Below are 134,720 nucleotides of genomic sequence, written 5' to 3' on the forward strand. Positions count from 1 at the left end.
GGGTTCTAAATTTTTTTACTACCAGTTCTGTGGGCGTGGCTTATTTTGTGGGTGTGACTTGGAGGTCATGTGACTAGGTGGGCGTGGCTAACTGGTCAGAGACATTTCTGGAAGGTCCTTGCACTTACGACCAGTCCTCGCACTTACGACCCGACTCATTTGTTTGCTTTTAACACTGATCAGCTGTAGGACGGCCCTTTGAAGCCTGTAGGCGGCAAGAGTTTAAACAGTTTTTTTCCCTCTAGTCATCAGCTGGGACTCAGGAGGCAGCAATAGATTGGGGGTGGGACCAAATAAAAGGTAAGAATAACGTGGGGGGGTGGGGGTGGGAGGGCAGGGGGGGGAGAACTGGTTCAGTGACGTCATATCGTCACCGCTACCGGCTCGGCCGAACCGGACCGAACCGGGAAGAACCCACCACTGATTAGGATGCTGGAGGCTAAAGCATATAAAGAACATTTGCTGGAATTGGGGTATGTCTAGTTTGATGAAAAGAAGGACCAGGGGAGACATGATAGCAGTCTTCCAATATCTCAGGGGCTGCCCCAAAGAAGAGGGAGTCAAGCTATTCTCCAAACCACCCAACAGCCACACCAAGGAATAATGGATGGAAACTGAACAAGGAGAAATTCAACCTGGAAATAGGGAGAAATTTTCTGACAGGGAGAACAATCAACCCATGGAACAGAAGTTGCCTTCAGAAGTTGTGGGAGCTTCATCGCCGGAGGCTTTCAAGAAGAGGCTGGACTGCCATTTGTGAAACATGGTATAGGACCATGATGGCGAATCTATGGCACGCGTGCCACAGGTGGCACACGGAGCCATATCTGTGGGCATGCGAGCGTTGCCCTAGCTAAGCTCCAGCGCGCATGAGCGCACCAGCCAGCTGATTTTCGGGCCTTCCAGGCCCACCGGAAGTTGGGAAATGGGCTGTTTCCTGTCTCCAGAGGGCGTCCCGAGTCGGGAAGGCTGTTTTTGCCCTCCCCAGGCTCCTAGAAAGCCTCTGGAGCTTGGGGAGAGCGAAAAACGGGCCTACCGGGCCCACCAGGCCATCACGTGTCAAAAGCGGAGGGAGCGCAGGGGATCACGCTCACATGCGTGGGGGGAGCAAGGCGCATTGAATTATGGCTGTGGGCACGCGCACGATCCCCTTGCACTCCCCCGCTTTTGGCACGCGAACGGCAAAAAGGGTTGGACTAGATGACCTACAAGATCCCTTCCCACTCTGTTAATGTGGATAAAAGAAAGGAATCATACAGAGTCAGATACATGAGCTCTAAAGGACCCTCTCTATTCACATTATTATAAGAGAGAAAAGTGCTTGCTTGGAGATTATATTAAAAGCAGCTAAACCCCATTAAGTGGTAATATATCTTCTGATGAGACCTAGATGTCATGGAAGGACAGCCATATGGAAAACATCTGAGTGACCTCACTGTGAATGACTCAAAGACATATATGTTACAAAGAGTTACTTAATCCAATAAATTTACCTAAGAACAGCAGTAACTCTCCCATTAGTAACTACAAGCACTTAAGAAAGGTTGTCTAGCTAAAGATAATCTTATAAACTAAAATTAATGGTTTACTAATGGTTTAATAATTAGGAAATGGGTCAATTATCATATGACAGGTGTGTGTTAGCCATATATGGAGAATGTATGATCTCATGTTAACCATCTATGGAAAATGCATGATCTCACCGAATCCTTTGTCTTAGAAATGTATAAAAACCGTTGTATCAGAGTTTTTTCCTTGTTCAAAGCTTCAGGTACAAAACTGGCTCTGAACCTTGCGCAATAAAACTGTCTCTGGCTGACTCAGGAATGTTGTTTGGTCCCTTCATTCTACAACACTGTTAATCTGTCATCTGTATGCACAACCCTCCATGAACCGAACCCCTTTTCAAATTTGTGCAGCATGTGAAGTGCCTCTGGAAAAACAAATCGGGGTTAAAAACTAACCAGGTTACTTTCAGAGACGTGCAAACAACCGAAGGCAATGTTTGACATGGTGTTGGGAAGGGATGGAAGCGAAGGTCATTTCCAGGGGCAGAAAAACTTGGACGTCAACAAGATTTTGCTCCGTTCCTTTTCTTTATTCACGGCTTTAACTGCTTCGGCTTAGAATTTCTGATTTTTTTTTTTTTTCTTATGTTTATAAGGAAGTGGCATCAGGTAACTCGTGATGAGGTACCCGGCAGAGATGACTCTTAATGGCAGAAATTACACAATCGACATAATTATCTTATGACCACGGGTGATGAGATCACAGCGGCTGGACACAGGGCTCTCTCCGGACTCTGGACCCAGAGGCTTATTCTGAAAGGGAACAGCAAGATGGGTATCGGTTTATGTGTGTGAAAAAATACACATACACACAGAAAATATTTGATTTGACTTGCAGCCATCTCCCTCATGCTTTAAGGCCAGGGATTCCCAGCTTAGCAATTTTAAGACTTGTGGACTTCAACTCCCAGAATTCCCCAGAGAAATCTGGGAATTGAAGTTCACAAGTCTCAAAATTTTAAGACTTGTGGACTTCAACTCCCAGAAGTCCCCAGCCTGCGAAGAATTCTGGGAATTGAAGTCCACAAGTCTTAAAATTGCCACATTGGGAAACTCGCTGCTTTAAGACTTTCCCTGCCAAAGTAGATTTTGCACAGAGAATGTCAAAAAAAAAAGGACAAAGCTTGATTTGCATTTGTGGTGGCCATCTTGACTTTTCTGACCTCCGTGCCCATGGGAAAGCAGTCCAGTATTTCACAAACCCAGCCCTGTTGATCAAAGGATCCTGTTCATCAAACAACTACAGAAATAGATAATGGTTTGAGTCAGCGTTTGGGTTGAGCTATGCTTTAGCCATCGTGTATCAAATAAACCCCAATTGGTTGGGTTTGCATTAAACCATGATTCACCCAACATATGCCAAAGTCCGATAAAATCCTGCGTTGGCTTGCTGCGTCTCATTAATCAGATCCTCTTTCTAAGAAAGCCAGTTACTAAGAGAGCCTCACTCATCTGGATGCAAGAGATACTCCAGATGTTTACCCTTGGGCTACAATTCCCATAATCCACAGCCAAGGGAGCTGTAGTCCAAAAGAGATACATTAAGTTTGGAAAGGCTGATCTACGGAACCGTGCTCCATATTGGCCAGTGAGATTATCCACTAAGGCAGGAATTTTATAAACGTGGCTATTTTAAGATGTGTGGCCTTCAATTCCCAAAATTCCCCAGCCAGCGTAAATTGGCTGAAGAATTCTGGGAGTGGAAGTCCACGCAGCTTAGAGCCGCCAAGCTTAAAAAAACACTGGGCTGAAGACTCAGTAGGGCCTCTAGTGGTCAGGAGTGGAATTACCCACGAGAGCTGAATTTAATCCATATCCAATGCACACATCCTTGTTGAACCTTTGAATAACGGAATCGGAAGGGACCTTAGAGGTCTTCTAGACTGACACCCTGCTCAAGCAAAAAACCCTCTACCACTTCAGACAAATGTTGTCCAATCTCTTCTTAAAAACCTCCAGTGTTGGAGTACCCACAACTTCCAGAGACAAGTTGTTCCAATGATTAATTGTTCTCACGGTCAGGAAATTTCTCCTTAGTTCTAGGTTGCTTCTCTCCTTGATTAGTTTCCATCCATTGCTTCTTGTCCTGCCTTGGCATAGGTTCTCCTGCTTGAACAGGGGGTTGGACTAGAAGATGGATTGATTGAATTTCCCCAGCCAGCAGATGTTTTACAGGTGGCATCTATCCCCGTCAAGAATAGCCAGAATGTTCCAGAATAAATCAGAGAAATGTTGGAAATGTCATCAGACCCCAGGATCCTATTACCACGTGGTGGACATGCGCAGAAGCAAGGAGATATTGGACTAAGATACACATGTGGTGTGGCTCCGTTACCTGAGCCTGTGTCATTGGCAGGAGAGGACTCCAAGAGTGGAGGAGAGGAGTTGGCAAGGCCTCCCTCTCCAGGACCCTCCTCTCTGGCAATGCCTTTGGTGCCCACCGAAGGGCAAGAGATAGGCCCGGGGCCAAGCATGTCTACGCAGCCACAGGTGGACAGTAATGAGGGAGATGAGTCTTGGCTGGATCCTCGGCAGCGTCGCAGCGATAAGCGCGCTCAACAGAAGAAGAGGCATGCCAGAGATTAAGCTGAGTCACTGGACCACACCCCACAGGGTATAAAAGGGGGTGAGGTGGCCATTCAGACTCTGTGATGGACAAAACTAACTACTATCGAGTCACATTGCATCTTTGGAAACAACATTATCTGCCTTGGATTTATTTTTACGAACTGGACAATTCTTGAACTGTGTGTATTTTGTTTATGAGTAAAGTTCTTGGCAAGCAGCTACTGGGTTGCTGCCAAGCCTCTTATCGGAAGAATTGGTTGTCTTCCAGTTTATTTAACCCCCGGCTGTCTGTTTGTGTGCGTGTGTGAGACGGGGACAGAACACGTGGTTGGAAAAAATGATAAAGAGACATATTGACTTTAAGCCAGAGATATTTTTATTAGGGATTATACCGGAGACATATAATAAAGAACTGCAATATTTAATTGTGAATCTCTTGACAGCAGCTAGAATTGTATTTGCTAAAAACTGGGAAGGAGAAAAGTTACCCAACGATGAAAAAATTAAGAAAATGATGGAATGTGTTGAAATGAGTAAATTGACATTTGAAATGAGAGAACAGGACGATAGACAATATTATTATTATTATTTTTATTTATTTTTTTAAATTTGATTTATATGCCGCCCTTCTCCGGAGACTCAGGGTGGCTTACAATGTGCTCAGCAATAGCCTTCATCCTTTTGTATATTTTTATACAAAGTCAGCTTATTGTCCCCACAACTGGGTCCTCAATTTACCTACCTTAGAAAGGATGGAAGGCTGAGTCAACCTTGAGCCTTGGCGAGATTCGAACCTGCAGTAATTGCAGGCAGCTGGTCTTAATAACCAGCTTAATAACAGGGTGCCTTAGACCACTGTACTACCAAGGCTCTTATACTCCCATATTTGATATGGGATTTATTTTACCAATGGATAGAGAATAAGAATTGGAAATAATTATGATATAAATGGATGTTGAAATTTTTGGAAATAAGCTAGCATGTCTAGTGATAAATTGAAGAGGAGGAGGAGCACAAAAATGCCACCGACTGATGCCACTCTCTATAATTGTATCGGATAATAACGTTTTTATGTTTTGTTTTGGTTGTGTTTTTGAAAATTAAAAAAATTATATATATATATATATATACATAAAAGAATTTCCCCAGCCAGGATGCTTTTAAAGTTTTAAAGTTGGAAAAACACTGCCCGACCTCCTAACCCAGGATCAGGAAAATGCAACGCGAAGCTGAAATCCTTTTCTATTAAAAAAAAAAAAACCCTCCAAAAAGACTTTGCTGATTATCAGTTTACGGATTTCCATCACCGTCCAAAGATCTAAGTCTAGGAAGATAAAAGAGACGGTTAAAACTAAAACTTTTTGGCTTCTGGTTTCTTAGGGACATTTTTGCAAAGGGCAAAACGATGGATCTTTACGTCGGCCGGTTCCCCTAGCTCCGTGATGGCGAACCTCTGCGGGTACGCAAGCCATCGCCCCAGCTCAGCTGCACCGGGCGTGCATGCATGCCTCCTGCCGGCCAGCTGATTTTCGGGTCTCTGACGCGCATGCAAAGTGCATGCGAGAGAAGCGGGTGGGCAGGGCGCGCATGGGGGTCGCACGTGCATTGCATTATGGGTTATCAGTGCAGGGAGCCCCCCCCCCCCCGCAGCCCGTTTTTGCTCCCAGGAGGCTGCAGGGAGGCCTACTAGGCCCAAAATGGGGCATGAGAAGTAGGGGGCGACACAGCCCCTCCATGGCATGTTTTTGCTCCCAGGAGATTCCAGGGAGGCATACTACGCCCAAAACGGGGCATTGGGGAGTGGCGCAGCCCCCCACGAGGTCCGATCTTGCTCCCAGGAGGCTGCAGTGAGGCCTACTAGGCCCAAAATGGGGCACCGGGGGGGCACAGTCCCCCCATTGCCTGTTTTTGCTCCCAGGAGGCTGCAGGGAGGCCTACTAGGCCCAAAACAGGGCACGGTGGGACATTGCAGCCCCCATGCACCCCATTTTTGCTCCCAGAAGTCTGCAGCGAGGCCTACTAGGCCCAAAACAGGGCATGGTGGGGCATTGCAGCCCCCACGTGGCCTGTTTTTGCTCCCAGGAGGCTGCATGGAGGCCGACTAGGCCCAAAACGGGGCACGGGGGTGTGGCGCAACCCCCATGTGCCCTGTTTTTGCTCCTAGAAGGCTGCAGGGAGGCCTACTAGGCCCAAAACTGGGCACGGTGGCGCATTGCAGCCCCCACGTGACCTGTTTTTGCTCCCAGGAGGCTGCATGGAGGCCGACTAGGCCCAAAACAGGGCACAGGGGTGTGGCACAGCCCCCATGAGCCCCATTTTTCCTCCCAGGAGACATATTAGGCCCAAAACGGGGCATCGGGGGGCGCCCCCCCGCAGCCCGTTTTTGCTCCCAGGTGGCTGCAGGGAGGCCTACTAGGCCCAAAACGGGGCATGGGGGAGCACGGGGGGGCGCACACGCAGGGGGGCGCATACGCAGATTACACGCGCCTTCGGGACACACCCAACAAATTTTAGGCTCTATTGCAAAGTTTGGTGGCCTTTCTAGGCCATTTAAAAACATGGCGCGTCTCTATCGCTTGCCCACGAAAAGGGGCTAATAGGAGGTGGTGCCCCCCACAACTTGATTTTTAAATGCTGATTTTGGTGGGCCAAGGAAATCCCAGTTGAACCTAAAAATGCGCTACAGGTCGTCGACTTACAAACAGTTCATTCAGTGACTGAAGTTACAACGGGGCTGAAAAACGTGACTTCTATTTTTTCACACTTATGACCAATGCAAGCATTCCCATGGTTATGTGATTGAAATTCAGATACTTGGCAACCGATTCATATTTATGACCGTGGTAGTATCCGGGGTGTGTGTGTGTCACGTGATCCCCTTTTGCGACCTTCGGACAAGTCAACGAGGGGAAAGGCGGATTCACTGAACAACCGTGTGACTCGCTTAACGTCTGCAGTGAGCCACTTAATAACTGCGGCAAGCAAAGTCACAAAATGAGGCAGAATTCCATTGTCTCGCTTAACAACATAATTTTCAGGTTAATTGCGGTCATAAGTCAAGGATTATCTGTATTAAACATTCTAAGAGGGTTCTAGAACAGCAATGAATGGTTTGCTCTATGAACAGAGAATGGGATTTTTTATTTAATTTCACGGAATGCTGAAACCAGAAGAGTCTCAGTAATAAAGATTAATTTTTTCTGTGCTGATAAATCTCACTTAGTGATTTATACTTGGCTGATCGAGATCTGGGTATTCATGCTTATTTTAAGAACTTAACAGCAATTTCCAGGCTCTAAAATAATATATCCGATTCGTAATTGACTAATGATACACTGGAAAAATATAATTTCCATGGCATTTTAAATCCCTTGCTAATTTGTTCTTTACTGTGTGCTTTCACATTTTTTGTGTGTGCTGATGCATCTTCTTTATAAAATCATAAGAAAAAAGGAAGAGGAAGGGAGGGGTAGAGGGGATGAAGGAGGGAAGGAAGAAAAAAGGGAAGGAAGGCAAGAGGGAAGGAAGAAGGAAACAGGAAGGGATATAGGAAGAAAAGAGAGGGGAAGGTAAGGAAAGGAGGAAACAAGGAAGGAGTAAGGAGGGAAGTAAGGAAGAAAGCAGGGAAAGAGGAAAAGGAAAGAAACGGAGGAAATAAGGAAGGAAACAGGGAGGGGTAAAGGAAGGAAAGAAGAAGGAACGGAGCTAAGAAAGGATGGATGGGAGAAAAGGAAGAAGGAAGGAAGGAGTGAGGGAAGGAAGGAAAGAAATGGAAGAAGGAAGGAAGGAAAGAAGAAGGAATGGAGCTAAGAAAGGATGGACAGGAGAAAAGGAAGAAGGAAGGAGTGAGGGAAGGAAGGAAGGAAAGAAATGGAAGGAAGAAGGAAGGAAAGAAAGGGGCAGAGGGAGGTAGAGAAGGAAGGAAGGAAAGAACAAGGATGGATGAAGGAAGGAAAGAGGGGCAGAGGGAGGAAAGAAAGGAGGGGGGAAATAAACAGATGAAGGTAGAGAGATAGGGAAGGAAGCAAGGAGGAGAGAAATAAATAGATGATGGTAGAGAGAGAGAGGGAAGCAAGGAAAGAAACAGGGATGGAAGAAGGAAGGAGAGGGGGAAGAGAGGAAAAGAAGGAACAGATGAAGAGATTGGGAGGCAGGGAAGGAAGGAAGGAAACAGGAAGAACAGAGGGAAGAAAGGAAACAGGAAGGAAAGGAAGAAACGGAGGGAAGAAGGGAGAAAGGAATTAGAGCGGAAGGAAGGAAGGAAGGAAAATATCATTCCCACAACACTGTCAAACAATTTACTAAGATTGTATTACTATTCTTCTCATCCTTCCTATTACCTCTCTTCCCCCTAATGACTACAACCTTGTTGCTTGTATCTGTACGATATTATACTGTTTTATTTAGTTTCCTAGTACGATTTATGTTGATTGCCTATTTAGCATCCTATAAATAAATAAATAAATAAATAATTTTATTTCTATACCGCCCTTCTCCCGAAGGACTCAGGGCGGTGTACAGCCAATTTAAAAACACAAGACACAACAATGATTAAAAATTAAAATAATTAAATAAATTGACTATGACTATCACAAAGCGTTGCATCTTATGATTCTTGATGAATGTCTTTTTCTTTTATGTACACTGAGAGCTTATGCACCGAAGACTAAATTCCTTGTGTGTCCGATCACACTTGGCCCATCAAGAACTCGATTCTATAGATCAAGAATTCTATTCGCTAAACAATATTTTTTTCATGCGGATGTTGACAAAAATAGGATTGCCAACATGATCGCCAACGTCCAATGACGGATATGCCACAAGAAGGAGAAGAAACAACAATATTTTATTTTCATATTATGCAGGGTAGAACACGGGAAAGCCCTTTGGCCAAGTTTTCACAGCAGCCGTCTGAAGACGTCCAGAGAAATCGGTACAAAATAAAAAATAAAAATGAGACGGAACGGAGAGAGCCATGGGCCGCCTCAGGCTTGTCCGGCGGTGGCAGCCACTTCTCGGTAAAACCGTCCGGCCAAATCTGGCATCTCCTCTTCCATCTGCCGGACAAACTCGTTACGCTCGGCTTCCGACCAGCTGCGGAACCACTGGTCCCAGAGGCGCATCTGGCACTCGTAGATGGATGGGGGCTTCCCAGAGTCTACCCGGAGCGCGGACAGGCTCTCCAGCAGGGGACACAGCTTCCAAGGGACGGCCTTGTCCACCAGGTCTCGGAGGAAGCGTTCCCGTTGGGCCAGAGTCCAGCCGGACAGCCAGTGCAGGAGGCAGCGCATCTCTTGGGCCGTCACGTAGGACAAGGGTAGCGGCTCCGACATCCTGCAGGGGACGGCAGAGAAACAAGAGTGGGCGGGAGGGAATTTCAGCCAGTCCTCGACTTATGACATTTCCCTCCCTTCCTTCCAACTCTCCTTCCTTTCTTCCTCCCTCCCTCCTCCCTTTTCCTTCCTTCTCCCCCACTCTTCTCTCTCCTTCCCTCCCTCCCTTTTCCTTCTCTCCTCCCCTTCCTTCCGTTTCCTTCCTTCTCCCCTTCCCTCTCCTTCTCTCCTTTCCTCCCTCCCTCCGCTTCCTTCTTTCCTTCCGTCCGTCCCTCCGCTTCCTTCTCTCCTTCCCTTTCTTTCTCTCCCCTTCTTCCCTCCTTCCTTCCCTTTTCCTGCAGGGGTGAAATCTAAAAATTTTTGCTACCGGTTCTGTGGGCGTGGCTTAATTAGTGGGCGGGGCTTGGTGGTAAGGTGACTGGGAGGGTGCGGCTTGTTGGTCAGGTGGGCATGGCCAAGTCAATGTCACTTCTTTGCCCTTTTTTAACCTACAAAACACAACACAACACAACTGGCTCACCCACAATGTAAAAGCAGCTGTGCTAGACCCAAAATGGCCCCTGCAACAAGCAGGAACCTCACACAGCCACAAAAAGCCCAAAAAAACCAACTTTCACACTTTACACACACAAAATTCCACATACAGCTTTGTGAGATTTTGTGTGTTTGTGTAGTTAGAGTGAAACACTACAGAAACACACTAAATCTCAGAAAGCTGCACAAATATTATTTTATTTATTTATTTATTTAATTAATTAATTAATTTGTATACCGCCCTTCTCTTTTATTTTATTTTATTTTTATTTTTATATAAAAGCAGCTAAATTTAAAACTTCCTAAACTTTAAATGGCTAGGTCTAAAAAAAGAACAACTAAAAAAAACCCCAATTAACTATTTTTTTAAAGCTCCCAAAGGGGGAAAAAACTTACCCAATAGAACAGGGGTCTCCAACCTTGGCAACTTTTAAGACTTGTAGACTTCAACTCCCAGAATTCCTCAGCCAGCTTTGCTGGCTGAGGAATTCTGGGAGTTGAAGTCCACAACTCCCTGCCTGCTTGATTGCAGGCAGGGAGATTCAGTTGCTTGCTGATGCAATGGATTGCAGGGATTACAGCAAGGAGTTGCGACCAGCAGCTAAGGTAAGCAAGCTGAGGGGGGGAGGGGGAGGGATTTTTGATACCGGTTGTCCGAACTGCCCACCTCCATCGCTACCTACTCGCCCGAGCCGGTCCAAACCGGGAGCATTTCATCCCTGCTTTCCCTCCTTCTCTCCTTCCCTCCCCTTCTTTCCCTCCTTCCGTCCCTCCCTCCGCTTCCTTCTCTCCTTCCGTCCCTCCCTCCGCTTCCTTCTCTCCTTCCCTCTCCTTCATTTCTTCCCTCTTTCCTTCCTTCTCTCCTTCCCTTTCCTTTTTTCCTCTCTCCCTTTCCTTCTCTCCTTCCCTTTCCTTCCTTCTCTCCCCTTCTTCTCTCCCTCCCTCCCCTTCCTTTCTTCCTCCCCTTTCCTTCCTTCTCTCCTTCCCTCCCTTTTTCCCCTCTCCTTCCCTTCAGGCTTTCTTTTCGTCCCTTCTTCATTCATCCTTCCAAGTGGGCAGCACCCAAATCATATATATATTAAAGAACTTTGGAAAACAAATCTGGAGAGCCAAGAGAATGAGGAAACACTGAAGGGGACAGATACCAGAAAAGCTACAGATTAGGGAGCAAAAAATTAGGCAAAATCCTATCCTCTGGATAGGACCAGAGTCATAACTAAAAATATCTACAGTCAACATCTGTACTGAAAATAAATCTGTTTATCGGCACACCGCATTCCCCAAAGATTGTTTTCATCCAGGAAACGCACCATCCAGAGCTGGGGAGACCAAACCAGCTCTGCATTTACAATGAAAAGCACTAAAAGAGCATCCTAAGGATACAATTAGCATAGCTAAATAACTAAAACAGGTTTAAAAATAACATGCAAATTGTATTAAAGGGCCACCGACACCATTTCCTGCAGTCTCAACTCTTTATTTTCCACAGCCAAATTGCTGAACTCTAACAATTTCTTCCTTCTTGCTCTACAAAAACCTGCATGGTATAATAATAAATATTGCATAATCTCAATTTACAGATCCAAAGGGATAGAAAATATATCTAGGGGGAAGGAAGGAAGGAAACTTGTTAAGTGGTAGTGCAGGGCAGCCACGAAAGTAAAATTCTCTTCCGTGGGGAGGGGGGAGGAGGAAAAACTTGCATAAAGAGCTTTTTAAACTTTGCAAAATAAGCAGATTTCAGCTGAAGGGAAGGGAAGGAAGGAGGTAGGGAAGAAGAAGAAAGGGAATGATGGAGGGAGGGGAGGAAGAGAAGACAAGAAAGGGAGGGAGGGAAGAAAGGGAGGAAAGAGAGAAGGGGAAGGGGAAGAAAGGAAAGGAGAAAGGAAAAGAAAGCAGGAAAGGGAGGGGAGGAGAGAAGGATGAAGGCAAGAAAGGGAAGAGGAAGGGAAGGAAAAAAGATAGGAAAGAAAGGAAGGATGAAGAAAAAAAGGGTTAGAGGAAGGGAGGGAGGAATGGAGGAAAGCAGCAAGGAAGGAGAAACTCCTTCCTCCCTCTCTTTCTCTGTCTCCTCCTCCCTTCCCTCCCGTCCTCCCTCTCCTTCCTTCATTCCCTCCTTCCTCCCTCCCTCTCCTTCTGTACTTCCTTCCTTCCTTCCCTCCCTCCCTTCCTGTTCTTCCTTCCTCCCTCCCTCTTCTTTCATACTTTCTTCCTCCCTCTCCTTCCTTCCTCCCTCTGTTCTTCCTTCCTTCCTCCCTCCCTCTCCTTCTGTACTTCCTTCCTTCCTCCCTCCCTCCCCTTCCGTACTTCCTTCCTCCCTTTCCTCCCTCCCTCTCCTTCTTCTGTACTTCCTTCCTTCCTCCCTCTCCTTCCTCCCTCCCTCCCCTTCCGTACTTCCTTCCTCCCTTTCCTCCCTCCCTCTCCTTCTTCTGTACTTCCTTCCTTCCTTTCCTCCCTCCCTCCCCTCCCTTTCCGTTCTTCCTTCCTCTCCTTCTGTACTTCCTTACTTCCTCCCTCTCCTTCCTTCCTTTCCTCCCTCCCTCCCCTCCCTTTCCGTTCTTCCTTCCTTCCTCTCCTTCTGTACTTCCTTACTTCCTTCCTCTCCTTCCTTCCTTTCCTCCCTCCCTCCCCTTCCGTACTTCCTTCCTTCCTCCCTTTCCTCCCTCCCTCTCCTTCTGTACTTCCTTCCTTCCTCCCTCCCTTTCCTCCCTCCCTCCCTCCCTTTCCGTTCTTCCTTCCTTCCTTCCATACTTCCTTCCTCCCTCTCCTTCCTTTCTTCCTCCTTCTCCGTTCTTCCTTCCTTTCTTTCTCCCTTTCCTCCCTCCCTCCCCTTCCATACTTCCTTCCTCCCTCTCCTCCCTCCCTCCCTTTCCGTTCTTCCTTCCTTCCTTCCATACTTCCTTCCTCCCTCTCCTTCCTTTCTTCCTCCTTCTCCGTTCTTCCTTCCTTTCTTTCTCCCTTTCCTCCCTCCCTCCCCTTCCATACTTCCTTCCTCCCTCTCCTCCCTCCCTCCCTTTCTGTTCTTCCTTCCTTTCTTCCTCCCTCTCCGTTCTTCCTTCCTTTCTTTCTCCCTTTCCTCCCTCCCTCCCCTTCCATACTTCCTTCCTCCCTCTCCTCCCTCCCTCCCTCCCTTTCTGTTCTTCCTTCCTTTCTTCCTCCCTCTCCGTTCTTCCTTCCTTTCTTCCTCCCTTTCCTCCCTCCCTCTCCTACCATACTTACCCCCTCCCTCTCCTTCTTTAATAACTTTCTCCCTCTCCTTCCTTCCTCCCTCCCTTCTTCCTTGGCTTTAATGCTGAGACTTGAACCCATCTTAAAAGTTGCCAAGGTTGGAAAGCCGTGTGAAAAGCAACCGGTGTGGGGGGGGGGTGAGGCTTCCTTTCAAGGGAGCAGATACGCCCCCCCTCACAACAAGCCAGCTTTGAACAGAACTCCGGTTCGTGCAAAAGCCACAAATGTTGGCCAGCCCTGCAACAAACCCCGGTTTGCACCTGGCTGCGTGCAAAGCAGAACCCCGGGGAAGGTTAAGACGGCCACTCCCCGGTCCTGGATCTCGCCCACTGTCGGAATGCAGCCCTCCACCCCCACCAAGACACGTGCAAAGGGGGTTTAATTCAGCACGATGGGATTTGTAGTCCACCGTGCCAACGATCGCACCAAACCTAGCAAGGCAAGACGCGGCTTTTTGCAATCCCTTGCGGGGCCGGTTCCTTGGCAGACAAGCCAGCATCGCCTTCTTCCTCACCTGCTTTGGCTCAGATCAGGGTTTGTTCCATTGCTGCGAAGGAAACTCTTAGCGTTTTCGTTCCGCTCCGCCTTCGGCAGGCGGAGCCGAACTCATCCGGAAGTCGCCGAACTCATCCGGAAATACCCGAAGGCGAACTCGGGCCGCCAGGCTTTTTTTTTTCCGAACGAAGACGCTTTCTACTTTGGCGCTGGGCGGAAGTTGCCGAAAGTTTTCCGTGACCGCCCCCCCCAGCACCTTCCGATGTCGAAGACCTCCGGAAGTTCCCGAGTCCTTCTCAGAACTCACTTCCAGGTTGGGAAGCCATCCTCGAAAGACCCGGAAATGCCCGACGTAACCCGGAAAGAGTCGCCCGAGCCAGAGCGGCCCCTCCGCCTCTCCCTCCTCCTCGCCGAACGCCGAACGGAAGTCTCCGAAAACGGACGGCGCTTGACGAAGAGCGGCCGGACGTCCACGAGACGGGGTCGGAGGTCGCCTCCGAACGCCGAGGCCTTCTCCGGAAGTTCCCGAACGCCCCCGAAGCTCCCGGGGAGGGCAGGCAGCAGCGCCACACAAGATGGCGGACGGGGAGGAGGTTACTCTGGACGGGAGGCCGCTTCAGGCGTTGAGGGTCGCCGACCTGAAGGCGGCTTTGGAGCAGCGGGGCCTGCCTAAGAGCGGGCAGAAGAGCGCCTTGATTAAGCGGCTCCGTGGGGTGAGGAAAAAAAAAAAAAGGGCCCGGCGGGGGGAAAGGGGGCCCGGGGGCCCGGGTGGCTTCGCGCATGCGTAAACCAAGACGGGCAGGTTTTTTTCTTTTTGCGGGCTTCTCAGCAACGCGGGCCCCTGGCCCTGGGGTGCCGCCGCCGCTTGCTACGCATGCGCGGGGCAATAGCCCACTACTGCCACCAAGCGGAGGGGGGAAGAATAGGTCTCAGTCGACTATTGGGAGAAATGATTGTTGGGGGGGGCGGGCGGGCGGGAGAGAGTCCTATTGGCGGGAGAAGCCTTGTGACGTCACTTTGGGGTTGCCCCATAGAAAGAAGGGAGGGGGGATCCCCTTTTAAGTGAGTTGGGGGAAACCCTTGCAGAAGTTTAGCAGCCTGTTGCTGATGGGGGGGGGGAAATGGGCACTTCCTGGCCCCACCATTGGTGGAAGGCTATGGGGCTGCCCCATGGAGGCCTGATCCTCTTCCCCCCCCCCCCCCCACTTGCCAGTTTGACAACTTGCCTTTCAGGCTCACTTTTTGGGGGGTGGGCGGGGAGGGGTCTCCATTCATCCCCCTAAAATCCCCCCCCCAAATCTCCAGCCCCATAAGCTTCCTAACAGATGTTGTCCCTGCAATGGAGATGGAGCCAGCTTGGTTATCTTGGTTTAATTCAGATTTAGGTAAAGAGTAAGCGGAGTTGGAAGGGACCTTAAGAGGTCATCTAGCCCAACCCCCTGCGGGTCACGCGGGAGACCTGCACTAGGGGGTTCGAACCGCCCAACTGCCGAACCTTTTGGATTGACTAAGCTCAAGGCCATCAGATTAAAAAAAAAGTTTTCACCTGGGACAGGTAGGCTCCTCAGGTTTACGACAGTTCGCTTAGCGACCGAAGTTACGACGGCGCTGGAAAAAAAAGGGGGACCGTTTTTCACGCTTAATGACCGTTGCAGCATCCCCCTCCCCCACGGTCGAAGGGCTCTGCTCTTAAGCCTGCTTTAATTCAGATTGAAAAGTTTTCACTTGGGACAAGTAGGCCCCTCGCGCTTACGACAGTTCGCTTAGCGACCGAAGTTATGACAGCGCTGGAAAAAAAGGGGACCGTTTTTCACGCTTAATGACCGTTGCATCCCCTTCCCCCACGGTCGCAGGGCTCTGCTCTTAACCCTTCTTTAATTCAGATTGAAAAGTTTTCACTTGGGACAGGTAGGCTCCTCGCGCTTATGACAGTTCGCTTAGTGACCGAAGTTGCGACGGCGCTGAAAACAAGGGACTGTTTTTCACGCTTAATGACCATTGCAGCATCCCCCTCCCCCACGGTCGCAGGGCTCTGCTCTTAATCCTGCTTTAATTCAGATTTCATTCAGATTGAAAAATTTTCACCTGGGACACGTAAGCTCCTCGCGCTTACAAGAGTTTGTTTAGTGACCGAAGTTACGACGGCGCTGAAAAAAAGGGGGACCGTTTTTCACGCTTAATGACGGTTGCAGCATTCTGGAGGGGGGAGAGCACGGTCGCGGGATTTACATTCGGAGGCTCGACTCGCAGTTATGACTGTTGCACTGTTTGCGTGAATCCCCTTTTGCGACTTTCGGTAAAGCAAAGTCAATGGGGAACCGTTGACGTTTAAGAACCGTATTGCCGATTTAAGGACTGGAGCGATTCACTTAACGGACGTGGCCAGGAAAGTCGTAAAACGGAGCAAAACGCACCGAGCAAATTTCTCACTTAGCAACGTAAATTTTGGGCTCCGTTGTGGTCGTGCGTTGAGGATGACCTGTATAGGGTTTTTTTTTAGGATGAGAGCGGGGGAGATGCAGCTTTAGGATAAAGATCCTCCCTTGAAGGATTTTGGGTTTTGAAATCGTTGTGGGCTGTGGAACTGCTTGCCACTAGAAGTTGTGAGTCCTCCATCATTGGAGATTTTTAAGAAGACACAGGACAGTCGCTTGTCTGAAATGGCATAGGGTCTCCTGCTTGAGCAAGGGGCTGGACTAGAAGACCTCCAAGGTCCCTGCCAGCTCTGATGGATTGATATCCCAATCATGAATTAAGGAATTAACTTCCTGACAGAACAATTCACCAGTGGAACAACCTACCACCAGAAGTTTTTTTGATTGAGCTGGCATGGCTGTGCAGGAGAAGGTGCATTGTAGTCCAGGATCATGCAACGAACTGCATGGCAGGAAGGGCCAGAAAGTGGGGTAAAGATAGTCCTCGGTTTACAACCTTCTGACCAACAAAATCAATGGGGAAAGCCAGATTCGTTTAACAACCACATGACTAACTTAATGGCAATGAGTCGCTTAAATACGGTGCCAAGAAAGGTGATAAAATGGGGCAAAATTCAGGGAGCAAGCGTCTTGCTCAGCGATGGAAATTTGGGGAATCAGTTGAGGTCATAAGTTGAGGACTACCCGTATAGCGCGATCTGCACTGTGCTGGCCCAAAATCACCCAATTGGCTTTCATGCATGCCTAAGGCGGGATTAGAACTCCCCGTCTCCTGCTGATTGGTCCAATGGTCCAAAATCACCCAATTGTCTTTCATGCCTAAGGCGGGACTAGAACTCCCCGTCTCCTGTTGATTGGCCCAAAGTCATCCAATTGTCTTTCATGCCTAAGGCGGGACTAGAATTCCCCGTCTCCTGCTGATTGGCCCAAAGTCACCCGTTTGTCTCATGCTTAAGGCCGGACTAGAATTCACTGTCTTCTGTGATTGGGCCAAAGTTCATGGCTAAGGGAGTAGAATTCCGCGTCTCCTGTTGATTGGCCCAAAGTCATCCAATTGTCTTTCATGCTTTAAGGCGGGACTAGAATTCACTATCTTCTGTGATTGGCCCAAAGTCACCCAGTTGTCTCTCATGCTTAAGGTGGGACTAGAATTTACCGTCTTCTGTGATTGGGCCAAAGTTACCCAGCTAGCTCTCATGCTTAAGGTGGGACTAGAATTCAGTGTCTTCTGTGATTGGGCCAAAGTTCATGGCTAAGGGACTAGAATTCCACGTCTCCTGGTGATTGGCCCAAAGTCACCCAATTCTCTTTCATGCCTAAGGTGGGACTAGAACTCCCTGTCTCCTGGTGATTGGCCCAAAGTCACCTGTTTGTCTCATGCGTAAGGCCGGACTAGAATTCACTGTCTTCTGTGATTGGGCCAAAGTTCATGGCTAAGGGACTAGAATTCCGCGTCTCCTGGTGATTGGCCCAAAGTCACCCAATTGTCTTTCATGCTTAAGGCGGGACTAGAATTGACTGTCTTCTGTGATTGGCCCAAAGTCACCCAATTCTCTTTCATGCCTAAGGCGGGACTAAAACTCCCCGTCTCCTGCTGATTGGCCCAAAGTCACCCAGCCAGCTCTCATGGCTAAGGCGGGACTTGAACTCACCATCTCCTGCTTTCTAGCCTTGGTGCCTTAACCGCTAGTCCCAAATTTGCTCAAACATGAAGTTGTTACCTTCCTGTTTTATAACCAGGTTTTTTTTTTTGGCATTGAACTCCCATCCTTGCCTGAGGCTGTCATCTCCTCCTTTGGCAACGTATGGCTTAGCTTGGGATAATCAATATTAAATATAATAATCAAAATTCGTGACGGAATTGAACCAGTCAATGTAGCATCCTAATCAGTGGTGGTTTCGCACAGATGGTGGCGAAACTGAACTTTGTGCCTAGACAGTTTCTCTCCAAAGGACACGTCGTCGCACAGGAAGTCCTCGAGTTACGGCCGCAATGGAGCCCCAAAATTTCTGTTGCTAAGCGAGACATTTGCGAAGTGAGTTTGGCCCCATTTTACAACCTTTCTTGCCACAGCGGTTAGTAACATGGTTGTTAAGTGAATCAGAAGGTCGCAAAACGTGATCCCCTGACCCCGGGACACTGCGACCGTCATAAATATGAGTCAGTGGCCAAGTGTCACATTTTGATCACCTGATCATGACGTAAGCCTCCAGGGGTGAAAAACGGTCATAAGTCCCTTTTTAAAGTGCCGTTGTAATATTGGTCACTAAACGAACTGTTCTAAATCGAGGACTACCTACATTTGGGTGGGATTTGAACGCAGAACTTAAAATATTTGATACCTTGTTTGTGCATCATTAGCTGCTTAATTAATTCTTAAATAATTCTGAAATTATTACGGTTGCGTTGTAGGGGGGCATTGCATTCTGTTTTAATTCATTTTTACTCGTTTGGAAGTAAACTGATTTGGGCGCTTAAGGCAGCATAGCACAGTGGCTAGAGTCTGCACTGAGGCAGGTGACTATGATTTGGTTCATAGCTCACCCAGGGCCCAAATAACTTTCTTTTCCTTAGCATTTCCTGCCCCACAAAATTGTTGGAAAATAAAATGATCCAGGAAGGGCTGCATGCTTTATCGTGTTTCTCCGAAAATAAGCCCTCCCTGAAAATATTTAACCGGACGTGCATCCAATCCCCGCCATTTCCTCTGCTTAGGGTTAGGGAGACAGAGCTGGAAATCAGGTAAGACGGCAAGAGGAGCCCCGTCTTGCTCCAGGCGCCCCAAAATAATAAGACCTCCCCGAAAATAAGGCCGAGCGCTTATTTCAGGTTCAAAAATATATAAGACAGGGTCTTATTTTGGGGGGAATATGGTAGACTAATACTCTCTGGAGAAATAAATAGAAATGTTAAGAAATAAGTATAAGCAGCCCTTCACGTAAGATCACCATTGAGCCCAAAAAATTCTGTCGTTAAGCGAGACATTTGCTAAATGAGTTTTGCCCCATTTTACGACCTTGCCACTATGGTTAAGTGAATCACGACAGTTGTTAAATTAGTAACACGGTGGTTAAGTGAATCTAGCTTTCCCATTGATTTTTTGCTCATCAGAAAGTCTCAAAAAGCGATCACGTGACCCTGGGATTTTCCAACCGTCATAAATACGAGTCAGTTTGCCAAGCATCGGAATGTTGATCACAGGACCATGGGGATGTTGCAAATGTCATAAGTTTGAAAACCAGTCACAAGTCCTTTTCTTTTTCCGGTCACTAAACGAACTGTTGTAAGTCGAGGACTGCCTAACTATGTTGGCTTGGAGGAATCCCTGTGGATCAGGGAAAGTGGAACTTAAAAGACTCATAGTTTTTAGCAGAGCTGCTCTTTTGCCTTCGATTGGAGAAAAGCCGGCTTGATTTGAATCATGGTTTATCAAGTACCGTGTTTCCCCGAAAATAAAACCGGGTCTTCTATTAATTTTTTGCTCCAAAAGATGCATTAGGACTTATTTTCTGGTTAGGGGGGGAAATATGGTACTAAATGCATCCATCTGGCTGACAACTGGGGCTTATTTTGGGGATAGGGCTTATATTACGAGCATCCTGAAAAATCATGCTAGGATTTATTTTCCAGTTGGGTCTTATTTTCGGGGAAACAGGTTATTAGGCTTTGAGGTGTTTGGGTCATGAACAAAACGTGTGATGTGATAGAGACAACAATCGGCCTCACATCTCTCAACGAGAGGGATTAGATGTTGTATACAGGTAGTCCTCAAATTACAGCCATTCGTTTAGTGACCGTTCGTAGTTACGATGGCGCTGGAAAAAAATTGATTTAGGAGGATTTTTCACACTTCGGACCTTGGCAGCACCTGAGGATCATGTGATCAAAATTCAAACACTTAGCAACTGGCATGTATTTATGACGGTTGCAGACGGTGTCCAAGGGTCATGAGATTTTTTTTTTTTTACAACCTCCTGGCAAGCCAAGGCAATGAGGAAAGCCAGATTTCTCACTTTTAACAATCGTGTTACTAACTTTAAAAAACCCGCAACGATTCCCTGAACAATTGTGGCATCAACAATTGATTGTAAAACGGGACAAAGCTCACTCAACGACTGCTTTGCTCATTAACAGAAATTTGCGGGTGGGTGGGTGGGGGGCAACTTGGTCATAAATCGAGGATTCCCTGTATGTTACACTGAGAAATAATAATTTTGGACCAGGGTGGTAGTAGGTTAGTTACCTTTGCAGCCGTTACTGCAGATCTAATTTCAGGTGTGCAGGTGGGAAACTTGTAGAAGTGTCTGAATTTTTCAATCTCATCGTAACTGTGAAAAACGGTCATATATCCCACCGTTCAGCGCCGTTGTAACTTTGAACGGTCACTAAATGGAACCGTCCTAAGTTGACTCCCTGCATTCTCTGCGGTTCCGCGGCGTTTTTTCCCTATTCTAGCGCTGCTGATTTTCAGCCAAGAAACGGTATTAAATATTTTGAATTAACAATGTACAGAAATTCGTAGCCGTTCAAAAATGTCCCGAAACAGATTTTACTGCATTTTTCTACGGCTTTGCTCCACAATGTTTTATCCTCACAAAAATGCTCTTAAGTTAGGGTATATTAAGGATATAAAAGTATGTATGCTTTAGGATCATTTAAGGAGCTTGCAGACTGGAAAAAAAAATATGAGTCTTTTGTAGTTCTCTTTTAACCCTTCGCCCTCTTAGCCTGATGAAGCCACACGATATAGGGTAACCTGGTTTGTTTGATATTGGCCTGTGTCTTTCGCTGTTCTGGTATCGATAACCAATGGCATAAGCAAGCATGCGAACCCATTAAATCTGTCCCTGCTTTGAAAGATTCACTAAAAAGTTAATAAGAGTTGAAATTCTAAAACGGGCAAGAGATGATGGATAGATACAGAATATTTTTTTAATATGGTGGTTATTTTACTAAGTATTAGAAAAAAGTAGAAAGTAGAAATTGGGAAAATGATATCAGTGTGGATTTCAAAAATTTTTACTACCGGTTCTGTGGGCGTGGCTTGGTGGGTGTGGCTTGGTGGGCGTGGCAGGGGAAAGATACTATAAAATCTCCATTCCCACCCCACTCCAGGGGAAAATTACTGCAAAATCCCCATTTCCTCCTCCCGATCAGCTGGGACTCGGAAGGCAGAGAATAGATGAAGGCAGGGCCAGTCAGAATTTTTACTACCGGTTCTCCGAACTACTCAAAATTTCCGCTACCGGTTCTCCAGAACTGATCAGAACCTGCTGAAACCCACCTCTGAGCATTACATATACTGAAATATAATAGAACATTATAGTTGCTATGTATGGGCAGATGTTAGAAGAACTTCTAACATTTGTGTACCGTGTTTCCCCGAAAATAAGACCGGGTCTTATATTAATTTTTTGCTCCAAAAGACGCATTAGGGTTTATTTTCTGGTTAGGTCTTATTTTGGGGAAAATACGGTACTAAACGCATCCATCTGGCTGACAATCTTAACTCGGGCTTATTTTTGGGGGTAGGGCTTATATTACGAACATCCTGAAAAATCATGCTAGGACTTATTTTCCGGTTGGGTCTTATTTTCGGGGAAACGAGATATATAAGGATTTTAATGTTCTATTATGAATAATTGAAAGATTATGATTATGTATATTTAAATGCTACTATCACTATTAGAATTGTGTGTAAAGTACATTGACCCAGACAATACACTGTTCACCAAGCACTTTGAAAAAATTATATCAATAAAAATTAAATTAGTAAATACGTCCCTGCCTGTATGTGGAGAAGCACTGCTGTACAGGTAGTCCTCGATTTACGACCACAGTTCTGCCCCAAATCTCTGTTGCTAAGCAAGACACTTCAATGAGCTTTTGCCTCGTTTTACGACTTTTCTTGCCACGTTTGTTGAAGTCGGTCCCTGCAGTCATTAAGTTAGTAACCCGGTTGTTAAGTGAATCTGGCTTTCTCCATACTTTCAGTCTCCCTCCTTGAAAAGGTTGCTGTTGCGATTTACCTCACAAGTTACCTCACGCAGTTAGGCAGGATACGGTTATCCTCGATTTACGACCACCATCGAGCCCTAGATTTCCGTTGCTAAGGGAAGACATTAGCAGAGTGAGTTTGGCTCCCATTTTACGACCTTTCTCACCCCAGTTGTTAAGTGAATCAGGCTTCCCCATTGATTTTGCTTGTCCAGAAGGTCGCAAAATTGGGATCGCATTAATCCCTCCCTCCCCCCCCCGGGGACACTGACCGTCACAACGATGAGGCAGTGGTCGAGCGCCTGAATTTTGATCACATGACCATGGGGGATGCGCAACGGTCATAAGTATGAAAAAAAAGGGCCATAAGTCTCTTTTTTCAGTGCCTTTGTCGCTTCGTACGGTCACTAAAGGAACGGTTGTAAGTCGAGGACCACCTGTCTAGGTAACTGATCCCCATACTTCGTTTCTGTGATTGTTTCCTGGAAATACAAGCGGCCTTTTGATTTGATGGCAGATTATTTTTTTTAAACAGATAGTCCTCAATTTACAACATAATTAGGATTGGAATTTCAGTCGCTAAGCAATGCGGTCATTAAGAGAGTCTTCACTGGGCCAGACCTGATTTTGCAACCGTTCTTCCCATAGCTGTCAAGTGAATCACCGCAACCATTAAACTAATCACATGGTCATTAAATGAATCACACGGTCATTAAGTGAGTCTGGCCTGTCCGATTGGCCTTGTACGTTGGAAGCTGGTTAGGGAGGCCACCAAATCATGATCCCCCAACCGGCAGACACTGAAACTGTCATAAATGTGAGCCAGTTGCCAAACGTACGAATTGTAGTCCGTCCGTGTGTGTGCGCGATGGTCACAACTTTGAGGATGGGACCTATGTCTGATTTTTCTGATGCCGTCAGAACTTCGACCTGCTGTTAAAACGAATGGGCGTAACTCGAGGAGTGCCGGAATGAGTTGCCGTGTCTTGGTTTCCGTCTCCCTCCTTGAAATGTTTGCTGTTGTGATTTACCTCACAAGGTTGTCGCGCAGCTAAGCAGGCCACGCTTGTCCGACGCAAGTCGTCCTCGACTTACGACCACAATCGAGCCCCAGATTTCCGTTGCTAAGGGAAGACATTTGCGGAGTGAGTTTGCCCCCCCTCTTTTACGACCTTTCCTGCCGCAGGTGTTAATAAGTGAACCCCTGCGGTTGTTCAGTGAGTCACCCGGTTGTTAAGTGAATCAGGCTTCCCCCTTGACTTTGCTTGTCAGAAGATCGCCAAAGAGGATCGATTACATGATCCCTGGACACTGCGGCCGTCATAAGCATGAATCGGTTGCCAAAGATCTGAATTTTGAACGGTCACTAAATGAACTGTTGTAAATCGAGGACTGCCGGTATGGCTTCCTAACAGCTCCTGCAAAAACAAAAACAAAATACTGCATTCTTGCATGGCAAAAGATACCTTGGGCAGCCAACATGTTTCCTTAGTGCCGTATTCACACACTTCAGTGTGGAGTCTACGACAACTCGCAACAGGACAACTCGCCGTAGGAGAAGAGTAATCTCAAAGAAATAGTAGAATAGAATCATTGAAGAAAGGATGCAAAAGGAGGGGACAGAATGAAATGTGAATGGCAATTTTTTTTTTAAAAACTTGTTTATTTTAAATAATGAAATAATAATAATAATAATATTAATATTAATAATAATATTAATAATAATAATAATAATAATAATAATAATAATAATAATAATAATAATAATAATAATAATAGAAATTCTAAATTTGCCGGACTTGAACATTTTGACTCTACAAAAAACCACCTTACTCGGAACAGCTTACATCCTCCGACGATACCTTAACAGTTCCTAGGTCCTTGGTTAGGACTCGAGCTGCTGAGCTATTAACCAGCCTCAAAGGCTGGGAATCTCACTAAAGATTAAATAATAATAATAATAATAATAATAATAATAATAATAATAATAATAAACTGTAAGCCACAAACTGCATGAAGGCAAAAATTCAACATGTTACCACCAACAGCAAATGCCGCCTCTGCAATGAGAAAGAGGAGACAGTCGACCACCTGATCAGTGGGTGCAGCAAAATTTCACAAACTGACTACCTACAACGCCATGACCGTGTTGCTAAAATCATTCACTGGAAATTGTGCCAGAAGTTTGGATTTGAGTACAGCAAAAACCACTGGGAACATCAGGTTGAGAAAGTTTTAGAGAATGAGAAACTCAAGATCTTGTGGGACTTCAGGATTCAGACTGACAGGCACTTGGTCCACAACACACCTGACATAACAATAGTTGAAAAGAAAAAAGTATGGTTCATTGACATTGCAATACCTGGTGATGCACGGATTGAAGATAAGCAGCAAGAAAAAATCACAAAGTACCGGGACTTGCAAGTTGAAGTTGAGCGACTGTGGAAAAAGAAATCGTGTGTTGTCCCGATTGTAATTGGAGCCCTTGGAGCAATACCTAAAGGGCTACCCCGCTATTTAGAAATTCTAAATTTGCCGGACTTGAACATTTTGACTCTACAAAAAACCACCTTACTCGGAACAGCTTACATCCTCCGACGATACCTTAACAGTTCCTAGGTCCTTGGTTAGGACTCGAGCTGCTGAGCTATTAACCAGCCTCAAAGGCTGTGAATCTCACTAAAGATTAACCAATAAATAATAATAATAATAATAATAATAATTTTATTTCTATACCGCCCCTCTCCCGAAGGACTCGGGGTGGTGTACAGCCATTTTAAAACAAAAAATATACAAATATCAAAATTTAAAATTATTAAAAATATTACACAATTTCGGCCCGGATTAAAACCCCCCATTTAAAACTCCCAATTTAAAATAATTACATAGTTAGCCCTGCCTGGCGAAACAGTAGGGTCTTAAGGGCACAGCGAAACACACGGAGGTCGGAGATCTTGCGTATTTCTGGGGGCAGTTCGTTCCAAAGGGCAGGAGCTTCCACAGAGAAGGCTCTCCCCCTGGGTGTCGCCAGCCGACATTGCTTGGCCGACGGCACCCTGAGGAGTCCCTCTCTGTGTGAGCGGACTGGCCGGTGGGACGCTATTGGTGGCAGAAGTCGGTCTCGCAAGTAGATAGTAAATAGAAGTAAATAGAAGTAAATAGAATTGTTAAATTGTCCTGCAGCGAATTGGCTGTGGGGAGTTGGTTGTGGGGAGTTGGCCCTGGCGAGTTGGTTGTTGTGAGTTGTCCTGCAGTGAGTTGGCCGTGAGTTGGTCATGGGGATCTGATTGTGACGAGTTGTCTTGAGGTGAGTTGGCCATGGTGAGTTGGTTGTGGTGAGTTGTCCTGCAGTGAGTTGGCCGTGGCGAATTGTTTGTGGCGAGTTGGTCATGGCGAGTTCTGCAAAGAGTTGAGCGTGGCGAGTTTGGCGTGTTGAATTGGTTGTGATGATTTGCCTGGAAGGAAGTTGGCCGTGGTGAGTTGTCCTGCAGCGAGTTGGCCGAGGCGAGTTGGTCATGGCGAGTTGTCCTGCAGAGAGTTGGCCGTGGTGAGTTGGCGGTGTTGAATTGGTTGTCATAAGTTGCCCGGAAGCAAGTTGGCTGTGGCGAGTTGTCCTGCAATGAATTGACTGTGAGATGGTCATGGCAAATTAATTGTGGCGAGTTGTCTTGAGGTGAGTTGTCCTGCAGTGAGTTGGCCATGGTGAATTGGTCGTGGTGAGTTGTCCTGCAATGAGTTGGCTGTGACAAATTGATTATGGCGAGTTTTCCTACAGAGAGTTGGCTGTGTTGAGTTGGCGGTGTTGAGTTGGTTGTGATGAGTTGCCCGGAAGCAAGTTGGCCGTGACGACTTGTCTTGAGGCGAGTTGTCCTGCAGAAAGTTGGCCGTGGTGAGTTGTCCAGAGAGTTGGCTGTGCCAAGTTGGGTGTGTTGAATTGGTTGTGATGAGTTGCCCGGAAGCGAGTTGGCCATGGTGAGTTGTCCTGCAGCGAGTTGTCCGTGTTGAAATGGTCATGATGAGTTGCCCAGAAGCGAGTTGGCAGTGGCAAGTTGTCTTAAGGCCACTTGTCCTGCAGCAAATTGGCTGTGGTGAGTTGGTTGTGATGAGTTGCCCGGAAGCGAGTTGGCCGTGGTGAGTTGTCCTGTGGCAAGTTGGTTGTGTTGAATTGGTTGTGATGAGTTGCCCGGAAGGGAGATGGCCATGGCGAATTGTTCTGCAGAGAGTTGGCCATGCTGAGTTGGCTGTGTTGAATTGGTTGTAATGAGTTGCCCAGAAACGAGTTGTCCTGTGGTGAGTTGTCCTCCATGCAGTAAGTTGGTTGTGTTGAATTGGTTGTGATGAGTTGCCCGGAAGGGAGTTGGCCGTGGTGACTTGTCCTGTGGCGAGTTGTCCTGCAGCGAATTGGTTGTGTTGAATTGGTTATGATGAGTTGCCCGGAAGTGCATTGGCCTTGGTGAGTTGGTCGTGGCGAATTTTCCTGCGGTGAGTTGGCCATGCTGAGTTGGCCATGTTGAATTGGTTGTGATGAGTTGCCCGGAAGCGAGTTGGCCATGGCGAGTTGTCCTATTTCATCAGTGCGTTGTGTGTGGCTTTGCCGCTGAGCTTTAACTCTTAAGACCGCAACTGAAAAGTTTAGATAAAGGTTGGTTGTGTGAAAGATGGAGGGATGTGCCGTAGCCGATTTCTCCCAAACAGGATCGGTTCTGATCAAATTTACGCTTCAAATTTGGTTTGATAGTCCTCAACTTCCAACAGTCACTTCATGACCATTCGAAGTTGCAACTTCGAAATTACAACAGCATTGAAAAAAAAGGGACTCATTGTTTTTCACACTTACGACCGTTGCAACATCCCCATGGTCACGCGCTCAAAATTCAGACGCTTGGCAACTGTCTCATATTTACAACAGTTGCAGTGTCCCGGTGTCATGCGATCCCCTTTGCGACTTTCTGACAAGCAGAATCAATGGGGGAAAGCCAGATTCACTTAACAACCGTGTTAATCACTTAACAACTGCCGTGACTTCACTTATCGACTGCCTCAAGAAAGGTCGTAAAATGAAAAAAATTCGACTTGACAAATGTCTCGCTTAGCAACAGAAATTTCGGATTCCTTTCTGGTTGTAAGGCGAGGATTACCTGTATAGTACGAGGTGATGAAATAGAGATAGAGGTAGAGATAGAGATAGAGATAGATAGATAGAGATAGAGATAGAGATAGAGACCTTGAGTCACCATGTGGCGGCAATATAAATTCCCTAAATTAACTTTTGATTCCCTAAATTAACTTTTGACCCAGATCTACCACGTTCCTCTGCCAATCAGGAATGGGCACTCCAAAGTTTCTGATTTACCTATCTACCTACCTATCTACTTACCGTGTTTCCCCCAAAATAGGACTGGGTCATATTATTTTTGCTCCAAAAGACACATTATGGCTTATTTTCTGGTTAGGTCTTATTTTGGGGGGAAATATAGAAATATAACGCCTCTATCTAGTTGACAATCTTAACTGGGCCTTATTTTTGGGGTAGGCATCCTGAAAAAAATCATACTAGGGCTTATTTTCCAGTTGAGTCTTATTTTCGGGGCATCTATCTAAATCAGAAACTTTGGGGTGCCCATTCCTGGTTGGCAGAGAAATGTGGTAGATCTGGGTCAAGGCCATATCAAAAAAAAACCAACAACAACCTGTTGTGGCCCCGCCCTCTGAGCCTATCTCATCGGAAGAAGAAAGCTCCGAACATGAGGAAGAGGAGTCAGCCAGGCCTCCCTCTCCAGGCCCCTCCCCTCTGGCACTGTCTCAGGTGCCGGCCGAGGGAGAGGAGATTAGCCAGGAGCCAGGTGTCTCGGATGAGAGCGAAGGAGAGCCGTCATTCCTGGATGCACGCCAACGAAGGCGTGATAAACGGTTGCAGCGGTTAAGGAGACGTGCTAGGGATTAGAACTGAGTCACTGGACCACACCCCAGAGACTATATAAGAGAGGGTGGTGGCTGGTAAAACTCCGTGACGAACAAAAACGAACTTTGGCTAGTCACTTGAACAACGTCTGAAGCTGCCGAAAGGGATTTTGTTTTTGCTGGACTATTTGCAATGCATATGTAATTTTATGTTATCTGTTGCAGTAAAAGCTCTTGGCAGACGGTGATTATATTGCTGCCAAGTTTGAGATAACGACCTGTGTGCGTGCCAAGTACTTTCTTAACTCTCGGCTGGCTGTGTTTGTGTGTGTGTGTGGACGGGGACAGATCACAACCAAAACCCAAGAGTAATTCTCAGACAGATCAGTCAACCTTGAGTAAAGTGATTGGTGTTTTACTAAAGAGGCTGATTGAGCGAGGTCCTCGCTGCGAATTGAATGGCCATTATAAGGAGATGTTTGTTTGATGATGGTTCTGCCTTAAGGACCGAGAATTGCTACAGCTTGTTGTGGCCCACCAGCAGCCTACGGAGCTGGCAGTGGAGTCAGACAGTGAGGAGGCTGGGGAGGAACATGGGCCAGTCCTGGAATCTGGGGAAGGCTCGGACGAGGGCTCGGTGTCAGAGGCAAAGATGGGGCCAGAGCCATCTGGGAGTTATGTGTTTTTTTTTTTGCTTTTGCTTTAATTTATATGCCGCCCTTCTCCGGAGACTCAGGGTGGCTTACAATGCGTTAAGCAATAGCCTTCATACTTTTGTATATTTATACAAAGTCAGTTTATTGTCCCCACAATCTGGGTCCTCATTTCACCTACCTTTGAAAGGATGGAAGGCTGAGTCAACCTTGAGCCTGGTGAGATTTGAACTTGCAGTAATTGCAGGCAGCAGTTGTTAATAACAGTGCTTTTAGTCCACTGTACTACAGGCTCTGTGGAGTTATGTGTGGACTCCGGAGCCTCCAGAGTCAGACATCAGAGAGGCAGAGGAACAGGGGGAGCCTGTTAGTGCGTGCATGTGCAGAGTTGCCAGAAGGCAAGAACAGTTAAAACAAAAGGGACGACTCGGGAGTAAGGCTTGGAGATGGTTAGCCCCTCCCATAAGACATAAAGGAAGAGCAAAGGCACGTGGCCCTTTGCAGGAAGCAACGTTGTGGATGGTCCGTTTTTGACAATTATCTTTTGATAATTGCCAATTAGGTCTTTGGCAGCGTGTCAAGGGAGATAAAGGTGGGTGTTTACCAGTCTTATCCGAAGGACTGTGGCAGACTTCTGTTGAACTATTTATAAACTCTTGGTGATTCAGCACGGGCTGTGAATGAAAAGAATTCACAGCCGTTAAAATTTTTTTAAAAAGTGGGGGGTTGGGGACTAATTGTGTGTTTTTTACTATATCAGGAAGCCTAGGTCAGAACACAGCTAAAGTCCCTCTACGTTGTCCTAATAAGTCAAGAGATGAGAGGTCTTCCTTGATAACCTTCAGGGTAGGTTCCCCCAACGGAAGTGCAGAGTAGAGCAACTAAGATGATTAAGGACCTGGAGACTTCAACGTGTGAAGAACGGTGGCAGAAATTGGGTTTGGCCAGTCTTGAGATAAGGAGGACTTAGGGGTGACATGATACTTGAGGGGCTGCCCCAAAGAAGACGGGGTCTACTTGTTTTCCAAAGCACCACAAGGCAAGGCAAGAAATGACGGATGGAAATTAATCAAGGAGAGAAGCAACCTGGAATTAAGGAGAAATTGCCTAACAGTGAGAACAAATTAACCAGTGGAACGGCTTGCCACCAGAAGTGGTGGGTGCTCCCAACACGGGAGGTTTTTAAGAGGAGCTTGGACAGCCGGGTGTCTGGAATATGGTGTAGGGTCTCCTGCTTGAGTAGGGGGTTGGACTAAAAGACCTCCGACTTTATTGTGTAAGCCATCCTGTAAGTGGAAGATGAGTTCAGAACTTGGATTTGGTGAGGGCATTCTAGAGACCTTCTCTAATCTCTACTCTCCTCTCTTTCATTTGTAGGCCCTGATGCTCGAAAACCTACAGAAGCATTCAACCCCCCACACCACCTTCCAACCCAATTCCCAGGTAAGGCGTGCCAGCCCCATCCTTTATCTATGCTTGAGCCAGTCTGTTGTGGCCCGCCAGCGGCCAGTGGATTCAAACAGTGAGCAGGTTGGGAAGGAACATGGGCCGGTCCTGGAGTCTGGGGAAGACTCTGCATCTGAGGCAGAGAGGGGGCCAGGGCCGTATGCCAGTTATCAGCTGCCTTCGGAGTCAGACATCAGTGAGGCAGGCAAACAGCTGGAGCCTGTTCCTAGTGTGCGCATCCACAGAGTTGCCAGACGAAGGGAACAGCTAAAGAACAAGGGTCGACTCAGGAGTAAGGCCACAGGTGGACGATGAATGGCCTCTTCCATAGGGAATAATAGAGGAGCGAAAGGGGAATGGAGTTTGCAGGAGGCAATTAGTTCATTCCTGAATTCTTGCCAAGTATTGCAGCGGTCTGAAAGATATCGGCCTGGCCACTCTCCAAGCCTGATAAAGGTCGGTAATGGTGAACTACCGTATTTTTCGGAGTATAAGACGCACCTTAAGTTTTTGGGGAGGAAAATAAGAAAAAAGGTGATTGGCAGGTGGATCGGCCTCCCGGAATACCCCCAGAGGGGGTTCCCAGAGGTGAACTTTAGCAACAGGTTCGTTGGTTGTGAGCTCTGTGCCTTGCTTTTTTTTTCTGCCTCTGAAAGCCTCCGTAACAGAGCTTCAGAAAAAAAAGGCTTTTTTTTTCTGAAGCTCTGTTTGGAGGCTTTTTTTCTGAAGCTCTGTTTGGAGGCTTTTTTTTCTGAAGCTCTGTTTGGAGGCTTTTTTTCTGAAGCTCTGTTTGGAGGCTTTTTTTCTGAAGCTCTGGAGGCTTTTTTTTCTGAAGCTCTGTTTGGAGGCTTTTTTTCTGAAGCTTCTTTCAGAGGCTTTTTTACTGAAGGACTATCTGCACTCTGTTCAATCTTCTTTCTTGGATATTGGTATCCAAGATTAACCTCTTCCGATCTGTGTCATTCTCCAGATTTGTTAGCCTAGTTTGGTTAGAACCTTTACTAAATTCTTCTTTTGTTGCTTGCCATATTATTTTAGATAAAAGCCTTTCAGAGGCTTTTTTTTTCCTGAAGCTTCATTTCTGAGGCTTTTTTTTTTTCTGCTTCATTTCTGAGGCTTTTTTTCTGAAGCTTCTTTCAGAGGCTTCTTTCAGCCTCTGAATTCTCCGTTTGCGAGGCTGGGCGGGGCTACATTCAAAATATAAGACGCACCCAGATTTTCACTTTCTTTTTTTGGGGGAAAAAGGTGCGTTTTATACTCTGAAAAATACAGTATCTTGAAAGACTGCGGGAGAGGAAAGACTTTGCTGGAGAGGAATTCACTGTAAATGAAATAAAAGGGATTTATCGGGACAAGGAGTCATCTTCGTGCTGCTGGGAAAGCCTACGTCAGAAGACAGTCCTAGGAGTACATACTTCCTTTTCTTCCTCCCTCTCTTTTCTTTTCCAGTTGACATGGAAATGAATCATAGAGTTTGGCCTGCTTGTGGTCCTAAATAGAAGACTTCATTACCAGTTATCTCTTGTCAGGGTGGATAAAAATCAATGATTTTTTTTAAAAAAATCAAAAAAGTCAGATTTTTTTGATTTAAATCAGATTTTTTTTTATTTAAATCAGATTTTTTTGATTTTTATCGAATTTATTTTAATAAAAAACTTTGGAGGTAAAAATCTATCTTAAGATAGTTTTCTATTTAAGATATATAAATAATTTAGTTTATTCAGCATGAAATGGAGCTTAGTTATGTAGCATGAGGCTGCATATTCTGCAACGCTGGGACTAGCGGTGAGTCAACAGCGGGTCAAAGGAATAGCAGAGATGACAGTTGCTCTTTAAAAATTATGATTTAAGTCGAGTTGATTTAAATCAAGCCTTTTTACTAGTGATTTAAATCATGATTTAAATTGTGATTTAAATCAACTCGATTTAAATCAAATCCACCCTGTCTCTTGTATCCCTTCTTCTGTGGCTTCCACGCCCGAGTAGTGTACCAGGCCTCACTCTAGAGCTGTTCTCCAAATTTGGCAACTTCAAGACTTATGGAATTGAACTCGCCGTAATTCCACCGCATGGCTGTGGAAGTCCACAAGCCTTAAAAGTTTGGAGTTCCCTGCTCTAGATCCGTGTTTCCCAACTTTAATCTTTTTAAGATGTGTGAGGTTCTTGGCGCTCTCTGAACATTTTTTTTTTAAATTTGATTTATATGCCGCCCTTCTCTGGAGACTCAAGGCAGCTTACAATGCGTTAAGCAATAGCCTTCATACTTTTGTATATTTTATACAAAGTCAGCTTATTGCCCCCACAACTGGGTCCTCAATTTACCTACCTTAGAAAGGATGGAAGGCTGAGTCAACCTTGAGCCTGGCGAGATTCGAACTTACTAATTGCAGACAGCTGGATTTAAATTACAATGCATTAGTCTGCTGAGCTATCCAGGCTCCTTAGTTGCTTTCTTGCAGACGTTTCATGACCCAACTCGGTAACATCATCAGTACTAGAAGGGAGTGGAGTTTGGGGAGAGGAGAAGAAGGGAGAGTTGGAGAAAGAGGAGGAGAGGAGGGAGAGGGAATATGGATGACTGTGGAGTCCTTGGCGCTCTCTGAGCTTAGTTGCTTTCTTGCAGACGTTTCATGACCATACTAGGGAATTTCATCAGTACTAGAAGGGAGTGGGGATTGTTTATATGCAAGTCGCTTGCCTTTCTTTCTTTCTTTCTTTCTTTCTTTCTTTCTTTCTTTCTTTCTTTCTTTCTTTCTTTCTTTCTTTCTTTCTTTCTTTCTTTCTTTCTTTCTTTCCCGCCTTTCTCCCATAGGACTCAAGGCGGTGTACAGCCAAGAAAAATATAGACACACAAACATCATAAAATTGCTAATTAAAATTATTACTTAGTTTGGCCAATTAAATAAAACCCAGAATTAGATAACATTTTAAAAAAATCATTCACATGTTCATATGTTTAGCCCCGCCTGTTGGAACATCAGGGTTTTGAGGGCACGGCGGAAAGCACGGAGATCAGGGATATTCCGTATCTCCGGGGGCAGTTCATTCCAAAGGGTTGGAGCCCCCACAGAGAAGGCCCTCCCCCTGGGAGTCGCCAGTCGGCATAATTTGACTGACGGTACCCTGAGTAGTCCCTCCCTGTGAGAACGAACTGGTCGGTGGGAGGCTATTGGTGGCAAAAGACAGTCTCGTAGGTACCCAGGTCCTAAGCCATGGAGCGCTTTAAAGGTGATAACTAACACCTTGAATCGCACCCGGAAGACCACCGGGAGCCAGTGCAGCTCGCGTAGGAGAGGTGTTACATGGGCGCAACGAGCTGCGCCCATAATCACCCGCGCGGCTACATTCTGGAACAGTTGGAGCCTCTGGGTGCTTTTCAAGGGGAGCCCCATGTAGAGAGCATTACAGTAGTCCATACGGGAGGTAACTAGGGCATGAGTGACCGTGCGCAAGGCGTCCCGATCCAGAAAGGGACGCAACTGGCGGATCAGGCGAACCTGATAAAAGGCACCCCTGGCCACGGCCGTCAAATGATCTTCTAAAGATAACCGTGAATCCAGGAGGACACCCAAGTTGCGGGCCCTCTCTGTGGGGAGCAAGATCTCATCCCCAATTGTCAGTGATGGTACCAGCTGACTATACCGGGACGCCGGAAGCCACAGCCACTCGGTCTTGGAGGGGTTGAGCTTGTTTCTCCCCATCCAGATCTGAGCTTGTTTCTCCCCATCCAGATCCGCACGGCCTCCAAGCAACGGGACCATCAACCATATATCAACCATTGACAGGCACATGGAGATAAGCAACATCTTCACACCGCTCAAAAGAGACAATCTAGCTCCTAGAGACTCCTAGAGAGGCTCCTAGAGACTGCTAGAGAGGTTCTGGAGGCTGGGGACAGCAACAAATGTCACTTCCTGTCCCACCAAGAGTTGGGAAATGGGCCCTTTCAGCCTCCGTAGGGCCTCCAAGGGAGTGGGAAAGGCTGTTTTCGCCCGTCCCAGATACACAGAGAGGATCTGGAACCAGGTAAGAAAGAAAAACGGGCCTACCAGTCCATCATGTGCCAGGAGCAGGAGGGGGGAGGGGGTTGCGCATGTATGCACGTGGGCACGTGCGCGCGCGACCCTCCCCCGCCCCCCTCTCTCCTGGCACGCGATGGCAAAAAGGTTAGCCATCGCTGCCCTAACCGGAAGCCCCCCATTCAATTCCGGAGCCAACCGAAAGTCCGATTGCCCCCACCATAGTGTCTCCTCTTAGCGTGGCATCCTTTTTCATCTGCCTATCCTAACTGAAAGCCCTATCAATTGTGGAGCTGACTGGTGACACGGAGCCGCAGCAGAGGGATGAAAGAGCCACATGCGGCTCCAGAGCCGCAGGTTGCTGACCCCTCTCCTAGACCAAACCAAGTCCAAAAACTCTTAGAGAATTCCGGGCAGCCTGGCCCTCAAGGCAAATCAACCATCGACAGGCACATAGAGATAAGCAACATCTTCACACCCCTCAAAAGAGACCGTCGAAAAGCCAAAATGGAAAGAAAAAGTCCAAAACCAGCATTCAGCTCATCCCCGAGATGAGCAGAGATTAACACCAAGATTAACATTAGACCTGTGATGGCGAACCTGTGGCACGCGTGCCGCACGGAGCCATATTTGTGGGCACGTGAGCGTTGCCCTAGCTGAGCTCCAGCGCGCATGTCTGCGCTGGCCAGCTGATTTTCGGGCCTTCCGGTCCCACCAGAAGTTGGGAAATGGGCTGTTTCCGGCCTCCGGGGGGGCTCTGGGCGGGTGTGGGAGGCCATTTTCGCCCTCCCCAGGCTCCTAGAAAGGCTCTGGAGCCTGGGGAGGGCAAAAAAATCAGGCCTACCGGGCCCAGCAGTAACCTTTTTGCCTTTGCGTGCCCAAAGAGGGAGTGCGGGGATTGACGCGTGCATGCGCAGGGGGGGGGGGCGGGGCACAGGGGCATTGAATAATGGGCGTGGGCACGGGCCCGCGTGACCTCCCCGCGCTTTTGGCACGCGACGGCAAAAAGGTTAGCCATCACTGACCAAGAACATTCCCAGCAACACTTATAGAGTAAGCCATTCATGTATTAACAAAGGATAAACCCCACTCCCTCCTAGCACTGATGATGTTCTCTAGTTGGGTCATGAGACGTCTGCAAGAAAACAGCCAAGCTCAAGAGATCACCAAGGAACCCATTGCACTCCTCCTTCTCTTGTCTGTTTATATGCTAGTGGTTTGACTGCCAGGACAAGCCACTAGTTAGCATATAAATGATAAGCAAATCCCACTCCCTTCTAGCACTGATGAGGTTACCTAGTTGGGTCATGAAAGGTCTGCGAGAAATTAACCAAGCCGAGAGAGCACCAAGGACTCTACGGTCTTCCTCCACTCCTCCAAATGTCCTCCCTTCTAGACTGATGATGTTACCTAGTTGGGTCATGAAATGCCTGCGAGAAAACCACCAACCTCAAAAGAGCAACCAAGGATCCCACCCTCCTCCTCTTAAATCCCATTCCCTTCTTGCCCTGATAACGTTCGCTAGTTGGGTCATGAAACGTTTGCAAGAAAACCACTAATCTCAGAGAAGCACCGAGGAAGCCACTCACCTCCTCCCTCCTCTTCCTCCTCCCTCCTCTTCCTCCTCCCTCCTTCTCCTCCTCCTCCTCCTCCTCCTCCCTCCTCCTCTCAAGCCCCCCTCCCTTTCTTGCACTGATAATGTTACCTAGTTTGGTAATAAAACGTCTGCAGGAAAACCATCAGGCTCGGAGAACACCAAGGAAGCCACCCACCTCCTCCCTCCTTTCTCCTCCCTCCTCCTCCCCCCCCCCTCCTCCTCCTCCTCCTCCTCTCAAGCCTCCCTCCCTTCTTGCCCTGATAATGTTCCCTAGTTGGGTCATGAAACGTTTGCAAGAAAACCACTAATCTCAGAGAAGCACCAAGGAAGCCACCCACCTCCTCCCTCCTCTTCCTCCTCCCTCCTTCTCCCTCCTCCTCCTCCTCCTCCTCCCTCCTCCTCCTCCCTCCTCCTCTCAAGCACCAAGGACTCTACGGTCTTCCTCCTCTCTCCTCCACTCCTCCAAATGTCCTTCCTTCTAGACTGATGATGTTACCTAGTTGGGTCATGAAATGCCTGCGAGAAAACCACCAACCTCAAAAGAGCAACCAAGGATCCCACCCTCCTCCTCTCAAATCCCATTCCCTTTCTCGCACTGATAATGTTACCTAGTTTGGTAATAAAATGTCTGCGACAAAACCATCAGGCTCGGAGAGCACCACGGATCCCTTTCTCCTCCTCTTCCTCCTCCTCCTCCTCCTCCTCCTCTCAAGCCCCCCTCCCTTTCTTGCACTGATAACATTACCTAGTTTGCACAGGTTCACCTGGTGCACCAATTGCGACCCTACTTGGATCAGGAGGCTCTCCTCACAGTCACTCATTCCCTTGTCACCTCACGGTTAGATTATCGCAACGCGCTCTACATGGGGCTACCCTTGAAATGTGTTCGGAGACTACAGTTGGTCCAGAACGCAGCTGCGAGAGCTGTAGTGGGTGCATCTCGGTACACCCACATTACATCAATTCTCCACGAGCTGCACTGGCTCCCTATCGGTCTCCGGGCACAATTCAAGGTGTTGGTTATTACCTTTAAAGCCCTACATAGCTCAGGGCCAGGGTATCTTCGAGACCGCCTTCTACCGCAGAGCTCCCAGCGACCAGTAAGATCCCACAGAGTTGGTCTCCTCCGGGTCCCGTCAGCTAAACAATTTATTTATTTTATTTTATTTTATTTTATTTTATTTTATTTTATTTTATTTTATTTTATTTTATTTTATTTTATTTTATTATTTTATTTTATTTTATTTTATTATTTTATTATTATTTTATTATTTTATTTTATTATTTTATTTTATTATTTTATTTTATTTTATTTTATTTTATTTTATTATTTTACTTTACTTTACTTTACTTTACTTTTACTTTACTTTACTTTTTTATTTTATTTTATTTTATTTTATTTTATTATTTTATTTTATTTTATTATTTTATTTTATTTTATTTTATTTTATTATTTTACTTTACTTTTACTTTACTTTTACTTTACTTTACTTTACTTTACTTTACTTTTTTATTTTATTTTATTTTATTTTATTATTTTATTATTATTTTTTTATTTTATTATTTTATTTTATTTTATTTTATTATTTTATTTTATTTTATATTTTATTTTATTATTTTATTTATTTATTTATTTATTTATTATTTTATTTTATTTTATTTTATTTTATTTTATTTTATTTTATTATTTTATTTATTTTATTTTATTTTATTTTATTTTATTTTATTTTATTTTATTATTTATTTTATTTTATTTTATTATTTTATTTTATTCAATTTGTATACCGCCCTTCTCCTAGTGGACTCAGGGCGGCGCACAGCCAGAACTAAAACACATACCAATACAAAATTTAAAATTATTAAAAGAATTACATGACTTTGCCCCAAATTTAAAACAATTCAAACTAAAACCCATTGACAATTTAAAAAGCTAAAAAACTAAAAAAAGACTAAAAAAGGGGGGGGTTTTTCACGCCAGCCCTGCTTGATGGAAAAGAAAAGTTTTTAGGGCACGGCGAAAGACCCGGAGATCCGATATCTGTCAGCTGGCGGGCCCTCAGGGGAGGGCCTTCTCTGTGGCTGCCCCGGCTCTCTGGAACCAGTTACCTCCTGAGATCCGGACTACCCCTACCCTATTGGCCTTCCGGAAAGTTTAGTTTAGTTTAGTTTAGTTTAGTTTATTTGTATACCGCCCTACTCCCGAAGGGCTCAGGGCGGTGAACAGCCAACAATAAAATACATAAATACACAAAATTTAAAAACCCGATAAAATCAAATTAAATTATTTGGCCCAGACAAATTAAAATACCCCAATTATTTAAAAACAGATTAAAATTTACATATTTAAAAAGGGAAGAGATTAGGCCAAGCCCGCTTGATGGAATAAAAAGGTCTTCACAGCACGGCGGAAGGAGCGCAGATCCGGGATCCTCCGTATCTCCGGGGGGAGCTCATTCCAGATGGTAGGGGCCCCCACAGAGAAGGCTCTCCCCCTAGGGGCCACCAGTCGACACTGTTTGGCTGACGGCACCCGGAGGAGTCCCTCTCTATGAGAGCGTACTGGCCGGTGGGAGGCTATTGGTGGTAGTAGGCGGTCCTGTAAATAACCAGGCCCTAAGCCATGGAGCGCTTTAAAGGTGGTAACCAAAACCTTGAAGCGCACCCGGAAGACCACCGGGAGCCAGTGCAGCTCGCGCAGGAGAGGTGTCACATGGGAGCGCCATGTCGCTCCCATTACCACCCGCGCGGCCGCACTCTGCGCCAGTTGGAGCCTCCGGGTGCTCCTCAAGGGGAGCCCCATGTAGAGAGCGTTACAAAGCGGTGAAGACCTGGCTTTTCCGGCAGGCCTGGGGCCGTTGATCTCGCTCTTGCGATCTGGCGAGATCCGGCCATGAATGGTGCGAATAGGTTTTAATTGTTTTTAATTTTTAAATGTTTTTTATAATGATTTTAAATCAGGGTGGATAAAAATCAATGATTTTTTTTAAAAAAAATTAAAAAAAATCAGATTTTTTTTATTTAAATCAGATTTTTTTGATTTAAATTGGATTTTTTTGATTTTTATCGAATTTATTTTAATAAAAAACTTTGGGGGTACAAATCTCTCGTAAGATAGTTTTCTATTTAAGATACATAAACAATTTAGTTTATTCAGCATGAAATGGAGCTTAGTTATGTAGCATGAGGCTGTATATTCTGCAACACTAGGACTATCGGTGAGTCAACAGCGGGTCAAAGGAGTAGCAGAGATGACAGTTGCTCTTTAAAAATTATGATTTAAATCGCGTTGATTTAAATCAAGCCTTTTTACTAGTGATTTAAATCATGATTTAAATCGTGATTTAAATCAACTCGATTTAAATCAAATCCACCCTGTTTTAAATGCATTGTATATATTGGATATATTGGATATAAGAAGGATCCCCGACCTCCACGCCTTCCGTCGTGCTCTGAAGACTCTATTGTTCAATCAAGCCAGCCTGACTGAATAAATTAATGTTAATGGGTTTTAAATTGGTTTCAAAGGGGTTTTAGTTAAGGGTTTTTTAAAAAAAAAAAAAATGGCCAATTTTTTTTTTTTTTTTAATTTGATTTATATGCCGCCCTTCTCCGGAGACTCAGGGCGGCTTACAATGCGTTAAGCAATAGCCTTCATACTTTTGTATATTTTATACAAAGTCAGCTTATTGCCCCCACAAACTGGGTCCTCATTTCACCTACCTTAGAAAGGATGGAAGGCTGAGTCAACCTTGAGCCTTGGAGAGATTCGAACCAGCAGAAATTGCAGGCAGCTGTGTTAATAACAGGGTGCACTAAACCACTGTACTATCAAGGTTTTAATTATTTTAACGTTTTTTAATTTTTGTGATGGGTTTGTTTTAATATGGCTGTACACCGGCCTGAGTCCTTCGGGAGAAGGGCGGTATAGAAATGTAATTAAAATGCAAAAAAGCACAGGGAACTTTTTACCACGCTTGGTGGCTCTGCCCAGAAATTAAGAAATATTGGAACAAGATAAAAACATGGATAGCGGAAATAACAGATTAGGAAATTGAATTAGAACCCGAAATTTTTTTATTAGGCATGATTAAAAAGAACATTAGAAATGATATAAAATATTTAATACTTCACATAATTGCGGCGGCTAGATTAGCGGTAGCACAACTTTGGAAAATAGATCGATTGCCAACCGAGCTAATACAAAAGATATACACATGCGCAGAAATGGACAAATTAACTTTAGAGTTAACAGGACAAGGAGGACTCAAAATATTTTACAATATGGAATAGATGGTACCAGCGGATAAATCAGAGGAGGGGAAATGAGTAGAGATGAAATTTAGAAGAAATTAATATAATTAAAAACTGCACTGTCAGATGGATAGAAAATGAAATATGTCACTGTATGTTTGTATAATATGTATATATTATATACTAATATACTATATATTATATATTATATACATATAAAATAGAAATTAGTTAGTAGGTGAAGTTGTGTACTGTATATGTAAATTTGTTTCTTGACTAAGAGAAACTTGTATGTTTTAAATGTTTTTGAGAATGAATAAAGTTTTGTTTAAAAAAATATATATAATTAAATAAATAAATAAAAATAAATAAATTGTGAGCCGCCCTGAGTCTTCGGAGAAGGGCGGCGTACAAATTGAATTAATAAATAATAAATAAATAAACGTCTGCAAGGAAACCGCCAATCTCCGAGAGCAACCAAGCACCCCTCCTGTCAACCCCGAGCTACAAAATACGCTCTTCCATGGGCATTTTAAAACGTGCGGACTTCCACTCCTGGAATATTGAAGTCCGCCCATCTTTTAAAATGTTTTAAGGTTCGGGCTTAACCGGCTGCTTGAGGTCGAGAACCCGCTTCCTGAGGGTTGGATTGAAAGGCAGGGTCTTGGGCTCCTTCTGACTTGCCTGTTTTCTCTCCCGCGTCCACCCAGATCGGAGAGGAGATGAGCCAAAATAGCATCATCAAGCAATACCTGGAAAAACAGCAGGAGCTGCTGAGGCAGCGTCTGGAACGGGAAGCCCGGGAGGCCGCCGATCTAGAAAGTAAGTTCACGAGTTTCTCCCGTGTCCTCCCTCCCCTTCCCGACGAGCGTGCAAAAAAAAATGAACCTTGCAACAAACGGACAATATTATATTTCATGGATCAATCGATTTGTATCCCCCCCCTTTCTTATTTTTTTACCAATAAGGTGGTGGCCCAGCATATCTGACAAAGCTTCCTCCTCCGTTTTTCCTCGCAACAACAACCCTATGAGGTGGGCTGGGATCTGAGAGAGAGGGACTGGCTCAAAGACACCCAGCTGGTTTTGATGTCTAAGACGCGGGATTAGAACTCCCACTCTCTTGTCGAATGGCCCAAAGTCATCTAGCCTGCTTTCATGCCTGAGGCGGGACTAGAACTCCCACTCTCTTGGCGATTGGCCCAAACTCACCCAGCCTGCTTTCATGCCTAAGGCGGGACTAGAACTCCCACTCTCCTGGTGATTAGCCCAAAGTCACCCAGCCGTTTTTCATGCCTAAGACAGGACTAGAACTCCCACTCTCTTGTCAGTTGGCCCAAAGTCACCCAGCCTAAGGCGGAACTAGAACTCCCACTCTCCTGGTGATTGGCCCAAACTCACCCAGCCTGTTTTCATGCCTGAGGTGGGACTAGAACTCCCACTCTCTTGTCAATTGGCCCAAAGTCACCCAGCCTAAGGCGGGACTAGAACTCCCACTCTCTTGGCGATTGGCCCAAAGTCACCCAGCCTGCTTTCATGCCTAAGGCGGCACTAGAACTCCCACTCTCTTGTCAATTGGCCCAAAGTCACCCAGCCTAAGGCAGGACTAGAACTCCCACTCTCTTGGCGATTGGCCCAAAGTCATCCAGCCTGCTTTCATGCCTGAGGCGGGACTAGAACTCCCACTCTCTTGTCAATTGGCCCAAAGTCATCCAGCCTAAGGCAGGACTAGAACTCCCACTCTCTTGACGATTGGCCCAAAGTCATCCAGCCTGCTTTCATGCCTGAGGCGGGACTAGAACTCCCACTCTCTTGGCGATTGGCCCAAAGTCACCCAACCTGCTTTCATGCCTAAGGCGGGACTAGAACTCCCACTCTCTTGGAGATTGGCCCAAAGTCACCCAGCCTCAGGCGGGACTAGAACTCCCACTCTCCTCGTGATTAGCCCAAAGTCACCCAGCCGGTTTTCATGCCTAAGGCGGGACTAGAACTCCCACTCTCTTGGAGATTGGCCCAAAGTCACCCAGCCTAAGGCGGGACTAGAACTCCCACTCTCCTGGTGATTGGCCCAAAGTCACCCAGCCTAAGGCGGGACTAGAACTCCCACTCTCCTGGTGATTAGCCCAAAGTCACCCAGCCAGTTTTCATGCCTGAGGCGGGACTAGAACTCCCACTCTCTTGTCAATTGGCCCAAAGTCATCCAGCCTAAGGCAGGACTAGAACTCCCACTCTCTTGACGATTGGCCCAAAGTCATCCAGCCTGCTTTCATGCCTGAGGCGGGACTAGAACTCCCACTCTCTTGGCGATTGGCCCAAAGTCACCCAACCTGCTTTCATGCCTAAGGCGGGACTAGAACTCCCACTCTCTTGGAGATTGGCCCAAAGTCACCCAGCCTCAGGCGGGACTAGAACTCCCACTCTCCTCGTGATTAGCCCAAAGTCACCCAGCCGGTTTTCATGCCTAAGGCGGGACTAGAACTCCCACTCTCTTGTCAATTGGCCCAAAGTCACCCAGCCTAAGGCGGGACTAGAACTCCCACTCTCTTGATGATTGGCCCAAAGTCATCCAGCCTGCTTTCATGCCTGAGGCGGGACTAGAACTCCCACTCTCTTGGTGATTGGCCCAAACTCACCCAGCCTACTTTCATGCCTGAGGCGGGACTAGAACTCCCACTCTCTTGGCGATTGGCCCAAACTCACACAGCCTGCTTTCATGCCTAAGGCGGGACTAGAACTCCCACTCTCTTGTCAATTGGCCCAAAGTCACCCAGCCTAAGGCGGGACTAGAACTCCCACTCTCTTGACGATTGGCCCAAAGTCATCCAGCCTGCTTTCATGCCTGAGGCGGGACTAGAACTCCCACTCTCTTGGTGATTGGCCCAAACTCACCCAGCCTAAGGCGGGACTAGAACTCCCACTCTCTTGGCGATTGGCCCAAACTCACACAGCCTGCTTTCATGCCTAAGGCGGGACTAGAACTCCCACTCTCTTGTCGATTGGCCCAAAGTCACCCAGCCTGTTTTCATGCCTAAGGCGGGACTAGAACTCCCACTCTCTTGTCGATTGGCTCAAAGTCACCCAGCCTGTTTTCATGCCTAAGGCGGGACTAGAACTCCCACTCTCCTGGTGATTGGCCCGAAGACACCCAGCCAGCTTTCACGCCTAAAAAAGAACAAAAACTTGCTTCCCAGCCTGTTGCCTTAACCACTAGACCAAACTGTCTCTTTGTTCCTTTCCTTTTCCTTCCTCTTTTCTCTTCTCTTTTTTTCTCTTTTTCTTTTTTTTTCTTTCCTTTCCTTTTTTGTTAGATTGGGCTAAGGCAGGGATCTGCGACCTTAAACACTCAAAGAGCCATTTGGACCCGTTTCCCACAGAAAAGAAAAAACCGGGAGCCACAAAACCCTTCCCGTGTCTGACTTATTTTTTCAACGGCCACAAAACTAGCATATTTATAGTTGAATTAAAGATTCTGTTTTCTTCTGAAACTTTTCTTGGATTTATCCATGGTTGGCCTACCAGGGGTTGAAAAGCTCAATAAATCACGTGCCGGCGGATGTCGCACATTGGCGGCTGTGACGCATATTTTGAGTGACCGGGAGCCGCAGCAGAGGGGTGAAAGAGCCACATGCGGCTCCAGAGCCGCAGGTTGCTGATCCCTGGGCTAAGGGAAGGGACTGACCGAAAGCCACTGAGAAAGTTTCTGTGGGGTAAGGGAGGTCAAAACCATTCAAAGTTACAACGGCCCTGAAAAAGGCGACTTTGCCAATGGCCTTCACGCTTAACAACCACTTACAACATCCCCAGGATCACGTGATAAAAATTCGGGCACCTGGCAACCCTTCCTGTGTTTATGACGGTTGCAACATCCTGTCGTCCCCTGATCGACTCTCCCCAGCCGACTCCCAACAAGCAAAGACAACGGGGGGGGGGGGATGCCAAAATCCACTTTAAAAACAACCGTGTTGGAGAGCCGGAAGGGTAACGTCCTCGCTATGTTGCAAATCCTGTGTTAGCTTTAAAACGGCTGACGAGGATCATCCTTAAGCTGAGAGGTTATTTATTAAGAAAATGTATGCGGCCGCCCAACTCTCTGTGACTCCCGCTTCCTCTTCCCTCTATGTATTCAAGATGGACAGTGATTTAACATTTATAGGTATTTATAGGTATGGGTGTAGGTATATAATATGTATGTATGTATGTCTGTGTCTGTATAGGTCTATATATGTCTCTGTCTCTCGTTTTGTGTCTCTCTGTCTCTGTGTATCTCTCGTTCTTTCTGTCTCTCTGCCTCTGTGTCTTTCTATGTCTCTCTTTCTCTGTTTCTTTCTGTGTCTCTGTCTCTCCCTCTTTCTTTCTCCCTCCCTCTCTCTCTCTCTGTCTCTTTTTCTGTCTGTCTGTCTCTGTGTGTCTGTATCTCTGCATCTGTCTCTGTGTGTCTGTTTCTGTCTCTCTGTCTCTGTCTCTTTCTGTTTCTGTCTCTTTCTCTCTGTGTCTCTCCCTCTCTCTCTCTCTGTCTCTCTCTGACTTTCTTTCTCCGTGTCTCTCTCTCTGTTTCTGTGTCTCTTTCTCTCTGTTTCTCTCTATCTCTTTCTGTCTGTCTCTCTGTATGTGACTTTGCCTCTGCCTCTCTCTCTGCCTCTCTGCCTCTCTGTCTCTCTGCTTCTCCCACTCTCTTTCTGTCTCTCTCTCCCTCTGTATGTGTCTTTCTGTCTCTCTCTCTCTGCCTCTCTGTGTCTTTCTATGTCTCTCTCTGTATCTTTCTGTGTCTGTCTCTCCCTTTCTTTCTTTCTTTCTTTCTCCCTCCCTCCCTCTCTCTCTGTGTCTCTTTTTCTGTCTGTCTGTCTCTGTGTGTCTGTATCTCTGCATCTGTCTCTGTCTCTGTGTGTCTGTTTCTGTCTCTCTGTCTCTGTCTGTCTCTCTTTCTGTTTTTGTCTGTCTCTTTCTCTCTGTGTGTATCTGTCTCTCTCTGACTTTCTTTCTCTGTGTCTCTTTCTCTGTTTCTCTGTCTCTTTCTCTGTTTCTCTGTCTCTTTCTGTCTGTCTCTCTGTATGTGTCTTTGTCTGCCTCTGCCTCTCTGTCTCTGTCTCTCTGCCTCTTTTTCTCTCTGACTCTGCCACTCTCTTTCTGTCTCTCTCTCCCTCTGTATGTGTCTTTCTGTCTCTCTCTCTCTGTGTCTGTTTCTGTCTCTGTCTCCCTCTCTCTGTGTCTCTTTCTCTCTGACTCTCTTTTTCTTTCTGTCTCTCTCTCTCTCTTTCTCTCTTTCTCTCTGTGTGTCTCTTTCTGTCTTTCTCTGTATCTCTCTGTTTCTGTCTTTTTTCTCTGTCTCTCTCTGTCTCTGTCTCTCTTTCTATCTCTGTCTCCCTATATGTATGTATGTATAATATGTATATACAGGCAGTCCTCGACTTATGACCACAACTGAGCCCAAACTCTTTGATGTCAAGTGAGACATTTGTAAGTGAGTTTTGCTCCATTTTACGGCTGTTCTCGCCGCCATCGTTAAAGTGAATCATTGCAGTTGATAAGGTCGTAACCTTCAGTGAACCCGTCCTCCCCATTGACAGCGGCGGTCATGAGTATGAACCCGTTGCCAAGCATCTGAATTTCAATCCTGCAATTGTGGGGACGCTGCAAAGGGCGTAGCTGAAAAACGGCCCTAAATCACATTTTTTTTCCCGGTGCCGTGGTAACTTTGAACAGTTCAAATGAACTGTTTGTAAGCCGAGGATTACCTGTATGCGTGTTACGTACATGTACACTTTTGACAGTGACAACAGAATTTCTTTCTTAATGTGGGACAGTGTGTCCATGATTAAAAAAAAAAATGACAGTAAAGCTTGACTCAAAAGGTGTTTTTTTCAAGAGGCAACTGGACTTTTTGGATTTTTGGATAACAGAGTTGGAAGGGAGACCTTGGAGATCTTCTAGTCCCGTGATGGCGAATCTATGGCACGCGTGCCACAGGTAGCACACAAAGCCATATCTGTGGGCACGCAAGTGTTGCCCTACCTCAGCTCCAGCACGCATGCACATGTTGACCAGCTGACTTTTGGGCCTTCCAGTCCCACTGGACGTTGGGAAAGTGGCCATTTCCGGCCTCCGGAAGGCCTCCAGGGGGTGGGGAAGGCTGTTTTAGCCCTCCCCAGGCTCCAAGAAAGGCTCTGGAGCCTGGGGAGGGCGAAAAACAGGCCTCCCTGGCCCACTGTGCCATGACGTGCCAAAAGCGGGGGGGGGATGATGGGGGGTGGGGCACATTGCACACACATGCGCGCAACCCTCCCCCATGCTCCCCCCACTTTTGGCATGCAACGGCAAAAAGGTTAGCCATCACTGTTCTAGTCCAACCCCCTGCTTAGGCAAGAAACCCTACGCCACTTCAGACAAATCCAACATCATCTTAAAAACTTCCAGTGTTGGAGCATTCGCAACTTCTGGTGGCAAGTTGTTCCACTGGTTAATTGTTCTAACTGTCAGGAAATTTCTCCTTAGTTCTAAGTTGCTTCTCTCCTTGATTAATTTCCACCCATTGCTTCTTGTCCTGCCCTCAGGTGCTTTGGAGAATAGCTTGACTCCCTCTTCTTTGGGGCAGCCCCTGAGATATCTGAACACGGCTATCACGTCTCCCCTAAGTCCTTCTTTTCATCAGGCTAGACAAACCGTTATAAGTCGAGGACCACCTGTCCTTGATCCGAAGCCATTGGGTCCTCTCATAAGGAAAAACATTGGCAATATTTGCAAGGGTTTCATCTAATAAGCAATGATCCTGGATCAATTAAACCAGGGAAATCAAAGGACGTGAGAATTTGGGGGATGATTATCATGATCCAGAAAATCTTGAGGACGCCACTGAGAAATTGCTTCTCCCAAAAAAAAAAAAGTCCAAAATGCTTCTCCAAAAATCGATGATCAGTGGTTGAGAGAAAAACAGACCGAGAAGGAAGGAAGGAGAAAGAAACAGGCAAAAATATATATATAAAGTGGCAGGGAGAAGTTGGTCGCCTGTTCTCTTGATTCGGCTCTTCTTTCTGTTTTGAGCAGGGTTTTTCTTCTCTGCAGTTTTTTATTGTGTCGCCTTTTTTAAAAAAAAAATACAATATATGTAGTCCTTGGCTAGCACTGATGCTGTTACCTAGTTGGGTCAGGAAACGTCTGCCAAGAAAACAATCAAGCTCAGAGGACTCCATAATCTCCTCCTCCTCCTCTTCTCCACAAACCTCCCTTCCTTTTAGCACTGATGACATTCCCTAGTTGGGTAATGAAATGTTTGCAAGAAAACCACCAATCTCACAGAGCACTAAGGCCCCCACACTCTTCCTCCTTCTCCTCCTCTTCCTTCCTTCTTTCTCCTCCTCCAACTTCTTCCACTTTCTTTTTCTCTTCTCATTCTCCTCATTCCTCCTTCTCCTCCTCCCCTTTCACTCCACAAACCTCCTTCCCTTCTAGGACTGATGATGTTCCCTAGTTGGGTCATGAAATGTCTGCAAGGAAACCAGCAAGCTCAGAGAGCACGGAAGCCCCCCCTCTGTTCTTGATTTTACGACCACAATTGAGCCCAAAATTTGTGTTATTAAGTGAAGCAATTATTGTGTTTTGCCCCCATTTTACGAACATTCGTGCCTTAAGTGAACTGCTGCAGCTGATTAAATTTAGTAACCTGGTTGTTAAGTGAAAAATGGCGATGAGAGACGTTTTTTCAGTGCCGTTATAACTTTGAACGGTCACTAAGCAAACTGTTCTAAACCGAGCGCTGCCTGTACCGAAATAATTTTTCTGATCCCCTCACGTGATCAAAATCCCCTCATGTGTTTAAAATTCAGTTCTTTGGCAACCGGCTCACAGTTATGACGGCTGCAGCGTCCCGGGATCGTGTAATTGATCCCCTTTTGCGACCTTCTGACAAAAGCACAGTCGACAGGGAAGCCTGTTTCGCTTAGCGACCTGAGTTACGAACTCATTGACCACAGCGATTCTCTTCATAATGACCGTGGCGAGAAAAGCCATCAATTAACAAAGGTCTCACTCGGCCACCAAAATCTTGGGATCGATCCTGGTCCGTAAGGCGAGGCCTACCTGTCAGGTACAAAGAAGTCCTCGACTTACAACAGTTCCCTTAGCGACCACTGTGGTCACAAGTCGAGGACTACCGGTATTTTATGAGTGTAAGCCCCTCCCCCTCCTCAAACTTACCCCGTGGTAAGATGAGCGGCCTATCAATTTTATATTAAAAAAAATAATAATAATAAACGAACGTTTTGTTCTTTCGCCAGGCAAAAGTTGCGTCATCTCGCGCAAGAGGGAAGAATCGGACGAAGAGGAAAGCCGGAAACCGGAAGAGCATCTTTCTCGGGTCAGGCAGGTAAATGGCAGGAGCACAGGTGGGACGGGAAGGTTCAGCCAGACTAGAGTCCCATGTGCCACTGAAGATGGAAGTAGAAGGGGCCAATGGGCGAGGTGATCGGCAGGAACGGGCGGGGTGGGTGGTGGCTCCCCATTTTTGAATAAATGTTGTTCTGGCCAAATTTGGGAATCAGCCGTCGAGCGATTCCTGATTTTTTTTTTTTTCTTTTTCATTCTTCCTTTTGTGCTTTTCTACAGCCAAGAAGTAGGGACGCGGTGGCTCAGTGGCTAAGACGCTGGAGCTTGTCGATCGAAAGGTCGGCAGTTCAGCGGTTCGAATCCCGAGCGCCGCGTCACGGGGTGAGCTCCCGTTCCTCAGCGTTCTGTGCGCCTTTGGCTTTTGCGCCTTTTGCGTTGAGTCATGCCGGCCACACGACCACGGAGACTTCTTCGGACAGCGCCGGCTTTTCAGCTTTGAAACAGAGATGAGCACCGCCCCCTAGAGTCGGGAACGACTAGCACATATGTGCGAGGGGAACCTTTACCTTTACCTTACAGCCAAGAAGGGGGCTTAACACACCTGTTTTCCCTTAATTCCTCTTTGAAAATAGGTGACAATTGGCACCGCTGTTATTTGGGGGGATGGGGGTGTGGCTGCTGGATGTCGGCGCTGCGGGGTGGGGGGATCATTTGGCTGGTAAAAGAAGCTTCATAAATGGTCCCTTCGAAAGAATAGAGTAGAATAGAATAGAATAGAAAATATGGAATGGAGTGGAATGGAATGGAATATTAGAATAGAACGTAACAGAACAAAATAGAATTCAGAATAGAATATAGAATAGAATAGAATAGAATAGAATAGAATAGAATAGAATAGAATAGAATAGAATAGAATAGAATAGAATAGAATAGAATAGAATAACAGAGTTGGAAGGGACCTTGGAGGTCTTCTAGTCCAACCCCCTGCTCAGGCAGGAAACCTAGTCCATTTCAGACTAATGGCTGTCCAATCTTTTCTTAAAAACCCTCCAGTGATGGAGAATCCACAACTTCTGGTGGCAAGCTGTTCCACTGGTTAACTATTCTCACCATCAGGAAATTTCTCCTTCATTTTAGATTGCTTCTCTCCTTGATCAGTTTCCACCCATTATTTCTTGTCCTGCCCTCAGGTGTTTTGGAGAATAGCTTGGCTCCCTCTTCTTTGTGGCAGCCCCTCAGATATTGGAAGACTGCTATCATGTCTCCCCTAATCCTTCTTTTCATCAAAAATCGACGTAATCAGTTCCTGCAACCGTTTTTCATATGTTTTAGCCTCCGGGCCCCTAATCATCTTCGTTGCTCTTCTCTGCAATCTTTTCTAGAGTCTCCACATCTGTCGTTATACAGGGGAATGATTAAGTCTGCCATTTTGCACCCCGATAACTTTTTGGTTTGGCACAGCAACCAAACAAAGACAGACACCAGAGTCCAACGAATAGTTAGAACCGCAGAAAAAACAACAACATTGCAACCAGCCTGCCTTCCATTTGAGGACTTGTATATTCTGTGGGTCAGAAAGAGGGCTGTGAAAAATATCGACAGACCTCTCACATCCTGGACAGAAAACGTTACAACGTCTTCCCTCGAGATGATGCAATAGGGCAGTGATGGCTGACCTTTTTTTTCCTCAGGTGCCTAAAGTGTGTGCCTGTGCCCACACCCATAATGCAATGCCCCTGTGCTGCCTCGCCCGTCTGCGCAGGCGCATGCAGCCCATCTGCGCAGGCGCGCGCAAATCCCTATGCTCTTTCCCTCTCCCCCCTCTCCCCCACGCATGGGCGCACGACATCCCCTGTTTTGGGCCTAGCAGGCCTCCCTGAAACTCCCTGAAAATTTTTGGACTTCTGGTAGGCCTGTTTTTCACCCTCCACAGACTCTGGAGGCTTTCCTGGAGCCTCCAGGAGGGCGAAAACGGGCTACCCTGGTCCTCCGGAGGCCCTCCAGAGGCCGGAAACAACCCATTTCCGATACTTCTGGGAGGCCCATTTTTCGCCCTCCGGAGGCTTTCCTAGAGTCTCCAGGAGGGCGAAAACGGCCTCCCCTGGCCCTCCAGAGGCCGGAAACAACCCATTTCCGATACTTCTGGGAGGCCCATTTTTCGCCCTCCACAGACTCCAGTGGTTTTTGTGGAGACTCCCGGAGGGCGAAAGCGGTCTCCCCCGGCCCTCCAGAGACCGGAAACAGTCTATTTCTGGTACTTCCGATAGGCCCGTTTTTCGCCCTCCACAGGCTCTCTTGGAGCCTCTCGGAGGGTGAAAACTGCCTCCCCTGGCCCTCCAAAGGCCCTCGAGAGACTGGAAATGGCCCGTTTCCAGGCTTCCGATTAGGCCTGTTTTTTGCCCTCCCGGAGCCTCCACACAAACCCTGTATTTACCTGGCATCCAAAACAGGCCGCGTGGAGACTCCTGGGAGTGGCGGAGTGGCATGTGCATGCACACGTGTCTCCCGCAGGCGTGGCAGAGACCCAAAAACCATCTGGCCAGCAGGAGGTGCATGCGCGGTAGGGCTGATTTAGGGCGATGGCTCGCGTACCCGCAGAAATGGCTCCGCGTGCCACAGGTTCGCCATCACGGCGATAGGGCATCGCACGTCGAAAAAACTAAGACACAAAGACAGTTTTTCCTCCCCCGTGCCATCACTCTGCTGAACAACTCATTCCCACAACACTGAGAAACTACCTACTAGGGATGTGTTACTATTGTCCTTTTCCTCCTTCCTATGGCCTATTTCCTTCTCTTCTTACGACTGCCGCTTTGTTGCTTCTAGCTTACGATTTATATTACAGAGAGTCCTCGACTTGCAATAGTTCATTTAGTGACCGTCCAAAGTTGCAACGGCACTGGAAAAAAGCGGACTTAAGGCCATTTTTCACACTTTTCGCATCCCGTTGCAAGTCAAAGACAGCCCGTGTATTTAGCCACGTTGCAAAGCTGCAGTATTATTACTATTACCCTCTCTACTACCCCTTCTTATCGGGATCATGATGGTGATTGTTGTTACTCTGCTGCTTTGCATATATACAGGTTAGTCCTCGACTTACCGCTCGAAGTTACAGCGGCAATGAAAAAAAGGGAACTTGGGACCATTTTTCAAACTTTTAAAACCACTATAGCAATCCCACGGTAAACATGATCAAAACTAAGAAGCTTGGCAATTGGATCATATTTATGATGGTTGCCGCGTCCAGCGGTCACATGTTCTTTGCCCACCTTCCGAGCAAAGTCAGTGGGGAAGCCCGATTCACTTTAACAACCGCCGTGGCAAGAAAAGTCGTAAAATGGGGGCAAGCTCACTCAGCATGCGTTTTCGCAGGAAGTTTGGGCTCAAATCGTGGTCGTACGTTGAGGTCTACCTGTTAACGCTGACAGCTTGTGCATCCGAGATGAATCCCTCGTGGTGTCTAATCGCACTTGGCCGATTTAATTTAATTTAATTTAATTTCCAATTTATATACCGCCCTTCTCCCTGAGGACTCAGGGCGGTGTACAGCCAAGATAAAAAACATAGAATACAAATATTAAAAACATTTAAAAATATATATAAATTTTGGCCCGAAAGTTAAGAAATCACAGACTGATTAAAAGAATTTAAAAATTTCTTCTTAAGCCAACCCGGCTTGCTGGAAAAAATGGGTTTTAAGGGAACGATGGAAGGCATTGAGGTCATGGATTCTCCTTATCTCAGGGGGCAGCTGATTCCAGAGGGTGGGAGCCCCCACCGAGAAGGCCCTCCCCCTGAGGGTCACCAGCCCACATTGTTTGGCTGATGGCACCCTGAGGAGGCCCTCTCTGTGGGAGCGCACGGGTCGATGGGAGGTCGTCGGTAGCAGCAGGCGGTCTCGCAGATATCTAGGCCCTATGCCATGGAGCGCTTTAAAGGTGATAACCAACACCTTGAAGCACACCCGGAAGACCACCGGGAGCCAGTGCAGCTCGCGCAGTGTAGCTCGCGCAATTAATACTGCTTTATTGGCCGTTGTGTGATTAGACACCACGAGGGATTTCCCAAGCCTTTCCCGATTTGCGGAATGGCAGGAAGAAGGGATGGTTCTGCTTTGAGCGGCCGGCAAGCGCACACATACAGAGCCATTTTTGTGAGTGTCAGGCACGCGCGGCCTCTGCTTGTGTGCAGCTCACGCAGGTGGGGATACACCCGTCGCTTCCGCGGCCCAGTTGCAAACAGGCTCACAACCAGGGGTGAAATGCTCCCGGTTCGGACCGGATCGCCCGATCCGGTAGCGATGTTGGCAGGTGGTTCGGAGGGTGTCTTTCCCGCCGCCTTGAAAGAGGCGGTGGTGAGACCTCTCCTCAAGAAGCCTTCCCTGGACCTGGCAGTATTGGCAAATTACCGTCCTGTCTCCAACCTTCGCTTTGTTTCGAAGGTTGTTGAGAGTGTGGTAGCACGACAGCTCCCTCAGTACCTGGATGAATCATTTTATCTGGATCTGTTCCAGTTGGGCTTCAGGCCTGGGTACAGCACGGAAACGGCATTGGTCGCATCGGTTGATGATCTCTGGAGGGCTAGGGATGGGTTGCTCCTCTGTCCTGGTCCTATTAGACCTCTCAGCGGCTTTTGATACCAGCGACCATGGTATCATGCTGCAGCGGCTGGAAAAGCTAGGGGTGGGAGGCACCATGTTGCGGTGGTTCTCCTCCTTCCTCTCTGACCGGTCACAGTCAGTGTTGGCAGGGGGGCAGAGGTCGACCCTGAGGCCCCTTGTATGTGGGGTGCTACAAGGGTCGGTCCTCTCGCCCCTTCTGTTCAACATTTATGTGAAGCCGCTGGGTGAGCTCATCCGTGGTTTCGGGGTGAAGTACCACCAGTATGCTGATGACACCCAGCTGTACATCTCCACCCCGGACCACCTCAATGATGCCCTTGAAGTGATGTCCCGGTGCCTGGAGGCCGTGCGGATCTGGATGGGGAGGTATAGACTCAGGCTCAACCCATCCAAGACCAAGTGGCTGTGGTTTCCGACATCCCGATATAGTCAGTTGGTGCCATCACTGACTACTGGGGGTGACTCATTGGCCCCATGGAGAGGGCTCGCAACTCTGGGGTCCTCCTGGATTCACAGCTGTCTTTAGAAGAGCAGTTGACGGCTGTGGCCGGGAGGGCGTTTTATCAGGTTCGTCTGATTCGCCAGTTGTGTCCCTTTCTGGATCGCGACTCGTTAAATATGGTCACTCATGCCCTCGTCACTTCCCGCCTGGACTACTGCAATGCTCTCTACATGGGGCTCCCCTTGAGGAGCATCCGGAGGCTCCAGCTGGTCCAGAATGCGGCCGCGCGGGTGGTTATGGGAGCGACGGGGCGCTCCCATGTGATCCCCCTCCTGCGTGAGCTGCACTGGCTCCCAGTGGTCTTCTTGGTGCGCTTCAAGGTTTTGGTTACCACCTTTAGAGCGCTCCATGGCTTAGGACCGGGGTATCTACGAGACCGCCTTCTGCCACCAGTAGCCTCTCACCGATCAGTACGCTCCTATAGAGAGGGGCTCCTCAGTGTGCCGTCGGCCAAACAATGTCGACTGGCGGCCCCCAGGGGGAGAGCCTTCTCTGTGGGGGCACCCGCCATCTGGAACGAGCTCCCCCGGAGATAAGGAGGATCCTGGACCTGCGCGCTTTCCTCCGTGCCATCAAAACATTTCTTTTTCAGCAGGCCGGCCTGGCCTAACCTCTCTTTTAAACTTTTTAAATAACTTTTTAAATTTTTAAATTTTAAATTTGTCTTATGAATTTGGGGTGTTTTAAATTTCGTTTCCGGGCCAATTATTTAATTGTATTTTAATGGTTTTTTAACATTTGTATTCTATGTCTTTTATTTGGCTGTTCACCGCCCTGAGTCCTTCGGGAGTAGGGCGGTATACAAATTCAATAAATAATAATAATAACTGGTAGCAAAAATCTCTGCCCCACCCCCATGCCCAGCTGAGCCATGCAATCATCAGAGGCTTCCTGCCATACAGTAATCTATTCTACCCTTCTCCTTTAGGCCCGAGCAGTGAAGACCGCAGGAGGCGGCCATGCGCTGGTGAGTGAAGAGCGGGAAACTTCCCTTCGGAGTCGGAGAGCAGCCCAGCGGGTGCCAGTAAAAGAGGAGGAAGAGGAGGAGGAGGAAGAAGAAGAGGAGGAGGAGGAGGAAGAAGAGGAGGAGGAGGAAGAGGAAGATGCGCCCCCTTTGCTGGTCGGCCAGACGCCCATGAGGCCAGAGGAGCCAGGCATGCCGGCTCCCCAAGAAACAGGCATGTTCCAAGCTTCCCTGCCCATCGTCGTGCAAGCCCAGCAAACGGAGACTCGCTCTCAGACGCCAGACAGCCCGAGCGGCGAAGCCGCCATGCCAGTCCTTGCGCACTTGCAGAGGTCAGAAGACGAGGAGGCTCAGCCCCGGGCGACAGGCCCCGGAGAAAAGCAGCAGGCGGAGCAGGCGGCTCTAACCCCAGGGGAATCCCCCGTGGAAAAGGATCCCCTCCCAGATCCCCCAAAGGAGGTTGCACCCCAGTTACCCGAAGCCTTAAAAATGGAGACCAAGGAAGACCCGGGCCTTCCGAAGGAGCCGAGGTCGACAGAAACTCCCCAAGAGGAGAAGGAGGAGGAGATGATGGAGCAGGGCGAGACCCCGGCGGTTGTCGTTTTGCAGAAGGAGGGCAAACCCCAGAGCGAGGGGACCCCAGAAGCGGTGGCAGCCCAGGCGCTGCGCAGCCTAGAGGAAGAAGCGTCTGCAGCCGCGGCGGCACTGGTGCAGGCCTCTCCGTCTCCCCCGCAGCTGACCGAAGCACAACAATCCCAACAGGATCCACGGGGGGACGAGCCGCCTCCGCCCCTCCTAACTAAGGAAGCCCCTGCGGGACTCGCTCCTGCGGAAGACGAAGCCCCTCCTCAGCTCTCTCAACCGTCTCCCCCCGCTCAGGAAGCACCGGCTGCGGTCAGCCTGGGAGCCTCACCGTCCCCCTTGGTGCTCCCGCCACACCAGTCCGTACGGCCCGGCAGCTCCCGTTCCTCTTCGTCCTCATCCTCCAGCTCCTCCCGCTCTCGTTCCCGCTCCCCAGGCAGCTCGCCGCTCCGCTCCCGGGCTAGGAGGACCCGCTCCGCTTCCTCCGAATCACCGCCTCGGAAGCGGCCAGCTTTGGAATCTCGATCCCGCTCCGGCTCGGAGCGGCGTAGCAGTTTGGGCTCCCGGTCCCGTTCCAGCAGTGGGGACAGCAGCAGCAGCAAGGTAAGTGGGCTCAGGGGTTTCTTTACGCCTTCTACGACGGTTGTGTCTTTACGTCCAAGTCGGGAAATTTTATAGGTCGTCCACAACTTACAACACTTCAATTAGCGACCGTTTGGAGTTACAACGGTGCCCAAAAAAGCGATTTGTGTTGGTTTTTCACACCATTGCAGCATCCGTCCATAGTCACGTCATCAAAACTTGGAGGTTTGCCAACTAGTACATATTTATGACGGTCGCAGTGTCCTGGGGTCATGTCAGAGGTGGGTTTCAGCAGGTTCTGACCAGTTCTGGAGAACCAGTAGCGGAAATTTTGAGTAGTTCGGAGAACCGGTGGTAAAAATTCTGACTGGCCCCGCCCTCATCTATTCTCTGCCTTCCGAGTCCCAGCTGATTGGGAAGAAATGGGGATTTTGCAGTAACCTTCCCCTGGAGTGGGGTGGGAATGGAGATTTTACAGTATCCTTCCCCTGTCACGCCCAAGCCACGCCCACCAAGCCATGCCACACCCACAGAACCAGTAGTAAAAAAAAATTTGAAACCCACCACCGAGTCACACGATCCCCTTTTTGCCTTCTGATGAGCGAAATCAATGGGGAAAGCTACAGGGTTACAAACTTGTAACAACTTTGTTTGCTAACTTTTAACAACAAATTTGTTAGGGATTCACCTAACAAATATGGCAAGAAAGGTCGTAAAATGGGGGCAAAACTCACTTAACAAATCTTTCGCTCCGCGACAGAAATTTGGGGCTCAGTTATCGTAAGTTGAGGACGACCTGTATCACCATCATCTTTCAATGACCCCATCATCGCTTGCGGGGTGAAATCTGGGCAACTCAATGGAGCTGAGGGTTTACTGGCCAGATGCCTTTCCTGTTGCCAGTGCGGAGTTTTGTTCAGCAGATATATATTATCAATGTGCCCAGAGAGAGAAAAATCTGCCTCTACCTAGGATTGAACTCACAGCCTCTTGATAGTGAGGCGAGAGCTCCACCTCTAGGCCACCGCACCACTCAGTGAATGAATGAAGCAACCAACCAATGAATCATCTTCTTTTAACGATCCCGTAATCCCTTGCAGGGTGGAGTCTGGGCAACTGAATGGAGCTGAGTGTTTACTGGCCGGATGCTCTTCCTGTTGCCAATGCGGAGTTTTGTTCAGCAGATATATTCTCATCATTGCCCAGAGAGAGAAATATCTGCCTCTACCTAGGGTTGAACTACCTGTGGAGACATGCTATATACACACAGTCAGCAACAGAAAATGTTTTGTTCAATTGTGGTCGTAAGTTGAGGACTAGCTGTATAAGCGTAGCTCTTTGCTAGCAAGGCCGCATTTTGAACCCAGGCCCTAGAACTGGTGGCTTAAATCAGAGCTGCAGGAACCTTGTGGGACATTGCCACTCCATCTATATTTCTAGCATCGAACAAGTTTGAATTTTTTTCAGGGGATAATGGGAATATTTGATGTAAAGTAATAATTGGATTTTATTTTTTATTTTTTTAATTTTTTTTTATTATTAAAATATAAACACAGATATAAAGACAATACAATACAATGACAAACAAAAAACCCACCACCTACAAACCCACCTAACATTTTACATATACGTTTTTGTCATCAACAGAATATATGTCATTGAGCTTATATAGTTTAATAAAGAGTAATTATTAAATATCTGATTCCAATGTTATAACCTTACACTATAAGTTTACATTATTTATAAGTTCATCTCCTTATGCAAGTCTTTACCCTAATTTCTGTCCTCTACATTTTTGCTGATTTTCCTTTCCAGCCATTGATACCATTGGTGCCATACAAGATAGTATTCGCTTTCTTCCTAATAATAATTGGATTTTAGACGCCTTCCCGCTCACTTGCAGTCAAGCGTTTTCAAGTTTTGTGTCTTTTTTTTAAAAAAGATGCATTTCGCAGCTTGCCAAAAAAAAAAAAAAAAAGCAAAATGAGTCAGGGAGCTTAGTTTAAAGAACTTCAGGATGCTTTTTTTAAAAAAAGCCCATTTTTTTCCAGTTTTTATCCAATTTGAGAGATGCTATCCCCCTCCGGTCGTTTGTCTGACACAAGTGTCTTCAAAGCCAGCGAATTTCATAAAAAGACTCGTAAATATCTCCAGAATTGATATCGAGTCATTGAAGTACAAAAGTCCAGCTGTTTTTTTTAAAAGAGGCATCTTCATTTAATGGTTTGGCATTGCTCGAATCTATTGAAAGTATAACAAACGGCAGAGGCCTTATAAGATATATCTTCCTTTCTCTGTGAAAAGTGTTTGGTATAAGGCAACGGAAACTATGCTTTCTATAAATTAGATGAAAACATTTTAAAAACGTACATTTTCCTCTTTGAAAACAAACGAGCATCTAGATGTTAATGTTTTCAAAGAGGAAAATGTACGTAAATGTAGATTTTCAGCTGATTCAGTGGGAAATCCATAGAATTAACCAGGGGTGGGATTCAGCCGGTTTGAGAGAACCGGATGCTAATTTTACATTCAGTTCGCCGAACCGGTAGTTGCAAGGACTGGCTGCCCCTCCCCCCTGCCCCGTCCCTCCCAGGATTCTCCATGTGGCCCATTTTGGATGCCAGGTAAGTGCAGGCCCGGCATGGAGGCTCTGGGAGGGCGAAAAACGGGCCTCCTGGAAGTTTGGAAATGCGCCCGTTTCCGGCCTCTGGAGCCCCAGGAGAGGCCGTTTTTGCCCTCCCGGAGGCTCAAAATAAGTCTCCAGAGTCTGGGGAGAGTGAAAAACAGGCCTCTGGAGCCCAGCGGAGGCAGTTTTTGCCCTCTCTGAGGCTCAAAAAATGCCTTGAGCCTGGGGAGAGTGAAAAACAGGCCTCCCGGAAGTCCAGAAACGGGCCCATTTCCGGCCTCTGGAGCCCAGGGGAGGTCGTTTTTGCCGTCCCGGAGGCTCAAAGAAAGTCTCCAGAGCCTAGGGAGGGTGAAAAACAGGCCTCCCGGAAGATCAGAAACGGGACCGTTTCCCGCCTCTGGAGCCCAGGCGAGGCCGTTTTTGCCCTCCCAGAGGCTCAAGGAAAGTCTCCAGAGCCTAGGGAGGGTGAAAAACAGGCCTCCCAGAAGTCCAGAAACGGGCCCGTTTCCCACCTCTGGAGCCCAGGGAAGGCAGTTTTTGCCCTCCCCGAGGCTCGAAAAAAGCCTCCAGAGCCTGGGGAGGGTGAAAAACAGGCCTCCCGGAAGTCCAGAAACGGGCCCGTTTCCAGCCTCTGGAGCCCAGGCGAGGCCATTTTTGCCCTCCTGGAGGCTCAAGGAAAGCCTCCAGAGCCTGGGGAGGGTGAAAAACAGGCCTCCCGGAAGTCCAGAAACGGGCCCGTTTCCCGCCTCTGGAGCCCAGGGGAGGCCGGTTTTGCCCTCCCCGAGGCTTGAAAAAAGCCTCCAGAGCCTAGGGAGAGTGAAAAACAGGCCTCCCGGAAACGGGCCTGTTTCCAGCCTCCGGAGCCCAGGCGAGGCCGTTTTTGCCCTCCCGGAGATTCAAGGAAAGTCTCCAGAGCCTAGGGAGAGAACAGGCCTCCCGGAAGTCCAGAAACGGGCCTGTTTCCAGCCTCCGGAGCCCAGGCGAGGCCATTTTTGCCCTCCCGGAGGCTCGAAAAAAGCCCCCAGAGTCTGGGGAGGGTGAAAAACAGGCCTCCCGGAAGTCCAGAAACGGGCCTGTTTCCAGCCTCCGGAGCCCAGGCGAGGCCATTTTTGCTCTCCCGGAGGCTCGAAAAAAGCCCCCAGAGCCTGGGGAGGGTGAAAAACAGGCCTCCCGGAAGTCCAGAAACAGGCCCGTTTCCGGCCTCCGGAGCCCAGGGGAGGCCGTTTTTGCACTCCCGGAGACTCAAGGAAAGCCTCCAGAGCTTGGAGAGGATGAAAACACATACCCACCCCACCGTGGTGCAGGAGGCTAAGTAGGCCACGGCCACCATGGCCACGGCCACCCAGCAGAGAACCGGTTGTTAAATTTTTTGAATCCCACCCCTGGAATTAACCCTATATTCTGTGAGGTCCCTGCTCCTCTCTGAGTTTGGTGGTTTTCTGGCAGACGTCTTATGACCATACTAGGTAACATCATCAGTGCTGACGTTAGCGCTGGATTGATGATGTTCCCTAGTTTGGATATGAAACGTCACCGGGGACCCCCACAGTTCGCCCCTGAGCTACATAATACAGCGAGTCCTCGACATGCGGCCACAATTGAGCCCCAAATTTCCGTTGCTGAGTGAGATGTTTGTTACGTGAATCGTACCCCCCATTTTACGGCTTTTCTTGCCACGGTCGTTAAGTGAATCATTGCGGTTCTTAAGGTAGTCAACATGGGTTGTTAAGCCAATCCGGTTTGTCCCGTCGACTTTGCTTGCCGGAAGGTCACAAAAGGGGGGGGTGTGTCTGTGTGTGTCAAATGACCCCGGGATCACATGAACCGTCATAAGTATGAGTCAAGTCAAGCATCTGAATTTTGATCATGTGATCGAGGGGATGTTGCGACGGTCATGCGGGTGAAAAATGGTCCCCAGTCACTTTTTTCAGGGCCGTTGTAACTTTGAACAGTCCCTAAATGAAGTGGTGTAGGTTGAGGACTACCTGAATTCTCTTCTATAGAAAATTGAATGAATGAATGAATGAAAAAAGGGAGTAAAGAGGGAGGAAGAGAGGAAGGCAATGATGGGGAGGAAGGAAGGAAAAGGGAATAAAGTAGAAAGAAAAAGGAAGGCAGGAAGGAAGGAAGGAAAGGAGAGAGGGAGGGGAGGGAAGGAGAGGAAGGGAGGAAGAAGCAAAGGAAAGGAAGAAAGGCAATGAGGGGGAAGAAGGAAGGAAAAGGGAATAAAGTAGAAAGCAAACGAGAGAGGAAGGAAGGAAGGAAAGAAGGAAAGAAGAGGGAAGGAAGGAAGGAGGGGAAGGAAGAAAGGAAGGGGGAAGGAAAGGAAGGAAGGCAGGCAATGAGGGGGAGGAAGGAAGGAAAAGGGAATAAAGTAGAAAGAAAAAGGAAGGAAGGAAAAGAGGGAAGGGAAGGAGAGGAAGGGAGGAAGAGGAAGGGAAGGGAAGGAAGGCAATGAGGGGGAGGAAGGAAAGAAATAAAGTAGAAAGCAAACGAGAGAGGAAGGAGGAAGGAAGGAAGGGGGAAGAGGAAGGAAAGGAAGGAAGGCAGGCAATGAGGAGGAGGAAGGAAGGAAAAGGGAATAAAGTAGAAAGCAAATGAGAGAGGAAGAAAGGAAGGGGAGAAGAGGAAGGAAAGGAATGAAGGCAGGCAATGAGGGGGAGGAAGGGAATAAAGTAGAAAGCAAACGAGAGGAAGGAAGGAAGGAGATGAAGAAAGAAAGGCAGGGGGGAATAGGAAGGAAGGAAGGCAATGAGGGAGGGGGAGGAAGGAAGGAAAAGAAAATAAAGTAGAAAGCAAATGAGAGGAAGGAAAGAAGGAAGGAAAGAAAAAGAAAGGGAAGGAATGAGAGGAAGGAAGAAAGGAATGGAGGAAAGGAAGGAAGGGGAGAAAGGAAGGAAGAGGAAGGAAGGCAGGCAATGAAGGGGAGGAAGGAAAAGGGAATAAAGTAGAAAGAAAAAGAAAGGGAAGGAAGGAAATTAGAGAGGGAAGAAATGAAGGAAAGAAAGAAAAGTCAGTCCTATAGTTCACCTTTTCGGAGAACAGCGGGAGAACCGAGAAGTTTGCCAAAAATTCTATTTTCTTTCTTTCTTTCTTTTTTTTCTTTTTCTTCCCCAGTCCCGCAGCCACGAAGCTTCGCGGGACAGCACCAGCTTCCCCCCCACCAAAGAGCCCTCCCAACCCGGGGCCTGCCTCCCGCCCCACAGCCCCAAAGCCCAGCACCAAGAGGGCCCATCCAGCCCTAGGGAAGAAGGGAGACGGACCCCCTCCCCTCCTCCGAGGCAACACAGCCACACCCCACCACCACCACAGCAACCACCAGCACGCGGCACGCAGGCCGAGAGCACGTTTCCAGAACGAGTACGGGGACGTTCCAAGACGGGGGGGGGGGGGTGTCCCAGCTCCGCTTCATCTTAGAATTTGGGGGGGCGGCGGGGGTAGTCAAGAGACTGGGCCCTGTGGCCCCTTCCTGCTAAATTAACCCTTTCCCCCCCCCACCCTATAGGGCAGCCCAGAGCCCCCTTTTCCGACGGAGGGGTCTGCCGTAGACATCGGGGGTGCTGCCTCGGAGCCGCCGCGCCCGCTCGAGCCGCCGCGCCGCAAAATGTGAGTATCGGGCGGGAGGGAGGGCTGAGCCATGATGGGGTAGCTCACTCGATCGTCTTTTATCGTCAAGGATGATGTTCTTCAGAGAAGGAGCCACCACAAAGAAGTCTCCTGCTTGAGGTGGGGGGTGGGGGTGGATTAGATGACCTATAACCGTGATGGCGAACCTATGGCACGCGTGCCACAGGTGGCACGTGGAGCCGTATCTGTGGGCACGCGAGCTCAGCTCCAGCGTGGATGCGCGCGCCAGCCAGCTGATTTTCGGGCCTTCTGGGCCCAATTGGAGTCGGGAAACGGGTCGTTTCCAGCCTCCAGAGGGCCTCTGGGGTGGGGAGAGGCCGTTTTTGCCCTCCCCAGGCTCCAAGAAAGGCTCTGGTGCCTGGGAAGGGTGAAAAACGGGCCTACCGGTAAACCTTTTTGCCTTCGTGTGCCAAAAGCGTGAAGGGCGTGGGGGGCATTGAATTATGGGTGTGGGCACGCATGCGCAAGACCCCCCTCCGCGCGCGCCCCCCACTTTTGGCACGCGACGGCAAAAAGGTTAGCCATCGCTGACCTCTAAGGTCCCTTCCAACTCTTAATCTGTTAGATTTGGGAAGGTCAATCAGCACAGGAGACAACATTAGGCTCTCTATGGAACGGCTGCAGGAAAAAGAATGAGGTTCGAGACCCCGTATTGCTGAGGAACTGACCAGACCGTGGCCTCTTTCACTGGGACTAAGTCATTTTTGGCCGTTTTAAAGTGTCCGGCCAGGAGGATATCCCACGCAAGGGTGGCTGAGCTTGTCGATCGAAAGGTCGGCAGTTCAGCGGTTCGAATCCCGAGCGCCGCATCACGGGGTGAGCTCCCGTTCCTTGTCCCAGCTTCTGCCAACCTAGCAGTCCGCAAGCACGTTAAAAAAAAAATTGCAAGTAGAAAAAATAGGGACCACTTTTGGCGGGAAGGCAAACAGCGTTCCGTGCGCCTTTGGCGTCATGCCGGCCACCTGACCACGGAGACGTCTTCGGACAGCGCCGGCTCTTCGGCTTTGAAACGGAGATGACACACCGCCCCCTAGAGCCGGGGACGACTAGCACATAGGTGGGAGGGGAACCTTACAATTATTTGCAGTTTTTAAAAGGGATTTTTCCCATCGGGTCGCCGTCCCCTTCTCCCCCGACTCTAGCCCGAATTAAGGGATTTTAGGGTCGTGAAAAGGGGCGCCCAGCCAACCCCAGCCGTCTAGATCCCAGCTTGGCTTGGAATCGGTCAGACGGGCCATGCGCAGAGGGTGGATCCCGTTTCCTGGCCTCTTAGCTCCCTGGACCACAAACACACAACCTACCTACCTTCCAGGAGGGTTGAGCATTGGCTGCTTTCAATGCCCTATGTCTGGAACCACTCGGGGTAGGTTCCAGCGTACTTGACCGGTTGGATGGGGGCCTGGCCTCTTAAGAGACGGATCCCGCAGCCTCTAAGGGAAGGTTCCAGCGCGCTTCACCGGTTGGATGGGGGAACTGGCCTTTAAAGGGGATGTATCCTGCAGCTTCCTAAGGGAAGGTTCCTGCACACTTCACCAGTTGGATGGGGGGATGGAGCCCGCAGGCTCTTAAGGAAGGAAGGTTCCTGCACGCTTCACCAGTTGGATGTGGGGGGGGGGGCAGCTGGCCTATAATAGGTGTGGCTCCTGCAGCTTTTAAGGGAAGGTTTCATGTGTGCTTGACCAGTTGAATGGAGGGATGGATCCTGCAGCCTCAAAGGGAAGGTACCTGTGCGCTTGACCTGTTGGATGGAGGGATGGGTTCCTGCAGCCACTAAGGGAAGGTTTCATGTGTGCTTGACCGGTTGGATGGGGGCCTGGCCTCTAAAAAGAGATGCATCCTGCAGCCTCTAATGGAAGGTACCTGTGCGCTTGACCTGTTGGATGGAGGGATGGATTCCTGCAGCCACTAAGGGAAGGTTTCATGTGTGCTTGACCGGTTGGATGGGGGCCTGGCCTCTAAAGAGATGCATCCTGCAGCCTCTAATGGAAGGTTTCATGTGTGCTTGACCGGTTGAGTGGGGGTGGGGGGGGGGCTTGTCTATAAAAGTGATGCATCCTGCAGCCTCCTAAAAAGAAGGCTCCTGTGCACTTCACCGGTTGGATTGGGGGCTGATCCTTACAAGAGATGGATCCACCTGTTGGATTGGGGGCTGGCCTTTGAAAGGGATGGATCCTGCAGGCTCCTAAGGGAAGGTTCATTTGTGCTCGACCGGTTGGATGGATGGATTCCATGGCTCCTGCAGCCTCTAAGGAAGGTATCTCTGTGCTTGACCAGTTGGAGTGGGGCCTAGCCTTTAAAGGGGATGCACCCTGCAGCCTCCTAAGGGAAGGTTCCTGCAAGCTTGACCGGTTGGATGGAGGGGGGGCAGAATGGATCCCGCAGCCTCTAAGGAAAAGTTCATGTGTGCTTGACCGGTTGGATGGGGGCCTGGCTTCTAAAAGAGATGCATCCTGCAGCCTCCTAAGGCAGTGTTTCCCAAACTTGGCTATTTTAAGATGCATGGACTTCAACTCCCAGAATTCCCCAGCCAGTATGCCTGGGTGAGGAATTCTGGGAGTTGAAGTCCATACATCTTCAAAGGGTCAAGTTTGGGAAACACCGTCCTAAGGGGAAGTTCCTGCGTGCTTGACCGGTTGGTTGGTGGGAATGGAGGGGGAATGGGGTGTCGGGCCTTTTAAAAGGAGATGGGCTCCTGCAGCTTTCTAAGGGAAGGTTCCCTGCACGCTTGACCGGTTGGATTCCTGCAGCCACTAAGGAAAGGCCCATGCGCGCTTGACCGGTTGGTTGGATGGAGGGAATGGATCCCTGCAGCCACTAAGGGAAGCTTTCATGTGTGCTTGACCGGTTGGATTGGGGAGGGGCTGGCCTTTAAAGGGGACGCATCCCGCAGCCCCCCTTAAGGGAAGGTCCCCGCTGTGCGCTTGACCGGTTGGTCGGTCGGACGGAGGGACGGATGGGGGCGGATTGAGTGTCCGGGCCTGGCCTTTAAAAAGGGGACGCCTCCCGCAGCCTTTTAATAATGGAAGGGTCACGTGGGCTTGACCGGTTGGGTGGGGAAGAGGGGGGAGAGGCTGGCTTTTAAAGGGGACGCCTCCCGCAGCCTCTTAATAATGGAAGGGTCACGTGGGCTTGACCGGTTGGGGTGGGGGAGGGCTGTTAAAGGGGACGCCTCCTGCAGCGCCCACCCACCTATGCCGTATTGGGGAGGGTCCCTCCTCCCCTTCGCCGCTTTTGCCCCGCCCCTCGGAGGGGAGGGGAGTCTCTTTATCCTCCTCTTTCCCCCTCCTTTATCTCTCGCTCTCTTTCTCCCCCCCCCCCAGCTTCTCCTCCCGGGGGCTGCCGGGAAAAAAAAAAAAAAGAAAGAAGGGGAGAGAGAGAAAAAAAAAAAAAAAGAGCCTCGGCGCCCGGCAAGATGGCCCCGCCGCCGCCCGTCCGCGGCTCCGCTCTTGCGCCGGGGCTCCCGCCGTCGCCCGGGCCTCCGTCCCCGCCTCTGCGCCGCCGCCGCCGCCTCCTCCCGCGGGACTGCTGAGAAGGCGGAGCCCAGGAAAGCCGATCCCCGATTCCCTCCGGCCATGCTGCTCTCCGAGAGCAAGGGAGGGTGAGACCGGGAAAAGGGCCCCGGCCGGCCTTGGCTGCCCTCCGCAGCGCTCCCCAAATCCCCTCCCTTCCCTAAATCCCTTCCCTTCCCTTCCCTCTCCTGCGCCATTCTCTCCTTCCTCCTCCCTCCCTCCCTCCATTCATTCATTCATTCACTCCCTTCTTTCCCTCCCCCCCTCCTTTTTTTTTTTTTTTTTTTGCCTCGCGCCTCCTGGGCTCTTCCCCTCCCCTCCCCCTCCTCTCCCCCCTTCCTCCTCTTGCCCTCCATTTTCTCTCTTCCCTCCAGCCAAGCCCTCCCCCCTTCCCCCTTTCCCAGCGCCTCTGCCCTTCCCTTTGACAGGGTGCAACAGCCCCCCCCCTCCTCCCTGGCGAGGCCGCCTCGCTTTCCCTTTCTTCCCAGGAGGTCCCCCACTTTCACTGCGGGGGTTTCCCCCCCCCCCTCCGCTTGCTTGATTGCTTGGCTGGCTGTTCCCCTTTTCCTTCCTTCCCTCCCTCCCTCCATCCTTTCTCTCCCCTCCCCCCCCCCTGTCTGGCTCCTCTGCCTGCCTTCCAGCTGCTTCCTCGGCTGCCCCCTCCCTTCCCATCCATCTATCTATAATATCTCTCTCTCCTTCCATCCATCTATCTATCTATCTCCATCCAATCTCTCTCTCTCTCTTTCTCCCCCCCTCCCAAGAATCCCAGCTTCTGCCTGCCTCCCAGCTGCTTCCTCGGCTGCCCCCTCCCTTCCCATCCATCCATCCATCCATCCATCCATCTATCTATCTACATTTAATCTCTGTCTCTCTCTTCCCCCCCCCCCCCAAGAATCCCAGCCTCTGCCTGCCTCCCAGCTGCTTCCTCGGCTGCCCCCTCCCTTCCCATCCATTCATCTATCTATCTATCTATCTATCTATCTATCTATCTATCTATCTATCTATCTATCTATCTATCTACATTCAATCTCTATCTCTCTCTTCCCCCCCCCCCCGAATCCCAGCCTCTGCCTGTCTTCCAGCTGCTTCCTGGGTTGCCCCCTCCCTTCCTCACACTCCCTATCTCTCTCTCCCTCTTTCTCTATCTTTCTGCCCCCACCCCACTCCTGTCTTGTGCCTGCCTTCCAGCTGCTTTCTCCTCTGCCCCCTCCCTTCCCCTATCTATCATCTATCTATCCATCCATCCATCCATCCATCCATCCATCCTCTATCTACCCCCCCCAGGAGTCCAGGTTCTTTGCCTGCTTTCCAGCTGCTTTCTCCTCTGCTCCCTCCCTTCCCCCATCTCTCTATCTCTGTCCCTTCTCCCATCCATCCATCCATCCATCCATCCATCCATCTATCTATCTATCTATCCCCCCCAGCAGTCCAGGTTCTTTGCCTGCTTTCCAGCTGCTTTCTCCTCTGCTCCCTCCCTTCCCCCATCTCTCTATCTCTGTCCCTTCTCCCATCCATCCATCCATCCATCTATCTATCTATCTATCTATCCCCCCCAGCAGTCCAGGTTCTTTGCCTGCTTTCCAGCTGCTTTCTCCTCTGCCCCCTCCCTTCCCCCATCTCTCTATCTCTCTCCCTTCTCCCATCTATCTATCTATCTATCTATCTATCTATCTATCTATCTATCTATCTATCCTCCCCCAGCAGTCCAGGTTCTTTGCCTGCTTTCCAGCTGCTTTCTCCACTGGATTCTCCTCCCTCCCACCCCCACCTCCTCCAAGGCTCAGCCACCCATCCTCCTCTTTCTCTCTCCCCCCCCCCTTTTTTTTTTCACCGCCTGCCCTTTTCTCTGCAGAGAGATTTTTTTTTTTTGCTTCTTCTCTTCCTTCCCCCTCCCTTCCCCGCTCCCTCTTTCCATCCTGCACGTGTATGTGTCTGCCTCCCCCCCCCACCCCCCGGATCTCCTTCCCTCTTTCTGCCTCTCTAGCTGCTGCTTTTCTGCTCCTGGCCCTCAGCAGTCACCCCCTGCCCCTCCTCCCCAGCAACAGTAGGGGGGGCCCCCAGGACGAGGAGGTGGCCCGGGCCCCCCCCCCAAGGACCGGGCGAGACGATGGGGTTGTGGGTGGGTGGGCTGTGAGATGGGAAGGCTTGTGGTGTAATTGACCGGGGGATGGAATATGCGACATGAAAGGAGATTCAGGTGGGTGGTTTGGGGGAAGGGGCTCGGCCATTTGGGGGGTCTGGTCCGGATGCCTGCCCACCCCCTTTGGATTCTGATTCCTCCCCTTGTTTGGGGAAGCTTGTAGCCGGGTTAAAAAAAGGCCCGTCTCTTGTGTGTTGTGTGTGTGTGTGTGTGGGAGGATGTTACTCTGAAATTGGGGGAAAACATACTCCAAGGATGCTCGGGGATGGAGAAGTCACCTTTAGACGGGCCGCAGTGGAGGAGACGAAGGCCCCAGCGGGTAGCCGGGAAGGAAGGCGCAATGAATGGAAGTCGGCGCTGCTGTGGGGCAGAGGTTTCTTGGGACGGTGTCGGGGGGGGGGAGGCCAGAAGACCCTGCTGTGGCGGGGCAGAGACCCCTTGTTGTCGACGGCGAGGCGCCCCTTTGTCCCCTCGCGACCCCCAGTTCCCCTCCCCTCCCCCCAATGATTGCCTCTCCCCTCTTTTTTTTTTTTTCACGCAGCGAGGAGAAGCAGACGATGCCGATGGAGCTGTCGTCGGAGCCCCAACCGGAGAACGAGGCCCTGGAGCCCGGAGGCCCCGAGGATCAACCCTCCGCAGACCCCCCGGGCCCCGAAACGGGCCCCGAAGACGAGGAGAAGAAAGAGGTAGCGTGTCGGGAGGAGGCGCCCTTCGGCAGCATAGAGGCAGGGGGCCCTAGGGGGCATCCAGCCGAGCGGCTGGGGAGGATGGGGCTTTCTTGGGGCAGGTGAAAGGCCATTCGGTACTGCAATGGAGAGGGGGGGGGTGCGATGGGAAGAGAGGAAAGGCCCGGTGGGGGGGGTGTTTCAGAATGCTTGGTGAGATCTAAGCCCCCCCACCCCCCCATCAGCAAAATCTTTCCACTAGGGACTTATCTCCTAGTGTGACACCCCATTTGAAGGCAGGGGAGTATGGGTGCAGCACAATTCACCTTTATTTTTTTTCCAGAGTGTACAATTCTGCTTCCTGAGAATTTCCACTTGGGTGTGCTTGGGGGAAATCTTATTTATTTCCCCTCCCCTCCCCCCTTAATTTTACATAATAAAACCACTGCAATTGGAAAATACGTTAGGCCTATCAGGCTGAGAACGAAGAGAGATGAGAAATAAGCCTTCGGTGCCGTGTTTTACAACTGTAGTCACTTTTAAGACATGTGGACTTCAACTCCCAGAATTCCCCAAGCCAGCAAAAGTCTAAATCCATCCATCTTAAAAGCATGCCGGCTGAGGAATTCTGGGATTTGAAGTCCACTTGCCTTAAAGCAAGCTGGCCGGAGAATTCTGGGAGTCGAAATCCATCCATCTTAAAAGCGTGCTGGTTGGCTGAGGAATTCTGGGATTTGAAGTCCACTTGCCTTAAAGCAAGCTGGCCGGAGAATTCTGGGAGTCGAAATCCATCCATCTTAAAAGCATGCCAGCTGACTGAGGAATTCTGGGAGTTGAAGTCCGCACGTCTTAAAATGGCCACAGTTGACAAACGCTGCACCCAATGGCTAGCAGAAAGGGGGGGGGGAATAACTTATTGCCTTTTTAAATTTTTCTTGGCTAACAAACTACCTGCATTCATGTCCCAATTTAGCGCCAAATTATACCCCAATGAGAGAAAATATGCAATATTGAGACATGGAAGAATTCAGAATCTCGGGGGTGTTTTGGTGGTTGCTATGATTTTATTTTTTATTTTTTTGGGGTCCGGAGGCAAAAACCTGCATTCTGAGCCTGATGTTTCTCACATCCGCCCTGCCTTAAGCCAAGACTGGTTTGAGTTTTTTCAAAGCAGTGAATATCCCCAGCCCTACAGCCGGTAGTCCCTTAACCAGGATTCCCGCTCTCCAGCACATTTTGGCATGCTTAATTATTTTTTGTGTGTGGTGATGGTTGTTTACTAAACTATAGATCCATTGCAAAGATTTGGTTTACCCTTCGGCCATTGCTGATAGTTTGGCCTTTTTCCCCTGTGTTGTGTAAAGGGGGGAAGTGGGTGGGGGTTGTAATAGGGGGCTGGGAGGTCTGCGGGGAGGGGATTGAATACATTTGTGCGTCCGCACGTACATATTTTGCACTCACAACTCAGATCCTGGCTTTTCCGTGCTGCTGAGGAAGAGAGGGGTGGGTGGGGACAGGCCTTGCTTCTCCCCTCACCCTAAAGATAGCTTCCCCGCACAACCTCCCCCTCTCCCCCCTCCCCCCGTTGACGTTCTCCTCTGGACTCGTTTGTTCTGATCCCCGTTTTAAAGAGGCATCAATCTACTGGGAATGCGAAAGAGAGAGAGAGAGTGAGAGAGAGAGAGAGAGAGAGAAACCGGAGAGAGAGAGAGAGCGTGGACACGTTTGAGCAGGCCGCAGCCAAGCGTCCCGTGGACGGGAGGAAAAAAAAGAGAGATTTTGGAGATGATCTTCCTTGGCCCTTCCTGGAACTGTTTTCTGCCTTCCTTCGGTGGAAAATCCTCTCGACATCCGTAGCCACGGAGAGAAACGTGCCTCTCGGAGTCCCACCTGCTCCGTGGGGCTTCCCTCGTGCTTCCGAAAACTTGATGGTGCACCTCAACTGGTTCCTTGTTCATCTCCACCATCCGTGAAAGCTGCAGCTCTTTGGAAGGCCACCTGGTCAAAACTTGGGCCGGCCTTCGGAACGAGGTGTCCAGAAGACGGTCACGCAACACGTCAACCTGTTCCGTCACCTCCCCGGGGCAGTTTGAAGCCACATCTCCTTCACCGTCCCGAGGAAGGCTTCCGTCGACGTGTGATGAATTCCCGGGACCTTTCCCGTCCTGAGAAGAGCTATCCAAATTCTTCCGATCTTTGTCACCGATCCCGTCGCTCTTACGATCCCGCCGGCTTCCCTGATTTTGCGGGAAGTTTCGGCACCCGAGTGACTTTTCCATCCGCCAATGGGGGAGTCCCCCGCCGGTCGCCAAATCCCTAGGAACCAGATCGACACCAGATCCAACGTTCCATCTACCGATTCCTGAGACCGGGCTCCAGAATTTGGGGGGAGAAGTTCTTCTGTCCTCCGTAACACTGCGGGTACGCAGAGGTCTTCGACCCGTTTTTGGCAATTTGCTGCGGGGCAGCGGTGGCGTCTCGCACAAGTCCGGCTTTCTCCACCAGCCCCGCGTAGGACGTGTTTGTGGCCTTTTTTTCAAGAGGCGCCAAGGTTTGCCTAAAGAGGACTTGGCGCGCGGAGCGTCCCACAGTCTTTCCATATCAAGGACATCCTTGCGTTGTGTTATTTCTTCCAAAAAAAACAAGGACTGTCAGTTCCTGTTTTCACTTGTCATTGGGATGTCTGCCCCAATTTGTGAATGTTGGTTTTCACTGACACTTTCCACTTAAAAAAAGAGAGTCCCCGCCACGAACATGACAGTGCCACATCCCGCTGTCCCGACAATCCGCAGCCGCCTGCCGAGAACTGACGATGCCTTGACTCCCCCCCACTTCAGCCCTTGTGTGTGGGGGGGGCAACTTCTGTCTCGCCCTCTCTCTTCCGGGACACTTTGACTTCCGACCACCAGCCAATCAAGCGCTAGGTTCCTACCTACTACCTACCTACCGGCCAACCAATCAGCACCTCTCTTGTCACCCAGCCCAACCAAGCACGCACCTTTCAGGCCAGGGAGGGCTCGTTCCGATTGGACCAGCCGTTGCCTAGATACAGCGCACACACACTGAGGTGTGATTGGCTGAACAGAAGACCCTGCCCCAGGTGTGAGAGGGTACCTGGAGCGCTTGTCCTAATTTTTTTTTCTTTTCTCTTTTTTTTTTTTTTTCCTTCTTAAAAAAAGTTTTGTTTTCTTTCTTTCTTTCTTTTTTGGCTTGTTTTCTTTCGTGTTCTTAATTTAAATAGAAAAAAAAGAGAGAAAGGGAGAATTGGAACGGCGGGGCGGGCGGAGGGGAGGCGGATGGATGGGTCCCGTTAACGGTTTAAAATGGAGGGGTTTCCCACCCCCCTCAGCTTTCTTTGTTTCTTAAATGATGGGGAGTCTTGGGACATTAGCTTAGGAGGTGTGTTCCCACCCCTCCCCAAATCCTTGTTCAACGTGACCCCCTGTGTTGACATTGGGGCGACCCCTGGTTTCCATTCACCTGCCCCTTTCGAGGGACATCCACTGTTCGGCCATGAAATGGAGAATAGAAGAGTCGGAAGGGACCTTGGAGGTCTTCTAGACCAACCCCCTGTCTCGGGGGAGAGAGTGGGGCTATCCTAAATTAAAAGGGGGTCAGAAAAGGGAAGAAGAGCCACAAAGCGAGGAACGGAGCGAAATACATATTTTTTTTTACAGAAATGCAAATATCGGGGTCTCGGTGGCTGCTGTGACACCCCAACTCGAGTTGAGGTGTCACAACGAGTTTAGCTTGGTTTGCTTTCTCGCAGACGTTTCATTACCCAAAACTAGGTAACCTGATCCGTCTGTTCATTTAATGACCGTTAAAAGTTACGACGGCACCGAAAAAAAATGACTTCACGACCATTTTTCACAGTTACGAACTTTACAGCATCTTTGTAATCACGTCATAATTCCTATGCTTGGCGACCGGGTTATATTTATGACCATTTTGTGACTTTCCAACACCAGATTCACTTCAGAACCTATATTAGCAAGTTAACCAATGCAGTTGATTCCGTCAGGGTTGGATAAAAATCGATGATTTTATTTTTAAAAAAGCAATTTTGGGGGGAGGGGGGTTTAAATCGGGTTTTTTTATTTTTATTTTTATCAAATTTATTTTAATAAAATGCTTTTGGAATTAAAAAAAATCTATCTAAAGATAATTTTCTATTTAAGATAATTTAGTTTATTCGGCCTGAAATGGAGCATAGTTATGTAGCTTGAGGCTGTATATATTCGGCGATATTTACATTTTTTGGTAAAACTCCCTGAATCTGCAAGCTGAGCTAACATGCGCTGTGTCAATGCATTCACACAATTTCACAGCAGAAATGACAGTGGCTCTTTTAAAAATTAAATCGAGCTGCTTTAAATCAAGCATTTTTTGGGGGGGGGGGGTGATTTAAATTGTGATTTAAATCGACTTGATTTAAATCGCAATTTAAATCGACCTGATTTAAATCAAATCCACCCTGGATTCCCTTAACAACTGTAGCAAGAAAGGTTGTAAAACAGGGCAAAAGTCACTTAAACGCATCTCGACGACAGAAATTTTGGGCTCAATTGAGGCCGTAAATTGAAGACTATTTAGAAATTGGCCAAGCTCAAGAGAGCACCCCATTCATTTCAACCCTCAGCTACAAGTATTCTCCTTTATATTAAGAGTTTAGTCCGATTTATAAAATGCTTCCTTTGACACGCATCCCAAAAAACCCCCCACCATTGCCAGAAAGCAGAGCCAGGAAGGAGTGGAAATAATTTGGCCTGAGACAGACGGAATTTTCCAGATCAATTTTCCAACTGGTTTTGTGCGAATCCATAAAATTGGATTGGGAGAGGAACAGTTCCTTGAGGGTGGGAAAAATCAGAAATTGTGCAAGCCATCAAGAATAACAAAGAGTTGGAAGGGATCTTGGAGGTCTTCTAGTCCAACCCTCTGCTCAAGCAGGAGATTCTACACCCGTGATGGTGAACCTATGGCACGCCAGCTCAGCTCCGGCACGCGCCTTCTGGGCCCACCAGAAATAGAGAAACAGGCTGTTTCCTATCTCCGGAGAGCCTGGGGAAGTGGGGAAGGCCTGTTTTTCTTTCTCACCTGGCTCTAGATCCTCTCTATGCATCTGGGGAGGGCAAAAACAGCCTTCCCCACACCCTCAGATGCCCTCCAGAAGCCCGAAACAAAAGTTGGCTGTTTTCCAACTTTCGGTTGGACAGGAAGTGACTTTTTTGCTGTCCCCAGCCTCCGGAGAGTCCTAGAGAGTCTGAAAGTTGGAAAATGGGCCTCCGGAGGGCCTCTGAGGGGGTGGGGAAGGCTGTTTTTGCCCTCCCCAGATGCATGGAGCCAAGTGAGAGAGAAAAAAGGGCCTACTGGGCCATCGCGTGCTAGGAGGGGAGTCGCTCGCGCATGCACGGGGTGGGGCGCATAGAATTATGGGTGTGGGCCCGAACACGCGCGAACCTCCCCCGCCCCCTTCCTGGCACGCGATAGCAAAAAGGTTAGCCATCACTGCTCTACACCATTCCAGACACATGGTTGTCCAGTCTCTTCTTTCAAAAGGGATGGAGCACCCACAATTTCTGGAGACCCCCTGATTAATTGTTCTAAGTGTCAGGAAGTATCGCCTTCAACCACAGGTAGTCCTCGACTTCACGACCACAACAGAGCCCAACATTTATGTTGCCGAGTAAGAAATTTTGTGAGTTTTGCCAAGCATCCGAATGTAAATCACGTGGGGAATGCTACAACGGTCATAAGTGTGAAAAACGGTCTCTAAGTCCCTTTTTTTTCAGTGCCGTTACAACTTCGAATGGTCACTAAGTGAACTTGTAAATCGAGGACTACCTGTACTCAGAGGTGGGGAACTATAGCCCTTTTATGACTTGCGGACTTCAACTCCCAGAATTCCTGAGTCAGCCATGCTGGCTGAATTCTGGGAGTTGAAGTCCACAAGTCTTAAAGGGAATTCTGGGAGTTGAAGTCCGCAAGTCTTAAAGAGGCCATGCTGGCTCAGGAATTCTGGGAGTTGAAGTCCGCAAGTCTTAAAGAGGCCATGCTGGCTCAGGAATTCTGGGAGTTGAAGTCCCCAAGTCTTAAAGAGGCCATGCTGGCTCAGGAATTCTGGGAGTTGAAGTCCGCAAGTCATAAAAGGGCTATAGTTCCCCACCTCTGAGCTACATAATTAGGATTACTTGAAGAATATCCTATAGCTGAATAAATGTTGCAGCTGGGTAAAATCTCTCCAAAATACCAGAAGGATGAAAAGGCCCAATTTTTAAACCTGTCTGTTGTCTTAAACCTACTCCAAGGGTTAAAATGGCAAAAATTCAAAACTTGCTTCTATATTATCCTTCATTCTTTTCTTCTTTTTTTTTTCTCCTCTGACCATAAGCTTGACAGTCTTGTCTTAATGAACTTGGCAAGCCCGACTATCAAAGCGGGTTATTATTTGCCTGCTGGCCTGCGTCAACTTAATATATCCGTTGGCAGGCCACTGAGGATTTTAAAATAATCTGACGTCATCGTTCGATGGCTTGTTTCAAAACGAATAAGCCGTATTTGAAAAAAAATATATATATATAAGCACATAGGGAAAACCCACCGCTAGCAATTCTTTAATATATCCTGTTTCTGTTTTTTAAATTGAAATATTTTTGCCCACTTTCTGGATGTTTAGTTATACATTTATTTTTATATCTATCTATCTATCTATCTATCTATCTATCTATCTATCTATCTATCTATAGCATCTCTATATCTCTCTATCTATTTATCTCTATCTATCTCTATCTGTCTACCTAAAATATTTTTGCCCACTTTCTGGATTTTTTGTTATATGTTTATTTTTATATCTATCTATCTATCTCTATATTTATCTCTATCTATTTATCTGAAATCCCACTTTCTGGATTTTTAGTTATATATTTTTATCTCTCTCTCTCTCGCATCTCTATATCTTTCTCTATATTTATCTCTTATCTATTTATATATCTGTCTGCCTAAAATATTTTTGCCCACTTTCTGGATTTTTAGTTATATATTTTTATCCCTCCCTCCCCCCTCTCTCTCTTTCTCTCTCTCTCTTTCCCTCGCATCTCTATATCTTTCTCTATATTTATCTCTTATCTATTTATCTATATATCTGTCTGCCTAAAATATTTTTGCCCACTTTCTGGATTTTAGTTATATATTTCTCTCTCTCTCTCTCTCTCTCTCTCTCTCTCTCTCTCTCTCTCTCTCTCTCTCTCTCTCTCTCATCTCTATATATCTCTATATATTTATCTCTTTGTCTATATATCTGTCTGCCTAAAATATTTTTGCCCACTTTCTAGATTTTTAGTTATATATTTATTTTTATATCTTATCTATCTCTCTATCTCTATATTTATCTCTATCTATTTATATCTGTCTATTTATCTGAAATATTTTTTCCCCACTTTCTGGATTTTTAGTTATATATTTTTATATCTATCTATATAGCTATCTATCTTGCATGTATGTACGTGCGTGCGTGCGAAAACATTTCAATTTTAAAAAAAGAAACAGGATATACTAAAGAATTGCTAGCGGTAGGTTCCCCCCCCCCTTTTGTGTGGGCTTTCAATTCCCATCATTTCCAGTCAGCGCAGGAAAGGTAGGCTGGCTGGGGATAATGGTACCTGTAGTCCTATGCAGTAGAGTCCCAAGGATTTAGGCCTCCCCCAATTTCAGCCTTTGCTATCACTTCGGCTTCCTTATTTTATTTTATTTTATTTTCATTAAAAGCATCCAGTTTTCTTTCCATAATAAACGCTGAGGAGAAATTATGAAAAGGAGGAAATATAACCATGGAATTCTTTTATTATTATTATTATTATTACTATTATTAAAACCTTTCTGAAGCAAATGTATGAAAACAATAGTTAAAATACTGCTAAATTCATGAAAATCAGCTCTCGTGTTTCCAAATAAAAAGGGGATCTGAGTAGAACTGGTAATTGTTCCTTAATTTGGCACCACAACTAACTAAAGCCGTGTGCGTTTTGCTCACCGGTCACTAGCGGGATGTGGACTTCAGTCTTAAATATTTATTTATTTTATTTTATTTCCAATTTATATACCGCCCTTCTCCCTGAGGACTCAGGGCGGTGTACAGCCAGAATTAAGAACATGAAATACAAATATTAAAAAAACAATTAAAATATATATCAATTTGGCCCCAAAATTAAAAATCACAAACCAATTAAAACATTTAAAAATTTCTTCTTAAGCCAGCCCGTATGTCATTCTTTTTCAATTACATTTCCTATCCCTGGAGTACTTTTAGCTCCGCAAACATTTACGCCCATAAAAGAGAATATTTACAGCTCGGGATTGAACTGTGTGGTTAATGCTGCAAACCTCCCTCCTTTCTTCTAACGCTGATGACGTTACCTAGCTTGGCAACGAAACGTCTGCAAGGAAACCACCCCAAATCCACAGAACCGTGTTTCAATTTCTCGTACCCCACGAGGACTAGAAACCCTTTTAGAACCTTTTTGGTTTTCCTGTTTTGACCTCCCGAAGGGCCAAATAGAGAAATGTTCTAAAAAAAGGTTTCTAGTCCTCAAGGAGGAGACGGCAGGAGCCGTGTGCAAATAAATTTGACCAGATTTCGTGGACTTGCAAAGTTAGAGAGGCAGATTTCTACCCTCTCCACTTCATTGCCGAGGCAGCAGGAGACCCCTTTGCCCGTCCCCACCACCTTCATCTGGGCCCCTCCATTATTTAGGCCTTCTCTTCCCCCCCCCCCCCTTGATGTCCCTCAGATGCGACGGCCGCTTTTCAAATCCCCGATACTGACTTGATTTCCCCCTCTACACGGGGTTTTCTTTCTTTGTCTGTCCTTCTCCCATTTCTCCCCCCTCTTTCTTTCTTTCTTTCTCTCTCTCTCTCTCTTTCCCTTCCCTTCTTCCTTCCCTTTCTCCACAGGGTTCAGCTCAGCCCAAGGCCTTCAAGAGGAAGATCTCCGTCGTCTGTAAGTAAAAGGGGCAGGTTGTCCACCCGTTGAGCTCAGCCTTCCCTTGACCACTTCGGTGAGACATCTGAGGAGGGTTGGAGGTCCTCTGGTCACTCCTGAAAGCTGAGGTCTCCAAGCTTGGCAAATTTAAGACTTGTGGACTTCAACTCCCAGAATTCCTCGCCTCAGCATTGCTGGCTGAGGAATTCTGGGAGCTGAAGTCCACAAGTTGCCATGGTTGCAGACTGGCTGAGGAATTCTGGGAGTTGAAGTCCACAAGTCTTCAACTTGCCATGGTTGGAGACTGGCTGAGGCGTTGTGGGAGTTGAAGTCCACAAGTCTTAAACCTGCCAAGGTTGGAGACTGAGGAATTCTGGGAGTTGAAGTCCACAAATCTTAAACTTGCCATGGTGGGAGACTGGCTGAGGCATTGTGGGAGTTGAAGTCCACACGTTGCCATGGTCGCAGACTGGCTGAGGAATTCTGGGGGTTGAAGTCCACAAGTCTTAAACTTGCCATGGTGGGAGACTGGCTGAGGCATTGTGGGAGTTGAAGTCCACACGTTGCCATGGTCGCAGACTGGCTGAGGCATTCTGGGAGTTGAAGTCCACAAATCTTAAACTTGCCATGGTCGCAGACTGGCTGAGGCATTCTGGGAGTTGAAGTCCATAAGTCTTAAACTTGTCATGGTCGCAGACTGGCTGAGGCATTGTGGGAGTTGAAGTCCATAAGTTTTAAACTTGTCATGGTCGCAGACTGGTTGAGGAATTCTGGGAGTTGAAGTCCATAAATCTTAAACTTGCCATGGTGGGAGAGTGGCTGAGGCATTGTGGGAGTTGAAGTCCACACGTTGCCATGGTCGCAGACTGGCTGAGGAATTCTGGGAGTTGAAGTCCACAAATCTTAAACTTGCCATGGTCGCAGACTGGCTGAGGCATTGGGCAGGGAGGCTCAAGTCACATTCCCGGGGTGGAGGCCAGTGTGATTAAATACACATTATATACAGTTATATTCAATACACTAAATCAAATACACTGGTTATAAATTAAATAAATTGAAATACAGGTAGTCCTCACTTAATGACCAGTCTCTTAGCGACCAGCTGAAGTTAACAACTGACCTTCCCAGCAGGTGCTGGCTTGTTAAGATTTTTAGCCCATTTTTATAAGTAAAAAAGCGGCAAACTTTCCTCCTCCTGTTTTCTCCACAACAACCCTGTGAGACGGGTTGGACTGGGAAAGGCGGACCGGGGCAAAGTCAAGTCACCCAGTTTGCTTTTATGCCTAAAATAGGACTACAACTCCCAGTCTCCTGGTAATTGGCCCAGAGTCACCCAGCCAGCTTTCATGTGAAAGGCAGGATTAGAACTCACCATCTCCTGGTGATCGGCCCAAAGTCACCCAGCTGGCTTTCATGACTAAGGAGGGACTAGAACTCCCAGTCTCTTGGTAATTGGTCCAGAGTCACCCAGCTGGCTTTCATGACTAAGGAGGGACTAGAACTCCCAGTCTCCTGGTGATTGGCCCAGAGTCACCCAGCCAGCTTTCATGCCTAAGGAGGGACTAGAACTCCCAGTCTCCAGTTGATTGGACTAAAGTCACCCAGCTAGCTTTCATGCTTAAGGTGGCACTAGAACTCCCAGTCTCCTGGTGATTTGCCCAGAGTTACCCAGATGGCTTTCATGCCTAGGGAGGGACTAGAACTCCCAGTCTCCGGGTAATTGGCCCAAAGTCACCCAGACAGCTTTCATGCCTAGGGAGGGACTAGAACTCCCAGTCTCCTGGTGATTGGCCCAAAGTCACCCAGCTGGCTTTCATGCCTAAGGAGGGACTAGAACTCCCAGGCTCCTTGTAATTGGCCCAGAGTCACCCAGCCAGCTTTCATGCCTAAGGTGGGACTAGAACTCCCAGTCTCCTGGTTTCGGAGTCAACACCTTAACCACTAGACCCAACTGGTTCTTACGAGAACTGCAACCTGCATTTTTCGACACTTGGCTACCAGCTCACATTTATACCTGTTTGCAGCATCCTGCTGTCACATGACCCGTTTTTGGCTGGTTTCTAGTGTCTACTTCCGCTTTCCAGTTAAAAAAAATCCCCGTCGAGTGAAATGGCTTCGTTTAACGACCAGTGTGCAAAAAAAAAAAAAAAAAAAGGTGGTAACAACAGGTGACTTGCTTTTAACCGCAACTTACGACTGTAATTCTGGGCTCAATTTAGGTTGTAATTCAAGGATTCCCTGTGTGTATTTGATGGGATGGGATGCGTATTTCTTTATTTTTAAAGATACGCCTGGTAAAATATTTTTATTTTTTCAGTGGTATCATCCTTTGCACCAATTGCTTCGGCCAGCTTATTATACGTAGTATTGGGGTAGCAGGAGCATAGTTCATTTAATGCCTGTAGTAATGAAGTAATGTGATTTTACTAGGAAATGGCTAGTTCGGTGTTTCTCAACCTCTGCCCCTTTAAGATGGGTGGACTTCAACTCCCAGAATTCTATGCTATGCTGGCTGGGGAATTCTGGGAGTTTGAAGTCCACCCATCTTAAAGGGGCAGAGGTTGAAAAAAACCTGAACTAAATTCTTTTTTTCTCCCAATATATAGCCCTCAGCTTACAATAATTCATTTAGTGACTGAAGTTACAGCAGCACTCAAGTTACTCAAAAAGAGTAACTTACGACCGTTTTTCTGACTTGTGGCCATTGTTAACACGACCGTTGCAGCCTCCCCATGGTCACCTTGATCATCATTCGGGCACTTGGCCACCAGTTCGTATTTATGACGGTCGCAGCGTCCCGGGGCCACGTGATCCCCTTTTGCGACCTTCTGACAAGCAATGAGGGGGAAAGCCGGATTCCCTTAACGACCATCTTACTAATTTAACAACTGCAGGAATTCGCTTAACCGCTGTGGGCAAGAAAGGTCGTAAAATGGAGCAAAACTCAGTTGTCTCGCTTAGCCACAGAAATTTTGGGCTCCATTGTGGTCGTAAGTCAAGGATTACTGTACTGGCAGATCATGCAGAAGAAGGCATCGGGGTTAGGGAAAGAGGGTGGATGTGAACTGACTCACTCACACGAGCCACCTCGCAAGCCAAGCTGCCCCAACGTTGTCAAGGAAGGTCGTAAAATGAGGCAAAACTCAATTGTCTCGCTTAGCAACAGAAATTGGGTGCAATAATAGTCGTAAGTCAACTAACTATTGTCAGATCATGCAGAAGAGGGCATGGGGGTTAGGGAAAGAGGGTGGACGTGAACTGACTCGCTCACTCGAGCCACCTCAAGAGCAAAGCTATCCCCAACCATGTCCCGGGAAAATTGCTCAGGTTTTTAAACTCCTTTCCTCCCTCCATCGCTTTTAGCATCCTCTGTGGCCAAAGGGGCCGTCGCCACAAACAGCGACACTGAAGGAAGCCAGCCAGCAGGCCGCAAACGGCGCTGGGGCGCCAGCACTGCTACGACCCAGAAGAAACCTTCGATAAGCATCACCACCGAATCCCTCAAGGTAACCGGTTAGACAGGAGAAAAGTCGACCCCGGGTTAGCCTAGCTCAGACCCTGATGTACTTTTCTCCCTCCTCCTCCTCCCTCCTCCAGAGCCTGATCCCGGAGATTAAGCCGCCGCCAGGAGGCCAGGAAGCTGTGGTGGACCTTCATGCCGACGACTCCCGCATCTCTGAAGACGAAGCCGAGCGCCACTTGGAAGAGCCGGCTCACGAGAAAGCGCTCAAGATCTGCCGTACAGTCACGCAGGTTGGTGCTGGGGGGGGGGGGACAACAGCTCCCGATCGGTCCCCAGGGCGGAAGCGGCACCCAGGCGCGAGACTTGGCAAGCCACGAAGCTGCACGCGTGCCAGGCGACCGATTTATTCAACTCCGTCGTTTTTACTGCATTCGCATCTCCCATCGATTTCAGGGTGGTGAACAGCCAATCTCCCGTAAACGAAATCATTAAGCGCAAGGCTTTTCCCCCTTTTTTTAAAAAGGCGGTTACTAATTGCAGGGCCAAGGCGGTGCTCGGAAAAATCATATAAAAATATCCTAAAACCTGAGCCAAGGACCTAGCGTAGCTGTCAGGTTCTTAATCTGCAGGGAGATCCTCCTTTATTGAACACGACCGGCCCCCTGCCCAAAATTAGTCTTGCAAAAGGTGTTTGGCTACCGAAGATCTCTGGCTTTTGTCCACGGAGACAGGAGGGAAAGAGGAGCCACTGTTGCCTCTCTTCTTGTATAGACCGAATTCAGCCTGCCAGGAACGCTGATGATGTTACCTACGTTGGTAATGAAACATCTGTAACCAGTCTTAGGAACTCCAGAGAATATAGGATTAATTCTTTGGATTTGCAATTGAATCGATTGATTGTTGTGGGCCGCCGGCGGCCAGCAAAGCTAGCAGCAGAGTCAGATAGTGAGGAGGTTGGGGAGGAACTTGGGCCACTCCTGGGGGTTGGGAAAAGCTCGGACGAGGGCTCTGTGTCGGAAGCAGAGAGGGAGCTAGACAGCAGTGAGGCAGAGGAACAGCTGGAGCCTGTTCCCAGTGTGCGCATGCACAGAGCTGCCAGAAGACGAACAACTCAGAAAGCAGGGTCTACTCTGGAGTAAAGCCACACCTTGGAGGTGATTGGCCCTTCCCATAGGAAATAAAAGAGGAGCGAACAGAGAGTGGGCTTTTGCAGGAAACAATCCGTTCGTTCCGTGACTCTGAGAGACTCTGTGCCAAGTTTGGCCTTGTACTGCGGTTGGAAACAAGTTACGTGGCAGCTTTCCAAACAAGATAAACTGTGTTGAGAAATATTCCTTTGAAAAACTGTTACGGACTGTGAATGAACGTAATTCACAGTTGTGTAAATAAAAGAGGTTTTGCCCGGATAAGTTCCTGCCTCCTGCTTGTTAACGGAGCCTAGGCCAGAACATTGATAATCTACTGTATATATAAAAAAGAGGGGGTCCACTTACTCTCCAAAGCACCAAAAAAATAAGACAAGAAAATCGATGGAAACTAATCAAGGAAAGAAGCAACCTTAGAACTAAGGAGGAATTTCCTGACAGTGAGAGAATTAAAGAAAAAGAAAACAGGTTAGAGAGCCCCCAAGGACGCCCCCCCCCCCAAAAAAATTGGTATTTCTCGTGCTCATGAGGACTAGACACCCTTCAGAACATTCTCAATGTAACATTCTTATCATTCTCTGATAACCCCTGAACTGAAAAGGGGAGGAAGATCCTTCCTCATCTTCAACTGCGACACGAAGATCTTTGGATCGAGAAAAGCCGGGAGGGGGGGGTCCACCCAGACCGGGTTTAGAGTAGCAAAAACCACCATTTTGTCAAATTCAGCCCGGTCCCTTCCAGGCTGAGAAACCTCTATCCCACCCTTCCCTCCCAGGTGGTCCCCGTCGAAGGGCAAGAGAATGGCCAAGGGGAGGAAGAGGAGGAGGAGGAAGAAGAAGAGAAGGTCCACGAGGAAGAGCAGCCGGAGTCGGCACCCGTTATCGCTGTAGAGACGGTGGTTCTGCCTCCCCCGGTAGAGCACGAAGTCAAAAAAGGTACCGGGGGAGGACCGGCAGAAGAGAGGGGGGGAACGATTGACCCCCCAACAGGTAAGACTCACCTGTGGGCTTTCTGTCTCCCTTCGCCCCCGCAGTCACGCTGAGCGACACGCTCACCCGGCGGTCCATCAGCCAGCAACGTTCCGGGGTCTCCATCACCATCGACGATCCCGTCCGCACAGCCCAGGTCCCCTCCCCGCCACGGGGCAAGGTCAGCTGTATCGTTCACATCTGCAACCTGGTGAGTGTTTTGGGGGGGGTGCTGTAACCGTTATGGCGGGGGACATCGGGTGGCGCAATGGTTAGAGTGCGGTATTGCTGACTGCCTGCAATTTGGCAGTTCGAATCTCGCCAGGCTCGAGGTTGATTCGGCCTTCCATCCTTCCTTCCGAGGTGGCTAAACTGAGGACCCAAATTGTTGGGGGACAAGAGGCTGACTCTGTAAACCTCTTAGAGAGGGCTGTAAAGCGGTATATAAGTCTTTTTATTTTGTCCAAATTTTTTGATTTTATTTTAATTCAAATATCATCTTCCATTAAACAGTGTGTCGCCTGGGTACAAATATTTTGTGCAAATATTTTATACAATAACAATTTACAGTCATATTTATTATTTTATCTATTCTTAACTTAATACTAATATATACCATACCTAATACTATAACAGTCCTCTTCTTATTTAACTTTATTAAAACATTTTTTTCTATTTCACATCTCTGCTTTTTTCCACTTTTCATATTTATTCTCGAACCATTGATAAAACAGTTCCCATATGTCAGGGGTCAGCAATCTGCGGCTCTGGAGCCACATGCGGCTCTTTCATCCCCCTGCTGTGGCTCCCTGTTGGCTGAACCACCACTGGCTGGCCCCACCCCGCCCCTCACCCTCCCCTTCCAGTCATTCCTCACCTGGCCTGAGAAGGTAAGGGTGATGGCGGGGGATGGAGACTTGCTCCGTATTCCAGAGCAGGAGCGAAACGCCCCTGTACTTGTTGAAAGGAAGCAGTGTGCTCCCTCACATATTGAGGTAGACCAGGTGCTTCAATAGAAAAACACTTTTTATATGTGTGTGTGTGTGTGTGTGTGTGTCTTGGCGTATTTGGCTCTTTCCCCGTGTAAGTGTCAACTTGCAAAGCTTTCAAGTTGCCATGAGCAGGAGGGAAGGAGAACTGATAGAGCTGATTGATTTCCCTAACTGAAGTGCATTCCATACATTCTTCCTGACTGCAATCAGAAGGAGGGTGTTGGATTTCACAGCCAGCCAAAGTGGTTAATTGGAGAATGTGATTTATGACATGGCCAGAGAGGAGGGGAGAGACAGGGTCATAGGGGAACGTAAATCTACGTGGGATTAGTTCTAACTGCATCCGAAAATTGCCGAAATGGTTCTCCTAATAAATGACTATTTCTTTTGAAGTTCGGCTCATGGCTCATGAATTAATTAGGGCATCTTTTGGAAACTTCACAGTAAGATTGAGAGTATCTTGGTGACCTTTCAACGAGGTCCCACTCGTCATCTTCAGGCTGGTGTCTTCGGCATTGTGCTTGTGCGAGCAAAGCGTGATTGAAGATGCCGTCTCTATAAATACTGGTGGGGACTGCTGGCTTTGTTGTTGTAAGCGGGTTGGTTGACAGTGTTGTTACATCTTGATTGGTAGATGGAGTTGATGTTTGCAGATTAGTCTGCTGTTTCGTAACATCCTGTGTGGCCATTAGTCTTTTGTGTTGTAACGACCTGGGTAATGGATTGTGTGGTAGCGCAACACAACTAGTGTTGTGACATCCTGAGTCCTGTGCTGCAACATCCTGGGTAGTTGGCTGTGTTGTAACATCCTGAACTTTAATGTTGTAACATCCTGAGTTCTGTGATGTATTGTCACCCAGGTTTTGTGTTTTCATTCTGTGGGAAACTAGTCCAAATGGCTCTTTGAGTATTTAAGGTTGCAGACCCCTGCCATACGTTATAATAATCGACTTGTTCCTTCTCTTTAATTTCAAGCGTTAACCTATTGATTCCTGCACCTTCTAATATTTTCCTAATCGCATTCTCCTCCATAGGGATCTCTTCATTTTTTTCCCAATTTTGTGCAAATACAAATCCTAGCCGCAGTTATTACGTGAATTATCACATAAAAAGCGGTATCGAAGTCTTAAGTGTTACTGCTATGGGGAGCCTTTTCTTAATCCTCGGGTGTTTGTCCGCGCGGGTAGGTGAGGCCCTTCACGCTGGGGCAACTGAAGGAGCTGCTGGGCCGCACGGGCACCCTGCTGGAGGACGCTTTTTGGATCGACAAGATCAAATCGCACTGCTACGTCACAGTGAGTCTTTGGGGCTGGTTCCTCCTCCTCCAGAGAAATTCGCCTTTCCAGAAAAAATCGGCATTTCGCATCGATCCCGGCTCTGCTCAGGCGTGCTTTTGAAAGCGAGAAAGCAACGATTAAACCGAGGATCCCAGATCGTCTGGGTTTGTTCGGGGACGCCGCTCGATGCAAAACGATGTCCGGATTTTTAAAGGGAATTTAGAGAGAGAATTTTAAAGCAAGCTTTCCTTTCGGGGGAATTTTAAATGGAATGTTTATTTACGGGGATTCTCCTATCATCCAAGTCATGGTTGTCCCAAAGGTGCTTTTTTCAAAAGGCAGCTGGACTTTCCCGGGGGGTGGGGTGAGGTGTTTCTCCTTGAAAACATTTCACTCCTCATCCAAGAAGCTTCTTCGGTTCAGTTTAACAGGAACACTTCAGGATATGGGGAGCAGGGGGAAGAAATAGCTGGAAACAAATCTCTCTCTCCCTCCCTTCCTCTCTCTCCCCTTCCCTCCTCTCTTTTTCTCTCCTTTTTCTTTTTCTCTGTCTCTCCTCTCTTTTTCTTTCTTTCTCTTTCTTCCTTTTTCTCCCCTCTGGCGCTCTCTCTCTCTCTCTCTCCCTCTCTCTCTCTCTCTGCTCTTGCCTCTGTCTTTCTTTCTCTCTCCCCTCTCTCTCCTCTTCTCTCTTTTTCTCCTCTTTCTCTATCTCTGTATCTCTTCTCTCTTTGTCTTTCTCTTACTTCCTTTTCCTCCCCTCTGGTTCTCTCTCTCTCTTTCTCCCTCCTCTTTCTTCCTCTCCTTTCCCTCTCTCCCTCCCTCCCCATCTCCATCTCTTTCTGTCTTCTCCCAATATTGCCTTTCAGTATTCAACAGTGGAAGAAGCTGTCGCGACGCGAAACGCCCTCCATGGGGTCAAGTGGCCGCAGTCTAACCCCAAGTTTTTATCCGCTGATTTTGTGGAGCAGGATGAGGTACGGAGCCCAATGGGGAACAAAGACATGGGACGAGTAGAGTTTGATGCAAGAAAGTGAAACAGGAATATATGCTCCTAAAATGTTGGGTTTTGTTCAGAAGACATGTCTCTCTAGCTGTTAGCCTTACAGGGAGTCCTCGATTTACATTTGGTGACCGTTCAAAGTTACGACGGCACTGAAGAAAAGCGACTTATGACCATTTTTCACACCATTGCAACAACCCCATGGTCACATGATTTACATTCGGGGGCTTGGCAACTGACTCACATTTATGACGGTTGCAGTGTCCTGGGGTCACATAATCCCCCTTTTGAGACCTGACGAGCAAAGTCAAGGGGGGGGAGCCGGATTCATTTACTGTTCGTAAATCGAGGACTACCCGTGAAGTTGACACCACAAGACAATGTCTCTTAGCTTTCTCGCGAGTATCCTTTGATTTTGTATCCCAGAGAGCCTCCACCTGCTTACCTGAGAACCTTCCTTTCTGTTCCTCAGCTGGATTTCCATCGTGGTCTTCTGGCCGACCGTCCCGTGGAGGCCAAGGCAGACGAAGCGCCCACCTTCCCCGGGGTGGGCCCGACCACGCGGGGGGAACGGGAGCTGTCACGGCGCTCGGAGGCACGGGAGCGGGAGGCGGCTGTGCGGGAGCAGTGGGCCGAACGGGAGCGAGAGATGGAACGCCGGGAGAGGACCCTGGCGGAGCGGGAATGGGATCGGGATAAGGTGCGTGAGGGCCCCCGCTCTCGCTCCCGGTCCCGAGACAGACGCCGCAAGGAGCGGCCCAAATCGAAAGAGAAGAAAGCAGAGAAGAAAGGTAACAGGTTCATAGTGAACGCTGTGGCAGAGAGAAGCCAAACTTCTCTCCCTCCATTCACAGCGGTGCTGCTGCTCCCTTTATGGTCCTAACTGGAAGCCTCCCATTCAGTTCGGGAGCCGACCGGAAGTCTTGTTCCCCCACCATAGAGTCTCCTCCTAGCGAGGCATCCTTTTTTCTCTACCTCTTCCAACCGAAAGCCTTATCAATTGTGGAGCTGACTGGCCACAGGGAGCCGCAGCAGAGGGATGAAAGAGCCACATGCGGCTCCAGAGCTGCGGGTTGCCGACTCTTGCCTTAAAAGGACAGGCTGCAGCAGCTTCGCTGTGAATGAAATGGAGGGAGAAAACTTAGGATTCCCTCTGCTGCAGCACTTAATGTCGAATTCTGTGGCAGAGAGAAGCTGAACTTCTCTCCCGCCATTCACAGCGGAGCTGCTGCAACCTGTCCCTTTAAGGTAGTCCCCAGGAGGGAGGGGGCCAGGGGGGATGATAAAGGGAGCAGCAGCTCAGCTATGAATAGAGGGGTATGGGGGGGCGGTTGGGCAGGTCAAGCGGCTGGAAGGGACAACCATGGGCGGGACTAACCAGAGGTGGTTTTTACCGGTTCAGCGAACCGACTCAAATCTTCCCTACTGGTTTGCCCAAACCGGTCAAATTTCACCCCTGCTTTGGGGGGCTTTCTGCTATGAATGTAGGGATAACGTCGCTGGGGGGGTCTCATTTAGGTTTAACCAGGGGTTGCTCTTTTCAAGTGACCAAGTTGTCGTCAGACCAGGCCTTTTTTTCAGCCCTTTATTGGCAAAAACTCAAGAATAACAACCAACCTGCTTACTTTCCTTCCCCAACAGAAAAAGCCCAGGAAGAACCTCCGGCTAAACTTCTCGATGATCTGTTCCGCAAAACCAAGGCAGCACCTTGCATTTATTGGTTACCCCTCACGGATATTCAGGTGAGACAAGGATGGGCACCGACGAGGGTGGTGACGTTACCAAATGTGGTTTCTTCAGCCCTGTGAGGATGAGAAGGTGCATCCAGGACACACGCATGAATGCCGTTTACAGGCAGTCCTCGATTTACGACCGCAATTGAGCTTTCGTCGCTAAGTGAGACGGACATTAAGATGAATTCTGCCGAATTTTCCAACCTGTCTTGCAGCCGGGGTTCAGTGAATCCCCGCAGCGGTTCCATTAGGAGCCTGTTTGTTAAGTTGAATCTCGCTTCCCAGTTGACTTTGCTCGCCGGAAGGTCGCAAAAGCGGCTTGCACGATCCCCCCCAGGACACTGCAACCGTCATAAATAATGAGTCGTCTGAATTTTGATCCCGTGCAGGGCTGCCGCAACGGTCGTAAGTGTGGAAAACATCATAAGCCACTTTTTTTTTTCCGTGCCGTCATAACTTCCAACGGCAGTTGGAATGTCGAGGCAGTTGTATGTCGAGGACCGCCTCTTCTTCTCATCCCAGGATTTTGAGAGACGAGAATTGTGATTGTCGATGGTGATTTAAAAAAAAAACAGGAGGCGTCTCGAAGCACATATTCTGACAAAAAGATTTTAAAAGCTTTTTTTTTTTTTTTTTTGCGAGCTACAATTTTAATAAAGATGCTCCCAGATTCATTCTGATTTCCAGTCCCTAGGAAGCAGATTTGATGACTGGGCATTTTTTGCCTGACCCAGAAAGTTTAGGTGGAAAGGATAATTCCGATATTTGGAGAAATATTTCATATACAAGTAGCGCTCGACTTACAACACATTTGTTTAGTCATCGTTTGAAGTTGCAACGGCACTGAAAAATGTGATTGACGACCATTTTTCACAAATAGCAAGCCTATGGTCGCCTGATCAAAATTCAGCTTGGCAACTGACTCATATTTACGACTCATAATACTACTCATATTTGCAGTGGTCAAGTGATACCCTTTTGCGACCTTTTGACAAGCAAAATCAATGGAGAAACTGTGTTATAGGTAGTCCTCAGTTTACAACCACAATTGAACCCCAAATTTCTGTGGCTAAGCGAGACCGTTGTTAAGTGAGTTTTGCTCCATTTTACAAACTTTCGTTGTTAAATGACTCACTGCAGTTGTTAACCCAGTTGTTGAGTGAATCTGGCTTCCCCGTTGACTTCGCTTGTCAAAAGGGGATCACATAACACCGGGACACTGCAGCCGTCATAAATACGAGTCAGTTGCCAAGCGTCTGAATTTTGATCACGTGACCACGGGAGATGCTGCAGTGGTTGTAAGTGTGCAAACCAGTCACAAGTCACTTTTTTCAGTCCTGTTATAGCTTTATTAAATCATCATCAATCATCATCTTTTAACGACCCCATAATCCTTTGTGGGGTGGAATCTGGACAACTGAATGGAGCTGAGTGTTTACTGGCCGGATGCCTTTCCTGTTGCCAATGCAGAATTTTATTCAGCAGATATATTCTCATTGAGCCCAGAGAGAGAAGCATTCTCTCTACTTGTACCTAGGATTGAACTCACAGCCTCCTGATTGTGAGGCGAGAGTTCTACCTGTAGTCACTCGTTATACCTTCATTAAATGAACAGTAAACTGAGGACTCCCTGCAGTGATTCACTTAACAACCGTCTCTTTTAGCAACCGAAATTGTGGAGTCGCTTGAGCTCTTGAGAACTGCCTGTACATGGCTGTCCTTCAACAGTTGCTCTTCCCCTCCTTCTCTCCTTGTAGTATGTCCAGAGACAGGCTGAGCGAGCAGCTCGGGCTCGCGAACGGGAACGCCGGCGCAAAGAACTGGAAGCCGAGGAGGCCCGTCAGCGGGAACGCAACCGCCAAGCCGAGCGGGACAAGCGGCGGGAACACAGCAGAGAGCGAGAACGTGAGCGCCCCAATGCCACCAGCTGTGGTGGGGCTAGTCGAGCGGGCGAACGCGGCGGCCGAGGAGACCGCGAACGGCGTGAAGCCAAAAGCCGCCACAGCCGGAGTCGGAGTCGGAGCACGCCTGTACAGGACAGAGGGGGGCGCCGCTGAGCTATTCCCCAGCCTTTCTTTTGACCTTCGGGCGGGGGGAGGAGTTGGTGGTGGGGGCACTTTCCCCGAATCAAGCTCCTGAGTTTTGCGGCCAAGGAGGATCAAGGAAGGGGAGTGAGTTTCTTTGCCCACCACTGGAAGGGCCAAGAGGAGTCTGGCGTGGCTGGCAGGCGGCCGAAGTGGTAGGGTTCTCCCCCCCTCCCTCCCCCTTAACGTGGGGATAAGTTTGATTCCCGACCCCTCCTGCTCCCCTCTTCTGGAGCCAGTGTCCTTCCCGTTGATTTGTATTTTATTTTGGGAAAATGTTTTTTTTATTCTTCTGATGATACAGGAAAGAGAGCATAAATAAAGAGATGGCGTTAGTTTTAAAGCTGCCGTCCTGCTTCTTTTGGGGGCGTGAAAAACGGGGAGCCCACTGCCGTTGCCGGGAACATAGTTTACTATCCTCTTGCAAAGGATAGTTAACAAATGATGTGCCTATAGAATATTTGTAGCTCACGGTTGAATTGTGGGGTACTTAGTGCTCTCTGAGTTTGGTGGTTTTCTTGCAGACATTTCATCACCCACCTAGGTAACATCATCAGGGAGTGCTGGGTTTGGTAAACAAAATCCCAATCAAGGCACTACCAACTCACACGAACAGTAAACAACCGCCTAATCAAGGAGCTACCAAGAACACCCACCAACACTAACAGGGCAAGCCACTAGTGCTGTGATGGTGAACCTATGACATGCGTGCCACAGGTGGCACGCAGAGCCATGTCACCTGGCACGCCAGCTCAGCTCCGGCATGCGCCTTCTGGGCCCACCAGAAATAGAGAAACAGGCTGTTTCCTGCCTCCGGAGGGCCTGGGGGTGTGTGGAAGGCCTGTTTTTCTTTGTCACCTGGCTCCAGATCCTCTCTATGCATCTGGGGAGGGCAAAAACAGCCTTCCCCACCCCCTCAGAGGCCCTCCGGAAGCCCGAAACGGCCTGTTTTCCAACTTTCGGTTGGACAGGAAGTGACTTTTTTGCTGTCCCCAGCCTCCAGAGAGTCCTAGAGAGGCTCTGGAGGCTGGGGACAGCAAAAAATGTCACTTCCTGTCCAACCGAAAGTTGGAAAACGGGCCTCCGGAGGGCTTCTGAGGGGGTGGGGAAGGCTGTTTTTGCCCTCCCCAGATGCATAGAGGATCTGGAGCCAAGTGAGAAAGAAAAACGGGCCTACTGGGTCATCGTGTGCCAGGAGCGGGGGGGAGGAGGGGAGTCGTTTGCGCATGCACGGGGTGGAGCGCATAGAATTATGGGCGTGGGCACGAACACACATGAACCTCCCCCGCCCTGCCCCCTTCCTGGCACGCGATGGCAAAAAGGTTAGCCATCACTGCACTAGTGTATAAACAGGGCAAACCCCACTCTCTTTTAGCAACTGATAATGTTACCTAGTTGGGTCACGAAACGTCTGCAGGAAACCAACCAAGGGCCCCAATTGAACAGCTCGTATTAATGCCGAAAAAGTCCCTTTAGAAAGAACGTTGATTGCGAGGAGCACTGGAATTTCTATTTCATATATTTATTTCAAACATTTCTAAAGCCCGCCCCTCTTCTAACCGACTCTGGGCGGCTCCCAATCCAAAAGTTGAAAACAACCTTATAAAATCGTATTAAAACTATAAAACAAAATGCAAGAGTCAATTGGACTTTCTGGTTTTTCTTTGAAAACGTTTTGCTTCTCTTCCAAGAAGCTTCTTCGGCTCTTGACCGGATGGCGGGGGAAATGGAAGGATTGTCTGCAAGGAATATAAATCTTTCCATTCCCCGCCATCGAGTCAGAGCTGAAGAAGCTTCTCAGAGGAGGAGAAGCGAAACGTCTTCAAAGAAAAAAACCAGTTGCCTCTCGCAAAAAGCACCTTTGGGACTCCACTGGCCGATTTGACTTTCACGAATTCCAGAGTTTAAATTCGGTCACCCAAAAACGGAGCACAGTGCAGAATTTCAGCAGACGGATGACTATACCTGCCCGTCATACTATTCTCTTCGGTGAAACCAACATTAAGCAAAGCAGAAGTAATAAGACTTTCGAGATCCGATCTGGGTCGTTCATCGGGACCAGAGGTTTAGTCTTCTGAGCTCTCGGATTCGTCTTGGAGCACATCCTCGGGGAACTTCTCTCTAGCAGTGTGTGTGCTTTGGGCTATTCTCTTTTGCAGTTATTCAGATTGTTGCCCGAGCAGGGACAAAAACAGTCAGGGAAATAATGGAAGCGTTGGAAACGGCCCTTCATCAATCAACCGGTTTATCAAGTACTTAGCATCCGCAACAAACAAACGGCCATCAACACCTAATCAACAACTTAAAAATCCACACACACAACAGGCACCTTATAAATAACGGAGTCCTCGACTTACAATAGTTTGTTTAGTGACTCTTCAAAGTTACGACGACGCTGAAAAATGTGACGACTTTTTCATAGTTAACCTTTGCAGCCTCCCCATGTTCATGTGATTAAAACTCAGATGCTGGGCAATTGGTTCATACTTATGACCGTGGTTGTGTCCCGTGGTTATGTGATCCCCTTTTGTGACCTGACAAAGCAAAGTCAACGGGGAAGCCAGATTCACTTAACAGCTGGGTTACTAACTTACCAATGGCAGCGATTCATTTAACAACAGTGACCAGAAATGGGGCAAAACTGCCTTCACAACAGAAGTTACAACGGCACTGAAAAAAGCAACCTAGGAGCCTTTTTCACATTTAACGACCATTGCAACATTCCCTCCCCCCCGATGATCACGTGATTTACATTCACATGCTTGACTCACAGTTACAACGGTTGCAGTGTCCCGGGGTCACATGATCCCCCTTTTGCAACTTTCGGAAAAGCAAAGTCAACGGGGAAGCCGGATTCACTCGACAGCTGGGTTACTAACTTATCAACGGCAGCGATTCATTTAACAACCTTGACCAGAAAGGTCGTAAAATGGGGGCAAAATTCACTTCGCAACAGAAATGTTGGGCTCTGTTGCGGTCGTAAATCGAGGGCTACCCGTTATTCGCCTTCCTTCGTGAGACTTTTGAGAATTCACCTGCAAAGGGAATGAAAGGCAGAGAAAAAAGTATTTGAAAAGAAAAGGGAATTTTAAAACCGGGAGTCTTAAAATGAGGCCACGGCGTTAATCAAGCGGTGGGAAAACAGGCTTCCAAAACCTTAGCTGGAAAAGTGGCTTGATGTCTTAAGACTATTTAGAAACTTACGTAAACACGATTAGCGTTAATGTTCCAAGAAGATCCAAATATAGCTAAATGTCTTTTAACGCGAGGGCTAAACTCAAAAAAGATTTGCGCCGGGCTTGGAATTAGCTTGCAAACGCACTATTTTTTTCCCCCCTCCAAGCGGAATAAATTACTTTTTTCTTTTTTGCACTTCGATTTTCTCCCCTCCCTAACAGCTTTCGCAGGGGCATCCGCGTCTTTTCTTTTCCTTTCCGTTTTCCCGCTCTACTGTTCCAAAGGATGGAGAGGCGTGATTGATGCACACGACAAAGAGCTTTCCGGCTAGGATTTGCACACACGCACAATCCGGCCTAACACCACAATGACAGATGATGATTTACAGAAGGTTTCTCTCTCCCCCCTCCCCCCAATGGAAATAATAAGACTGCTCCAGGATTTATCCGATGTGGTTGTTCCCTTCTTGGCAGATAGATGGCGCCGGTCTTCCACATAACCTGGTCAAAGGATGGAGGCAGTTCACGTACTCTTTTAAGATACAAAAACACACACAAAGGCAAGCCAAAGGGGTAAATTGTACAAAGAAAAGGGGCCGAGCGAGAAGGGACAACATTTCTGCTCTCAGATCCTGGTCTCTTTCCTCTTCTAATCTCCCCCACCCCCACTAAATCTTGGTTTGTCGTCCTCCCTTACTTCAGAACCACAAGATGCTCGACTCACCCCCCCCAAGGAACATCTGCAGCTGTGACCCTGTCCTTTTTTCCTCCTTCCAGACATCTGTTTTTCTTTCGCTCCCTTGTCATGCCCTCTTTTTTTCCCCCTCCATCCTTCGCACAACCCTAGCACCCCCTCCCTGACATCCGCCCCCCTCATCCTGCTCTTATTTTTCTTCCTCCCCGGGCAAGGCACCGCGGAGGATGGGACTTGTCATCCAATTTTTTTTTTTGCCCTGCATCCTACATCTTCAATCCCCGTTTCTCGGATGCCAACGTTTGGCGTTGGGGCTGAGGACGTGGGGGGGGAGTGTGAACCAAAGGAAGCACATTTTGCAAGGCTTTAAGGCCCCACTCCCGTTGTTCGCCCCACACCCTACCCCTAAACAGACCCCTGCCCTCCCAAACGGCCCAGAACATGCATGCACAGGGCTGTAAACCATCTATATCAGGGATGTCAAAACTGGATTTCATTGAGGGATGCATCAGGGTTGTGTTTGACCTCGGGGCGCTGGGTTGGGGAGCGTGGCTCGGTTGGGCATGGCCAGCTCGACGTCACTCATCAAGGCTCCATTTTTGGCCGCGACGGCCTCCTGCAGCCCTCTGCCAGCAAAAACAGGACTCAGGGAGATCGTGCATGTAGCTTCATTTTCACTGGCAGAGGGCTGCAGGAGGCCGTCGCGGCGAAAAATGGAGTCCAGGTGGGCCACACATGGCCCTCCGAAGCTCTGTTTTCACTGGTCGAAGCACTGCAGGCTGGTCTTTCGCTGTTTCTAGCGTAGGCCCGCGGGCCAGATTTAAGCACCCCATGGCTTGAATCCATCCCCCAGAGCTTTGAGTTTGACACCCCTGATCTATTGCTTTCCTCATCCATGGGCTTTCCTCTGTAGATTCCAAGATCTGGTGCCTTCGATCCCCTCCTTCAATCCTCCAGCTTGCTTCTCTGTGAGCGACCCCCGTGATTTGGGTGAGGGATCCAGGAAAAATTGGGTGCAGGGCAGAGGTGGGATTCGCAAATGTGAGCGTGGGCACACTCGTGTGGGCGCTTCGCTCTCACGCCCCACCTCTGCACATGCATATGGCCTTCTGTGCACGCGGAGTAGTCGCACATTACATCTGGGCGGGTGGGCAGAGCTTCCCGGAGTCGCCGCTACCGGTTCATGCGAACCGGACAGAACCGGCTGAATCCCACTACTGGCAGGGTCCCGACTGAGCTTAAAGGCCAGCTGTTTCGGCAGCAAGCCCCAAAGTATTAAACCTCGGTTTTTTTCAGTGAGTTGGGAAGCCGGTCGTTACAGTTCGTCCTCGACGTACGACCACAGTTGAGCCCAACATTTCTCTCACTAAGCAAGACAATGGTTAAAGGAGTTTTGCCCCATTTTATGACCTGGAAAATACTACTGTTGTTGACTGAATGGCAGTTGTTAGGTTAGTAACCCGGTTGTTAAGTGAATCTGGCCATCGACGTTGCTTGTCAGAAGGTCGCAAAAGGGAGTCACGTGAACAGGGCACGTGTTCAGGCGCTTGGCAACCGACTCATATTTATGACGGTTGCAGTGACTCGAGGTTATGTGATCCTCTTTTACGACCACCTGACCAGCAAAGTCGACAGGGAAGTCGGATTTCACTTAACAACGATGTCACTAACTTAACAACGGCAGCAATTCACTTACCAACTGTGGCATGAAAGGTCGTAAAATGGGGCAAAACTCCTGGAACGACTGTCTCGCTTGGCAACCAAAATTTGGGCCTCCATTGTGGTTGTAAGTCGAGGAGTAGCTGTACGAAGAACGTTATTATTTCCTCAGATTATTGTTTTGTCAGTTTCTCTCCCTAAGATAAAACAAACACTGGGTGCAGCGTTTTGTTTCAGGAGTTCCGTTGAGCAAATCTATTTGAACATATGGCTTCTAGTCCTCATTGAGGTCTGAGGAAAAAAAAATTCCCACCGAGAATCAAGTTGAGCGTTGGGATGACAAAGCGGCTTTTCTAGAGGGCAAATCTATTTTCCCTCACAGGTAAACCGGCCTCTTTCTAGGTAGCATATACAGGTAATCCTCGATTTACGACCAGAACGAAGGCCAAAATTTCACTAGGTAACATTTGTTAAGTCAACAAATACCTTCTTTTACGACCTTTCTTCCCACGGTTGTTAAGTGAATCCTCTGCAGTTGCTGTCTGTAACACGGTTGTTCAGCGAATCTGGCTCCCCCATGGACTTTGCTTGTCAGGAGATCACAAAGTGGGGGGTGGGAAATCACATTACACCCCCCTACCCAGAAATGCTGCGACTATCGTAAATATGAGTCAGTTGCCTGAATTTTGATCCCGTGACTGTGGGGAATGCTGCCATGGTCGTATAAATGTTAAAAAAAACCCTGGTCATGAGTCCCTTTTCTCAGGGCTGTCATAACTCCACACAGTCATTCAACGAACGGTCGTAAGCAGAGAACTCCGTGCCACCACAAAACAGCTGAATAAAAACATCACCCATTATTGGGTTCAACAAGGATTTGACCTGGAAACGGCCCTCTGGTTCTCTCCTTTTTGGCTCTCGCTATCTCCTGCACCCCACAAAAGAGGGGCCTGACCTCCCCCATTCTTCCCAGCCACAGCTGACCCCCATCCCCGCCATTGCAGATGTGAAGATCTGGCTTGTGGACAGGCGGAGGAGTTATTCCAGCTGCTCCTTCGGGGATCACGGATCCAATCTTTGCTCCCGCAGGAAGGAGGAGGAAGAGGAAGATGGCTGAGAAAATGCCTCCCTCTTCTGCCGGTTTGGGGGAGGGAGCTTTGCGGTGGGGGGGGTCCAGCAATTCTGGTTTATTTTTATCCCCTTCCTTCGTTCCCCTTCACCTCTAGCTGGAGAAACGATTGCTCAGGAAATCTGCTGAGCAGGCACCCCAAAAAGTGGGCTGCTTCTTGTAAAGGACCAGACCAGAGATGGTATTCAGCCGGTTCGGATGGTTCGGGAGAATCGGTAGCGGAAATCACAACTCTATGCCTTCCTATTTAGGCATGTTTTCGAGGCCAGGTGCATGTGTGGAAGGTGCGCGCGAGAGCAAAGCGCGTACGCGGAAAGGCAGGCACATGCGTGGAAGGCAGGCGTGTGCGCGAATCGGGCGTCCACACGGCGAATCAATAGTAAATGTGAAACCCATCGCTGACCCAGACTGGGCTTGACCTTTGACCTCTTCTCCCAACCACCTACCCACCCACCCCCCAAAAAAATTTCCTTTCTGTTTCTCTTTTCTTTTCTCAGCTCTGCCAACTTCGGTCTTCTCCTGCCTTCTCCAGGTGCTAATTTTTCTATAATCTAATATTTGAGGGGTTGCCAGCAAGAAGGGGGTGGGTGGGTGGGTTGGGGGGGTCCAGCCTGTTGTCAAAAGCACCCGAAGGCAAGACAAGAAACAATCGGTAGATTAAGGCATTGTTGTGGTCCGCCAGCAGCCTGAGGAGCTGGCAGCAGAGTCGGACAGTGAGGAGGCTGGGGAGGAACATGGGCCAGTCCTGCAGTCTAAGGAAGGCTCGGACGAGGGCTTTGCGTTGGAGCCAGAGATGGGGTCAGGGCCATCTGGGAGTTATGTGCGGAGTCCCGAGCCTCCAGAGAGGCAGAAAAACAGGGGGAGCCTGTTCCTAGTGCACACATGTGCAGACCTGCCAGAAGGCAAGAACAGTTAAAACAAAAGGGACAACTCAGAAGTAAGGCTCAGAGATGATTGGTCCCTCCCATAAGACATAAAGGAAGAGCAAAAGCACGTGGGCCTTTGCAGGAAGCAATGTTGTGGATGGTGTCGGTTTGTACTTTGAAGCTCCGTTTTTGACTCTGTGTGTCCCGTGTCGTCTTGCCAAGATAATTGAAAATTAGGTCTTTGGCAGCGTGTCAAGGGAGATAAAGGTGGGTGTTTACCAGCCTTATCCGAAGGACTGTGGCAGACTTCTGTTGGACTATTTATAAACTCTTGGTGATTCAGCACGTGCTGTGAATGAAAGGAATTCACAGCCGTTAAAATAAAATTAAAAAAAAGGGGGGGGGTGGGACTAATTGTGTGCTTTCTACTATATCAAGAAGCCGAGGTCAAAACAGGCATATTCGCATGGCGGCAACGAGTTCATCTTTTTTTCCAAAGACATTTTTTTTTAAATGTCTTGTTGTATTTTTTTCATTTTCTTTCTTTTCTCTTTTTCTCCCCAATATTTTGGAGTATTGTATTTTAACTTTTCTTGAATAAATATTATCAAGGAAATAAAGAAGCAACGGATGGAAATAAATCAAGGAGAGAAGCAAGCTTGGAATTAAGGAGAAATTTCCTAGCAGTGAGGACAATTAACCAGGGGAACAGCCTGCCACCAGAAGTTGTGGGTGCTCCATCACTGGAGGTTTTTAAGAAGAGACTGGACAGCCATTTGTCTGAAATGGTACGGGGTCTCCTGCTTGAGCAGGGGTTGGACTAGAAGACCTCCAAGGTCCCTTCCAACTCTGTCATTCTCTTCCTCCTCCTCCTTCTCTTCTTCCTTTCACGTATTCTGGGCTTGCTCCCTTCCTTTCTGATTCATCCTTCTATCAACTGTAGGACCTATACAAGATGAAGAATAGAATAGAATAGAATAGAATAGAATAGAATAGAATAGAATAGAATAGAATAGAATAGAATAGAATAGAATAGAATAGAATAGAATAGAATAGAATATTGGTGGACCCGCGAGCTCAGTACCCCTAGAGGCCTTTCGGAGGCCAGAAACGGCCCGTTTCCCAACTTCCAGTGGGACCGTTTTTCACTCTCCCCAGACTCCAGAGTCTTTCTAGGAGCCTGGGGAGTGTTGTGGCTCCGTTGCCTGAGCCTGGGCTATCGACAGATGCAGACCCTGAAAGTGAGGGAGTTGGCAAGGCCTCCCTCTCCAGGACCCTCCTCTCTGGCAATGCCTCCAGAGGACACCGAAGGCGAAAAGATAGGCTCAGAGCCAAGCACGTCCCCGCAGCCACAGGTGGACAGCGACAAAGAAGATAAGTGCTGGCTGGACCCTCGGCAGAGGTGCAGGGAGAAGCGTGCTCAGCAGAGGGGAAGGTGTGCCAGAGATTAGCTGAGTCACTGGACCACACCCCACAGGGTATAAATGTGGGTGTGGTGGCCGGTTCAGTTTGTGATGAGCAAAAACTGGAAATAATCCATGATCTCTGCGTTACTGGACTTTGCCTGCTTTATCGGACTGCATTTGGATTAATCCTTGTATTGTTGAAACTCTGCCTGTTTTATCGGAATGCTTGCAGTCTAATCTTTGTTTTGTGTGAGTAAAGTCTGAATTGCCAGCTAGCCACTGGGTTGCTGCCAGCTTTATCTTCAAAGAGTTTTGTCATGTGGCTTATTAATTCCGGGCCATCTGTGGGGGTGCGTGTGTGATACGGGGACAGAACAGGGAGGGCGAAAACGGCCTTGCCTACCACCCCCACTGGAGGCCCTCCAGAGCCTGGAAACGACCTGTTTGCCAACTTCCGGTCCCACCGGTGGGACCGGAAGGCTGTTTTTGTCCTCCCCAGGTTCCTAGAAAGGCTCTGGGAGCCTGGGGAGAGCGAAAAATGGGCCTTCCCGTCCCACCGTGCCCTCGCGTGCCACAAGAGCGTGGTCATGCGCGCATGCATGGGGGAGAGCGGGGTGCATAAAATTATGGGTGTGGGCACCCCCCCCGCATTATCCCCGCTTTTGGCTCGCGATGGCAAAAAGGTTAGCCATCACTGCTCTATACCATTTCAGACAACTGAAATGTTAGAACAATTAACCAGTGGAACAACTTGCCTCCAGAAGTTGGGAATGCCCAAACACTGCAAGTTTTTAAAGAAGATGTTGGATAACCATTTGTCTGAAGTGGGGTAGGGTTTCCTGCCTAAGCAGGGGGTTGGACTAGAAGACCTCCGAGGTCCCTTCCAACTCGGTTCCTCGCTTATTCTCCTTTCTTGAGGATCTCGACCCTCCTCCAAAATTAGGTGGTTTGAGGTGGGATTTTCTGCTTAATTTTGATCCCTCCCTGGCCTCCCTCTCTGCTCGGTTTAATCCGGGGGCGGGGGGGAGTTCAGGATGGGGGGGTTGATTGGGGGAGGGGCATTGAGCAGGCTTCCCTCCCCACTCAGACCCCCCCTCCCTGAATCAAACCCCTATCCTGCAATTCCCCCAGATTAAAAATGGGGGAAGCTCCCCCCCACATTCCTTGTAACTCTCTCCGGGGAAAGAGTTAATGCCCCCTCCTTTTGAGACCCCGCAACATCTCCTCTAATTCCAGAATGCCCTGCCTCTCAGTCTCTTCCTCAGCCCCGTTTCCCCCCCTCTCCAACCTAGCAGGTTAATTACACTATTTAAATTCCCTCAAATAATCACAGCCAGTTAATTAAACCTCAATCGATCGTTAAAAAACGGGCCAATAATGAATATTCCTGCCACCTCGTTGGGAAGGCGTCGATGAGGGTGACTCATAGGCTCACCCCACCCACCCACCCCGCGGCTGTTATCCTGGTTAACATCCCACCCCGCAAATCAGCATCATGTTTTTTTGGGGGGGAGCCTGACCTTTGACCCCTAAGGACCCCGTCTCCTGCCTCATTTGAGAACCTTTCCTTCTCCGCCTCCCTCAGTTTCCGATTTATACCGTAAAAATTCCCGTTTTTCTTTTCCAATATTTTCCTTCCTGCCTTTCGTTTTCCTTTGCGTGTGAATTCTCAAAACGCCTCAGGCGTGACGTCCTCGCCTTATGGCCACCTTGGAGCCCCAAATTCCCGTGGCGAAGCGAGACGGGTGGGCTTTTAGTGCATTTTGCCCCCCCCCGTTTCACGCCCTTTCTGGCCACCATCATTAAGCGGATCTTCCCGGTCCTTAAAGTGAGTCAGACGGTTGTTCGGCGAATTTCTGGCTTCCTCGCGGACTTTCGCTCCTCAGACGGTCGCAAAAGGGGAGGACACCGCAACCGTCATAAATACGAAGCATCCAAATTTTGAATCACGTGACCGCTGCGACGGTCATAAGTACGAAATTGGTCATAAGTCACTGTTTTCGGTGCCTTTGTTGTTTACTCATGGCTTATTTGACTGTGTGTTGTGAGGTGTGTATGAAAAAGGAGGATTTATTCTTTTTTTTAATCTTTTTTTATCTATACAGTGTTTTGTGTTGTTTTTTTGGCTTGTAAGCCGGCTAGACTCATCCGGGGAGCTGAGTTGGCGGCTCTATAAATTTTCTAAATAAATAATTACATTTTCAACAGTCGCTAAACGAAGGGGTGGTAAGTCGAGAACTACCTGCGGCCGTAATTTGTGGGTTGGGGGGTCAGTTCTCAACCCATCCTTTTCTTTTTTTCTTTGAAACTGTGGGTCCTTTGTGAGGGGGGGGTCGGGGGGGTCGCCCTCCCTTATCTGGGGCTCTAACCCCCCCTCCCCAAATGATAAAAGAAAATGCACTCCTTTTATTCTGCCTCTAAACTCCGCTATCAATTTTTTAAAGCGAACCCTTGTTAGAAATTCACAAAGTTTCCCCTGGAGAATAAATCCATGGAACAAAACAAACCGAGACCATTAAGATAAGCAAAGAGGGAGGAAGGGAGAGAAAAGAGGGGTGCCTCGGGGTGGGGGGGTGAGGTGTCCCCCTCTTCCAAATTCGGGGGGGAAAGAGAGAGAGTGAGTTTTCTGAGCTGACACCCCAAATTTGCAGACAGGCCAAATTCCGGCTTCCAAATTCCCGCCGCTTCGGATCTCTTAAAATAATAATAATAATAATAATATTTTAAAAAATTCATTAAAATGCAATTGCAGTTAATTATTTGGGGGGGGGGCTGTTTACTCACATGGAGTATTGGGGGTGGGTGGGACTGTTGGAGGAAGGAGGGGGCCGGGAAGAGTTGAGACAATTGGAACCCCTTCGATTTAAAATAAATGTATTACTATTATTATTATTATTATTATTATTATTATTATTATTATTATTATATATTTATTTAATGAGATTCACAGCTTTTGAAGCTGGTTAATAGCTCAGCAGCTCGAGTCCTAACCAAGGACCTAGGAACTGTTAAGGTATTATTATTATTATTATTATTATTATTATTATTATTATTATTATTATTATTATATATTTATTTAGTGAGATTCACAGCCTTTGAGACTGGTTAATAGCTCAGCAGCTCGAGTCCTAACCAAGGACCTAGGAACTGTTAAGGTATTATTATTATTATTATTATTATTATTATTATTATTATTATTATTATTATTATTATTATTATTTGGAAAATGGCTATTTTCTCGCCATTCCGTTTTTTTAAAAAATTGTTTTTTGCCTGCAAGGAAGGACCTCATTTCGTCTCGGGGGAGGGGTGGGGAGGGAAGAGATAGGCGAGAGGGTGTTGCTGGGCAGTCTGTACATGCTCAGAGGCGCCCTCGCTCTTCCAATTTTGGGGGGGGGTTGTCTCTTTCTTTGCATTGCTCCCTAAAATCCTTCCAGTTCAGTTTGGCTCAAGGGGAAACCTTACCGAAAGGTGTGAGTGGGGGGGTGGGGTGGATTTTGAGGGGGAGGGGGCTGGGATTAAGAAGGGGGGGTCCTTTGGTTGGGGAGGGGAATATATTTTCTGGGGGGGGAGAGCTCCTACGACCCTTCCAGAGGGAGAGAAAGAAGAGGAGAGAGGTAGGGTATTGAGAGAAAAGGGATGGGGGCTCAGTGGATAAGATCCCCATTTGTCTGAAGTGGGGTAGGGTTTCCTGCCTAAGCAGGGGGTTGGACTAGAAGACCTCGGAGGTCCCTTCCGACTCTGTTATTCTAAATATGTATTTTCTAAATAGATCTGGGGGGGGGGGTCCAGACTCCAGGCAACGAAGGTGGGGGACGGGGGCAGGTTAGAGGTCAGGATTGAAGATAGGACCCTGCCCCCCAGAAGGGCTGAAATTTTGGGGTACAAGGTGGGGACCCTGACAGTTTGATGGGGGGAGGTTCCGAGGAGAGAAAAGGGGAGGGGGTAGAAGGAGATTCCTGGGCGGGGGGAAGCAGAGGAGACTCCCTGGAAATGTGAGGAGGGGGCTGCCCCGATCTGGAGACTCCCAGGGAATGTGAGGAGGGGGCTGCCCGATCTGGAGGCTCCCAGGGAATGGAGGCTCCTGGGGAATGTGAGGAGGGGGCTGCCCGATCTGGAGGCTCCCAGGGAATGGAGGCTCCTGGGGAATGTGAGGAGGGGGCTGCCCAATCTGGAGTCTCCCAGGGAATATGAGGAGGGGGCTTCCCAATCTGGAGGCTTCCAGGGAATGGAGGCTCCCAGGGAATGTGAGGAGGGGGCTGCCCAATCTGGACGCTCCCAGGGAATATGAGGAGGGGGCTGCCCAATCTGGAGACTCCCAGGGAATGTGAGGAGGGGGCTTCCCAATCTGGAGGCTCCCAGGGAATTGAGGAGGGGGCTGCCCGATCTGGAGGCTCCCAGGGAATGGAGGCTCCCAGGGAATGTGAGGAGGGGGCTGCCCAATCTGGAGACTCCCAGGGAATATGAGGAGGGGGCTGCCCGATCTGGAGACTCCCAGGGAATGTGAGTAGGGGGCTTCCCAATCTGGAGACTTCCAGGGAATTGAGGAGGGGGCTGCCCGATCTGGAGGCTTCCAGGGAATGGAGGCTCCTGGGGAATGTGAGGAGGGGGCTTCCCAATCTGGAGACTCCCAGGGAATGGAGGCTCCCAGGGAATGTGAGGAGGGGGCTGCCCGATCTGGACGCTCCCAGGGAATATGAGGAGGGGGCTGCCCAATCTGGAGACTCCCAGGGAATGTGAGGAGGGGGTTTCCCAATCTGGAGGCTCCCAGGGAATTGAGGAGGGGGCTGCCCGATCTGGAGGCTCCCAGGGAATGTGAGGAGGGGGCTGCCCAATCTGGAGACTCCCAGGGAATGTGAGGAGGGGGCTGCCCGATCTGGAGGCTCCCAGGTAATGGAGGCTCCTGGGGAATGTGAGGAGGGGGCTGCCCGATCTGGAGGCTCCCAGGGAATGGAGGCTCCTGGGGAATGTGAGGAGGGGGCTGCCCAATCTGGAGACTCCCAGGGAATATGAGGAGGGGGCTGCCCAATCTGGAGGCTTCCAGGGAATGGAGGCTCCCAGGGAATGTGAGGAGGGGGCTGCCCAATCTGGATGCTCCCAGGGAATATGAGGAGGGGGCTGCCCAATCTGGAGACTCCCAAGGAATGTGAGGAGGGGGCTTCCCAATCTGGAGGCTCCCAGGGAATTGAGGAGGGGGCTGCCCGATCTGGAGGCTCCCAGGGAATGGAGGCTCCCAGGGAATGTGAGGAGGGGGCTTCCCGATCTGGAGGCTCTCAGGGAATATGAGGAGGGGGCTGCCCGATCTGGAGACTCCCAGGGAATGTGAGGAGGGGGCTGCCCAATCTGGAGACTTCCAGGGAATTGAGGAGGGGGCTGCCCGATCTGGAGGCTCCCAGGGAATGGAGGCTCCTGGGGAATGTGAGGAGGGGGCTGCCCAATCTGGAGGCTCCCAGGGAATGGAGGCTCCTGGGGAATGTGAGGAGGGGGCTGCCCAGTCTGGAGACTCCCAGGGAATATGAGGAGGGGGCTGCCCGATCTGGAGACTCCCAGGGAATGTGAGTAGGGGGCTTCCCAATCTGGAGGCTTCCAGGGAATGGAGGCTCCCAGGGAATGTGAGGAGGGGGCTGCCCGATCTGGAGACTCCCAGGGAATGTGAGTAGGGGGCTTCCCAATCTGGAGGCTTCCAGGGAATGGAGGCTCCCAGGGAATATGAGGAGGGGGCTGCCCGATCTGGAGACTCCCAGGGAATGTGAGTAGGGGGCTTCCCAATCTGGAGGCTTCCAGGGAATGGAGGCTCCCAGGGAATGTGAGGAGGGGGCTGCCCGATCTGGACGCTCCCAGGGAATATGAGGAGGGGGCTGCCCAATCTGGAGACTCCCAGGGAATGTGAGGAGGGGGCTTCCCAATCTGGAGGCTCCCAGGGAATTGAGGAGGGGGCTGCCCGATCTGGAGGCTCCCAGGGAATGGAGGCTCCTGGGGAATGTGAGGAGGGGGCTGCCCAATCTGGAGACTCCCAGGGAATATGAGGAGGGGGCTGCCCGATCTGGAGACTCCCAGGGAATGTGAGGAGGGGGCTTCCCAATCTGGAGGCTTCCAGGGAATGGAGGCTCCCAGGGAATATGAGGAGGGGGCTGCCCGATCTGGAGACTCCCAGGGAATGTGAGGAGGGGGCTTCCCAATCTGGAGGCTTCCAGGGAATGGAGGCTCCCAGGGAATATGAGGAGGGGGCTGCCCAATCTGGAGACTCCCAGGGAATGTGAGGAGGGGGCTTCCCAATCTGGAGGCTCCCAGGGAATTGAGGAGGGGGCTGCCCGATCTGGAGGCTCCCAGGGAATGGAGGCTCCTGGGGAATGTGAGGAGGGGGCTGCCCAATCTGGAGACTCCCAGGGAATATGAGGAGGGGGCTGCCCGATCTGGAGACTCCCAGGGAATGTGAGGAGGGGGCTTCCCAATCTGGAGGCTTCCAGGGAATGGAGGCTCCCAGGGAATATGAGGAGGGGGCTGCCCAATCTGGAGACTCCCAGGGAATGTGAGGAGGGGGCTTCCCAATCTGGAGGCTCCCAGGGAATTGAGGAGGGGGCTGCCCGATCTGGAGGCTCCCAGGGAATGGAGGCTCCTGGGGAATGTGAGGAGGGGGCTGTCCAATCTGGAGACTTCCAGGGAATTGAGGAGGGGGCTGCCCAATCTGGAGACTCCCAGTGAATGTGAGGAGGGGGCTTCCCCATCTGGAGACTCCCGGGGAATGTGAGGAGGGGGCTGTCCAATCTGGAGACTCCCAGGGAATGTGAGGAGGGGGCTTCCCAATCTGGAGGCTCCCAGGGAATATGAGGAGGGGTCTAAGCCAGGGTCGGGGCTGGGGGTGAGGGAAAAAGTCTTGTCGCAGTGCCAGACATTGGGGAGGGGGTGGGATAGTGGGAGGGGGTCGTCTGCTCTCTTTCCCCCCCTCCCCAGCCTGAATTTTGGCTCAGGCACTTCTATGTACGCCCCCTCCCCACCAGGCAGAAGAGGGGGGGGGGAGAAAGAGAAAAAGGAGGGGAGGGGAGGGGGAGCGCGTAGTAGCCGAGCAAAGCGAGCGGAGGGAGGCGGGAGCTTCAGACGGGCAGCGCCGCAGACGACAGGGCAGCCCCGCATCCCTCCGTCGCCTCTCCTGCCGCGCTCCCTTCTTCTTCTTCTTCCTCCTCTCCTCCTCCTTGCCCTTTTGCCGGCCCCCCCCTTCTTCTTTCTCCTCCCTCCTCTCCTTCCTCCTCTTCCTCCTCTTCCATCCGGACTCCAAAGCGACCCAGGTAAGTCCCGTCCTCTTTCTCGGGAGAAAGTGGAGCCCCCCACCCCAAAAAAAGGGGGGGGTTTATTTTGGGTAGGGGGGCTCCGTGCCCCCCCCTCCACCTTCAGCCTCCTGGGTCCTGGGGAGGGGGAGGCAATCTTGAGTTGGTGGGGGAGAAAGAAAAGGGAGGAGGGGGGGGGCTGTCCAGGACAAAGTAGGCGAATTTGGGGCGGTGGGCGAGAGTTCCTTCTTTCCCTCCGTCCCTTCCACTTTCTCCTTCCTCCCTTTTTCTCCCCCAGCCGCAGGTGGGGCGCCCCTCTTCTCCGGCTTGTCTACTCTACCCCCTCCCCAATCTCCATCCCTGTCTAGTGGGGGGGGGGTTCCAAGTTGGATGAAGGAGAGGAGTGGGGGGTGGGTGAGGAGTAGCCCCCCCTCCCCAAAATCCCCTGCCGTCCTCCACCCGCTCAGCTTTCTCCTTCCTTCCTTTTCCAAGTCCGAAGAGAATTCTGGAGGGATTCCCCCTCCGGCTGGTGGGTGGGGGGGTGGGGGGGATAGGGTGAAGAGGGGGGGGGTCCCCACCCCCTGCCAGACAGACATAGGGTCTCCCACCCCACCTCCCCCCCACCCCACCTCCAGCCTTGCCCGCTTGCGAAGCCCCCTGATTAAGGATTGCAAGCACGCAGCTCCGGATTGTAAATCTACCCCGGGAGTCTTATAAGACTGCAGCGAGGGGGGGGGAGGAGGAGGAGGGGGGGCTTGGGGAGAGAGAGAGAGACCCCCCCCTGCCCTGGCGGGCGGGGGTCTCCCGTCCTCTCGCCTCCCCCCCTTCCCACCACCAGCCCAGCAGCGTCCCCGAAGGGAGGCTGGGCGAGACAGAGGCAGGCAGGCAGGCAGAGAGAGGGAGGGAGCGCAGCTGGGTCACGTTGCTGGCGGGTCTCTCGCAGACCCCCTTCCTCCCAAGACTCCCCCCCACACACACACACTCTCCTCCTTTTGCGGGAGAGAGAGAGACCCCTCTGCCTCCTCCCCGCCCAACCCAGGTCTTTAGCCCCCTCTGCCCCCCAACCTAGATCTATAACCCGCTCTGCCCCCCAACCTAGATCTACAGCTCCCTCTGCCTCCCAACACAGATCTATAGCCCCCTCTGCCCCACAACCTAGATCTATAGCCCCCTCTGCCCCACAACCACAGATCTACAGCCCCCTCTGCCCCACAACCTATATCTATAGCCCCCTCTGCCCCACAACATAGATCTACAGCTCCGTCTGCCCCACAACCTATATCTATAGCCCCCTCTGCCCCACAACATAGATCTACAGCTCCGTCTGCCCCACAACCTATATCTATAGCCCCCTCTGCCCCACAACACAGATCTACAGCTCCGTCTGCCCCCCGACCTAGATCTATAGCCCCCTCTGCCCCACAACACAGATCTACAGCCCTCTCTGCTCCCACAACCTAGTTCTACAGCCCCCTCTGCCCCCCACCTAGATCTATAGCCCCCTCTGCCCCCCAACACAGATCCATAGCCCCCTCTGCCCCCCACAACCCAGTCTATAGCCCCCTCCACCCAGATCAATAGCCCCCTCTGCCCCCCCCACAACCCAGGTCTATAGCCCCCCTCTTCTCTCTTCTCAACATCTTTTCTAAACCCCCCCTTCCCAATAACCAACTTCCCCCCCCCACCTTCTGGGCTGCATCCCGACCTCCTAGCAACCCCCCTCTTCACCAATCCGTCTCTGGCTACATCTGCCTTACCCTCTCACCCGTCTTCCCCCCCTCCCCACGGCCGCTTAGCCTGCTTTGAGCCCCTCCATGAGGATTTTTCTTTTGGGGAGGGGCCGCCGGCTCTTGGGGGACACCCCCTCCCCCCCTTGAGACTGGCCTGTCGCACCCTGCCTGCAATCGAGTCAGCTCCCCTCCTCTTCCTTATGCCAGCCCCACCACCCTCCATTGGGACATCATTTCCCCCCACCCCCAATGGGGTAGAAGAGCGAAGAGGCAGCCAGGAGAAGCCAATCTCCACTGCCCCCTCTCAAAAAAATATCCCTTGCTTTCAGGCTACCGCACAACTCCGTCAAACAGCCCCCTCCTCGTCTATTCCCCCTTTCCTGATGCCAGCTGCCCCCCCCCCCATTTGAACATATCTGTGATGGGGGTAGTAGAAGAGCGAAGGGGAACCAGGAGGATGTAATCTGCCCCCTGCCCCAAAAAATACCCCTTTCAGCTTCAGCAGCCGAGACACAATACAACTCCATCAAACAGCCCCCTCCTCATTTATCCCTCTGGGATGGCCAGTTTTTTTCTTTCTCCCCTTCCGCCACCCAAGGAAAACTGCACACTTCTTCTCTCCCTCCGACGCTCCCCCCTTCCCCTTTCCCCCCTCCCCCGCCCCGGGTTCTTCTGGAGTCAATTTTCTGATAAGATATATTGAGTTTTGTTCTCTAGGTTATTATTATTATTATTATTTTTCACACCCTGATCTGCATCTGGGAATTACTAATCCTAAACAATCCGCTTAGATTTGGGCAAAGCTTAGGGAAAGCAGAACGCTGCCAGGCAGAGAGAGAGAGAGAGAGAGAAGGAAAGAAAAAGAAAAAAAAAAGAGAGAGAGAGAAGAGAAGAACGAATTAGTAATTAAAACAAACAAGACTAGCGGAGGGTTAAAAAATGTTAATCTTTGGAAATAAATCGTGGGAGGGGAGGCTATTCACATGCCCCCGAGGAGACCCCGGGGGCGGGGGAGGGGGGCCACGGTGCCAAAAAAAATCTGTTGACGGAGGGAAATGAAATTGGCAGCCTGCAAACAAAACATCAGAATGGCGCTTTTGAGGGGGGGAGGGGAGGAATAAATAAAATGAAGGAGGGAGGGGGAAAAAATTAGAAGAATTTGGGCCTGGGGTTTCCGGAAGGTTGCTTCTTGGTTCAGGCTGAAATAAATGAAATAAAATTACCTGTCGCTCGCTCTCTTTCTCCCATCTCTTGACTTCCAGGCCGGAGAAGACTTTACTTAGCAAGGTTTTGGGGTGGGGGTGGGGGGGTTATTGCTGGGGGGGGGGGTAAAAGAGACTGGGACATCCTGGGGCTGGGACCCCTTTGCTGGTGGAAATGTGAAGGGAGGGTCGCAATATGGAGAGAGAAAGAGAGAGAGAGGGCGTGTCAAAATGTGCTTTAATTGAGGTGGTGAGTTAGTCGGAGGAGACACAATCGCTCGGGCTTCCCAGGAAAAAAGAAAAGGGGAGTTTCAACCATCGCAGGGCTTCAAAGAGACTAGAAAGTTCTTTTAACCAGACCAAACATCTTCTGAACCATTGACAGGGTCTGTAGTAAAAGAAGTGGAAAGAGGGAGGGAGGGAGGGAGGAAGGAAGAAAGGATGGAAGGAAGGAAAGGGAAGGGAAGGAAGGAAAAGGGGGAAGGAAGGAAGAAAGGAAAAGGATGGAAGAAAAGGATGGAAGAAGGGAAAGGAGAGAAGGAACAGAAGGAAGGGGAAGAGGAAGAGAGAAAAGCAGAAAGTGAGGAACTTGAAGGGAAGGGAAGGAGAGGGAAGGAAGGAAAGAAGGAGAAAAAGGATGGAAGAAGGGAAAGGAGAGAAGGAACAGAAGGAAGGAGGAGGAAGAGAGAAAAGCAGGAAGCGAGGAAAGGGAAGGAAGGAAGGAAGAGTAAGAGGAACGGGAAGGGAGAAAAGTAGAAAGGGAAGGAAGGAAAAAGGAAAAGGATGGAAGAAAAGAAGGATGGAAGAAGGGAAAGGAGAGAAGGAACAGAAGGAAGGAGGAGGAAGAGAGAAAAGCAGAAAGCGAGGAAAGAGAAGGCAAGGGAAGGAAGAAAGGAAGGAGAAAAAGGATGGAGGTAAAGAAGGAGGGAAGAAGGATGGAAGAAGGGAAAGGAGAGAAGGAACAAAAGGAAGGAGGAGGAAGAGAGAAAAGCAGGAAGTGAGGAAAGGGAAGGAAGGAAGGGTAAGAGGAACAGGAAGGGAGAAAAATAGAAAGGGAAGGAAGGAAGGAGAAAAAGGATGGAAGAAAAGGATGGAAGAAGGGAAAGGAGAGAAGGAACAGAAGGAAGGAGGAGGAAGAGAGAAAAGCAGGAAGCGAGGAAAGGGAAGGAAGGAAGGGTAAGAGGAACAGGAAGGGAGAAAAATAGAAAGGGAAGGAAGGAAGGAGAAAAAGGATGGAAGAAAAGGATGGAAGAAGGGAAAGGAGAGAAGGAACAGAAGGAAGGGGAAGAGGAAGAGAGAAAAGCAGAAAGCGAGGAAAGGGAAGACAAGGGAAGGAGAGGGAAGGAAGGAAGGAGAAAAAGGATGGAAGTGAAGAAGATGGAAGAAGGGAAAGGAGAGAAGGAACAGAAGGAAGGGGAAGAGGAAGAGAAAAGCAGAAAGCGAGGAGAGGGAAGGAAGGAAAGTAGAAAGGAAAGGAAAAGGAAGGAAGGAAGAGGAAGGGAAAGGGAGAAAAGCAGAAAGGGAAGGGAAGGCAGGAAAGAAGGAAGGAAAAGAAAAGGATGGAATAAGGGAAGAGAAGGAACAGAAGGAAGGAGAAGGTAGGGAAGGGGAAAGAAGGAAGAAGGAAGGAAGGGGAATGGAGAAAAGCAGAAAGGAAAAAGGAAAGGAAGGGAGGGAGGAAGTAAAAAAAGAAAGGAAGAAAGTTTTACCTCAGGTTCCCTCCCTCCAATCCGGTCTCAAAGCCCCTGTTATTTATCCATTGTGGGTGGGGAAAAAAAGACCCTTTTCATCAAAAGCAGCATTTATTTCTTAAAACAGGTTTGCGATACTCGGGTCACTTCGAGCATCGGCACGTAAAAAGCCTTCCGTCTAAGCAGAGACTCTTTCCTTAAAAGCTAAATAAAATAATTGGCTACTCCCAGGCTGTGATGTCCCCCCCGTCCTCCCCAAATAAAACACACACAGGCTTTTATAGCTTTGGCAGATTAAAGCTTTCGGATTGTAGCTGAGACGAAAAGAGAGAGAGAGATTAAAAAAAGAAAAATTGGAGCTCTCTGCCAGATACAATCCCGCCAGGTTTCCCCTCTTTTAAAATATAATTTTTAAAAAATAAAATAAAATAGAGAATCGGTCCAGTGCCCTCTCTCAGTTGCCAAAGCACTAGAAAAGCAAATAACTAGGGGAAAAGAGAAAAAAAAAAAAAATCACACGCAGGAGTTTCCCAAAAAACAAAAAAACAAAAAACAAAAAAAAGGCAGCGCGTCTGCCCTCCAAAACTCCCAAAGAGATTTACTCTCAAATTAATTTTCTCCATTATACAGCAGTGTCAGACGTTAGCCAGGAGAGGAAACAAATCATTAGAGTTTTAAAAAAATAAAATAAATAATCAACGTGCGAATTAAAAAGGTTGGTGCTTCTGCCCTCCAGAAATCTCCCGGAGAGATTTATCCTCAAATTAATTTTCTCCGTTATAACCGTCATGGTCCAAGGTGTATCTCTCTGGCAAAAAAAAAAAAAAAAGGGAAAATCTTCCTTCGGGCACAGAAATCTTATTAAGTCCTCATAAATGGGGCTTCTGAACCACTTTTTATTTTATTTTATTTATTATTACTTTACTTTTATTTATTTTAATTGTATTCTTTTATTTTATTACTCACCGCAGAGGGGGCTTCTAACCACTTTATTTTATTATTTTATTTTATTTAATATTACTTTACTTATTTTAATTTTATTATTTGGTTTTATTACTCACTGTAGAGGGGGCTTCTAACCACTTTATTAGTGGTTAGTACCACAAAGAATTATCTCAGACAGAGGGGTCCAGTTCACCGCTAAGTTTTGGCGGGAGTTCCTGCGGTCCATTGGGTCGTCCCAGGGCCTTATCTCGACTTTTCATCCGAGCACCAATGGGGGGGTAGAGAGACTGAATGCCATGGTAGAGCAGTACCTGAGATGCTACGTGAACTATCAACAGTCCAATTGAGTGGACCTCCTGTCTTTCGCTGAGGTCGCGTACAATAATGCTGTTCACAGTAGCACAGGACTAACCCCATTCAAGGTAGTGAGCGGCATGGACTTCGTCCCAATGCCTGAGTACCCAAGGGATCCCCCCCTCCTCAGTCAGCTTGACCGTATTTTACTTGTATTTTACTTTTTATTTTACTTTATTATTTTATTATTATTGTATTATTTCTGAGGGGAGGAGATCTTAAGAATGCAAGTTTTTGCAGCCCTTCCTCGACTTTCTTGCAAAATCCCAAATATTTGAGGATGACTCCGAGGATTTCGGAGGCCTTTTGAGGTACCACTAGTCCTCGACTTACGGCCGCCATTGAGCCCTGGATTTCTGTTGCTAAGCGAGACATTCGTTGAAGCGACTTTCGTCTCATTGGACGGCTTTTCTTGCCATTGTTGTTAAGGGTATCACTGCAGTTGTTCGGTTAGGAACGTGGTCATTAAGTGAATCTTGCTTCCCCTGTTGGCTTTGCTGGTCAGATGGTCGCAAAAGGGGGATCGTGCGATCCCGGGGGCGCCGCGATCGTCGTAAATATGAGTCAGTGGCCAAGCGTCTGAATTTGGATCATGGGACCACGGGGGTGCTGCAACGGTCATAAGTGTGAAAAATGGTCATAAGTCACTCTTTTCGGGTTACTAAAGGAACAGTTGTAAGTCAAGGACTACATACCTCAGATCTTACACACAAACACACACATTTCTTTGGGGTCCATGAAGGAAAATCTTGGCCCTCAAGCATCACTCTTGAGTCTTAGAGCTGACACACAAACACACAAAAACACACACCTTTGGGGTCCATGAAAATCTTGGTCCTTGTGACGTCATTTTTAGAACTTTCACACAGACACACAAACACACAAACTTTCTGGCTTTCCCACTCGCAATGTTAGACGGCTTTCAGATATTCCTGAAATGAAAAATTTAGAATATTCTCCTTTTTATTTAACCGCCTCTTCTCTCACATCATCTGCTACACAAAGATGGGTTAGAACCCTAGTGAGGAATTAAGGCCCCTTTTATGACTTACAGACTTCAACTCCCAGAATTCCCGCCCGAGGCAGCTGGTTCGGGAATTCTGGGAGTTGAAGTCCACAAGTCATAAGGGGGCCATCGTTCCCTCAGAAATTCTGGGAGTTGAAGTTCACGAGTCCTAAAAGGGCCATCATTCCCCATGCTGGCTCAGGGATTCTGGGAGTTGAAGTCCACAAGTCATAAAAGGGCCAGAGTTCCCCATGCTGGCTGAGGAATTCTGGGAGTTGAAGTCCGCAAGTCATAAAAGGGCCAGAGTTCCCCATGCTGGCTGAGGAATTCTGGGAGTTGAAGTCCGCAAGTCATAAAAGGGCCAGAGTTCCCCATGCTGGCTGAGGAATTCTGGGAGTTGAAGTCCGCAAGTCATAAAAGGGCCAGAGTTCCCCATGCTGGCTGAGGAATTCTGGGAGTTGAAGTCCGCAAGTCATAAAAGGGTCAGAGTTCCCCATCCTGGCTGAGGAATTCTGGGAGTTGAAGTCCACAAGTCATAAAAGGGCCAGAGTTCCCCATGCTGGCTGAGGAATTCTGGGAGTTGAAGTCCACAAGTCATAAAAGGGCCAGAGTTCCCCATGCTGGCTGAGGAATTCTGGGAGTTGAAGTCCGCAAGTCATAAAAGGGTCAGAGTTCCCCATCCTGGCTGAGGAATTCTGGGAGTTGAAGTCCACAAGTCATAAAAGGGCCATCGTTCCCCATGCTGGCTGAGGAATTCTGGGAGTTGAAGTCCACAAGTCATTAAAGGGCCATCGTTCCCCATGCTGGCTGAGGAATTCTGGGAGTTGAAGTCCACAAGTCATAAAAGGGCCAGAGTTCCCCATGCTGACTGTTGAATTCTGGGAGTTGAAGTCCACAAGTCATAAAAGGGCCAGAGTTCCCCATGCTGACTGTTGAATTCTGGGAGTTGAAGTCCACAAGTCATAAAAAGGCCATAATTCCCTCAGGAATTCTGGGAGTTGAAGTCCACGAGTCATAAAGGGGCCATTGTTCCCAATCTCTGGGTTAGACGTTATGGCTTCCCCTCCATCCTCTGTTTCCCGTGGCTGATTCTAATCTGGGTTAGTGGCCTGCCAGGGGTCATTAAAGGTGAATTAATTCGGATTAAAGGCACAGGTCAACAAAGGAATCTTGTGAGGGTCTTTGCGTGTTGCCATGTACTTTACTCGGCGGAAAATATTTTCAGATGAAACCTGGTGATTTAACAGTTGGCTTCTGAAGTTCCATGTTAGTGCTTGATTCTCCAAGATATATTCCCAGGGATTTGCAGGCAAATCATGGGGCAGGTAGTGCCCCAGGAATGGGATCTACCTCCTATAACAGTGATGGATAACCTCTTTGCCGTCGCGTGCCAAAAGCGGGGGGAGCGGGGGGGGTCATGCGTTTGTGCCCATGCCCATAATGTGCCCCGCCCCCTCGGGCATGCGTGTGCAACCCCCCGCTTTCCCCGCTTTTGGCACGTGATGGCGCAGTGGGCCTGGTAGGCCCGTTTTTCGCCCTCCCCAGCCTCTGGAGCCTGGGGAGGGCGAAAACGGCCTTCCCCACCCCCCTCGGAGGCCCTCCAGTGGCTGGAAATGGCCCGTTTCCCAACTTCCGCTCCTACCGGAAGTTGGCAAACAGGCCATTTTCGGCCTCCGCAGGGCCTCCAGAGGGGTGGGGAAGGCTGTTTTCGCCCTCCCCAGCCTTCTAGAAAGGCTCTGGAGCCTGGGGAGAGCGAAAAACGGGCCTTCCTGTCAACACCGGAAGTTGGTAAGCAGGCTATTTCCTGCCTCCAGAGGGCCTCCTGGCTGGGGAGGCCGTTTTCGCCCTCCCCAGGCTCCTAGAGAGGCTCTTAAAATTAAAATAGCAAAAAGTTCTGGGAATTGAAATCCACCCGTCTTAAACTTGCAACCTCTTAAAATGAAAATGGCAAAAATTTTAAGACGCTCAGCATTTTAAATCTTTGCAACCCGTAAGGAAAGAACTGGGCACCCGTTTCGGCCTCGACAAACCTCATCGAGGTTGTGTCATTTGCCCCATCATGCTTTGCAAGGTCGCAGGGACTTCTGGGAAAGCACTGTCTGATCGCATCAGGGAAATAGAGGATGGGCAGCCAGGGTTTCTGCATAGTGACGAACGTGAGGTGAGATATCTGACCGACGATGCGTGAAGGACAATTTTGGGTATGAGTTCATTCGAGAAGCCTAGACCCCAGATACATTTTGTGTTGGTCTGCGAAAAGAGGGGGGTCTTTCCTGGAAGCGGTGACCTCCAAAAGTCAAAAACAGATAGTCCTTGACTTACAACAATTCATTTAGTGACCTTTTGATGTTACCACGGCACGAAAAAAAAACGGTTTTCACACTTAACGACCGTTGCGCCATTCTCCTGTGGCCCCGTTTATCAGAATTCAGACGTTTGGCCACTGACTCCTATTTACGACGTGTTTGGTGTGTCCCTGGGGGTCACGCAATTGATCCCCTTTTGCGACCGTCTGACAAGCAAAGTCCATGGGGAAGCCCGATTCGCTTAACAACCGTGTTGCGAACTCAATTGCAGTAATTCACTTAACCATCGGTGCAAGGAAGGACGTAAAATGGAGCAATGTTGACTTCACCGCTCTTGCTTCACCACAGAAATTTGGGGCTCTCTTGTGGTCGTAAGTGGAGGACTACCTGTTGTTTTTTTTAGCGGGGGGCGGCAAATGGCAGTCAGAAATGGACTCCGTTTTGCAGCAACTGTTTAACTAGCGCATGTTGTTCCAACCCATCCAGTCCTTGATTTACGACCATTCGTTTAGTGGTCGTTCCAAGTTACAACGACACCGAAAAAAGACCCTAAGGACTGTTCCTCACACTTACAACCCTTAGCGTCCCCATGGTCACGTGACCAGAATTTGGACCTTTGGCAACGGACACGTATTTATGACCGTGGTCGCATCTTGGGATCATGTGGCTCCCCCTCCCACCTTTGGCAATGGACATGTATTTATGACCGTGGTCGCATCTTGGGATCATGTGACTCCCCCTCCCACTTCGGATCTTCTCAACCGGCTTCCAACAAGCGCAGTTGATGGGGATGGGGAAAACTGGACTCATTTAACGACCGCGTGATTTGCTTACCCACCGAGGTGATTCGCTTAACAACGCCGGGGGGGAGGGGAAAAGATTGTAAAACCAGGTTGGCCGCCTGACGCCTATATTTTGTGACGGTCAGGACCGGCTCCCGTTGTAAGTCGAGGACTAGGTGTCCTTCACGGTCTAGTGCCCGAATGAGGTGCCTCTGAGCCCGCACAGAGTGCATTCTCTCCTCACCCAAATGCTGGCTTGGCACCAGCCCCTCCCTTCCCCCCCCACCCAAAAAAAGGCTGGTGCCAAGCCAGGCACTTGGGTGAGGAGAGAATGCACTCTGTGCGGGCTCAGAGGCACTTTATTCAGGGTGCCAAGAATGGTTTTTGGGGTGCAGGAGAGCCCCGACCACCACTGATTTTGAGGGATGCGAAGACAGGGAGAAAAAGGGATCCAGAAGAGAAAGTTTCTCCCCCCCCACCATTTTTTTTTCCTCATTTCCCCGCTGTTTATCTTCCTTCCCGATCGATAAAAGGGAAGCCAAGTGACGGACTCCGCCGTCGCCCAGAATGAATGGTGGTGATTACGAGCCGCTTGCCCGAGACGCTGGACGGGGAGAGGGAGGGGAAGACCTGGAGGGGGGGGAGGGAGGGAGGGGGTGACCCTGGCGTTTCTGAATGGCGCACCCAGGCTGAGGGGGCAGAGAAGGCCGGCCAAGGGACTCCAGAGGGAACATTAGTGAGGAAGAGGGGAGAGAGGCAGGGAAAGGGGCAAGGGGGGGGAGGGAGGAAGGAAGGAAGGAAGGAAAAAGGAGGGAGGGAGGTGGGAGGGAGGAGGGGGGAGGGAAGGAGGGAAGGAGGGAGGGAGGGAGGAAGGAAGGAAGGAAGGAAAAAGGAGGGAGGGAGGTGGGAGGGAGGAGGGGGGAGGGAAGGAGGGAAGGAGGGAGGGAGGGAGGAAGGAAGGTGAAAGGGAGAAGGGAGGGAGGGAGGAAAAGGGAGAGAGGGAGGAGGGAGGAAAAAGGAAGGGAGGTGAAAGGGAGAAGGAAGGAGGGAGGAAAAGGAAGGGAGGAAGGAAAAGGAAGGAAGGTGAAAGGGAGAAGGGAGGGAGGAAAGGGGAGAGAGGCAGGGGAAGGGGCAAGGGGGAGGGGGGGAGGGAGGGAGGAAGGAAGGAAAAGGAAGGACGGAGGGACGGAGGTGGGAGGGAGGAGGAGGGAGAGAGGGAGAAAAGGAGACAGGGAGGGAGCAAGGGAGGAAGGAAGGTGAAAGGGAGAAGGGAGGGAGGGAGGAAGGAAAAGAGAGAGAGGGAGGAGGGAGGAAAAAGGAAGGGAGGTGAAAGGGAGAAAGAAGGGAGGGAAGAAAAGGAAGGGAGGAAGGTGAAAGGGAGAAGGGAGGGAGGAAAGGGGAGAGAGGAGGAGGAAGGAAAGTGAAAGGGAGAAGGGAGGGAGGAGGGAGGAAAAGGGAGAAGGGAGGGAGGAGGGAGGAAAAAGGAAGGAAGGTGAAAGGGAGAAGGGAGGGAGGAAGAGAGGGAGGGGGGAAGGAAAAGGAAGGAAGGTGAAAGGGAGAAGGAAGGGAGGGAGGAAAAGGAAGAGAGGGAGGAGGGAAGGAAAGAAGGTGAAGGGAGAAGGGAGGGAGGGAGGAAAAGGAAGAGAGGGAGGAGGGAAGGAAAAGGAAGGAAGGTGAAAGGGAGAAGGGAGGGAGGGAGGAGGGAAGGAAAAGGAAGGAAGGTGAGAAGGGAGGGAGGGAGGAAAAGGGAAGGAGAGAGGGAGGAAAAGGGAGGGAGGTGAAAGGGAGAAGGGAGGGTGGAAAGAAGATAGGAAGGAGATAGAAATGGGAAGGAAGGAAGGAAAGGAATGACCATGGGAAGGAGAGAAGGAAGGAGAGGTTTGCACTGCTTAGAAGGCCCAGCCAGGTGGCACCACTTAACTAACCTCCGATAATCTCATCAGCCTCAGCAAAACTGGATTTCTGGTTGAGTCCTTGGATGGGAGACCCCTCAGAGAGTTCAGGATTGTGGGATAGTCTGCGAAATCAAAGAATTGTTCCAGAAAAAAGATATTCGCAAACCTTCTTGCCATTAAAACCAAAGAAACAACAGGAATAGAATAGAATAGAATAACAGAGTTGGAAGGGACCTTGGAGGTCTTCTAGTCCAACCCCCTGCTTAGGCAGGAAACCCTACCCCACTTCAGACAAAAGTGGGGAAAAAAGGAAAGTGTCAATGAATTTGATAGGAACTGAGTTGACTTAAAAGGGGTGACGAAAATCCTTAATCCCAGTCTTAATCCCTCCTGGGATTCAGGGGAATTCTGGGAATCGAAGTCCACCCATCTTAAAAATCGCCCCGGTTGAGAAACACGGCTTTGTTAAGGCGACCTAAACCCCTACATTCTCACGAGAGACGCCAAACAAACCTCAGATACCCCAGCTCACATCATCTCAGTCTAACATAGTTGTGCGAACCGTGGCTGTTCGGAAAGAAACAAGCCGACATTTCCCGCCTAACCCCGCCGAACGCCTTTTTTCCCCCCCCGCAAACCAGATCAGAGCTTGGCAATATGGTTTTCCATCTCCGGGAAAGACGGTTTCAATCCGATTTGATGCGTGACACCTGTTTTAGTGCGGATAAATATATATATATATTAAAAAAGCTGCTGCTTCAGCCAGCCAGCTGTTAACCAACCGGCAGGATTGCCAAGCATCCTAAAAAACAGTTGCTGGACTCGTAAATCATTGCCGGAGGCTCTTTTGCAAGAACTTTAAATCCAGGTGCATCGGGGGTCCAAGCTGCAAATCTCATGGGCGCCTTGCAATGGTTCCCAGGGGGGTGATGGGGGGGTGATGGGGCTGTTTTCTCCCCGATTTGTGATTCTCTTTGCAGGAGTCTTGTTTTGTCTTGAACAGGCCTCTGTCGATTGCAGCCCCCCCCCTCTCTCTCACTGTCCATTCATCCATCCATCCATCATTTTATTTCCCCCACCCCTCCTTTCTTGTCTGCAGGACAGCTGGGCGAAGGGGAGGTGTGTGGGGGGGGAAACCTGACATGAATGCACAGGCAGGCGAGGTTGGGGAGGGGTTGTGGGAAGGGGGGGGTTGCAAGGTGAGAAAGGGGGGGGCCAAGAGACGGACAGACGGGCCGGAGGGAGAGATAAATAATCCTCACTAACGGACGGACGGATGGATGGATAGGCAGGTGCGCAGACAGCGGCTTGGATGAATAGCGAAAGGGGCCCCGGTGGAACGGGCGGGTGATGGACAGGTGGGCAAAGCGGGGGGGCACATCAGAGGTCTCTGTGGACGCATAAAGTGGGGGGGAACAGGGTGTGAGGAGGGGGAGGAAGAGGAGGAGGAAAAAAAAGGAAAGAAAAGATTCACAAATCTTTGGATTGAGATCCGTGGAGGGTCAGAAGCTGGGCGCGGGGACAGGGGTAGTGGGGGGGGGGTCAGGATTCAGGCCAGCTGGGGAGGGTTGCGAGGCAGGGCCTCAATGAGGACTGGTGGCTTTGTGGTCAGGCGGTTTACGTTGGGCTTTGGAAAGGAGGGAGAACGAGGGAGGCTTCTAGTGAGAGATGTCTGAGTTCATCTAAGCAGCAATGTATATAAATAAGATGTCTGTGGACTTCAGCTCCCAGAATTCCCCCGGTCAGTACGTTGTGGAGGGGTGTCTGTGCTTGGGAGCGTGCTGGCTGGGGCATTCTGGGAGTTGGAGTCCGTCCCGCTTAAAGTCGCTGAGGTGGTGGAGGAACGTCGGTCTCTCTCGTCGCTTCATTCGATGGTTTTAAGGCAGCGCCAAATATCGACACGCATCGGACGGAGGCTTAGGGTTCGGTGCTTTCCAAGCCCTCAGCCAGGGATTTATATATGGATTAAATTGGCATTTCAAATGCAGTCGAATAGCATCGCCACCCCCAGTTTTCCCTGGGTACAGTAATTCTGATATTCAGCCATTATTTATTTATTTATTTATTTATTTATTTATAAAATTTGTATGTCGCCCTATCTCCAAGGACTCAGGGCAGCTCCCTACAACAACAACCAACCAAGCGACTGTTTAAAATCAACAAATATACACAAAAGTATGAAAAGTTTTAAAAAATTTTAACACGTATACCTCTCTGTTTTGAGTACAATGAGATCTGGTCTGTTCCAGGGTGATGTAGGGTCTCTGTCTGTCAGTCTGTCTGTCTATCATCTATCTGCATCCATCCATCCATCCATCCATTGTATCAATCTCTACATCTATTATATCTATTGTGTCTGCCTGCCTGCCTGCCCGACCGACCGCCCACCCACCCACCCATCCATCCATCCATCCATCCATCCATCCATCCATCTATCTACCTACTTATCTATCATCTATCTATCTATCTATCTATCTATCTATCTATCTATCTATCTATCATCTATCTTATATCTATCTCCGTCCATCCATGCATCTATCCCTCTATTCTCTCTCTCTTCATTCTCTCTCTCTCTCTCTCTATATATATATATATATCTTTCCATCCCTCCATCCATCCACATCCACATATCCATCCATCCAATTTATCTATCATCTATCCATATCACCTGTCTACCTATCTATATCTATCTTCATACATTCTCTTTCTGTCTCTTTCTCGTTCTATACAGTATGTATATATCCATCCATCCATCCAGTCTATCATCTATCTTCATACATTTTTTCTGTCTTTCTTTCTATATACACTATGTATATCTCCATCCATCCATCTGTCTGTCCGTCCGTCCTTCTCTCTCCCTCCCTCCCTCTCTGTATCATCTGTCATCTATCTATCTATCTATCTATCTATCTATCTATCTATCTATCTATCTATCTATTTATTTTATATCCAGCTCCATGCATCTATCTCTCTATCCATTCTCTCTCTTGTCATTCTCTGTCTCTCTCTATATATATCTTTCCATCCATCCATCCATCCAGTCTATCATCTATCTTCATCCATTTTTTCTGTCTCTTTCTTTCTATATACAGTATGTGTATCTCCATCCATCCATCCGTCTGTCCGTCCGTCCTTCTCTCTCCATTCCTCTCTCTCTCTGTATCATCTGTCATCTATCTATCATCTATCTATCTATCTATCTTACATCTATCTCCATGCATCTATCCTTCTATCCATTCTCTCTCGTCATTCTCTCTCTCTATATATATATCTTTCCATTCATTCATTCATCCACATCCACATATTCATCCACATATCCATCCATCCATCCATCCATCCAGTCTACCATCTATCTTCATCCATTTTTTCTGTCTCTTTCTTTCTATATACAGTATATATATCTCCATCCATCCATCCGTCTGTCCGTCCGTCCTTCTCTCTCCCTCCCTCTCTCTCTGTATCATCTGTCATCTATCTATCTATCATCTATCTATCTATCTATCTATCTATCTATCTATCTATCATCTATCTATCTATCTATCTACCTATCTATCTATCTATCTATCTATCTTATATCTATCTCCATGCATCTATCCCTCGATCCATTCTCTCTCTCGTCATTCTCTGTCTCTCTCTCTATATCTTTCCATTCATCCATCCACATCCACATATTCATCCACATATCCATCCATCCATCCCTTCCTCCATCCATCCATCCAGTCTACCATCTATCTTCATCCATTTTTTCTGTCTCTTTCTTTCTATATACAGTATGTGTATCTCCATCCATCCATCCATCTGTCCGTCCATCCTTCCTTCTCTCTCCCTCCCTCTCTCTCTCTCTGTATCATCTGTCATCTATCATCTATCTATCTATCTATCTATCTATCTATCTATCTATCTATCTATCTTATCTCCATGCATCTATCCCTCGATCCATTCTCTCTCTCGACATTCTCTGTCTCTCTATATATATATCTTTCCATTCATTCATCCATCCATCCATCCACATCCACATATCCATCCATCCATCCAGTCTACCATCTATCTTCATCCATTTTTTCCTGTCTCTTTCTTTCTATATACAGTATGTGTATCTCCATCCATCCATCCGTCCATCCTTCTTTCTCCCTCCCTCCGTCTCTCCCTCCCTCCCTCTCTGTGCGTCATCTGTCATCTATCTATCACCGTTCTATTTTTCTGTTGGGCATCCAGAACCTTGCTGGATGCTAATCCAGAACCAAAGGCTCTCGGTTGCAACCTTTCGGAGAGAGAACAGGGGCCTCGCCCCGAGTCATCAGCTGGAAAAGAAAAAACAGGGGAAATGTTTCAGGGATCCATCTGGCTAGAGGAGTGCCAACTTCTGGGAAAATCAATCTGGATGGAAATTACCTCATCAGGGCCCCTCAATTTTAGGAGAAGCAGCTGAGGCCCACGGTTGCAGGAGGAGAGGAGTTCAGGCGTCGAGCAGGAACACATATGTGGAGAGAGACACGCTCGGCGCTTGGGATGTGATCTTGTGATTCATGCCAACCACAGAATCCGAAGATGCTTTTAATGGTTGCGTCCATTTGCAACGCAAATACCTTGTTTCCCTGAAAATAAGACCCTGTCTTATATTTTTTTGAACCCCGAAATAAGCGCTTGGCATTTTCGGGGATGACTTATTATTTTGGGGCGCGTGGAGCAAGATCGGGCTCCTCTTGCCGTCTTACCTGATTTCCAGCTCTGTGGTTAAATATTTTCGGGGAGGGCTTATTTTCGGGGGGAGGCTTATTTTAGACTCAAAAGCCCGATTGGGCTTATTATCAGGGGATGTCTTATTTTCGGGGACACAGGGGTATTTATTTCTGCAGAAAGTTTATAGGGCTGCCCAGCTCAGGAGGCTTACAGAAATAAAACCCCAATATAAACCCCAATAAAATTCCCACCTCATCGGTAACAACAAACAAACCAACATCTTGATTTGGGCCCCATACTACTTTGGGTCTCCAGGCCCATGGGCAAAACCAGGACTTTGGGGCCTTTCAAGAGAGTGTCAAGATGGAGGCCAATCTTATTTCTGCAAAGTTGATGTTCCCCAAGGAGGGAACCACCGCAGAGAAGGCCCTTCTCCTTGGTCCCACTAGACCAGGCCTCTCTAACCCTGGCAACCTTTTGTGGACTTCGACTCGTTGAAGTCCACGAGTCTTAAAGTTGCCGAGACCCCTGCCCGAGAGGGACTTCCTTATCAAGAAGGACCCATAATGGCCAGTGGTGGGGATTCAAATAATTTAACAACCGGTTCTCCCAGGGTCAGGTTGGCTGTCGTGGGAGGTGTGGCCCATCCCCATCCACCAGCTCCGCTGCACATACGGGACGAGCCTCCCGCAACAGCCAACCTGACCCTGGGCGAACCGGTTGTTAAATTACACACACACATACATGATCAAAGTGGATCCTGGGCACTGCAATGGAGAAATGGGCAATGGAGCGGCCGGCACAAGTGAAGGAGGAGGAGGAGCATGGAGAAAAAAGGGGAGGCGGCCTTCTCCTTCCCTTGCGCTGGCTGCTCCGTTGCCCGTTTCTCCATTGCAGCGCAGCACCCAGGATCCAGGTGGGTGGGTAATTTAACAATCGGTTCTCCCGAACCGGTGCAAACCGGCTGAATCCCACCACTGATAATGTTCCTTGCTTCCTTGCTCTGTTGGGTCAGATAGATGTCGTCAATTAAAGACGGTCCTTCAGTTAAATCTGATCACAAGACATGTAGGGCTGGAGACATGGAAACCCAAAGCCGCCTACATGTTCTGCTAGTGGGTTCTTCCGAGGATTGATCATGTGTTGGGAGCCATGTTTGATCTCCAGTCTTCTTCCTTGTGTCCAGATCCCCCCCCAGATGGGGTAACCGAGCCTCATGGGCCATGCAGAAGAACTGAATATCCTGTTGCGAGAAGACTGAACCTGAGGGACGAGCCATGGTCAGCTTCCTGCAGCTTCTCCTCGCTTGGCTGGGAGGATGTGGTTGCGCCGGCCGTCTGGCGCCCCCCAACCAGGGAGCCAAGACCGGATCCTTCCGAGGAAACCTGTCTCAACGTTGGGAGCGACCTCTTTTCAGGACCCGTCGCAGTTGGGTGTGGAACCAGTTCTTCGTCATTGAGGAATATTCTGGTCCCGAACCTGTCCTCATCGGAAGGGTGAGTCCTGAATCCTCCACGGTTGAGGGGGAGACATAGAATTCATAGTTTTGAGGTATCCTTGTTTTCTGGAAACTTCTTCCCAGGTTTGACTCCCCCCTTTTAGGAGTCTGGATTCAAGTCCTTCTGGAAGTTTCTCAGCGGTGGGTTTCACATTTTGTTACCACCGGTTCGCCACGCACACACTCGCTTCGTGCATGCGCCCGGCCTTCAACATGTACACTTTGCTCACACACGTGCCTTCTACACATGTGCCCAGCCTCAAAAACGTGCCTAAATAGGACGGCATAGAGCCGGGGTGGGTGGGCGAGCCCACCTGCGATTTCCATTACCGGTACGCTTGAACCAGTCCGAACCGGCTGAATCCCACCTCTGAAGTTTTTCCTTCTTGGAGATTCTTTCTTCTTGCTCTTTCCTTCTCTCAAATTCTCCCGGTCAATTCTACCACGGCCTCCGATCTTGCATTTTTAGAAATTAATGCAAACTTTCCCAAACTTCTCATCGTGTTGTTATCTTCCTGGAATTATCCTCCCGGGGGAGGGGGAAGGTAATGTTTAAAATTCCGCATTCAGTCAAAGGCCGGCTCAGAATCAATAAACGGTCCACTAATTGCATGCTGAATACAGTAAAAATATATATATAATAGACAGTCTTAATTCAAACTAGTTCTTGGTCAAGAAATCCTGAGGTCAGATCTTGCTTGCGCTGGGAATTCATTACAACAAGGCAGTTGTCGGCCTTCGTGGGCAATTTAATACTGAACAATGATTGGCCAAGTGATTGGCAGGCAGAATAAACGGAAAAGAATACACTTACACCTAATGTCTTAACAGAATAACAGAGTTGGAAGGGACTTTGGAGGTCATCTAGTCCTACCTCCTGCTTAAGCAGGAAACCCTATACTGGGTGTCAGCAACCTGCGGCTCCAGAGCTGCATGCGGCTCTTTGGGCCCTCTGCTGTGGCTCCCTATTGGGTGATCCCACCACTGGCTGGCCCCGCCCCTCACCCTCCCCTCCCAGTCATTCCTCACCTGGCCTGAGAAGCTAAGGGCGACGGCGGGGGATGGAGAAGTGGCCGGGGCAGAGACAGAGAGATACAGAGAGAGGGGGAGAGAGAGAGAGAGACATAGAGAGATACAGAGAGAGAGAGACATAGAGAGATACAGAGAGAGGGGGAGAGAGAGAGAGACATAGAGAGATACAGAGAGAGTGGGGAGAGAGGGGGGAGGGAGGGAGAGTCAAAAGGGTTTTGTGGTTCCTGGTGTTTTTTAACAACTAGTTCTCTGCCCTGATGACCGGCTGGGTAGGCGTGGCTGGGGGGGGGTCATTTGACTGGTGGAAGTGAGTGACGTGGAGTTTGGCCATGCCCACTCAGGTTTTGTGGCTCCCAGTGTTTTTTTTTTCCTGTGGGAAACGGATCCAAATGGCTCTTTGAGTGTTTAAGGTTGCAGACCTCTGCCCTATACCGTTTCAGACAAATGGTTGTCTAATCCCTTCTTAAAAACCTCCAGTGTTGGTGCACCCACAATTTCTGGTGGCAGGTTGTTCTGTTCTGTCCCCGTCCCACACACGCACCCCCAAAGACGGCCCGGAGTTAATAAGCCACACGACAAAGTCTTTGAAGATAAAGCTGGCAGCAACCCAGTGGCTAGCTGCCAATTCAGACTTTACTCACACAAAACAAAGATTAGACTGCAAGCATTCCGATAAAGCAGGCAAAGTGTCAGCAATACAAGGATTAGTCCAAATGCAGTCCGACAAGGCAGGCAGAAGTCCAGTAACGCAGAGATCATGGATTATTTCTAGTTTTTGCTCCTCACAAACTGAACTGGCCACCACACCCACATTTATACCCTGTGGGGTGTGGTCCAGTGACTCAGCTAATCTCTGGCACGCCTTCCCCTCTGCTGCGCACGCTTCTCCCTGCGCCGCTGTAGAGGATCCAGCCAGCACTTATCTCCTTCGTCGCGTTCCACCTCTGGCTGCGGAGACTTGCTTGGCTCTGGGCCTATCTCTTGGCCTTCGGTGTCCTCTCCGGAGGCATTGTCAGAGAGGAGGGTCCTGGAGAGGGAGGCCTTGCCAACTCCTCTCCCTCACTCTCAGAGTCTGCATCTGTCGATAGCCCAGGCTCAGGCAACGGAGCCACAACATGTTCCACTGATTTATTGTTTCTCACTGTCAGGAAATTTCTCCTTAAAGCTGGCTTCTCTCCTTTAATTAATTCAGATTAATTAAGATTCAGAGCCGAGGTGGCGCAGCGGTTAGAGTGCAGCCCTGCAGGCTACTTCAGCTGACTGCTAGCTGCCGTTCGGCAGTTCCAATCTCACCAGGCTCAAGGTTGACTCAGCCTTCCATCCTTCCGAGGTGGGTAAAACGAGGACCCAGATTGTTGGGGGCGAGAGGCTGACTCTGTAAACCGTGTAGAGAGGGCTATAAAAAGCGCTATGAAGCAGTATATAAGTCTAAGTGCTATTGCTATTGCTAACAGAGTTGGAATAGCAACTCTGGAATAGCAGGAGACCCTACACAACAAATGGCCGTCCAATCTCTTCTTGAAGCGATGAAGCTCCCACAACTTCCGAAGGCAACTTCCGTTCCATGGGTGGATTGTTCTCACGATCAGAAAATGTCTCCTTATTTCCAGGTTGAATCTCTCCTTGATCAGTTTCCATCCATTATTCCTTGGTCTGGCCTTCGGGTACCTTGGAAAATAGCTTGAGTCTCCCCTCCTCTCTGTGGCAGCCCCTCAAATATTGGAAGACGGCTATCATGTCTCCCCTGCTCCTTAATTTCCATCCGTTGTTTCTTGTCCTGCCTTCTGGTGCTTTGGAGAATAGGTTGACCCAATGGTGGAATTCAATTTTTTTTTTTTTACTACCGTGTTTCCCCGAAAATAAGACCCTGTCTTAATATTTTTTTTGAACCCTGAAATAAGTGCTTGGCCTTATTGCCACGCGCTCAAAAGCCCGATTGGGCTTATTATCAGGGGGTGTCTTATTTTGGGGAAAATGGTACCAGTTCTGTGGGTGTGGCTTGGTGGGCGTGGCAAGGGAAGGATACTGCCAAATCTCCATTCCCACCCTACTCTGGGGCCAGCCACAGGTGGTATTTGCCGGTTCTCCGAACTACTCAACATTTCTGCTACCGGTTCTCCGAACTACTCAAAATTTTTCCGCTACCGGTTCGCCAGAACCTGCTGGATTTCACCTCTGATCTGGGGGCTGCATAAGCAGGCCTGGGGGGGTGGCGGTGTCGGATTGGAAAGCCTGGCATTGCGATGGCTTTTCTTGGCCGGTGGCTGCAGCGGCGACGGCTTTTGTCTGGAATAGCTGTTGAATAGCACTCCTGGGTTGACCCCCTCTTCTTTGGGGCAACCCCTGAGTTACTTGAACACTGTTAGCATGTCACTACTAGTCCTTCTTTTCATTAGACTAGACATACCCAGTGTTGTGGCTCCGTTACCTGAGCCTGTGTCATCGGCAGGAGAGGACTCCGAGAGTGAAGGAGAGGAGTTGGCAAGGCCTCCCTCTCCAGGACCCTCCTCTCTGGCAATGCCTTCAGTGTCCGCCGAAGGGCAAGAGATAGGGCCGGGGCCAAGCATGTCCACGTAGCCACAGATGGACAGTGATGAGGGTAATGAGTCTTGGCTGGATCCACGCCAGCGTCGCAGAGATAAGCGCGCGCAACAGAAGAAAAGGCGTGCCCGAGATTAGGCTGAGTCACTGGACCACACCCCACAGGATATAAAAGGGAGCGTGGTGACCAGTCAAACCTTGTGACGAACAAGGCTGAAAACTTCCACGCCATTCTGCATTGCCGGACTTTTTGCTATAGACTTTGCTGGATTATCTCTGGACTTGATTGACTCCGTAATTATTGAGCTGTTTCTTTTGATGTACCAGGAGTGGGGAGAAGTTATCTCTCCTCTTCGTAAATAATAAACTCTTGGCAGGCAGCCACTAGGTTGTTGCCAAGTTCCGTTATCATAAGGAAAAGGATTTTGCCGGCTGGTTTGGTCTTTAACTCTTGAACATCTGTTGGTGTGTGTGCGTGTGGTTCGGGACAGAACACCCAATTTCTGCAACCGTTCTTCATATGTTTTAGCCGCCAGTCCCCTCATCATCTTTGTTGCTCTTCTCTGCACTCTTTCTAGAGTCTCCACATCTTTTTTATATAGGGGTGGCCAAAACTGGATGCCATATTCCAAGAATGGTCTTAACCCAACCATCATAAGATGGTATAATAACACTTCACACGATCTCGACTCTACTTCTCTTGAGTCCCAACTGCTTCTTCTACCTTGGAGTCCTTGAGTTTGGGCTGAGCCTTCTTTTATGTGGTCCTTTGTAACTTCAAGTCATAGGAAGTCCTCAGCTTGAAAGGACTGGAGACCCAATCGAGAACTAAGGAGAAATCTCCCTGATTATGAGAACAATTAAATTAGTGGAACAGGTTGCCTTCAGAAGTTGGAGGTTTTCAAGAAGTATGATGTAAAAAAGATGTTGAGACTCGAGAAAGAGTGCAGAAGAAGAGCAACGAAGATGACAAGGGGACTGGAGGCTAAAACCTATGAAGAACGGTTGCAGGAATTGGGTATGTCTAGTCTGATGAAAAGAAGGACTAGGGGAGACATGAATAGCAGTGGTCCGATATCTCAAGGGTTGCCACAAAGAAGAGGGAGTCAAGCTATTCTCCAAAGCACCTGAGGGCAGGACAAGAAGCAACGGGTGGAAACTCATCAAGGAGAGAAGCATCTTAGAACTAAGGAGAAATTTCATAAACGAACAATTGATCAGCGGAAAAAGTTGCCTCCAGAAGTTGTAAATGCTCCAACACTGGAAGTTTTTAAGAAGAGGTTGGATAACCATTTGTCCGAAATGGTTTCCTGCCTGGCAGGGGTTGGACTAGAAGATCTCCAAGGTCCCTTCCAACTTCTGCTATTCTAAGTACCCTATTTCCCCCAAAATAAGACATCCCCTGATAATAAACCCAATCGGGCTTTTGGGTGCATGGCAATAAGGCCAAGGACTTATTTCAGGGTTCAAAAAAATATAACTACAGGGTCTTATTTTTGGGGAAACATGGTAATTGGACACCTATTTGTCCATAGTAGTATAGGTTATCCTCCTTGAGCAGGGAATTGGACTAGAAGACTACCAAGGTCCCTTCTCACCCTATTATTCTGTGTTCATCTCAAGAAGATTGGCCCACCAGATCTTACTCTATAGATCCTGTTGGCCAACTTCCATACTTGTACGTCTTCTTCCTTCTTCTTTTTTTGGCAGTTGCACACGGACGTGGATCATGGGGAGGGTCGTATCAAGTATGTCTTGACCGGAGAAGGGGCCGGCACGGTCTTCGTCATCGATGAGAAGACGGGCAACATCCATGTCACCAAGACGTTGGATCGAGAGGAGAAGGCACAGTACACGTTACTGGCCCAAGCGGTGGATCGGGCATCCAATCGGCCTCTGGAGCCCCCCTCTGAGTTCATTATCAAAGTCCAGGACATTAATGACAATCCACCCGTCTTCCTTCAGGGGCCCTATCATGCCACTGTGCCGGAGATGAGCAATGTCGGTGAGTTGGTGGCGAGGAAATTTGAGGAGAACATCTGCAGATGATCCGTGGATTTCCCGATCTTCTTAAACCCCCCCCCCAACAGGAAGGGACCTCCTATTTTCTTTTCCCAATGGGAAAACGGTGATATTAGAATTCTTTATTGGCCACCTGTGTGATTGGACACAGGAGGAATTTGTCTCCGGTGCATAAGCTCTCACTGTGCATGCAAGCAACGAGCAAAAAACCATGATCATCATCATCGTAAAAGACATTCGTCATAAATCATAAGCGATAGTCATCGGATACTAAATAAGCAATTAGTATAAATCATACTAGGATATGCCATAAAACAATTACAGGTAGACCTCAACTTACGACCGCAATTGAGCCCGAAATTTATGTCGTCAAGTGAGAAATGGGTTCAGTGAGTTTGCTCCGTTTTACAACTTTTCTTATCAGGTTTGTTAAGGAAATTGCTGCAGTCGTTAAGTTAGTAAGACCGTTGTTAAGTGAATCTGGTTTCGCCATTGACTTGGCTTGTCAGATGGTCGCAAAAGGAGATCACATGACTCCGGGATAGTTACGACCATCATAAATGGGAGTCAGTTGTCAAGTCTCCGAATGTAAACCGCATAACCATGGGGATGCTTCAACGGTCGTAAGTGTGAAAAACGATCCGAAGTCATTATTTTCAGGGGCATTGTAACTTTGAACGGTTACTAAATGAACTGTTGTAAATCACGGACTAGTTGTGATATAAATCATAAGATACAAGCAACAGCTATAAGAAGAAATGATATCGGAATCAAATCGAATAGAATCGAATAGAATAATAGAATAGAATAGAATAGAATAGAATAAAACAATAGAATAGAATAAAAGAATTGAATTGAAGAATAGAATAGAATAGACAATACAGAATAGAATAGAATACACAATACACAATACACAATACAGAGTAGAATAGAACAGACAATACAGAATAGAATAGAAGAATAGAATAGAGTAGAATAGAATAGAATAGAATAGAATAGAATAGAACAGACAATACAGAATAGAATAGAATAGAATAAAAGAATTAAATAGAATAGAATAGAATAGAATAGACAATACAGAATAGAATAGAATAAAAGAATTAAATAGAATAGAATAGAATACACAATACAGAATAGAATAGAATAGAATAGAACAGAAGAATAGAATAGAATAGAATAAAACAATAGAATAGAATAAAAGAATTGAATTGAATTGAAGAATAGAATAGAATAGAATAAAACAATAGAATAGAATAAAACAATAGAATAGAATAGAATAGAATAGAATAGAATAAAATAAAATAATTGAATAGAATTATAGAATAGAATAGAATACACAATACAGAATAGAATAGAATAGAATAGAACAGAAGAATAGAATAGAATAAAACAATAGAATAGAATAAAAGAATTGAATTGAACTGAATAATAGAATAGAATAGAATACATAATATAGAATAGAATATACAATACAGAATAGAATAGAATACAATACAGAATAGAATACACAATATAGGATAGGATAGGATACACAATATAGAATAGAATAGAATACACAATATAGAATAGAATACACAATACAGAGAAGAATAGAATATACAATAAAGAATAGAATATACAATACAGAATAGAATAGAATACACCATACAGAATAGAATAGAATAGAATAGAATAGAATAGAATAGAATAGAATAGAATAGAATAGAATAGAATAGAATAGAATAGAATAGAATAGACACATAAGAAATTTGTCTCCGGTGCATAAACTCTCAGTGTACATACAAGCAACAAGTGATAAATCGTGATCGTCATCATCATCAAATACATTCATCATAAATCATAAGTGATAGTCATAGGAGACCGAATAAGCAATCAATATAAATCATACGAGGATACTCCATAAAACAATAGCAATCGTAAGCTACAAGCCACAGAGTTGTAGTCCTAAGAAGAGAAGGAAAGAGGTCATAGGAAAGAGGAGAAGGACAATATTAACATAGTAGGTAGTTTCTCAATGTTGTGGGAACAAGTTGTTTAGCAGAGTGATGGCACGGGGGAGGAGAAACTGTCCTTGCGTCTAGTTGTTTTCGGCGTGCGATGCCCTATCGCCTCGTCTCGAGGGAAGAAGTTGTAACCGTTTAGGTCTAGGATGCGAGGGGTCTGTAGTAGATATTTTTCACAGCCCTCTTTCTAACCCGCAGAATATACAAGGTCCTCAATGGTTTTTTTCCTGCGGTCCTAACAATCCGTCGAAGTCTGTGTCCGTCTTGTTTGGTTGCAGTGCCAAACCAGACGGTTACAAGAGGTGCAAATGACAGACTCAGTCGTTCCTCCGCCGAACTGGATCAGCAGCTCCTTGGGCCGCCCGAGCTTTCTGAGTTGGCGCAGGGAGAACATTCTCTGTCGTGCTTTTTTTAACGACATTTTGGATGTTGGGTGTCCGTCAGGGGTGTTATTCACTTACCTTCCCTACCGGTTCGCAAACGTGTGTGCGCGCGAGGAGCCTCGAAAACGTGGAAAAATGGGACGGCAGGACGTCCGCGCGAGTGGGCGGGGCATCCCGCAGTCGCCCCTACCGGTTCACACGAACCGGATAGAACCGGCTGAATACAGGCCACTGGTGTCCGTATGAAGTCTTTGAGATATTCTAGAATCCAGAAATGACCTTTCTTGCCACGGTGGTCGTGTTAGGAACACGGTCGTTAAGTGAATTGGCTTCCCCGTTGATTTTTGCTTGTCAGAAGGTCGCAAACGGGGATCCTGAGACCCTGGGAAAATTGCGACCGTCGTAACTATGAGTTGCCAAGCGCCTGAATTTTGATCACATGACCCTCCCAAGAGTGTTACAGTGGTCGTAAGTGAAAAAAGGTCCTAGGTCCGTGATGGCGAACAGAACCATATTGGTGAGCATGCGAGCTCAGCTCTGGTGCACATGTGCACGCCAGTCAGCTGATTTTTGGGCCTTCTGGGCCCACTGGAAGTCGGCAAGCAGGTCATTTCCGGCCTCTGGAGGGCCTCTGTGGGGGTGGGGAAGGCAGTTTTCGCCCTCCTCAGGCTCCTAGAAAGGCTCTGGAGCCTGGGGAGGGTGAAAAACAAGCCTTTCGGGCCCACTGGGCCATCACATGCCAAAAGCAGGGGAAGCGCGGGGGGGTCACGCACACGTGTGGGGGCGGGGCGCATAGAATTATGGATGTGGGCACGCGTACGCCCGACACCCCCCAGCTTCCCCCACTTTTGGCACGCAGTGGCAAAAAGGTTAGCCATCACTGTCATAGGTCATTTTTTTTCCAGTGGTGTTGTAACTTCAAACGGTCACTAAATGAATTGTTGAAGGTCGAGGACAACTTGTAGTCTGTATTTTTCTGTCTCAACGCAGGATCCAGTCCAGACAGTTGCATTATTTCTGGCTCAAGGTGTGTTTTGACGCCCAGCTTGGAAGCTAATTCTGCAACCCCCTTAAATATATTGTGTGAACAGAGACTTAATTAAAAAACCCAATTTATAGTGAGGCGTGTTGACATTATCTGTCAACATTATGATATTATTGAGCCGAAATGGGTTTCCTTCCTGAATTTATAATTGAAGAATGCACAAGGATTTTTAATAACCCTTAGTTCATTGTTTTTCAAACTTGGCTGGATGTGGACTTCAACTCCCAGAATTCCCCACCCAGCCGGTGTGGGCTTCAGCTCCCAGAATTCCCCTGTCAGCGTGTATGGACTTCAACTCCCAGAATTCCCTAGCCGGCATGTGTGGACTTCAATTCCCAGAATTCCCCAGCCGGCGTGTGGACTTCAACTCCCAGAATTCCCCTGTCAGCATGCGTGGACTTCAACTCCCAGAATTCCCCAAGCCAACATGTATGGACTTCAATTCCCAGAATTCCCCAGCCGGCGTGTGGACTTCAACTCCCAGAATTCCCCTGTCAGCATGTGTGGACTTCAACTCCCAGAATTCCCCAGCCAACATGTATGGACTTCAACTCCCAGAATTCCCCAGCCGGCATGTATGGACTTCAACTCCCAGAATTCCCTAGCCGGCATGTGTGGACTTCAATTCCCAGAATTCCCCAGCCGGCGTGTGGACTTCAACTCCCAGAATTCCCCTGTCAGCATGCGTGGACTTCAACTCCCAGAATTCCCCAAGCCAACATGTATGGACTTCAATTCCCAGAATTCCCCAGCCGGCGTGTGGACTTCAACTCCCAGAATTCCCCTGTCAGCATGTGTGGACTTCAACTCCCAGAATTCCCCAGCCAACATGTATGGACTTCAACTCCCAGAATTCCCCAGCTCGCATGAGTGGACTTCAACTCCCAGAATTCTCGAGCCAGCAATCTGGCTGGAGGATTCTGGGAGTTGAAGTCCACCGATTCTAAAGTGGCCTAAAGTTTTGAGAAATATTGTATATTTAGATCGCTGCTCTCACTTTGCATTGCTCTGAGAAATGCTAATTTAACTAATGAAAATTACTTCACCGGTTTCAAGGTATTCCATTCAGTCCACACATGCTGACAGGGGAATTCTGGGAGTTGAAGTCCACATATGCTGACAGGGGAATTCTGGGAATTGAAGCCCACATATGCTGACAGGGGAATTCTGGGAGTTGAAGCCCACATATGCTGACAGGGGAATTCTGGGAATTGAAGCCCACACATGCTGATAGGAGAATTCTGGGAGTTGAAGTCCACGCATGCCGACAGGGGAATTCTGGGAATTGAAGCCCACATATGCTGACAGGGGAATTCTGGGAGTTGAAGCCCACATATGCTGACAGGGGAATTCTGGGAGTTGAAGTCCACACATGCCGACAGGGGAATTCTGGGAATTGAAGCCCACATATGCTGACAGGGGAATTCTGGGAGTTGAAGTCCACATATGCTGGCTGGGGAATTCTGGGAGTTGAAGTCCACACATGCTGACAAGGGAATTCTGGGAGTTGAAGTCCACACATGCTGACAGGGGAATTCTGGGAGTTGACGTCTACATATGCCGGCTGGGGAATTCTGGGATTTGAAGTCCACGCATGCAGACAGGGGAA

General features: G+C 48.6%; 3 protein-coding genes and 1 long non-coding RNA gene across 5 annotated transcripts in view; 2 read left to right on the forward strand and 2 right to left on the reverse strand.

Annotated features, from left to right (window-relative positions):
* Window positions 1-8,965: 8,965 nt before the first annotated feature.
* C4H14orf119 (chromosome 4 C14orf119 homolog) lies at window positions 8,966-14,063 on the reverse strand. Of its 2 annotated transcripts, XM_087891696.1 has the most exons (3): window positions 13,746-13,780; window positions 9,837-9,957; window positions 8,966-9,470 (listed from the first exon to the last, which is right to left on the reverse strand). In XM_087891696.1, exon 3 carries the CDS (start codon window positions 9,467-9,469, stop codon window positions 9,122-9,124), a length of 348 nt encoding a protein of 115 aa, XP_087747822.1. In that variant the 5' UTR covers window position 9,470; window positions 9,837-9,957; window positions 13,746-13,780; the 3' UTR covers window positions 8,966-9,121. The 2 variants fall into 2 exon arrangements, with proteins under 2 accessions (XP_087747822.1, XP_034262229.1); XM_034406338.3 differs by lacking the exon at window positions 9,837-9,957 and having other exon boundaries at window positions 13,746-14,063.
* Window positions 14,064-14,078: 15 nt separating this feature from the next.
* Window positions 14,079-90,147, forward strand: ACIN1 (apoptotic chromatin condensation inducer 1). Its single transcript, XM_087891695.1, has 18 exons — window positions 14,079-14,439; window positions 30,091-30,156; window positions 40,737-40,848; window positions 48,293-48,381; window positions 54,393-55,613; window positions 61,336-61,578; window positions 61,724-61,824; window positions 68,039-68,183; window positions 77,115-77,160; window positions 80,506-80,648; window positions 80,740-80,895; window positions 82,526-82,685; window positions 82,784-82,929; window positions 84,898-85,005; window positions 85,854-85,961; window positions 86,460-86,778; window positions 87,629-87,729; window positions 89,478-90,147. The coding sequence occupies exons 1-18, from the start codon at window positions 14,302-14,304 to the stop codon at window positions 89,775-89,777; spliced, it is 3,702 nt and encodes a 1,233-aa protein (XP_087747821.1). The 5' UTR covers window positions 14,079-14,301; the 3' UTR covers window positions 89,778-90,147.
* A 15,637-nt stretch (window positions 90,148-105,784) lies between these two features.
* The window catches only part of CDH24 (cadherin 24), a 48,133-nt gene continuing 19,197 nt past the window's right edge, over window positions 105,785-134,720 (forward strand). Inside the window, exons 1-3 of the mRNA XM_087891697.1 lie at window positions 105,785-106,017; window positions 123,774-124,083; window positions 129,369-129,663. Coding sequence (XP_087747823.1) covers window positions 123,865-124,083; window positions 129,369-129,663 — 514 coding nt within the window. The 5' untranslated portion in view covers window positions 105,785-106,017; window positions 123,774-123,864. The remainder of the gene's footprint in view (window positions 106,018-123,773; window positions 124,084-129,368; window positions 129,664-134,720) is intronic.
* LOC148113604 (uncharacterized) lies at window positions 108,426-109,032 on the reverse strand. The gene is made up of 2 exons (XR_015733653.1): window positions 108,950-109,032; window positions 108,426-108,547 (listed from the first exon to the last, which is right to left on the reverse strand). It is a non-coding gene; the product is annotated as an uncharacterized LOC148113604 (long non-coding RNA).

The sequence above is a fragment of the Pantherophis guttatus genome, chromosome 4, assembly GCF_059756535.1.
Source record: "Pantherophis guttatus breed Tessera chromosome 4, ASM5975653v1, whole genome shotgun sequence".
In the NCBI taxonomy this organism is placed as follows: domain Eukaryota; kingdom Metazoa; phylum Chordata; class Lepidosauria; order Squamata; family Colubridae; genus Pantherophis; species Pantherophis guttatus.

Excerpts from the sequence above, each read along its gene's own strand:
- C4H14orf119 (XM_034406338.3), bottom strand. The coding sequence starts at position 9,469 with ATGTCGGAGCCGCTACCCTTGTCCTACGTGACGGCCCAAGAGATGCGC.
- ACIN1 (XM_087891695.1), top strand. The coding sequence starts at position 14,302 with ATGGCGGACGGGGAGGAGGTTACTCTGGACGGGAGGCCGCTTCAGGCG. Across the intron at positions 14,440-30,090 it reads TGATTAAGCGGCTCCGTGGG|GCCCTGATGCTCGAAAACCT; the intron begins GTGAGGAAAAAA and ends TTTCATTTGTAG. Across the intron at positions 82,686-82,783 it reads AGAGCACGAAGTCAAAAAAG|TCACGCTGAGCGACACGCTC; the intron begins GTACCGGGGGAG and ends TCGCCCCCGCAG.